At 40.4% G+C, this 115,302-nt stretch overlaps 1 protein-coding gene across 1 annotated transcript; it reads left to right on the forward strand.

Moving 5' to 3' along the window:
- Positions 1–27,765: 27,765 nt before the first annotated feature.
- Positions 27,766–115,047, forward strand: MED27 (mediator complex subunit 27). The gene is made up of 8 exons (XM_009569485.2): positions 27,766–27,998; positions 29,747–29,891; positions 59,430–59,560; positions 85,824–85,917; positions 96,063–96,170; positions 102,599–102,640; positions 111,615–111,692; positions 114,247–115,047. The coding sequence occupies exons 1-8, from the start codon at positions 27,793–27,795 to the stop codon at positions 114,379–114,381; spliced, it is 939 nt and encodes a 312-aa protein (XP_009567780.1). The 5' UTR covers positions 27,766–27,792; the 3' UTR covers positions 114,382–115,047.
- Positions 115,048–115,302: the final 255 nt, after the last annotated feature.

The raw sequence follows: 115,302 nt of genomic DNA on the forward strand, positions 1-115,302 counted from the left end.
AGGGTGGTCTTTACCTGCAAGATTCTCTTTGATTCTGGCTCCATCTCCACTCCTCTGGTCAGGGCACAGACTGATACTTTCCTCATGGTGATTTTTTTCCTGTAAACACTTATTTTATGGCAGCGGTATTACTTAAGCGAGAAGCACTGGCTGGGAATTCAGGGCTGGCTAATATTCCTGGATTTCACTTTGTGCCTTTAGGTCTTCTCTGTAGTAATGACTCCCCTGGAAATTCCCCATGTCTCACTTATTACTCCTTTATTAGTTATTATGATACGGTAACGGGATAAAAAGGAGTTGGTATTTCATTTTCATTCCCTCTAATAGCCACGGCAAAGACCAAGTGGTGTGCTGATTATTGACATCAGAGTTAAGTGATATGCACGCATCATTAGGTTTCAATTGGAAAGAATAACAGCACAGTATGAGTTGTCACACTTCTAAACTACATGGCATTTAAAGAAAAACCAAAGTCGTTTTTCTCCTCCGTGCAAGCTCAAAAGATCAGAAGGTAGCAGTAATACGTGTGTAGACACAGGTAAAAGGCGCTAGCTCCAGGCAAATCATGAGAATTAACTAATCAGTGTAATACCCCAGAGAGGCTGACAGAAGCCGCCTGGCTTGTCCAAGGTTATGCAGCAATTCAGGAGATCCAGGAATGGGCTTGGAGGATGGGAAATCGCGCTGCTCCGGCTCCTTGGGTAAGCAGGCAGGTCTGGCTCCAAGACTCCTTGTGCTGGGAAGGAGAGAGATTGTCTGTGGCACTCCTAGACACCAGAGCCCAAAGGAAGCGACTGCAAAGCAGCTGGCAGTGCTGCTGTCACAGGCGGGAAAGAGTGGGAAAAGTTGCCCCGAGTATTTGGTTTTAGACTATTTGCATTTTTTTGCCTGAGCACATTTTGCAGACATTTAATGCTGGGTGAAATTATCCTTCTGGGTGAAATTTCTGCAAGGAGCAAAATGCATGTGCTTTTCCTTGAGGGGACAGCTCTGCCCCCTCCCGCTACCTTCTCACACAAGGAAAGCGCGGTTGAAAATCAATGGGTCTGCTCTGAGATTTAATTACCACAGAGTAGGCAGGGGTGGAGAATAAGGCCCTTAATATTTAATACAACCTCTGCTCCCAAAGGGATCCCTGGGGCTCAAGGGCCAAATGTAAACCCATTACAGGCAGGTGTAATTCTATTGACATATGCAGGCTCGCACATGTTTATACTATGGCTATATTTGGCTCCCTACATCTAAATGGCAAATGGTGCTTTTGACATGCGCAGGAGAAGAGCGAAGTGTTTTCACGACTTGGGATGATAGAGGATATACTGAAACAACAGAAGGTAGACGTGACACCTCGCAGTCCCTGTTCTCGGTGCCGATGCACTTGCTAACACTTGAGCTGAGTTGTGTCTCAGTGGAGACAGCCCCGCGATTACTGCCAGAATAATAACCAGGCTTATAAAGGATCTTTCATTCGAGGATACATATTGCTGTATCACCTATAATAGCAAGACATTCTTTTTATAGTCCTTATTTAGCAATGTGCGGCCAAGGATGTCAAAGTGCCTACTGCAAGTGAGTAAGCATTTTATTAGGTGGAAATGGATGGCTCATAATTGTGCTCCAAGCGCGGGAGCCGATCAGAGACCCCTTTGCAAGGGAGGGTCTCCTTAATGTTTGACAAGCATAACTCAGCCCAAACCCTTGGTCAGAGGTGGCTTCCTCCAGCCTGCCAGGACCTCCGGGGAGAAGTTTGCAGAGAAAAGGAGGAGGAAACAACTAAAGGTGCTTTTGTTTTACGGATGGTGGAGGGGAAGGCTGCTTGAACCTTGCACTCGCTGGGGGAGATTTGTCTCGTCTCACCACCCTTGTACTGTCCTTATGCTCCTAGCAAGCTGGACGTGAGGAAAGCTTCCAGTTTGATCCGAATGGGAAGGTTTGTTCTTCCCAGTTCCTCGTGCTTGGTGCAAAGACAAAATCATCGAGGAAGAGAAACGTAATATTTTGTAGTTAGGAGAAATGCTGGAAAACCCACACAAAGCCTGGGAAACTGAGCAACAGACAGCTTTCGTGCATGCAATCCGGGAGGGTGGGTGGGGGATAGTTATTTTCTTGCCCTTTCCGCACGCCTCGGAGCCAGACTAGCAGGCGGTCCTGTCCCCTGCTCTTAGGCTCACACATACCCCAGTGAGCAGGAGAGGGAAGAGCTGAATGTTTCAGTCCCTGGAGTCCTCTATGTATTATTTTTTTTTCCTTTGTGAAAGCTACTGGGGAGATGGCAGAGAGCATCTGCTCTGGGAGGGGAGCTTTTTTCCCCCCCCAGCTCCCTGCCTCACACTCTCCCGCAGAAGAGCTCGGATGCATTCTCTGCAGCTCAGACGGTTTTACAGGGCCCTTGGTGGATGTTGCCCTCCCTGATTAGATAACCAAAGGAGCAGTGACTGTACTCTCCAGAGAGAAGATGCTGTCTCTTTCCTGCCAGAAGGACAGCTGGAGGGAGGGTGGGATTTTCAGCATGCAAGCACTTAGCCAGATCAAGGAAATGGGATGCAAAGCATTTTAGGCTAAGAAAGGTTGTTGTGCAGGGAAACATGAGGCTGCTGTTCTGTTAGTGAGATAACGCTTCTTGAAATGCTCCTGCGTGCCAAACTGCAAGCCTTAACTACGGGCGGTCATCTCGCCTCTTTAAGGAAGACAAGCATGACAAGCTAGAAGAAAAAACACCGCTGTCTTTGCTGAAAAACTTTGATCATTTAAATATTATCAATGCGCATTAACCCCAGCAGAGATTGGCAGGGTGATAGGAAGCGCTTCACCTTGACACAGGGAAAAGATGTTCCTTTCTGTTGCCTTGTCTTTTGCCTTGTCTTTTGTTCCATATATCAAATGTGAGCTTAGCCAAGTGAATCAGCTCAGGAAGCATTTAAGATTTGTTTGATTTTGGGGAAGGTAGAGCTTTCCTTATCTTTACCAGCTGTGGGGGAGTAAGCATGGATGAAAACAGGAGGAGCATTTAAAGACGGGATCTATAATTAACAACCCCTTAGAAAGGGAACTTTCCTTTTAACTTACTATTAAAATGGAAGTTTTCGAGAGTATACGGTTTTGGCCCTGGGGATCTCCTCTGTATCCTTGACAGAGCCCTGTGAATTCCTCTAATCCTTGCCTCGGAGCATGTCTGTGCTTTAAAACCAACTCCTGCCACCGCACGGAGGGCTCAGCTCAGCCCATGGACTGATTCCCATGGGAAGTCCTAGCCTTGCCCCTCTGGTTTTGCTCAGGGTGGATGGTGATGGGCAGAGGAGCTCCTTTCCCACCACAGGGCTGTGTTTCCTCAGCAGTCCCGAGCCTCACTCACACCGGGAGGAGATGCCTTCCACAAACGCTTTTTAACCTGGGGAAGGAACGTGTCAGTTCTAATGGAGCTGACAGCAGCAGGGAGGGTTTTTAGGTTAGTGGTTGAAGAACACACTTGTAATGAGTGAAGTAATTGAATAAACGCTGACAATTTGATGTGGAAAATGCATAATCAGCTAGCTGTGGAAGGTTGACTTGTTCTTTTTTCTCTCTTTCCTTAGCACTGGGATAAACATGTTTATTCTCTTCCAAGCAGGTGATGTGTTCAGCAGCACAAAACCAGCAGACACACGCACATGCGTCCCTCCCAGGCACACATGTGCCGATTGCCAAAAGACTGACCCAGTTAATATGCTATTTGCGTGACTGGAACTTAATGAATACATATATAATCAATCCCAATGCTTAACTTTTTCTTGAGTCTCATGCTGGTTGGATATTCACTTCAGTCGTTTCCCTGGTGGAAGCCCAGATTACGGTAGCTGTGTCTGTACAAGGGAGAAGGGTGGTAGTCCCTTGGGTAGATACAAACCAATCCAGACCAAGTAGCACAAAGAGTTGATCATGCAGGAATAACTGGGTATCTCTCTGGCTTTTCAGATCCCCAACACAGCTAATAAATTGTAGATGTAGACAGTGGAGCTGACAGATTCCAGTGCAGTGACTTTCCTTACTCAATCACCATCTCAGCTTTCTGCAGATGGCAACTCAGTGAGTTTCTTGTCATCAAGCCCCCAGCTTTAGCCTGACAATGGGAACAGCATCATCTGTGTCATGTATGTTGGAAGCAATGAATAGAGAGCTGAGCTCACCCATCTATTTGCATATTGAAGATACGGAAAAAAAACCCTCTTCTTGCTTACTCTCCTGCCTACTCAGATATCTCTGAAACAAGGAGGAGAATGTGGGCCCTATTTGTACTTTAGATCTCAGTGCCCTTGGATAAAAGAGCGATTGCACAATCCAGCCTTCTGGGATGAGTATGAGACTCAGAACTAGCCAGGGTGACAAAAGCTCCCCGTATCTGCAGGCTGGTGGACAAAAGGCAGTTCCTGGATTAAGGATGCTGATCAAGATGGATACTTTGACTTTTATGTCATCAGGACACCTTCTCTGCTCCACACCCGAATCAGCACTCGCATATCTAAGCCACAGAAGTTTGACCTGCCAATCGTTAAATACATTACAGGATGCTCCCCCCAAGCTGTTAGCATGGAACGGCACACATCCACCGGGGAGACAAGCTAAGGACACAGTCGTTCACAAGAATAATGAGCCATAGGAGGATTTCTTTTTGGATAGAGTTGAAAGAGTTGTTTATTACAGGAAAAGTGAAATAGCAGCACATAGCAGTTGTATCCTATGAAGGCACTGGGCTATGACTCCATATTCAAGGCTGAGCTGAAGTTTCGACTTGGCTCTCCATTCAGCAGCTCTGGATTATCTTCTTTTTAACTTGAACACATAGATTTTCTCTAGGTTATAGCTGTCTTAAGCAGTAGGAGTGGGATCCAGATCAGGCTTTAAGGGTTGGAATTTACATGCTTTTCCTTATGCTTCTGGTATTAATTTCATATGCAGTGGAAAAGTAATATCCTGTCTGTCACTAGAGAGGAAGAGATGTGCGTGCGTGTATACGCACAGTCATTGCTAACTGTTGGGCTTTTTCACTCAAATTTCATTTTTGCGAAAATTTCTAAATTAAAGTGAAAATCGGCTGCAGAAATGATGAATGTGAAATACCAGTAAGGCAAAAGCAAGAGATGTTTTCTCTTGTTTTCGTAACTCATGGTCTTTGTGTGTAAGAGTGGATTGCATGGCAACTGCCTTCACACTTCTCTTTAATAAAAGATCCTAGCAGATGGACTCACTATTAACGTGTATCCCCCAGATTTGCATATTTCATATTCATGCCAAGATGGCACTAAGCACACATGGGATGAACAAGGCTGGTATAAACACAATGGCACCAGATTAATGCCGTGATCAAAGGGTGTTGTCCTAGCATCCCCATTAGGAATCCAGTTTAATATTAGTTATTAATACTGTTAAACTCCTATTGGAGTCAAATTAAGGTCTTCCAAACAGAGTAGGACAGGGCTCTTAGGTACTACAAGTTGATGAATGTGTTATGAATTCCTGAGAGAGAGGGCTAAGAAACAGCATTTGCATCTAAGCTGTGAAGAATCCAACGCTGGAAATGTGCAGACCTCGAGGCTTGGTCCAGCGTGCCGTGTAATTAGGACTTACTTGAAATTCAAATCTTATCCAAGATCTGTATCTGAGTTCCTTGGAATTCAAGTGCAATCACATCTAGGCAGAAGACAAGCCTGTCTGTAGTATCTTATCAAATATTAGGCATTACAAAGCGGTATTCTGGAGCCCAAAATACATTTGATCCCACTGTTCTAGTCCATTAATCAAACACAATGCTGCACATATTAATAGGATCAGACATTAGGAAATATTTATGAATGAGCATTGTTGTGACTGCAAAAATTAAACACAGCAGGTTTTAAATACACAAGCTCAAAAAGGGAAACTTGATTATCTCTTATGTATCTGGTGCCAAATTCAGAGTGAATTTTAAGTGAATCGTAGGTAGTCTGTGTTTGAGTAATTTACACCTTCTTCCAGCTCCCTTCTGTGTGTAAATTATACCTGCTTCCACCTATATTGAATGTGACCCATTGCACCAAGGACACTAATGAAATGATGTAGCACCAGATAATGCAGTTTCAGAGAGGACTGTATCCACACAACGTGATGGTACTCGGGGTGTACAAAGCTCAAAGCCATGTATGATCTCCCTGTTCTGTGCTCTCCAGCTGCCATCTCCCAGTGGAAATCAACAATTGCTTACCCACGTGAGCCCTAGAGTAAGGGTATTTCCATTGCTTCTTTGTGCCGAGTGGAATCCGGACATGGTTAAAATCCTTCATGGATGTTGGGAGCTTTGTCTCCTACTTCAATAGGGACGGAATTTTGATCATCAGATCCAAAGGCAAGGCATGCCAATGCCATAAGGTATACAGTGGCCCCACAGGCTGTGGTTTTATCAAGAATAAATCATGTCAAACCAATCTAATTTTCTTGTGACAGGGCAGGAGGTCTCGGAGAGGGGAGAACCTGGAGATGTGATACATCTTGACTGCAGTGGGTGTCTGACATTGTTTCATATGGCGTTCCAAGGAGCAAACTGGGTGAACGTGGTCGAGGAGAAATACTGTAAAGTACCAAACTGGCTGGGAAAACATACTGAAAAGCTATCGGCTGTTTGTTGTTGAAGTGGAAGGATGGCTTGAGTGCGGCGCTGCAGGGGTCTGTGCAGGGTCTGGAATTACTCAATATTTTCATTAGTGAGTTGGTTAATGGAATATGGAGTAGACTTATTGCATCTGCTGACAATACCAAGCTGAGAGGCACTGCAAGTGCTCTCAGAAAACAGGAGAAAGGTTTAAAAATCTTAACAAACTGAAGGAACAGGCTGGAAAGAATAGACTGATGTTCAAAAAGGACAAGAGCAAAGCAAAATGTATGACTATTGAAGTGTGTGTGGGCAGCATTTCTATGACAAGAAGGTAATATTGTAGGCAAGAAATTAAACCTGAGCCCACTGTGGTACCCTGGTGTGAGAAAAGCAAAGCTGACACCAGGGTATGCGAAGAAAGCGCGGTATGGCACACAGCACTGAGTGTTGGGAAGGAGCAGTTTTGGTCATCAGACTTCCAGAAAAATAAAAAAAAAGTGAAAAGAACGGTCAGAGTTCTGGAAAATAAACCTACTGAGAAGGAAAGGGTTGTGGTTCATTACTTAAGGCTGACGAAGATACAGTAATAGTCTCCCAAAACACGAGAGATGCTGTAAAAGTAATAAACTGCTGTCCACATCCAGCGGGGTAGGAGAGAAGTAATGGGATTAAACTGCAGCAAATGAAATTTGGGTTAGAGACGGGGGAAAATGTTCCATCTATAAGAATAGCTGACACCCAGAATAGACCATCTGGGAAGCTTGTGGAATCTCCTTTAAAACCTCCAGGGACAAGCAGGCTAGAGAAACTCCTGTCAGGACAGATTTAGGCAGGGTTGATCCTACCCTGGGGGAAGGAGATGGACTAGGTGACCTCTCAAGATCCCTTTCCCTCTTATTACCAGTCATCCTCTGTGTATTTTGTGTGGCGGTGATACTGTGAGAGCTGAGAGCTTGATTCTACGTATTGAGTATACATTTTACATTTCATTTGAGAAGTTTTGTTTTCTTGTCAGTCTGTTGTTATTTCAGTCCAAATCTTACTAATTTACTGAATTATAAATTACAGTGATGGGTGTAAGAGGAATATCTGAGGAGACATATCAAAATCAATGAATCTATCAATCACATTGATTGGAAGGTTTCATTTAGAATGACATATTCCTATTTTAAAATATGTTTTAAAAAACTCTCTTAAAAACAACGTTGTTTTATCACAGTGCAGGAATTCTCCTACTCTCTGATAGGTGCGTACCCTTAAGCAGGCACAAGGGAAATTTGATGTGGGTGTATACAAACCTTTGCTACCAAATTCAAAGAAAAATGGTTTTATTTTAGAAAGAAGTCAGGCAGCGATCTGTCTGTCAATGAATGAACTGTTAAGTGATAGAATCACAGAATCATAGAATAGTTTGGGTTGGAAGGGACCTTAAAGCCCACCCAGTTCCAACCCCCCGCCATGGGCAGGGACATCCCACTGGATCAGGCTGCCCAAGGCCCATCCAACCTGGCCTTGAACACCTCCAGGATGGGGACTTCTCCTAATGGTCCTTGCTCCCCTCTCCTCCAAGCACCATGCTGATTTACTGGAAGCGGAGCCCCTCCAGCAGTGGGATGCAGCACCCCCAGGCCCTGGCGATGAATAAGGATCCCATACCGTGAGTGTAAGGGGGGGGGATCTACAACAGCGGAATGTAATTCCACAAATTAATTTCTTCGAGACCCAAGGGTAAGCACTAATTTTGCACTAAATACCAAGAGAGCTTTAATGACCACAAATAGCAAACACTTCAATTTTATTTCATCCCGAAACTGCCAGGTTTACAGTGCCCTCTAGTATCGCACTGGAGCATTAGCTTTCATGTGCCACTTATTGAAGTGCCACAGCGCAAAAGCATCGCTCGCTACGGCAGATTTTTCCTTCGGTACTTTTGCAGCGTAACCGTAGCTGATGTGCGAGAAGGAGCCCGGGCTGGCTGAGCTCTGCTCTGCTGGCGGGCGGGCGAGGTGCTTGACTTTACTCCTGATGCACAACAGCTTTAGGATAACGATGCACTTGGAAATAAAAATGCCTTATTATGAAAATAAACCCCTGCTTAGAGGTGCGCGGTGACCAGGCTGCTGGGGAGAATGATATTCAATAGTTTGTGGCCATTTGGCGACGTGGTATTAAGAATAATTTGCCTTGAAACGGTGCTTTGGAGCTGTTGCTGTGGAACTACTAACTAGAGAGATGCACGTTGGTGAAGGAGAGGGAAGGACAAAGGAGAAAAACCTGAGTCATATGAAACCCATTAGACATTACCCGGGACCACATCCTATCCAGCTGAGGTCACTTAATGCAAGGACTTCTCAGAGCTGCGACCTTCAGCCTCGCATGGATTTCTCCGTGGAACAGATGCAGGAAAATTCCTTGGTGGAATAGGACGTGGCACCTGCTGTAAGAGTGGGCATATTTATAAAGCACTTCTAAAGATTCTGAGCTGCTGAAGTAGCCTTGGGAGGCTGCTTAGCTGAGACTGAGCCCACGTTGTGCAGTGTTATTGCTGCTCTGAATGTCGCTGTGGGAAAAGCACTGTTCACATGGGGTTGTGGAGGTAGAAGGAAATCTTAAACCCCTGCTTGCCTCCAAAACAGAGCTGTGCTCTCTGTAGGAGTTCTTCCCCAGAAAATCCTTTCCACAGAAGTTGAATTTATACTGATTTGTTAAAAAAGCAGCCCAGATTGTTGATAGTCTAAGAAATTTTCCTGGTTCCTGGTAGTGACTTGGCTGTTCAGGGGATGCCCGTGTTATCCAGAGATTTATCTTACGGGAAGATCTACTAAACTCATGAACTCCAGCAGGTTCAATCAAACTGTTGGTACATGGAAATTATGAATTCACATTAAATAAGCAAATTTAGAAAATGAATTGTTGACTTTCATTTTCAGCTTTTTCCCATCGCTTTATAAGGCTGCTGCTGAGAAATTGTCCTGGACAAAACCTGGCATAAAAAGGGAGCTCTTCTAGTATCCCATCACCATATGCTGATGGAGTTCTTTCTTTTGAAATAGATACTAATAGAAGAAAGCTTCCCGTCAGCTTAGGCACCAAATTCTTGTTACTTCAGTTCCTGGGTTATGAGGCATTTGAGCCGCCCTTTCCTGATTGTGCAGCAGAGACCAAAATCTGGTGAATAGCACCTATTGCTATTTTTGAGGGGATAAATAATTTTTCCTGCTTTTAAACCATGTGTGAAGGTATAACACCTGTTAAATAGGAAAATCTTATACGGAATAGTAATCAGCATGGCTAAAGGGCAGAGAGAAGTTAGGAAAAGTGTTAGTAAAATGAAAGAATAGTAAAAGCAGTGGGTGCAAAAAGTAAAGAGGAATCATAACATGAAACCATTGCTATGTATCTAAGGGCTGAACTGAATCTTATTAGTCTTACTGCCAGAAGTCAGCCATTTGAGGTAGTTTTCTCTCTTTTATATCATATGGTACAGACAAACATATCTATTTTCCTAAGCGTCACTGCTCAGCAGCGGGACAAAACCCAAAGGATATCACCTCCCCTCTCCCAAACTTGTAGTACACTAACAATTTCTGAAGCACTGGGTGGAAACATTATTGTATCGAGCCAGATTCTTCTTCATCAAAATACTTTCGTGTTCTCTCGTATACCACGTGTTCAATGTAAATGCTGAACTTCCATTATTGTCCATGTGAGTTCTGCACACGGAGCCACAAGAGTCTGAAATAAGAGGTCTGAAGCCCCGCTGCTTTAAATTCTAGCTCCTGCAACTAGTGAGCTAGAAATAAGGAGCTATCTCATTGTATATGCAATATATAAGTAGTTTGACAAGGATGTCTCTTTACAGCTTAAGTGTCAGCTCCATCGATTCGGATTGGGGGTCTTGAAAGACACGTTACACATCTCTGCATCATTGTTCGTAAAAACTTTAGTAAGTATCTTAAATTCCTTGCACAGCAATACAAGCAACTGCCTCGGCTTCTCAAGGGCACTATACCTTTGATAATGAATTTGTTTAAACAAAAAGGGGGGAAAGGAACCTTTGCTGAACGCAACAGAATGCAGCTTTCTACTTTTGTGTTTCATGAGCCATGAAGGTTCATCATTTATTGAAAATAAGATATGGACCATCAGGAAAGTCTTGTCTAGATTTCGTTTTCAGAGGAAAATGCCTTTCCAGTAAAATTACCAGAAGCTGCTTTTCTCGGACAAACCCCTTGAGTTCAAGCTGTGTTGCAGTGCTCTCTAGACTGTTTCCTCCCTTTTGCTGTGCTCTCTGTAACAGCTTGTTTTGCCAGCTGAGAAACTTCCCTTGTAAATCCAGTTTCTCCTTTATATTTAAAAATTATATGACTCAAATGGGCAAATTTCCACAAGCCTTCAGGACATCAGATTTACTGTTATTCCTCACTGGCCAAGAAACAAATTAATTTGATTAAAGCTTAACCCTCAAGGGAGAATTTTGAGGGAAGCAGAGTCCAGTCAAGGAATACCTGGGGTTAGCTAACAAGTGAACACCCCCTTGGTGGTATGTTCTCCTTCTTTCATGAGCTGAACTCACTGTACGTGAGCAACATCTCCAGCTCCAGATGTCAGAGGACATCTTCACAGAGGACCATGGGGTGTGCTGCCCGAGAGCTCGTAGCCTACCGTAAAGGGCACCAATACCAGAGGGTATTGGTGATGTGAGTGAGGCAAGTGAACGTCAAACCCCAGGCACAGGCACCAAAGGAAGAGGGCTAAAAGTGATGCCCGATCCCCATTCCACAGCAGCCAACTGATGGCAAACAGTGCTGAGGACTGGGGACTTGGAATGAGGAGCAGAAATGGCAAATAGCATTTGCTGGAAATGGAAAAAACAGGAAAACTCTCACTTGTTTCCGAGGTAGTTGTCTTGCCTGCAGTACTGACATCCAAGCTAAATTGTGCAATGGATGCATTCCCAGAGGATGAGACCATCAAATCAATGGGCTGCACCCGCATCACCTTGCAATGTGATATTTGCAGCTCTCACAAACTAACAGGACAGCCGAGTCAGTGGCTTGAGGACAGATCTCACTGAAAACCTTCTGTACTGCAAAAAACATTGTTTGGGTGGCTCAGAAGCTCTGTTTCCTTAGAATCAATATTGGATTAATGCAGTGGTATTGGATTGGAGGCACCATGCTCTGGGAGACGCTAGCTGTAAGATGAGATATGGAACTGAAGTGTACTTGTAATACTTACTTGTAATATTTTAACAGTTCAGCAACAACTTTGCAAGGCAGGTTATTAGCTGGGCTGCGTGAAGCAATTCTAGCCAGAGAAACCGAGTTCTCTCGCTATGAACCTTGCCCCTGCATTTTTATTTCTGTATAATGTTCCTGACTCAAGTCGTTGCATGGTGTTGCTATGCATTATTAAACTCCCGCTATTTTCCTCTCCAGAAATGGCTGCATTTAGATATAGGTGTACTTTTGGTGCAGAGGTTAATCTGCAAATATGCCGTATAAGTGCACACTATTAATTACTACTTTTGTACTTTTAAGCTGAGAACCCGTGGCTGCAGGGATAAAGCTGGTGCATTGGCTCACTAAGTTACTAAATACTCATATTCTCCCTGTGGAAGAGCAACTCGCTCTCTCTCTCTCGTCTCTTTTTGTTTTCCTTTCTTTCTTCTTCCGAGAAAAATGCAACGATCAGATTGTTTATCTTCTTCTTTTCACTCATTGTGAATGGTCTCCTAAATACTGAGAGGTGGCTCGGGGTTTTTTTTTTCTCCCCTAAAGATTTGCATCTCTTCTCAGAGCTGGTGGCCAACTGTATTCATATTTATGAATCCATACAAAGAACCCTGAAGAGTAATATATAACCTGATGATGCAACAAGCCAGGAGACAAAGAAATAGCCCATTAAGAGGACAAAACTAATCAATACTAATAGCTAAGACTAAGATTTTAAAAGCCTCTCAATGAAGTCAGGCACAATGTTACCAGTCAGTCAATGAAAAATGAACTCTGCCTAGGGGGAGGCTGGGGGGCAACTGGAGGAGAGAGGGAGAGGAGAGGAGATGCTTGGATGGGTTTAGTTCCCCAGGCTGGTACGGCATGTCCTGACTGCAGCGGCGTGGGATAGAAACAGCAGCAGCACTTGAAGGGGTAAAATGCTGACAGCACATGGGAGAGATCAATGTGGTCTCCTTTTAGTCCTTCCTGCCGCTACCAAGCACAGTTAGGGGCTGAGCAGCAGGATGACAGACCCTGTGCCAATGCATTTGTGTTTGGCATTCCTCTTCTGTTCCCAGATCCGCTTACTTTTCCACACAGGAGCTGTTGTGGTTTCATTCCTTACCTGACAATAACTAATGTGGTTCCTCCTCACTGCTCATCTCCAAGAGGAAGGCTATGGATTCAGCATTTCCTGGTTGTGGAAAAGATATTTCAAAAGGTCTTCTATTATTTTGACTGTATATATATATTTTTTTGGCTTCCAGAATTCTTTGATAACTTTTCTAGCCCCTTCTTGATCCAGATTAGACTCTTTGGTACATTTTCTGTGCAAGTGTTCTTTCGTGCCATTGGAAGCAAGTCCCTAATTCTCGGAGATAAACTCTAAGAGGACCAAGCATCTCTTTGCTCTGTGCTTGTGCAGCGCACGGCGCAGGAGAGCCCAGATCTAAAGGTGTAGACACTGCAGAATTACTATCGGTAAAGTAAAATGGCAATCCAAGTTTCACACTGTGCCTCTGCACTGGTGCCTGGCTGTGAGCTGCCTGCAAAGAGAAGGAAGGATGCTCGGCTGCTGTAGTCCTGCCAGCCCTTGGCCCCTCCACCGAAAGTGCTACCAAGGCAGAAAATCACATCAGCTAGGACTGAAGGAAGCAGCAGTGCTCTGGAGCTGCGCTGGGATCGTTAGGGTGGTTAGTATTCAGCAGGCAGATTGCTAAAAAGACAGTGCTTGCTAAGAAAAAAAAAGCGACAAAACCCAACGGTGCCCATAGGTCTTTCTGGCAGAGATATTAGCAGTGACAGTGTTGTTTGTACAACAGATAACTGGTATCCCATAAGAGCAGAACCACCGCCGTGACACATCTCCGAGGTCATCGTGGAGCAGTTGTCAAAACAGTCCCGGGTAACGCAGGCCGTAGGTAAGCCCGTGAATCAGAGATGAAATGCTTTTTACTGCTTCTCTAAAGATGACTTCTCAACTTTGGCACAAAATATTTCAGTCAAGCTGACATTGTGGCTTTGGTCAGGAATCCAAAATAAATGGGGCTAGACAGCACCCAAGCCTGCACGTACACATACAGATATATATTTTGCAAGAAATCTCATTTAATTCATTAAAAAAAAAAATCTGAACTCAAGAAACTCTTTGAAAAGGCCCTCAACTGAAGATAAAGGCTGTCTGTCATCATAAATGCGATGTAGCAGTAAAAGGAATTTTCAATGTATATAGAGACTCTGTAGTCCAAAATGTGTTATCAGGCAGAAAACCCAAATCCCTGTAAAGGGCCACCTCTTGCTATAATGCAGGTCTTGTCTATAATAGAGTCAGCTCTGATATAGGACTATTGCTGCACTGCAAGCTGTAATAAATATTAATGTGTCAAACTGTACGCCACCTCCATTTCAGGAGGCAAAAGACAGCCTTAGAGAGGATGAGTCGCAGCCCTGCTTGGGAGCGAGTGCATTCCCAGGGCTTTTGGCAAGGCATTTTTATCTTTGCAGTGATTGCATCCTGCATTTCTCTAAAGAATCAGCGAAGCCTCTATTTTATCCTATAAGAAAGGCATGAAATCTGTCTGTGCTTGGGGCTATGCCTTGGGGGAGTGATATTTGCACTTCATACTGCGTTCGTCGAAAATCTGCCCTCATGCCAGTCCAGCATTTTGTAATGCAAGCCCCCAAGGTCATTCCCTACCCACTGACAAGTTGTATGTTAAAAGCCCAATATATACCACCTTGCAAAGAGATGCTGATATTTATATTGCGTTTGTTTCTCATAGTGCAATTACTCTACAAAGATAACTAAATATGGATATAGTTCTGTGTCTGGGTATATAACTTCTAATCCGATCTTTTCATTTTCTTGCCTGCATCATCACGCTGTATTAAATATCTTACCTACGCACATGTCTATGAGTTCTGTTACCAGACCACACAGATGAATGTATATTTGTCTTTAAACATAATTTTATTCTAAACGTAGGATATAAAAGTAAATAAAAATTATACTAAACATTTATGTTTACTATGCCATGCGACAATAGTTTATCAAATATTTACTAGCCTACTTACCTGTGCTTTTGTGGGCATAGCTGCCGAGCTACTTGTGCTACAGAGGGGTTTTGTGGTTGATTGAATTGCATTTGTGTGTATACCTGCAATGTTCGGTAGGCCAAGTTAAACAGCCACTTACAGAAGCAAGCAGCAAATGCTACTCCTTTTTAAAAGATGAGGCTTGTTGTTATAGATTCTGCAGCATCCCTTATACGAAGCTCTTATTAGCATCGTGCTAGGTATCAGTGGAACAGCAGGTTATTTTTAAAGTGTTGGGATGCCACACACAGTGTTACTCTGCAAAAAAAAAATAATAAAAAAATAAAACAAATGAAAAGAAAAGCAGCCTCTGTTTGTAATGAGCCCTGATCATTAATTTCAGCTCACAGCATGCTGATGAAAGAAGACTATTTTCCTCTCACAGAAATGTTTGTTTCTGTCCAGGAATAATCCTGTTAGGTTAGGAAACAGGAAAGAATCAGAAGAGTATCCCAATGTTTCCTTCAGCGGAAATGAGGCAACGTCAGGAACGGAATGACAATCCCGCTCTCCCATATCACAGACTGAAGAGGAAAGGCGATTTATATACTTTCACTGCAGAAGGAATCGGGTAGCATTTAGTATTTATTCCATCCTTGTTAAACTTCCTGCTCAACAGGCAAACACCGTTGCTACTGTTCACTCGATATCCATTCCAGCAGAAGCAATTTGCCTGCAATTAGTCTGCAATGAAACTCAGTTCTTAGGCAATCTCAGGTGGCAGCAATCACAGCTTCTACTGCCCCCGTTCTCTCTGTAAGCAAAGTTTCAGATTCTCACGATGCTGAAGGACTGTGTTTGCCAACAGGAGATGACCAGCCCTACTTTTTGAAAAGTTATCGTATAAGACTCCTTGTAGAAATTACTGCTTTGGTTCAAATTTAATGGGAAAAAGTACTGAAAAACCTTGTTCATGAAGCTCTTTGCTAGCTTACAGGTGTAAGGATGAAAGACAACAGGAATAAGGATGAAAGACGACAGGAATAAGGGTGAAACACAATTCCTTGCATTTTATCAGAGATTCTAAGCAAGTAACCTTAAAGGCAATAGGTTGATTTGTTTGCAACTCATTAATTTCAAAGAAATTGGCCTTTCTGGGTCAAATTATGACCTGATGGGAGATTGTTACACTGGAGAAAATCTAGCCAACCACTCCACAACCACGTAGTATCAGTCAGCAGGGCTGAGGGAGGTGAACTTTGTAAGGAAAAAGAGACTGCAATGAACATGAAAAAAAAAGACCTCAAAAGAAAGCCATTAAGTGCTTTTTCATCCTAACTAAGTTCATTGTGAAGGGTGGTTGGGAAAAGGGGTAATATGAGACTTTCTTATTGAAAAAAATATTGATTGTTAGGAATCAATAGCATTAAAAAGCTGTGTCTTAAGCACCAAGCTTTGAAGGACTCCACAAGCTTTTCCGTTCCCTGTCTATTCTCCTGCCAGAACCTTGATAGCTTTAGCCTGCAAACCAGCAAATGCAGTGATTTGATGGTGGCCAATATATATTAAAAAAATTAAGGTGTCAAGCATGAGTTTTATTATATCTGCAATCAGATGTAATTCCTTCAGTCAGCTCATTTGCAATTAAGTCCAGCTGTTCTCAGTAGAAAGGACTCTTCCAAGGAAATCGCTGTAAAATTTAATGGGAAGATTTTCCTCGGTGCTTTGTTGTAAATATTTTCCTGATAGACTTGTAAAGGCCTTTGCTTTTTTTTATTCAATGGGCAAGAAAAATTTGTAATTTTCAGGCATTAGAAAATGAGTGGGTCAGTGACAGAGCTCATGGAAGGTGTAAACATATTCTCACTGTATATGAGCTGAAAGAGCTTTAATAACTTGAAGCAGAGGAAGGGTTTGAAGATTTTTTATTTTTTTTTTGTTTGTATAGTTTTTTTGTTTACATATGAAAGGCTGTTTTGTAGCTGACACATCAGCCCGAGTTTGATCAATACGTTTTATTGGGTTTGCTCTGTCTAGAATCAGGTATGACAGCCAGAGAGGGGCACCAGATTGCAGACTTCAAAGTATGATCCTTCATTTCAATATTGCAGTATAACATCCCACAAGGGCCAAAATATTGCGCCATGAATTCACGACACTGCAATGCTTTAGTTTGCTGTCACAGGATCCTGCTTGGGTTTTAAGCACACGATGAAAATTAGGCACCTCTGTACCTTCTTGCTACTGTGTCCAAAGAGCCCATCCTTTTTGCCGTGTAGGCAAAGCTTAGATGTGTTTTTCCTATCTTCCAGCAATCTCTTCAGTAACATTTTCAATCTGTGTGCTTCTGTCACTCCGGGAGAACTGTGCCTAAAATAAAACAGTGAGATTTGTAATCACGACATTATTTTAAGATGTAATGCCGAAGCATTAAATATAACAAAATGAAACTATTTTTTGAGGGGGATCGTTGAGACATGAATGATAGCAAATACTGTTATTGTGGATTTATTTTCAAACAAGCAAGAATCAGACTCCTTCTCTAATGGTGAAATACGACCTGGCTCTTGCAGAGAGGGTAATTTGCTCATTTGTTTAACATTGCTATCTGTGCAGGAAAGCCTTGCAAGAAAAAGAATTCAGACTAGATCAAAAGTGTAGGTTACTTTAGGGGACGGAATTAAGCCACTTTTTGTTCTTTAAGATAATAATAATATTCCTTTTTTTGGAGGCTTTGAATACTGAGGGGAAAACAACTTATCCTGGTTGAAAGCTGTGTTATTATTGCTATATTAGTTTGCAATGCAAGAAGTGAAACTATTGTCCTGTCAACAAACCCCTCTGCTGAGGCAGTGGAAATCTTTCTACTAGTACAGTTTATTTGAAGAACAGGAATGAGCTATACAGTAGGAGAAATATCCTTTTGCTAGTATACTCACATAGCTACCTCGGCAAATCTTCATGGTTTAGAATCTCATCTGTCATGTCTGCAAATAGCAAGAGTTATCTGGCACAGTTTGGAACAGTTCTCCAAAATAGTGTAGCAGAGAAAGTTATAGAGGAAATATCTGCTGAACATGTATGTTCCTGTGTACGAGCTTCAGAACAGATTGATAAACCTGTTAAGAGAAGATTAATCAGAAGGGTTTGGATAAGAAAATGAAAAGGGAGTCAGAGCTAGCTGCAGAGGAGTGTAAAGAGATTAGGTCTGTGCAGGAGAAGAATGGCTTTCATAAAAGTGGTTAGAAAATGAACCTCAGAAGCACAAGATTAACAAAGAAGGTGGGAAAGCCTGGAACATCATAAAGTTCATCCTTGGGGTGAACCTATGCATATATGTTTTATTTGTATAGCTTGCTTGGTTTTGGTGAAATCACTGTCTCCAGAATAAAGTATATGATTTTCATCTCAAGGTAGTTCCTGCAGTTATAATGTGTGGAGCTTTTTGCTCCTGTGTGAATTAATCTGCTGGGTCTCCCCAGCAGGAGTGAAAGGAAGAAGCAGAAGGCACAAGGAAAAAATAGGTCTTCTTGTCATGGCAATGGTAACTGCTTGCTTTTCCCTTTCCTAATCCATAGGCTTTACGGGCAATACGCAAAACCAGAGCAACCCAAAGTCACAGTGGGGACCCTGGGTCAATGGCATCACCTGGATGAGAAAGCTGCAAATAGCACTGAGGCACTTTGGTTTGTTCATTCATTGACGTTCTTTGCATGCCTCTTTTTCAGTTTGTATTTAAAACTTAGACCTGATATATGGAAACTTTAAAGGTGTCTGGCTCACAGTTCAGCTCATACCTGGAGAGAGAAACAAGCACACGTGCACTGTTTAGCTCCATAACAGAGCTAGAGAGGAGCTGGAGATCTGGTCCTGACTGCTCCCCACACTAAGTGCATTTATGGTTTGTGAGCTGTGATCCATCAGGGAGGTGCATGACAGCTTCTGGAGAAAGCTTTCTTGGTCTCTTAAGGATTCCCGTGAACATTATTCAGCCATCAAATTCACAGCCTCTGTATCAGCACTTACCGATGTATTTGGCTTAAGTGAAGAAGAGCATATAGAGAAGTCTGGCTCTGTTTAAAATAGTAGATATGTTTGAGACAATAGTCTGGGATCCAATACTGTATTATTTGAGAACAAGTGGGTTCTACTTTGCATCTAAATGTTTGCATTGTTGGTTTTTTTTGTCTTCAGCTTCACTCTAAGCTCAGGAGGTGACCAGAATTAATCCCTCATTCTTAAGTATAAAAATTGTTGATGGACCTTTGGGGGTTGGAGTGCTCCAAACCCTCTAGATAATACTTTCCGCTCTCTGTGGGCTTCAAAAAGCAGAAGGAATCTTTCAGTGATGTGATGGGAATCCTCACGAGAGTATGAGAGAGCATCTTCCCCACAGGAGGTGATGGGAGGTTTGCTTCAGGGACCTGACTGGCAGCCCCTACTTTTCACAACACATCTGTCCCTCCAATACCTGAAGTTTTCATTTGCATCTTGTGTCTTGAACGCAGTTCTCTGTGACACCTTGTAGACTCAGCTACAACAGGGAAATGGTGTTTATACACTGTTCCTTTTGTCCAGCAGGAAATACCCTGTATCTATAAACAAATTCTCTTCTAGCAGCTTATCTCGCCACTTATTGGGAAATAATTAAACAGCTACAGAATGAAACCAACACTGCTCGGTACCACTCTTGACTGCTCCTTTTGCATTCCTTCCTGCAGTTCAGAAAAGGAACAGCCAGGTACCTGCAAACAGCTGAGCCACACACACGATCAATAGCAGAAAAAGATAAATCTGCTGCGATTGACTACAGGCTGTACTGTCACTAAGTGACGATGAAAAATGATCGCTACTTGAATACACTGCATTTTTATCTTTAAATCTTTCAATAGAAGCAGTGTCAATAACAGAGCACTAAATAATCCCTAGATAGAAGGAAAATCTTTCTTTCTTTCTTATTTTTTTAAGAGGGAAGATGGATGTTACTTTTTCTGGAGACCTAAGTACTCAAGTATGGAATTAGACCCACAAATTCCAGGAAGCGATTGCCTGTTTAGACAATCTTTGTCTTGTCTTAGGAAAGACTGGCTGGATTCTGCCTGAAAACATAGCTCAATTCCATATCATGAATGCACCAGGGTAACTGTAAGTGGAATATGCAGAAATAAAATAAATAAAGATTTTTTTCTCATGTTCCTTTGGGTATAATATATCTCTCTGAACAGGATACAGCTGCCAGAGATGGCCTTTCTTCACTTTAAAATATCTCTGACCTTTCCCTGAGCTAACTGGATGCACTTTACCTTATTGGCCCAAGTATAAAGCAAAGTCTTTTTCGGATAATAGCGTTTGGAAAAAGTCCAATCCGTTCTGTATCTGCTGACCATGCCACACGTGGCTCTGGTTCCTTCCTATCCCATGGATGCTGTTAGCTGCTATGCCAGTACGGCAGCAGGACAGCACCTACAACGTATTCTCCTTCCTGTTGCTTTTGGGTCTGCTGGTCTTGGTGGAGCAACACCCAAATGGGGGTGTTGGTAGCAATGCCCAAAGTGTGTGAATATGCTTGTGGTTTTGTCCTAGCAAAATGAAGGTAATGCCTCCAATATCTCCATGTATTGATGGCCCTTTTATCCCATATTAACAGATAACAGGAAACACATTAACCTCCCTTTGACAATACCAAACTGATTAACATTTTTTTCACTCGTGCAGGACTTTTTCCATAGCAATGTCTCTGGGAAGTTTCTGGGTAAATCCAGTCTGCCGGCAATTCCAGCAATACCTGTTGTGTCCTGCTTTTATGTAGAGTGCTGCAGTGACTCTAGGATGCCCTGTGCTGGTTTTGGATCTGTGCCTTCCACACAGAGCTCATCCCAGAGGAAATGCTCTTTAGATCATGGGCTCTGTGAGCCGAGTTTGGTTTAGTTGCCTTACAGATTACAGAAATAAGGTCCTGAAGCAGGCAAAAGGGTGTAGAAAGGCTTATTGATTTAAAAGTCCCTTTGTATGTACTCCAAGCTTGATTTAGATGCTTTCTCGAATAAAGGTCAAGGTGAAGTACTGAAATGCTGAAGTTTGGACTATCCCAGAACTTTGATTTATTCTGTCTGTTTTGTCTAGATTTCTGTTAAAAAGCACGGTTGCCTGTCCTTCCTAATGGACCAATGAACAATACTGAGTGTGAAAGAGCTTGAGTTGCTAGAACTGCTTGACTTGTCTGGAAACTCTAAGTTTCCATGTCCTCGTTCAGATTTAAGCATAGTTGACTATACTTATTTTTGTTGTTGGCCTCTCTCTTTTAACACCTGGAAAAGAAGTTAAGGAAAGCATGCAGGAAAAGCTAAAGATCAAAAAATAATACATTGTTGTTTCAGCATGGCTGTTGCTTTAAGGGGAGATCAGCCTGGTTTCACCTGTTAAGAATCCTGCTGAGATTGACTCATTTATTGAGAGTTGATTATAAAAGCCAGCAAGTAGCTTAATTGGGATGGAGAGTTATGAGAAGCAGCTTGGCTTTTCAAAGAAGTACTGGAGCAAATAACTCTTGGCAAGTGGCTGGTGGAATGGGGAAAGGTAAGCTCAGGAATTAGGTAGGGTGGTTGCTTGGCATGCTGCGTTCATATTTAGAAGAAATAAAGCTAATGATTGCCAAAGTCATGCCTGAATCTGGTTCATATCGGGCCTTATTGTCCCGAGATTACACTTTTCTCAAACAATACTTACTAATCAGGAACTCCAGAACACTTTGCACTTGTCTCAGTGGTCGTTACTGTGTCAGATTTTTTAAAGAGCTGAGGAAAAGCAGCCTCTAGTTTTCCAAGCTGTGTGTTGGCGTTTGCTCCTGGCAAGACAAAATACCATAGATTGTACCATGAACTCCATCATATTTACTGTCATAACAGCGGATACACTGCTATCTAAAACTTTCATGTGCCTGTTCAATGAAGAGCAATAGCTGGTGGATGTGCTCAACCATGTATTGAATAACCATTATGTTTCAAGCTTCCCTTTGCCTGCTGTAAAATCCTACCTCTGCAGGAAAGTGGTAAGGAGTGGAATTCAAGCATTATGTATTCGAGCAAATTCTGCTGACTGCTGCTAGGCAGTGAAGCTGGAATGATTGTGCCAAATCCTGGCCTTTCATGATAATGGAAGTGGAATTTTCCCCAAAGCAAACCAGTGTCAGAGAGAAAACCCAGGGGGCAGGGCAGAACATTTGAAAATACAGCCTAGGCATTGAAAAAGGCAAAAAGGCTCTGAGTAGTTAAATTACAGAATACACAAATAACCTAGAATTATGTAAAAGCCCAATCCTGCAGTCTTAGGATATGGAAAACAATGAGTTTAAGTGACTCTAATACTGCAGAGTCATCAATATAGTCAAGAAGAAGTAACTGGGTCATTCCGTCTCAGCCACTTGCATATTGCAGAATTACTTGTCTGTTCTTGCTACTTTTTTATCCCTGTTAATGTCTTATTTAACCTGCCTAGGATAGTTGTCATTTTGGAAATGTGCTAAAAACATTAAATTTTAACTACATCATTTAAAAATACATGTATTTGTGCAGATTTTTCAAAGTAACTCAGATCGGAATGTATTGGGCTACAGAGCACACCACGAAGCCCAATTTGAAGAAAGTGTGTTTTGAGCAGGCATCAACAGATAGACTGAAAAGCAAGGCAAAAGCATAGGGTTTTTTTTTAGATGTTGAGTGGACTAAATGCACTGAGGATTTATCTGCAAACCATCTGTGATTTCTGGTATTTTTTGATGCCTTCACAGCTCTAATTTTAAGCAGTTATGTAGCCTTTAAATAATGATGCTTTCTTCCCATTCGGTTTTACATCAGATTCCACACTTGATCACGGAATGTTTAAGGAAAAGAAGTGGCTGAGTGTAATTCTCTGCAGATTGCACACACACAGAATAAAACAGCAGCCTTTTATTTTTGCAAGTAAAATTTGACATATTTTGGGACAGAATTCTGCATGCATAAAATAACAGCATGAGTTTTGCTGGGTACGCTTTAGTTTTTGTATTTCGCTTTCCACTTCTCATGTAAATTCAGTGCTGGGATAAGGTGTTTAGTTGTCTTCCCCAGGGACTGGAACTCCAGAAGCAACACAGCATAACAGCAGATCTCTGGGAATGATCTTAAAACTGACATCAAGGGTACCAGTTTCATCAGATGAAGGGGAATCGCAGAATCAGAATCCATCTAGTCCTTAGTGGTTCTGCAGACAAATCTGTTACCTGCTGGATTTTCTGTGTGCGACGTGAATGCTTTATAACCATAAACTGAAAACATTCTGGATAAGGAAACGAATAGCTGCCTGGAAATTGCAGTTCCTACGGCTACAGTGACTCCCTCAGGGGCCTGTGAGGGCTCTGGGTCTGTTTTCCACATAACATGATGTGGGGGCAAGATCCTTTTGAATATGAGCAAGGTCACCTGAGAGCCTGAAACAATACTAAGCTAACTCTGTTCATCCACAGGAAATCTGATGATAACTACATCATTGTCAGCACAGTTCATTATTTCACTGTTTCTTCTGGCAGGAGTGTTCAGATAAGATTTTTCACTCACTATTGTTGGATATAGTGGAAGATTCTGATTCAGGGAACAATAGGAAAGAAATAGCATTGAAGATGAAGGCTTCCCCACATCTGAAAATGTCTTGCCATTCCAACCTTGTCTAGAAGGAGGCAGGATGCATTCCGTTCTCTTGGCAGAAGCCTCAAACATCAGTCGATAACCCCCCAGCTTCTCTTCTGTTTCAATAACGCATCGTGTAGTAAACTCTGTGGCTAACTGAAGACTGAAAACCTGAAAGAAATTAATAGGCTTGTAAAATAGCAAGAATATCATACCAATTGCATTATTGAGCACCACAATTATTTGAATTAAAAAAAAAATCAGTTTATTATATTTATCTGAAGTGCTGTCAAAAATGTAGCAATGAAGTATGAAGAAATAAAGAGTCCCTGCTGATGAATATCAGTCCAGAATAAATACCAACATTTATCTGCCTCAGAGGAAGATAAAGATAGTTTCTTATGACGTCAGTTATCCCAAATGTTGAGTCCTGTCCAGGCATTTCATGAGAGATTATCTGCTCTTGGTATGAAACCCAACAGTCACCATTAGTTGTCTCTCCTGACAACAAAATTAATTTCTCTTAAATGAGAATGCATTTCTAATTGGACACTTTCTTCCCTAACAAATTGTTTACAGTACACCTGCAAGCATTCTGAAATCATTCCTTTTCTTTGATGTTGCCGATTAATTACAGCCCACTTGGTTCTTGGTAGCTGCAATTTGAGTAATATTACCATAGCGTACTTTGCTGGGAAAGGTTCATCTTAATTACTTGCTTCCCAGTCAAGTTTCTGCTTCAGAAGAGAACTGCACTGCTCTTGTCAAGCAGCAAGTGATGCCAGGTTGGATTCTTACTTTCTCCGCCTCCTTTCTCTGTAAGTGAGTTCAGAGCTTACGTACGCTACGAGACTGACAGCACCTAAAATGAAATTCTCTCTTTAGCCACAGAACAGATCCAGAACTGGCAGTTCACTGCAGTCTTCTCTATTTCATCTCTTAGTCTGTCTACTCGGCACAGTGCAGCACTGTGTGGAGATAACGGGGTTAGCTGTAGTATCACTGTGTTAGCACAGTGGTCTGCCAGAGCTCATTAGCAATGCTGAGAGGCAGGGTTTATTAGTCTGGTCAGAATGCTGAACTAACAGAGGAGGCTGCTTCCAGCACTGCAGTTGCATTTTGCATCTCTCTACATGACACTGCGTTGTGCAATGTGGACATAACCCAGATGCTTTAAATGTGATCTTTTTCCGGAGGGAGATCACTAAGATCTTGAACTTCAGTAGAGATGACAAAAGATGTCAGTTCTGATGCTTGCTCAGACATTGGTATCTGTCCACATTGGGCCACTCAAATGATTTGGAGGACCCCACTCATCAACTGTCAGATAGTAAGATTTTTGGATGCTGGGTTCTTGCTTTTATGTTTTACTCATGACTTCAAGGCAAAAAGTTTTTTACCGGTGCCCTGGAGATATCCTGGTCTCACTGATTTTATATCCGTAATGCCCACTTACAATATACCTACAACAAACATGAATTAGCACACTGCCTTGGTTTGAGCAAGTGCCGCTTAAGGAATATTGCTTAGAAGAAGGCAATGAGCAATTTAGGCAAGGCAATGCCCTATAAATGAGCACCCCAAATTAGTCAGTCTTTTCCATCTAGGTATGACAAAACAGGATGAGGAGAAGTACAAGGAACAGGAACTCCTGCTCTCTTCTTTAACCATTATCCTTAGGTGTTGAAGCAGAGTCTGCCTTAAATCTCCAGGAGTCAAGGGAGTTCTTGGTGCTCTGCATTGCCCATTGTCTATTCAGGAGAACCTGGATCCTCAAGTATGCATGGAAAGCAGATCCCTAGAGCAAAAATTGTGAAGATTGTCCTCCTTTGAGTTTCCAAACCAAAGCTGTGCAGTTCTCTTCATTCTTTAGGGGTAAGTTCCAAATGGTTCCTTATACATTTATGAGTTTGTTTTCAGGTCACTGTTTTGCAGTTTGAAAAACAGTAAAACAACTGTCAAGCTATTTTACTGTTCCAGGTAGGATGTAAAATCAGAAATCCTTGCACCACAATGACAGGGATCTTGGAGATAATAAAAAAAAAATGCTATATTAACAGCTGAAAACCTAAGATTGAAAGTAATAAATCTTATATCAGAGGGGAAGAAATGGAAAAGGATCATCCATTTCCAAGGGCTAACACATAGAACAAGCTACAGACATCTGCAATGTACATCCAGCATCTGAACTTTGCAGTAAGAGGAAAAAAGAGTAATGCCATGCAGGAAGCATCTTTCAGCCCACAAGTATTCCCTTATAATAACACAGTACCTTCTTGAGCAACCTATTATAGTCCAAAGAAAGGTATTTTATGTCTAACAAAACTAATATTTTACAGATTTATAAACTGTTCAAGTTCCCAGTCTGTCTGAGATAGCCCTGTCCTTTCTGTCCCTGGCTGCTATTCTTCAATACAATGCTTCATTACATGAAGAACTATTCCTGTCTTGTTCATATTTGCCTTACTAAGTGTGCTCAGTCCACTGCCGATTCTTTGAAGTGCACCACTATGTATTTCACTGGTTATGTAGGCTGACCTACATTGCTTCAGACCTTGTTGCTTCCACGATTGCTTTACCTCTACACTTAGATACAAAAGCATTACTAAGCTAAAGAGTAGAAAAACCGCAGCCTTTTAATTTTCTCATTCTTCATGCTAAGTAATAGAGTTTCACTTATCAATACCTTGCATGTTGTCTGGGAACGTTTAATTGATTGGATGCAATTTTCAGAACCCTCTGCATGATAGACAGGAACATGTCACTGAGTGGAGGGCAAAGACTCGCTTCACTTGGCCAGTGACATCTCTGCTGGTCCTTGTCGTATACATTTCCATTTTACTTGTTAAGAAAAAAACCCTGACTAAAGGACCTGACTGTGTGGATTGTCCGTACTGAATTTAATTAATAACTTTATGAAAGAGGTTGTTGTTTACTTTAGAAACTGAGAAAACAAAAACACCATCTCTGCTGCAATTTACTCTGGGTGCAGTGACTATTGGTCTGTGCAGCATTTCATTTGTTTTAGCTCTGTTTATTTTAGCTGCACTCTAAGGGTGAAAAGCGCTGGCAGTGGCATTGGACGTATAAGCAGCACCTACAAAACACAACTGGCACTGCTTCGTGCTATGACTGCACTCTCAAACTGTGCGGTTCTTTGCAAATCTTCAGTAATGGAAGCTGGGTCTTTGTCCTGTTGATTTCAGCAGCAATCACCACTGAGACACGAACCGTAACATGGTGCCAAGCCTTAAAATATGTAGTCAGTCTGACCATGCTGGTGGATGACAAGCTCAACATGAGGCGGCAATGTGTGCTTGCAGCCCAGAAAGCCAACCGTGTCCTGGGCTGCATCCGAAGAAGTGTAACCAGCAGGGCGAGGGAGGGGATTCTGCCCCTCTCTTCTGCTCTCATGAGACCCCCACCTGGAGTCCTGTGTTCAGGTCTGGAATCTTCAGCCCAGGAAGGACATGGATCTGTTAGGGCGACTCCAGAGGAGACCACAAGGGTGATCATGGGGTGGGACCTCCCGTCCAAAGACTGGCTGAGAGAGTTGGGCTGTGCATTTTGGAGAAGGCTCCAGGGAAACGGTAGAGCAGCTTCCAATAATGCAAGGGGCTGCAGGAAAGCCAGGGAGAGGCTCTGGATCAGGGACTGCAGGGATAGGATGAGAGGGGCAATGTAAACTGAAAGAGTGGAGATTTAGATTAGACAGTAGGAAGAAATCTTTTGCTGTGAGGGTGGGGAGGCCCTGGCCCAAGTTGCCCAGAGCAGTGGTGGCTGCCCCATCCCTGGAGGGGTTCCAGGCCAGGCTGGACGGGCCTTGGAGCCCCTGATCCAGTGGGAGGTGTCCTCGCCCATGGCAGGGGATGGAACTGGATGGGCTTTGAGGTCCCTCCCAACCCAAATTATTCTATGATTCTATGCTCCCCTCGGCTGCTCTTTCACAGGCGGTGGGCACAGGGCGCGTGGCCTTCGCTGAAGGATAAAAGCGGGTAGATAAGAGGGTTAAAATCAAGCTGTTGCGCCGGGCATCCCCCCACAGCCCGGGCAGCCGTCCCGGAAGAGCCAGGACTACATTTCCCACCGTGCCCCGCGCCCACCCTCCCAGAGACGCCCTGGGCGGGAACAAGGACTACATTTCCCAGCATGCCCCGCGGCCGCCTCCCCGCATACCGCGCTGATCTGGGACATGCAGTGGCCAGGACTACATTTCCCAGAGTGTCCCGCGGTGACACACGCCCCGAAGGGCGGGGGCCGAGCCGGTGCGGCCAAAATGGCGGAGGGGGTGCTGAGTCCCGGGGTGAACCTGGAGGCCTTCTCGCAGGCTATTGCCGCTATCCAGGCTTTGCGCTCTAGCGTCACCAGGGTCTTCGACTGTCTGAAGGATGGGATGCGGAACAAGGAGACGCTGGAGGGCCGCGAGAAGGGTTTCGTGGCCGCCTTCCAGGAGAGCCTGCACTCTGTCAGCCGCGACCTGAGGTGAGCGCCGGCCCTGGGGCCGCTTCCCCCCGGCCTCGGGATGCGGGCGGGGATCCCCGGGCCTGGCCCCGCTCCCTGGGGAGGTGGCACAGAAATGCGAAAACTTGCCGGTTTGCCCTCCCTGCGGCATTTTGCGCCTTCCCCTTCCATCCTCTTTTATTCCTGAGTCCCCAGAGGGGTGGGGGCTGCTCGTTTACCTGCGGTTTGTTCTTGTTTTGCATTAAAAAAAGGGATTGCGTTGGTAAGGTGGGTGCTTCTGGTTGCAGGGAGATTATTCCCAGGGAGATTCTTCCTAGGTTTGTTTGTTTTTTTTCCCCGAAGTTGTCTATTAAAAGTAATTAAAAATAAACATTTTTTTTTTAGGCCCTGACTGTTCAGTAACATCCAAGTGGGTCAAAAATGAGCATTTTATCACTAAAACTTGTAAAGCTGGAAAGTAAGTGATGGTCGGAGGGCTGGAGCACTTCCCATATGAGGACAGGCTGAGAAAGTTGGAGTTGTGCAGCCTGGAGAAGAGAGGGCTCCGGGGAGAGCTTAGAGCAGCTTCTAGGGCTGAAAGGGGCTCCAGAAAAGCTGGGGAGGGGCTGTTGATCAGGGAGAGCAGGGATAGGTCGAGGGAGAACAATTTTAAACTGAAAGAGAGCAGATTGAGATGAGATCTTAGGAAAAAATGTTTTGCTGTGAGGGGGCGGGCCCTGGCCCATGTTGCCCAGGGAAGCAGTGGCTGCCCTATCCCTGGACATGTTCCAGGCCAGGCTGGATGGGGCTTGAAGCCCTGATCCAGTGGAAGGTGTCCCTGCGCATGGTAGGGCGTGGGGACTGGATGGGCTTTAAGGTCCCTTCCAACTCAAACCATCCTATGATTCAATAAATATGGTTGTTTAGTACGTACAGTTGGCATGTTTCACATGAATGGGCACCAACTGTTGAGGTCAATGATCCGCGTGGATCCTGCTGGAAGATTTCTGAGATTTTCAGGAGTTGGCCTCTGAAGGGTCCGAATCCTGCTTTTAATTTAGTCCTGAAGTTCAAGAGTAGGATGTAACATTCAGAAGTCGAAAGGAAAGGCACCAGGTTAGTCATGTCACTTGAAAAACTGCATTTTTTTTATCTGCACAAAGTGGTCAGTCTTTCTTCTAGAGTTGATTGATGCAAGTTTAAAAAATTACTTAACTTTTGTTATTATTAAATGCAGCATTTAACAAATGAGATGCGAAGCAATAATAGATCATCTCATAGTGACGTTTTTTAATGGGAAAATGGTGCTTATTATGCTTTAGTTGAGTATTTTGTGCACATCTACAAATGTATAAATTGCTCGTGGAAATTAGAAGATGCTTCCTTGCCCTGAGAGCTTGGATTGTGTTTACTTGCTTTATCACAAACTTTGCAGGACCGTCTCCAAGCTTACAACTAATGCCGGTTCCTCTGTGCATTTCTGTGAAGACAATGTTAATTTCTAGTTCTTTAATGAAATGGATGAGGCAACTGCTTGCTTGATGGTTAGAAAAGTACTGTTAGCATTGCGGGCAGTGCTAAAGTCAGGATTTTGTAGTTTCTGAGGGTCTGCAGTGCTCAAAACATGCCCTGAGTTTTGGAAGTGCTTATGAGCAGGACCTGCCATAGTTTGTCTCTTTTCGAGTTGTCCTACTTTTGACTTTTACTATGTCTCCTAAGATGTACCGAGCTTAATGACTAACAGACCACTGTAAAATAAATAAATAAAATGCTATTCTGTTTTCTTTCAGTGAACTGGAGCGTTTGAGCAACCTGGTTGGTAAACCATCTGAGAACCACCCCCTGCACAATAGTGGGCTGCTGAGCCTCGATCCTGTTCAGGACAAAACACCGCTTTACAGCCAACTGCTTCAAGCCTACAAATGGTCAAATAAGGTAATGGAACACATCAGTGTAGTTTAGTTGTGTATTCCAACAGAATGTTTGATTTGTCACACAGTGGACTTCTGAGAGTTTGAGACTGTCGAAATTTTTGAGTTTTTTAATAAAGTTGAGGAGCAAAAGAAATACCTGAATGCCCTCTCAAGGGTAAAAAAGGTGTTTTCATTTAGAGGAAGCTTTTCTCTGATACTGAGGTTTCCCCTCCTCTTTCAAAGGGAGTGTCAACTCCCCAGCACAGCAGTGTAACTAAAGAGTTAATGTGGAAACAAAAGGGGGGCGGATATTAGAGCAGAGAATGAAGAGCTTATGTTGCTTCCAAACATATAAATTCTTCAGTGATTTAATGACTTCTTTAGTTTATTATCAGAGTCAACTCAGTTGATAATGAAATGGCTTTGGCAGATTTGTCCTGATGAAGTTTTTTTTATTAACTTGTAGCGTTACAGTGCTTTGAAGAGCAGGTTTTTGTGATACTGGATTCAGATTTCAGAAAGCAGAAAGTTTAAGCCTCCTGTGCACTCACACACAGTTAAATGTTCCAGGAGAAAAACAGTATCTTTTTTCCTTTTACCTCTTACTTGACTTTTATTTTACAGCTGAAATAAAACATACTGTTTAGGTAGAAAGTAGCTATTTAGATATAATTCTAATGCTACTTCTGAACTTTGCTAGCATCCTTGCTAGGGTTTGTAAGAATCGGCAGGCGTGGACAAGTTGCCCCCGTTTCTGCCAGCAGAAGTGTCACCTGCGTGAGGTATTAGCTGTTGGGTTTGCCAGTAGCAGCAGGGCCCCTCGTGACGCTCATGTATGCTGCTGTTGAATTCTTAAGTGCTGAATACACTTCTGGAGTGTTATTTCAGTCCATCTTTTGGCCTCCTTCTGTTCTTATGTGTCTGGTGTTTTCTGTTGTTAAAAGGGAGGATTTAGATGTGGGGATGTGTCAGTACACTTTGTCTGTCCGCATTTAATTTTTAATTTGTGACTCCTTTGGGGCTGCCTTGCCTGTATTTTTGATGAGCTGAGATAAGGCATTTTCCTCCCTCTTTGGTTGTTCGTGCATTACTAATGGCAGGGATCGCTGCGTGGCTGCCAGGGGAGGATAGATGGAGTCGAGCATCAGGGTTTTGGTGCCATTTGTGAAGTATAGGGAAAATGAGTACATGGACTGTTGCATATTTCAGTGCATTCTGTTTATTTTTAAAAGGTGGGGAGGCTAGTAGCAGTAGCTTGTGGGACGAGAATAAGTAAGGTTGGTAGTAATAACTGGGCTACCTAATGAGAAGCAAATTATTGTTCAGAACATCAAAGCACTATACAGAGTACTGTATATTATAAAAAGCTTTGCTGCACGATTTTTCATATAAAACTGGACAAACATAGGCCTGAAATGGTAATTCTTAAAAAACCCCAATTCACCAAAAATCCAAACAAAAAAGAAAAAAAAGTCCCAGCTTTTCAAAAGTTGTCTTCGGTGATAGACTGTGTTGTTATATCAGTATTTCTGCTTTGGAAATTATATGCTTTGCCAGTTTTTAGAGAACACAGTGACAGTAAGCTTCCAAATACTGTAAACCACGTGATGCTCTTTAAGGCATAGTACTACCAAATTGGTTCTTATTTTGGTGTATGAATGTACCTAAAACTTTAGCAGTTTTGGAAATCTGGAGGTGGGTCGTATCTACCTGTGTGACTTTTACTTTTTCCAGCAAAATTGGTTGCACTGGTAATAGCTTGTGTAGTTTTGTCATCTTGAATTTCAGCTGAGGCTGTGTTAATCGTCATTCCCTGTGGTGCATGAGATACTGGATGTTAAAGCTGTTATTTATTTATGTTTGCAGCTTTGTTCTGATGCTAGGTCAAGCAAATGCCCAATTTTCATCTGGTCTTGGATGCATGGACAAGCTTTTTGGGTTAAGTAGCTGTGCTAGCTAGTAGGAAGTGTAGTGAAGATCATACTCACAATTAGATAGAAAGTTTTGTTTAAGATATGGATGTTAACATAGGAGAGTAACCTGACCTGACACTTTTCAACTTGTTTTCTTTTCCACATTTAGTCTGTGTAGCTGTGGCTGTTGATGTATTGTGAGGAAACTCATAATTAGGTGCACATTTACTGGCTTCGTGCAGTAGAGATGAATTGCATTTAATTGTGATTTCAGAGGTGTTTGCGCCAAACACCTTATTTTGCTGCTTCTGTGAGTCGCAACGCTAGTTCCTCTGTTTCTGAGGAATCCCAAGCTTGCCTGCTGCAGGGGTACAGAAAAGCATAGTGGGAAAAATCAAAACTTTCCTTACAGTAGTGTGTTATCTTGGCAGCGCTTGTTGTTTATTAGCACCTGCTCTCCTGATATTTACTTACTGTAGTTTACCCAGTAGTTTTGCAGATGGTAAAGTTGTCCATATAATGGAAGCAGCTGTTTGGGAACACAACAACTTGTCAAATGCATTAATTACATACACCTGCAGCTGTAAAGGAACTTTACTTTTCCAGGTGTTTAATATAGCTCACAAGCTATTGCTGAAAAACACAGCAAGTTTAAGTCAATCTTATTGTAAGCAAGGGCAAAATGTTTTGGGTTTTTTCTATGCTTTATCTTCTTTTATATATCAGTAGAAGTCATACAAGTGCATCACTTTGACTGTGGGATGCATAGGGCCATGGAACAGTATTTAGGTCTAGTTGATAATTTTTCTTACTCCTCCTCTTCAATTTTCTTTAAGAAAAAGAGGTTTTCTTCATTACAATTCAAGTGCTGTTTCCCAGAAGGATCTATATGTTCCCTCTAATGTAATACTAAAGGTATAACTTCTGGAATCCTCAACATAAGAAGGCTGTGGAGCTGTTGGAATGGGTCCAGAGGAGGCTACAAAGATGATTGGAGGGCTGGAGCACCTCCCATACGAGGACAGTCTGAGAGAGTTGGGGTTGTTCAGCCTGGAGAAAAGAAGGCTCTGAGGAGACATTATAGCGACCTTCCAGTACCTGAAGGGGCTACAGGAAAGCTGGAGAGAGGCTGTTCATAAAGGCTTGCGGTGATAGAATGAGGGGGAACGGGTATAAACTGGAGAGGGGCAGATTTAGACTGGACATTAGGAAGAATTTCTTCACCCTGAGAGTAGTGAAACACGGGAACAGGTTGCCAGGGAAAGTTGTGGCTGCCCCATCCCTGGAGGTGTTCAAGGCCAGGTTGGATTGGCCTTGGGCAGCCTGATCTAGTGGGACGTCCCTGCCCATGGCAGGGAAGTTGGTACTAGATGATCTTTGAGGTCCCTTCCAACCCAAACTATTCTGTGATTCTATGAACTTGCATAACCTTTACAATATCAGAATATTGTGAACAAAGCTGGACAGGAGCTGTCATAAATTTATTTAAAAGTAATACGCTTGCAAATACAAAATGAACATAAACAACCTGTTGATCTTTATGTTAAAATGCACTAAAAATATTTGCATTTAAATTTGTTACTTTGTAGGGTCCTCTTGTTTTTACATAAGTTTAAAACTGAACTGTTGAGGTCATTAGTATTAATGAGTTAAAATGATTTTCTATCACATGACAAAAGAGAAAAGGAATATTTAGGTTTTGTTTATTAAATTATTTTGATGTGTTCCCTGATAAATTATCTGTATAAATTGTGTTTGTTGTAGGTCTCAAAAAAAGAAATCAATAGAGCCTGTAGAGAAAGTCCAGACTTGTTATGACTGCCCTTGCTAGCTTAGTATTGATTAGACACAAGTATTGAGTTTAATGACAATAAATGACATTAAATGTTAATTATAGTAGTAGGAGAAGAGTGTTGAAGTAATTTTTTTTTGTTCAACTTGATTTAAAATGGAGCGTTCATTCCAAGGAACATTAATTTTAAATTTTGGATGCGCTCAAACATTTTGAATTTAATGTAGTTTTACAGTAGCATGGACAACGTAACTGAATTATTATGTTGGCAGTTCATTGGAAGTTCAGGCAGATGGCCAAGATTTTGTCCTTTCAGGACTTTTTTCCTACAAAAATGCTGCATTGGAATACTGTAACATACTGTTGCATGGAGATCCAGTTTATTCTACTGAAATTTCATCCACCCAAACTGGGAAACATTTTCTTTCCAGGTGTAGAGTAATATCAGTGACAGAGTTGTGGCATTGAGGGAAATGGTAGGATTGTAACTGGATCATCTGCTTGCCCAGAGCTTCTGGAGGTGGCTTTTGAGCATCACCAGTGTTTGCTGGGTAAGAGTGGGAAGGTTAGTGGTACAGCTGGAGTTACTGGTATTCTCAGTGAGCAGGAGCTCTAAAGAAGTTACATAAAGAAGAGATTTGAAGTGACAAAATCCCTTGGTTTGCTCACAGAAGGGAACAAATAAAAAGGTAGAATAAGATTTGAAATGAAGCAAAGTGAGAAGTCTGTACAAGGGTATTTCTGCTGCGCTCTGAAAAGCACATTTTAATCTGCTTTGTAAGAGCAGAATCAGTGCTTCATAGAGGGAGTCGAAGCAGAAAGGTGCTTAGGGATTACTGGCTGCAGGCTCCTTTCCTGTGTGGATAAGCCATGGGAGTTTATAGTCTTATCACTGGAGAAATGGATGATACATGAAGTAGCGTTTTCTTCAACGTGGGGCACAAAATAGGAGCTGGGCCACTTGGATTCTGTTCTTGCCTTTTCTTATTAATTTTTGTTCTAACCTTGAGCAGGATGCCTTATTTTTTCTATGCCTCATTTTTCTTATGGGTAAAATAGGATAATAATACTTAACCTACTTCTTGGGAGAGTTTCTAGTCTAAATGTGTCTCAGGTGCATTGGGTTCTTTGGACAGAAATGCTCTGTAGATGCCAAGTATTTTACAGCTCGTGACTAATGTTGTTTGCCTGGGAGACTGGAAAAATGCCCATTATGGGCTTTTAATTTTGTGTGATTTTAGGCAAATGTTTTGGTGAAATGCCCTTGCTGTTCAGAATTACATTAATGTTCTTTTTTGTTTTAGTGTGACTAGGAAACAGGTGGTTACCTCTTTGCTTCCAACTGCTGTAGTTATTAATTATTGCTCAGCTCTCTGCCTGGTGAATATGCACTTTTATTATTACAGCATTGATTTTTGTGACTAGCAATGGCAGGAGTGGCAAGTTCAGGTAGGGCGCAAATTATTCCTGATGTTACAGTGATGAGGGGTTGGGAAGAAGCACTGGAAAAGCTAGGATGAGAAAAAAAGTGCTTGTACCAAAATGTAAGGGAGTGGGGCAGGAATTACAGTAGTCTAAGTATACTTTACTGAAGAAGGAAAAAGGTGGGACACGGAATTTTTCTGAGTGTCTCTGAGCTATGTAGTGATAGGTGAAAAAAAAAGTCAATGTAGCGAGAGGGAAAAATGGTGAAAATAATGAAAACCATAATTAATACAGGAAAGTTTGTAATAACAGTGACTGTAAAAGTAAAGGCAGAATCACCAGCTACTGATATTGGCTGTTTTTTTTCTCCCTAGAGATCCTGCCTAACATAGCATCTGGGGCATTGTCGGCAGATAACATTGGATATGTTTGTTTTTCTGGAGGATGCGTCTTCCTTCCTCCACTTGGAGTCTCTGGAATCTTAAACTCTTGGACTCTTGTGTTTCTTTGCCTGTGATTCCTGTGCTGATTTTGAACAAAAGTCCAACTGAGGACTATCTTAACTTTTAATTGTTACCTTGTATAACTATAAAATTGAGTTTGACACCTAATTGGAACAAAAAGAAATGAATATTACTGATTTTTTCCATTGCACTAGCGGAAAGGTGCTATGGCAGGTGGGAATTTGCTACATATGCTGCCTTCTGCCATATAATAAGGAGGTTAGTTGAATTTCTTTGATGTTTTAGTAGACTGAGGTTAGCTTGCTACTTCAGGAAGAGAAGAATGATGATGAGTATCTTGTTGCTTAAAAATGCGAGAAATAATTACCTTTTTATTCTGGCTTGTTTGTTATGTGGTTTGAATGTTTTATATCTGTGATCTTCCCAGAGTTGTTACAGCCATAATTCACACTAGGATGCTATTGTGAGATAAGGTTATTTATGTCCAAACACAGTTTGCCTTTCTGACTGGATTTTGTTAGAATACTTGGTTTTAGACTGAAGCAGCCAGAGAGCCGGGTATGGTGTTTTTCGATTGTTGTGCCTGGTGTTTATTGTTATTCAACAGTATTTTTCAAGGCTCTGATTAAAATAATGCTGTATGCAGTACCAGTCTCACTTTTCCTAATTATGGGAAGTGATATATCAATACATGGTATTATAAATCACAGCCCCCTTGTCAGCTGGTGGGAATTATTTAATGCTTTGCAACACCTTTATTTGCTAATGAGTGGGGTTTTTTCCCCTGTTCCTTTGATAAGTATTAATGTTCTAGCTGTTGGCCTATTTCAGGATGGAAGGGATTGATGTTTTGTTTTAACCTGCTCACTCCTGGTTCTTAGAATCATAAAATTACTAGGTTGGAAAGGACCCACTGGATCATTGAGTCCAACCATTCCTAACACTCCCTAAACCATGCTCCTCAGCACCTCGTCCACCCGTCCTTTAAACACCTCCAGGGAAGGTGACTCAACCCCATCCCTGGGCAGCCTCTGCCAGTGCCCAGTGACCCTTTCTGTGAAAAATTTTTTCCTGATGTCCAGCCTGAACCTCCCTTGGCGGAGCTTGAGTCTATTCCCTCTTGTCCTGTCCCCTGTCACTTGGGAGAAGAGCCCAGCTCCATCCTCTCCCCAGACTCCTTTCAGGTAGTTGTAGAGAGCAATAAGGTCTCCCCTCAGCCTCCTCTTCTCCAGGCTAAATAACCCCAGGTCTCTCAGCTGCTCCCCATAAGACTTGTTCTCCAGCCCCCTCACCAGCTTCATTGCTCTTCTTCTTCTTCCCCTAACTCCTTTTTTCTCTGCAAGAACTCTTCGTACAGTTGATGTTGGATGGCTGGATTATGTAGTTTGTAGTTAGTGATTGCTTTCCCTTTCTAAGCTGCATAATGTGGCCATCAACCAAATTGGTAAAACTGCATTGCTTTGTATTAATAACAGACTTTGAATCAAACTAAGCCGTGCACAGGCACAGGAATGCAGCACGGAGATGAGTGAGTTGTGATACAACCATTAGATCAGAAGAAAAGGCTCTACTTTTAGACACAGAGAAATACAAAAAAAGTATAACTGGAAAGCTATGTTGTCTAGGGATTAATTGAAGAATATGTGCGACTGCAGTACAAGGGAAGCATTGTAAGAAACCCTCAGACCCAGCACTCCTTTGAATTTCGTGTTTGCCTGCTATCGCTGCTCTTGGTGGCTCAGACTGACTTGCTGCTGGCGATGAAAGCCTGACTTACCTTCTCAGTGATGGTATCCACCATGAAAGCACAAAGGATGTTTTTAGAGACTCAAAGTTGTATTTCACTTCATTTGAAGCAAATTAAATATGTTTGTAAAGCGTTTGGGGACCTTCATATGAAGGTCATTCAAGGAAAATGAACACTAATATAAAATAACTGATAAACATCCCATTGGTATTCTTTATATGGAAAAGATTTTTTTTATAACTCCTAGCGGAAATCAAATAAAATGGAAAATTTAATGATGTCACCCTGCTGCTCTTTACTATTGTTGTTGTCTGGTCTTTTTGTGTGACTGTTATTTGTTTTTTTAATACAGGAGCGTGCTTATCTCTCTAATCTTTTTTGGAATTCTCTTTTGGAGTTACTAACGTTGGCCTGCTCAGAGAGTTCAGAGTGATTCAATTCTTTGAACTGCATATAAGCAATATTCAGTTCTTCCCCATCGTATCTTAATCAGATATTGTTGATAACTAGACTACAAAACACGGAAACCACCTAAAAGCTAATAAAATGGAAAATAGTCTGTGTAAAGAGTTGTGTGTAATCAAAGTGTGGTTCAGACCACTGGGCTACTGCTTCACAGAAATGTACTTCTAGCAAAAATGTGGCAGTGGTTTTATATTCAGCAGTAGTTAATGCTGAGCTGCTGGTGTTGAAGTGGTGTAGCCCAGAAGGTCTGTAGTGACTCTTGAAATCTCCTGCTTCTTGGCATCAATAAACGCTGGTTTGGGTTTTCCTGTGAGGGAAGACTAATCCTGCCCTGCAGGAGTGATGGCGCGTTGTGGCTTTGATGCCGTGGCAACTGAAGAATGTGAATAAGAAATGATAGACCATGACATCAGTGCCATTACTGTTCACACCTGTGCCTGGTTTTTGGTTTGAATGCAGGTAGAGGTGTAGTGAAAAAGATGTGCAGTTGGTCTCACGTGATCTTTTAGAGCAAATTTGCTCTTTCCAAAATATTCCTGTTAATAAAATAAAATTTTGTTTAATGATTTGGAGCAATCTGCCTATTTTCCCCAAAGCTGTAAGATTTCACTAATAACATTAAGCAAGCCGTTCAGGAAGCGCGCACTTTAGAGTAGGGGTGTGTGTGGTTATTTTACATTCTTCTGGAAATAATTGTTTGGTTTTAGAGATGAACTTCATTTTGGATCTGGCCGAGTATCTGACCCAGCATTTAGGGATACTTGAATTTGGTGTTCTGCTTTCTGCAAGAGCTCTGATGAATGACTCTTCTGTAGAAAACCAAGACTGCTTCTGATGTAAACTGCTGCCTCTTGAGAAATGGGCTTGGGGTATACTTCCCCTCTGCTCGCTGTAATTATACTCTTCTGTCTGGGGTCAGCTGGGAGAAATGTGGAAAAACAATGTTCTAAACATGGTAATAAGAATTGTAGCCTGTATAACTTCATGGCTGACTGTCAGAGTTGTTCTGTAGTTGCAGAAATATATCTTGGCTGTCCTAGAAGTCCGAGTAGCACCACAGTCAGGCAGGTTTGGGGGATAGTAGGAGTACAGAGTAGAGACAAGAATACGAACATTGCACTCAGAGCTGCTTCACTTTGAACTCCATTTGTTGGTGGTACATCCTTCTTGGTGAGAGCTAGCATTTAAATCTACTAGAGTTGTAAAATCCTGAAGTTCTGGAGATAAAGATGACTTAACCAGTACATGTTATCACTTTCTCTGCCACTGCAAGATTATCCCAAACATGTATAGCCGTTCGTTTTATCTGATTTTGAATGCCTGGATGTAAAGCTTCCACTTAAAACAAAACAAAAAAAAAAAACACAAAAACCCATGAGAAAGTTTTCTAGCCACTGCTGTTTGTTTGTTCAGTTACAGTATCCTATAAAGAAATGTCCTCTGAATTACTAAAAGATGTAATGAAAGCTGATTGATGCTAGCAGATGCTGGCCTTTCACATTTTTGATCTTTTCACAGAGAGATCAAAAGTTTATGTACCCTGAGCAGTGTGAAGCATTCGATCGTGCTGTGGTGCTCCACCGAGTTTCTGAGCATTTAAATACTCCGGTTTAATGCCTCAAGCCAGACCATGTGAGCAATCCGAAAGCTAAAATGGAGCAGGACTGCGCTTGCACACTTGTTTGGTGTCTTAGTGGGTTAAAAATGTAGATTTTGGAGCATGCATATTTTTAAATACTTATGAATTGGTTTGTTCCCAGATTCCTCCTCTTCAAAAGGAAATATACTGAGTAGCTGACAGGAATAACTAATTCACTTATTGAGGCGAATTAGTATCTATCATTAAATAACGAACATGTTGAAATGTTAAGGGTATTTTCAAGATTACTTTGATTTTGGTTGGAAAGCAGAGTGCAATGGCTACATCTTACAGCATGTAATAAAAATCACAGGGGCCTTTGATGTTCAGAGTTGCGCTTTGGAACAAATAGTTCTATTCAAACCAGCACCTGTCTTGATGAATTTGGTGGTGGTATTTGGATTCCCTAAGCTTCTGTAACTGGCAGTGGCACAGTACAAGAGGTGCTCTGTACACTACATGGGCCATTAAACACAGAGGAATTGTTATCTAGATGTGACATTTTACAGGGTATTCCAAAATAGATGCATTTACTTCTCATTATATGAAACTGCAGTTCCTGTGGAAATCGATATTGAAAATACCCACTAAAAGCCTCCCAGGATCTGCAAGCATGCACAAAAAGGAGCTGTATGCATGTACTGTTACTCACAAGTGGTGAGTTAAAATGAATTATTTTAATCTTTCCATGTCAACAGCAATTGAGTACATTTCCCTTATTGCAGCATCCTGTTACTGCTACAAAAGATGCAGAGAATATGGACTAGAGCAGAAAGAGTCTTCAGGTGTCTTTAAACTGTTTTAAGCTACCCATGGTTTGAAAATATTCAAGAATCTGTGATATGAGCTGTTTGACATTTTTCCTATTCCAAGTGCTCAAAGGAATAAATCTACATAAAGAGTGTTAAAAGTGAGAAAGTCTTTGTGACAACGTCTGGAATCTCAGAATGTTACTTTATTTCTTTCTTTTGGCTGACCACCATGATAAAACAGCTGAATCAAATACATTCTTATATGTATGAAATATATTTTTTGGGTCTTGACAGCTTGTTTCCAGTTTTAGTCTAATTCAGTTTGAAACAGCTGTTCCTAATCTCTGCAAAACGGGGGGGTTTTTTGGTGGAAATCATGACATTCTCAACTACTGCAGTGTTACTGGGCTCTATTTTATTTCAGGAGTTGGCTTTTCTTTATATTAAAAGAATTCTTCATTCAGAGAAAATGTCAGTTGTATCAAGTAAGCTGCAGTTAAAAGAAAAATAGCTGCCTCCTCCCCCTGAGGTTATCTCTCAATGAGGCAGGATATATGTTTCTCTTCCTACATGACTTCAAGAAAAAACATCCCTGTGTGTTTTACCATTAGTTAGATTTTTATTCTGACGTTCCCTGCCCTACCCATATGCTTTCAGTTAGGTTCTATTTAGAGTGTTCCTGCAGTTGTCTCTGCACTCAGGCTTCACAAGTTCTCTGGCTTGCCTTATGGTTCAGTTTTACTCTAGAGTCAAATCTTGTATTTTCAGAATTTTCAGTGTAGCATTTTCAGTTTGCTCAGTGCCATCTCTTTTTTTGGGGTTGGCTGCACTGTTCAGTGCCTCTTCCAAAGCAGTTTGTAGAAATTACACAGATCACAGAACTCAAGTTTGTAAGCTCTCTTGTGCCTGGTAAAGCACAAGCTTTCATTTCTAATTTTCAGGTTCTTTTGGACACCCTAGCATGTGATACGGATTTAATGACTCTGCATAAAAGAACTTGCTATCTGGTTGGCTGTGTGAACACAAGTGTGTGACAGTACTGTGTGCGGACAGTTCAGAATGTTTTGAGGAGGAAGGTGAAAGGTTTGGGAGTGGAAGTGTTGCCAGATTTATAGTGGAACTGGAGGGACTTTGGAGTTGTACACCCTCTTCTTTCCACAGTCCTTAGCTTGCTGGGTGAGGTTTCCCAAGTCACTGTTATGCATGTCTCTCTTTCCCCCTCTGTAAAATTGTGCTACAGAGTAATTACTCTGAGAAATCTGAGACAGCTGCACAGAGCAGGATCACTGGTGGGTGCTGGTCTCACTTCTGAGCCCACTAAGGACAAACACCATCCAGAAGCCTCTTTTGGGTTATTTTGTTAAAACACAATTTATCAGCTGAAAGAGAACCAGCATCTAACACGACACGAAAGCTTTACTACTTAAAGAGCTGTTAAAGATGTTTGCAGTTCCAAATTCAACGTTTTGCTTGGCAAATACTGTAGAGTGTTTATCTTTTTCCTTGCATATTTTTTTCCCACAGCCTGAAGAGCCTGACTTGGGGCTGCATTAGGATTAAGTGAGATTACTAGCATCTTCTTTCCATCCCTCTTGTGTACCTTGTATGAATACATCCTAATAACTATTGATATTGCATTCATCCTGCAAGAAGCTGAGACCTTTAGTGTCTGCTGATGCTGCAGTTCTGATGTTGTGTTTTTCTTGCAAGTAAAATCAATGGAGACAAATCTTGGTAACTTTTACAGCAAAATAAAATGACTTCGCCAAGGTGGCCATTGGAAGCTTAAGTGTGGGTATGCTCTTAGATCACACGTACAGGGTTGTTCCAGCAGAATTGATTGGTTGATCTACTAGATTTAAAGGTCAACTATAATCACATTTCAGGAAGATTGAAGAAGATATAAAATTGCTACTGTGCTTTTCTGGGTCATATACCTGCTTCTGGTGCTCTTTGCTTTTCCCCTGTACATCTTAATTTACTCAGCTAAAGCATCAATACATAAAGGGCACAAGTCAATGCGCTTGCTTTCCCCTGTCAATGTGGATGCTAGTTAGTTGTACTTCCTCCAAGCCACCTCTTCCTTCCCTTTGGAAGAGCTGAAGCAGAACAAAGGAGTCTACTACACTCTACCCAAGTGGAAGAAACAAATCTCTCTTCCAGGGAAAGGCTGTGAGGAAAGCTACACTCCAGTTGTCTTGTTGGATCATCTGTTCAGTTGCTAGAGGTGACACATCCAAGGGATGATATTGTCTGTTCAAAGTGCAGCATGGACGGTAGAGAGAGACAGTAGACGCTCTTCATGGGTGGAGACCTTTGATTGTGGGGAATCAAAAGAACATCTCAGTAGTAGTGTTTTATGTAGCAGCTTGATATTGTACAGATATCCAGAGAGACCAAGCAGCCTTGGAATATTTTGTTTTGTAGATATGGTGTTTCAGAGTTAGGTTTCCATGTAATGGGCAAATGTATTTGTATACAGAGGTGAAAAAATTTTTGGTTATTTTTTTGCAACCACCCAAGTGATACAACTGCTTTGCTGTAGCTGTGTGAATGCAAAGAAGTGAGGACATACAACATCCACCTGCTCAGGTACTATTAGTTTTCCCTGCAGCAAAGCAAGAGGAGTCCTGAAATGAAACAGGAGTTGATGGGGGGAAAAAGATTTAATTTAAGTTGATAAATCAAAACACATTATTCTTGAAAATTTTTCCCTTGTGAACTATATTATTGCTATATTAATTTGATAGTAGGACTTTGTTCGTTGTTAAGTTTTACTCACTTCCTGTGCTGGTAAGCTTGATTTACAGAAGATCTGCACAGAAGGACAGCAGCAGAGGAGAAAGTGCATAGAATAGAGTAGGCTAATGGCATGGGAACTGTTCCTGAATCTGAGAATACTGCATTGCAAGTGCTTTTAGCTAATCTTCAAACAGATTTCAAAGTAACTTTATGATTTTATGTGCTGAGTAAATGCATATTTGATGGTGGTCATGCTACGGTAAGGGTTTTGTTGCGTTAACAGTACACGGAAGGATGACTCTCTAAGGGTCACATTTTCCCAAAAATCCATTTTAGGGAATATTATCTGTTTTACAAAGGTTATTTGTAGTAGAACTCCCAGAGTCTAAATAATTTTTGGAGGGCTGTCCTTAGTGCATTTTCATATGTGCTAACTTGCAAAATGTAGTAATTCCCAGATGAATGGAAATCAAAGTTTTGTGGCTTTTCTGTGAGCATCCATGACCTGCTTTTAAAATAGACACTGACATAACAGCAGTGCTTAAAACTCTGCTTGAGAGGCCTGATGTTTATTGTGCATTTATTTAAGGTGGCCTTTTCCAGAATTCTTGCTCTGATGGCATTCTAACTTCAGTGTGCATTTTGCTTTGTCAGCCACAATGTGAAATCTGAGAAACTAATGTTTCATGTATGCTACGCTTATGGTAGATAAGGAGGGAATATTTTTTTAAATAAATAATGGACCAGGCAAAGTTTTTAGAGGCTTGTAAGATCAGCTCTGAGTAGCAGCAAATCCTTTGTGATTTTCCTGGTGGCTGAGGAAGCCAAACAGTGCCCTGACTGACTGATTTGGGTTTTGTTTTCTTACATGTTGCTTAAATTTATGGGTTTTTTTTTTAAGACTTAATGATGTCTGTCTTAATTAAGAGAGTACTTATGGAAACAATTAATTTTCTAAAGTGCAGCAGTCAAGCATGTAGGGTACTGGAAAAGTGGTTGTTCTTTTAATGTATGCAGCTGTATGTCATCCTGATCAGCAGGTTAGAAACACGTTGTTGCCAGAGACTTCAAGGAGGTTATAAGCAAGAATACATGGTACATTCATGAAATTTCCAGGCTATAGGTAATTGTCAGGTTGTAAAAGACTGCTTCTGTGTGAAAGGAAGTTTTCAAGGTAAAGAAACCCTGTCAGTGGGATTATTAGTGTTATGTGACCTCTATGCCTTTTTCTCTTGTTTTCCCTTAAAATCACAGGGCTCTGGCATCGCTCTTTTCTTCAGTTCGGTAATTGTAGCAGCAGACTGCTGTTTTGAGTGAAAACAGTTTAATAAAGAATCCATCAGCTGTCAAGGTAAAATACCTATTAGAAAGGGGAAGAAGAATTCCTTTATCAAGAGTATTTAAGCAAAGTAGGTATTTAATCAATATTTATCATTTGCTTTCTTGAGAAGAGTAATACCAGTAGCAGCAGTCACGGCAGGCAAGATGCTGTGAATGTACATGCTGAGAATTAGTTTGTGGGTTCAGTTCTAATTCCTGTTGCACAGTGAACTCCTCAGGCTTAAGTCCAGAGGAAGAGAATTGTATTTTGAAAACATCTTCCTTAAAACAAGCTTGCTTTAATTTCTTACGTTATGATGGCTTTAAAGAACAATAGCACTTGTTTGCTCATTGAAAGAGATCATTAACTTGAGCTTTCATGTTTCTTTTGCAAACTAAAAACAAGTGAGTTCAGTTGTATTTTAATACTGACTCATAAGGCTGCTGAGCTGCTGCCTTTATCAGTGTTCGGACAGCGTACTGTCCCTCCACTTTGGAAATGCTTTAGACCAACTTTTCTGCTTTTTTTTTGGTTTTTTTGTTTGAGCTCTAGTTGCCTCCATTTGTTGTTACCTGTAACATATGTATCTGTTGGTGTAATTACTGACAGCAGATTGCACTTTTCTCATCTTCCACAGGATTTATGTTGGAATTTGCATTCCAGAAGTTGTTGCAGCTTCGTAGGGAAACATTTGGATTTCACTGATAGGTAATGTTATTGAGTAAACAGTACTTCGAGACTGCTTTAACTAAATTCTTGAACTGTGGAAAGTTTGTACAGGGAAAATATTTTGCAGGGACATGGAAGGGCTGATGCTTTAGCAAAAGTTTCCTGGCTCCAAACCATGTTGTAAAACTGTATGCTGAGGCCTTTGGTTTCCACTGCCTTATGCCAGTATCAGCAATTGTGTCAGTTAGTTTTGATTTAAGAAAAATAACAGATGTATTATACAGTAAAGCACTTGTTTTAATGGATTTTTTAAAGATTAAAATAGTCTTGTTGCCAAAATGGAGAATATGTCGGCATTATCCGTAGCTGGATAGGATCACATCATGGTGTGCAGGGCATGGTTAACTCCACAGTTAACTGACCTTGCCTTTTAAACAACCTGCTTTATCGTAGGAGAACTGCAGAGGAAGAAGAATCTTATGCTGGGCTTTAAACCTAGGTTTTCATATGTGCTTTGATTCCCTCAAAAACATATATATATATTTTTTTTTTTTAAGAGGATCTTGTGGTCAAAATGTTGATCATGAGTTGGCTTTTCTGAAAAGTTGCAGGTTAGATTTTTAGCTTATTAAAAGTCCTTGCATGACTGACTGATTGCTTTAGTGATGATGGCCTTGAAGCGTAATACTTGAAGAAAACAGATTAGTTTGAGTTTCTTACACATTTGTCAAGAAGTCCTTCTCCTATTTGTTGTGTGTTCATGTGTGCCTGTGCACTGTGGATCTGTTGATTCCAAGTTTGTCCTCAGGGCCTGAAACCGGAATTCCATTTGGAGCCAGATGCTTGTCAGCTCCAGCCTGTAGCTGGAAACTTCCCTGGCAAATTTTGGGTTTGTTGCACAAATTCAATACATCTGCCAGAACGAAAAATGAAAAATACCACCCCACCCCCAGCTTGGTGATGCTGCCCAATTGCAGTCTGCGCCATCTCCATGGTTTTGAGCCTTCATTATGCAGCTTGCACTCCGCACACTTTTATTTAAAGCAGAGCTAAAAGTAGAACTAAATAGCTGACGTTCACAGCCTTTCGGTGTAATGCAGAGTTACTGGGAGGGGGATGGGACAGGAAGAGGAATGCTGTTAGGATCAGCTTCATTTATTTGCATGGAACTATGCAGGACTGTCCAAAAACTCTTAAACTAGACCATGCTCTATCAAGGAATGCAAGCTAACTGTAAGAAGAAGTTCTATGTTGTTCTACTCTTGTTTACTTTTGCCATATACTCTGAAATGATGCATTTTGGTTGGCTATGGCTATTGCACCAACCAGTCAAACTATTGCTACTCTGCTGTTGCAGCATCCCTGTGCCGATTGCTTTTCATGGAGCCATCTCCATATTGCAGAGCCATCTGTTTTCCTTACTGTCCAAGCATTAGACTCAGTAGTATAAGTTAAAGACTTCTCCGTGGCTTTTAGTTGTTCCCATTTGTTTAGTATGCCAGCAGCAAGTTTTCAGCTCCTCAGTACCATGTGTAAGTTTCCCTTGTCCTTTTATTTTTACTAAAGCCTTAGGCAAAAACTATAATTGAATGAATTGTTGGTTGTTGAATTTTTGCCTCGATAAAATAAACTTGGAGAGGTAGGTAGGGAGTGTCCCCGTTTAGAAAAGGTTTTGTAGCTAGAGGAGCGATTGTGGTTTGCAAAAAGCGCTATTTTGGCCCCCTACAGCCCCGGTTTCCTTAAATGCACACCAGTTTGTTGTATTGCTGGCGATATGATCCCATACAGAAAAACCGTTTTTGGCTGCTTAAGTAACTATGTTCACTGCTGACCGGCTAAGGAGACTCTGGAAAACTTAGTTATGCTGAAATTCAACTCTCAGTTTATCAGCTTGTCTGTTTCAAAACTGAATTGTAATGTAACAATTGTGCAGGTTTTTCAATACAATTGCCTTGTCTATCTTAAAGACCAAAATGATGCAGGGTTTTTCGTAACTGTATAATATATTTTTACATTCTCAATTCACAGGCTAAACTAGTTGCTTGTTGTAGTTTCCTGATATTCTGCACCCACCATAGCTGCAGCGTTGGGCACCAAGGTGAGCTTCGCTCCATACAGGGTTTGTTTCCAGTTAGCTCAAAACTGCTAGAGAAGATGGGGTTGCTTTTGGTGTTTGAGGTGAGAAAGGTAAGAATAAGTGAGAATATGGGATACAGCATATATAATAATATATAGAATACCAGAAATCAGTCAGCAGGTTCTTAGTTTACTTGGTACCTTAAACTGGGGTGCCAAAGTGCTGATTTTTGATCTGGTAAGATTTTCTTAGTGATTATCAAAGTATAGATAGAAGGTATGTCTGGTTTTATGTGAGGAGCTGAAATATCTGTGGGTTAGATTCAGATATTTAAGTGGTAATTGGGTTATTGAAGAGTGCCTGCAAGCCAGCTGATGCATGAAAAGTCAAATATATGTCAGTCTCCTTTGAAATCCATAAAAATTAATCATTTAGGTTTTCCTGTGGTTTAACTGTGTCCCACAGCAACTTGAAAATAGCTCAGCCTCAAAGTCTTCAAACTCTTTTGATAACATCAGTGCAGATTGCTAGCTCAATAAAGAATGCGTAGTGTTTGTCATTTCCAAAAAGTATTTTTCGAATTCTGTTGTGGCAGTTAGCGATAGGAATGCTGTAGGATTTGTGTGGGAGGGGAGGGTTTGTGCTCAGTGCAGTGACAGCTGCAAGCCTGGCCTTCAGAAACCCGAGGTTTGGCCCCGAGTGTCATTCTCTTTCCCCTCTATTCCTATTTTGAGTCCAGTAAAGAGAAGCATATGTTTTCTTGCATCAGCTATGTTGATGTTACCTTGCGAAGCATGACAAGGTCATGTGTTTGTGTGCTGAAAGAGGAAATCTGAGAGTGTGTCTGAGCTGTCTTAGACCTGCTTTTTTTTTTGTGGTGCATTAAAGATTTCCACGATGTACATAGTTAAATTCCATTCATGTAGGTACGCGTGTGTTAATGCTACATTGCTACTCCTGAAATTGGTACTGTTATATTATTAATATTGTAGATCACGCCAAGAAGGTGTCTTGCATTTAATATAGAACATAAGAAGGTTTGCCTGCCCATGTGAAAATTGTAACTGAAGATGCTATAAAAATTTAAAAGGGACAAGGTCAGCCTGAAAATTGAATGTCTTACGAAGTAGAAAATCATGTATTTTTAACAACAAATTTCCTTACGTGTTAGTACCTGTACTAATATCATTTTAAATTATTAACACTTAAAAACTGTTTTAATCATTAGTTTAATTGTAAAAATAATTAGTTACCATTTGTCTAGGTGCCTGTTAGGTTGGGGTTTTCTAGTTGTGAGACACGAGAACTGATCAAAAGCATTTGGGTTCCTATGCTCCTTCTGTATGATCAAACAAGTTCAATTTATTTCACTTATGAAAGCAAAGATAACGGATGACTCACTTGCTTTGTACCAATGTCTTTATTGAGGGGGAAAAAGAGACTACAAGGCTTCTTCATTATAGCAAACAAAGACAAAAAAAGTTAGTAATTGAAAATAAAGTTTAACAAATTCAAACTACAACCGAGTTACATGATTTAAACACTTGTAATTAAGCACTGGAAGAACTGAAGGGGAATAGTACAGGATTTGCCTTCTTTGGAAGACTTGAAAGACTGAGCATGTGCATATTCTTTTTTTTTTTCTAACTACATTTGCTAAAGTATAAAACCAGAAATAACTTGAATTAGGTGAGAGGCAAGGCTAAGTGTTCACAAATGTTCTTCTAGATTGACTTAAGGTTTCCTAGGAAGCTTGTGGAAAGGATCAACTCCAGCCGTCCAGGCTCTTAACTATAATGTACCTTTTTGGGGCTTTTTCGATCTGTTCTGTCCTCACTAACTATATTCTTTATAAATTGAAGACTCAGAATGGTCTGCACGTGAGAACACGCTGTCCTCCAAAGCATAGAATTTAATTTGGAAGTTCAGAATCTTAGTTTTTAACTTTGAATATTCAGAGAACAGGTAGCAATATGTGCTTCAGTTCCTGTCAGTGGCTGATCAAGTTGGAAAGCCACGGTAAACTCCTACTAACTACTCCTTTATTTCAAATGATAGAGGTAGGGGTAGAGATTCCAACCTTGCCGCTGGGTTAAAGCCTTTTCTGGCTGCTTGGAAGATGTGCTGAGCACCTGACTGCAGTTATTGTCTGTAGGAACTCTACTACAAATCTAGTAAGTAGTAAAACCATGCAGTGTTCTTAAAAAGCTGAGATTCCTCAAATGCACACCCAGCGTGAGTAAAATAAGAAATCCGAAGGTAAATTTAACAGTATTTGAAAGAAGCAAGATAAAGAAGGAGAATATCACAGAAGACATCTGAGAAGATAAGTGTGGGCATTGTGTGAAATATTGTAAATAACGTTCTATGCATGGATATGGGTGCTGAATAACAGTATCTTCATCCGTGCGATCCTCCAGACTGTTGTAATTTGAGGTCCTTTGGAGAGAAGCATGTAATCGAAATCTGAATCCTTAGCACAAGCACACTGGTTTATGTTGCATAGGCAATATGAATTCAAGCATTTCCTAGTTACTGAATTCTTTATTTGTAACTGTAGCAATTTCGAGGTAGCTTTTTTAGCATATATAGCACTACTTTTCTTCTTGAACATGAAATGTTTCTTGGGTCAGCTTAAAACTTCAGATCTCTCTGTAAATGGTGTGTAATAAATACCTAGATAAATACAATAAAAAGAGAGGATTTCTTCCTTTTGGTTCCAGTGAGATAGGGGTAAATAAAATAATTGACGTGCCCTGTTCGCTGTCGACCAAGTTTCATGTGGCATGTCTTCCCTTTGGCTTGCATATAACAGCAGCACATTTTAGCACCTCGCCTACAGCATCCACCTCCTGACAGCAAAACTTGCCAATAGAAAAGCATTCAGCACTTCATTATTTCTACAACCTGAGTGCATTTGCGAATTAATTGATGTGTGGGAGGAAAGGCATCTGCTATTGTAGAAGACCTTAACTGTTGCAGCGAAACTAGAAATAAACTGGTGAGCTTAGCGAGCTGCTATGCTGTTGCAGATGTAGAAGCTTCTGAAGTGGCACCTTATCCACTTTTCTTCTTTGATATAATTTTTTATTGAAAACCAAACCGCTCACTGGATTGTGAACATGGAAACAAACAGAATGATAAAGGTATTACCATATATAATCATATATGGATAGTTAGCAAGTAGTTTCATATTTCTTGCTGGCTCAACACCAAAAGTGAGTTTTAATTAGGCCTGTAATGAATGACTGGGAGCGTTTTAAAGGCTATTAATCTTGTGGTGTAATTGAGTTAATTACAATATCATTATAAGCTCCCATGAAAGTAATATGAACTGTATTCCATTTGCTTTACTCCTAAAGATATTTCTGGGGTCCCCTGGCTTTATCTGAAATACTCCTGCTGCGAGTCTTCAACAATGACAGAGAAAAGTGCAAAGCTCTGCTGTATGTGTCTTTCCACCCAACACTTCTGTTCAGTGCGGCGTCTTGGTCCTGGGCTCTGAGCTGCTTTACCTGTGAACAGCAGGGAACTTTCTGCTGTGGCCCGTGTCTTCTTTAGCTTCCAGTGCACAGTGTAGTATTTCCTTGTTTTTTCCGGTTCCTGATCGGTAAACTTACCAAGTGTGGCAGATGAGAGTAAGAATATGTGATCTATTTTCAGAAATAAAGATTAAAGCAGCTTTCAAACTGTTACTCTTTGTGCTGTGGTGAAAAAACGTGTAGCAAAAGAGGTGTTTTTGCAAAGCATATGGCTTTTACACTAGTTTAGACTGCAGTGAGTTTTTGGATTTGGTTGTAAAACATCTCTGTGCTTTTTGAACACTCTAGTCAGAGTGTGACATCTGCAGCAGATGGACAGATAAACTTCCCATAATCCATGTCTTTCCTTTAGAAGAGGAGACGAGATTCTCATTTGTAAAACTTGTTGAGGAAAACCTCATCTGTAAAAGTCTGTTGTATGCTTGGTTGTCAGGGTGTGAAAATTTGATGGATACGCAGCTCGGCACTGGAGTTACTGATATTTTTGGGGCTGTCTTTTTCCAGATGAAAGGTCAGCCTCACGTTTGATAATATAAGCCATAATTCAAGCCTTCTTAGAGCATTTGCTCTATCTAGTTTCAGAAGCATGTGCTTAATCGTGGAACAAGCATGTTACTCAAATTCACCTTCTCCTGTTTTGACTGACGTATTGTTTTGTTTGGGTTTTATAACCCTCCATTAATAGGATTGTGTTGGTTTAGTATTTTTAAATTCTACAGTCAAGAGTTGTTTGCAACCTTAATTAACCCTGCTGGGATGGCAGAGCTGCCTTCTTTTCTTTCAGCAACTTTCCTGGTCACACATCTGTATTTTTCATCCTCTTGACTATTACAGATTTTGTAAATAGTTCAGAAATGCCAACCTGTGATGTATGGGCCTCTTTAACATTTCTTTGATTTATGTGCATTGTGCTGAAAAAAAAGCAGAGGAAGCATATTATTCTGGAAGAAATGTTGCCAGTCTTCAGGTTTTTCAGTCTTAGTTAAAAGCTACGCTTTTATCAATCAAACCTGATAGATTCGTTTTTCATTCCTCAAAACATTCATAACTTAACTCTTTGGAGTCTAAAGAAATCATTTGAGTAAGACTTTTATAAATGTCTTCCTGTTTTTTGGATGTCTGACTTGAAGTATCTTTTCAACTGATTTTTCAAAAGTTGGCTTTTCCATGCACAGTTTGGTGGTCTAAAAGTAGAGACGTTAAAAAATTACTAAGGGTGTGGAGTATTTTTAAATAAGGTTTGGCCATGTGCTGTTCTTTTCAATAGTGCATTGCACAAACTGATGGAGTAAAATAGGTTTTAGTCTCTAGCAGTATGGAGTAGGATGATTTCTCTACATTGTATACAAATGACAAGGACTGCAGATCTATGATTATCCAGCTTCTCCTGAAAACACCATAATTAAATGCAGAGAGCTAATTTTCCTGAAGTCTGATGTTCTGTTTCTGAAAAAAATCCTGAAAGTCCCTGTTTTAAGCCATGAATGGCTCTTCTGAAAGGTTTAAAAAACCCCAGAGTTTAAATTTAGAGTTCTTAGTTAACATACTGTTTCAGCTGGAGATTTTCAGTGAAACTTCTCTGAGAAGGAAGAGCTCACACTGCTGCAAGGGAAAAGGGGAAAAGTTCTCCCCTTTTGCCTGTCGTTCTCCCCTTTTGCCTGTCGTTCTCCCCTTTTGCCTGTCGTTCTCCCCTTTTGCCTGTCGTTCTCCCCTTTTGCCTGTCGTTCTCCCCTTTTGCCTGTCGTTCTCCCCTTTTGCCTGTCGTTCTCCCCTTTTGCCTGTCGTTCTCCCCTTTTGCCTGTCGTTCTCCCCTTTTGCCTGTCGTTCTCCCCTTTTGCCTGTCGTTGCAGTGGAACTAGTGGAGTCACATAAGCTGAACCTCGTAGGCATTTCATTGGAGTATTAATTTCTTTATTTATCTGAAAAGTAGTTTGTTTGCTTTGTTGGTAAAGCCCAGCCATAGCACTGCAAATCACCGTGTGCTGCTAGGCAATTTGAAAAGTTTCTGTTGCTTATTCCAGCCCTTCATTCTACCACTCAGTTCTAAAGTATCTTCAAATTTCTTATATAAGCACCTGAGCATCCCCTGTCACCGAGGCAGCAGGCCATTCTTCATACTGACATAGCTGCCACCTGAGCCCCTGACACCGAAGATTTAGTCGAGAGCTTTAGAAAATATTAATTTCTCCATGAGAACAGTGTCTTGAGTTGAGAGTTCTGGAGGCTGTTGAAGGGAGCGTGGCAGCACTGGGGGAAGATGCTAATTATGTCCTTATTCAGTCTTGAGTTTTAATGATCAGTTTTCCCAGCTCCAGATTATTTGTCCTACGCAGAGATAATACTTTTGTCAAAAAAGAATTTGGATTTTCTGTCAAGGATTCCTCAAGTGCACTTCCTGGGTCTTAAGACTTTTAATAAAATCCATTAAACAAACACACAAGTTTGAATGTGTCGCATTGAGCAACACTGAGACCGTTTCCATATTAGTGGACAACCTCTGTACCAACTACTAACCTTGAACTCCAGGTGATTTGAAAATACTGTTTGTTACTGCACATGGTTTTATTCTGTCATTTAGATGTGAATGCCATATAGTAATTGTACTCTGCTTTTTGTGATTCTGTTATGCATCTAGGTTGTAGATGCATGTCCAATGAAATGCTAGTACATTCAGTTATCTGTTAGGAAATAGAAATGTACAAGCCCTTCAGTGCATCTGGAAGTATATGTAAACATCTTGGTAACTGTATTTTATGCTTCTTCTGAAGAGGTAAATAAGGTAGTGTTATGATTCCAAACCGTTCTGTGATTACTCTGACTCTATCCATTTCTAATACTAGATCTCTTTAAACCTCCGAGCCTGTTGGCTGTGTGGTGTCCCTATATATCGACATTATCTAAAAGGCGAGAATATGTCACTGATGTGTATTAAATGGATTCCAGAACAGAATACTTTAAAAAACCACAACCCACCAGTGAACGTGGAGGAGGAGGAATCATGGCTTTTGCAGAGACTTAGAACAGCACAGATAATTTTATTGGCAGCAAGGATGCAGATGCTGAAGTTTTGACCAATTCCGTGAAGAAACTGTCACCAGATTTGCTATCTCTGCATGGTAAAAAGCCAAAGACTTGCAAGCAGTATTGGAGTGAGGGAACATTGGTACAGTCATTCATCAGTAGAACTTCAATGTTTTTGGAAGAAAAGTATGAGAAGAACACACTTTAAGGGTGAAACCTGACACTAATTAAAACAGCGCTCTCAGCAAAAATAGGAATTCAAAGACAGTGGAATAAAAGATGTAGTGAAGACAAAACATTAAAAGAAAGAGGGATATGTATGCGTGCATTTCCTGCTATTGTGTCTTTTTATATAGAACAGTGTCTAAACTTGTTTTTTCGACTCCCTAGCCTTGGGAGGGAGGAGGAGAGACCTGGGAGAAATGCAGGATTGCAGGTGCTAGTGAATGCCCTCAAAATGTTCCATATCTCCCTGTTTATTGACCAGTGTGAAGGAGTGGCACTGTGCATCTTGGTGCAATGCAAATAAGAGCTGTGGCATGCAAGAAGCTTTTTACAGAAGCATGAGCTCATTAGTTTCACAGTTGAGTCAGATCAGGCTGTTTACGAAAAAAATATGCAGTAACTTTTGTACAGGGATTTTAAAAAGACTGGCATGAGGTAGCCTTTATCCTCCTTGTGAAGGGGTATTTGTTGCTTAATATTCTTGTAAACTGGGGGGCATAAATGCTTGGAAAAAATAGAACAAAGTCTCCTAATTATATTGTAAACTGGAGCAAAGGAGCAAAGGCGCAATATCTGTCTTCCCTATTAATTGAAAACCCTGCAACCCAGTTCCACAAGAGGACAACCAATGGGTAAATAAATTAGAGCCTGCTCTTTTGGTTTATTGATGCTGCTTTGGCCAAGTCAAGAATTCGGCTGTCTTAAAATGATCAAACATTGTTTGGAGAAAAAGAGAATTTCTGAACTGGCCTCATTATCCGAGAGAAGCTTAAAAATATCAATTAAGGTAATGTAATTTCTCTCTTGCCTCCTTTAGTCTGCAGAGATGAAACTGTGGGAGTGTCCTCCTTGCTTGCTCATTGCTCGTTTCAAAAGAGCGACTAGAGTTTTATCATAATGGACAAACCCCTCGTTAGCTGCAAGGGAGAAATAATTTAATGATGAGGGGCAAAGTACTGTGCATCTTAAAAAGAAGTAAATGTGCATGTGCTCACCAGTATCACAGTGAACTCCAAGAATTCCATGATCGGTAAGTGTCTGTCTGCCACTTCTATCAAACTCCATTTTTTTTTGAGGAATGGAAATAAATATCTTTATACATTACCTATACCTGAGAAAATGCTTTTCTGTAGTCTGTAAGTATTTACATGAGAATGGAAAAAAAAAATCACAACAAGGTAATGTGATCACAAAGAAAAGTCATTCTGATTTCACCTTAAAATAGAACCTGTTGTGCTTAAAGAGCTTTAAATAATGGTAATGTCTAAATTTAATGTGCATCGGTGAGTTGACACCACCAGTTGTAAATGCTCCAAGTGATAGAATTTTTCTTTTTTTTTATCTCCCTCCCCACACCTCCTGATTCTCACCACCAGTCCAACCCAATTTTTGCAACTTTAAATGGCCTTGTAAGTTAGTGGAGTGTAAGGACTTGTTTGGTCAGCAGTCAGCAGATGCAAAATGTTCAGCTCATGAATTATGTAAACAAAAGACCTTTAGACCCAGCCTTATTCTAATGATGAAGCTTTAATTTTTTAAGTTTTAAGATAACGCTGTGTACATGTTTCATAACATACTCTGTAGAGCAATTCCATAGGCCCAGATACAATCTGTTATGGTACAGTCAGTACATTTCTGTCGAACGACAGGGCCATACAGCATTGTTCTGGTTTAAGTCCTTTGGCTGTACCAGAAATTCTCTGCTTTACACCTTCAAAATCATCTGCAGAGGACAGCGTGATCTTTTGGGAAGGTGGAAGGGTTGCTTTTTGTTTGTTTTCATTGTTTTAGGGTTGTGTTGCCTTGTTTCTGATAAGAAGAAAGTCCCCGATGTGGAATAAATAACAGGTATTCTGTGATTAAGTTTTAAGAGTATTAACGCTTTAGGATCTAAATCCAGTCTGTATTTCTCTAATACACCTTCTCTGTTTAGACAGTTAATGTGAAAGCCATCTTACAGAAATGAAGGAATTGCCCTCCTTACAATTACAACTGTGAGAGAAGTGGCTCTGAAGTGCCATCTCTATTGTAATGTATTTCACTTTGTGAGGAAGATTGAGAGCTGTTAATATATGAATTTATATACTCAGCAATGCTGCAAAATTGCGAATTATGGCACCTGTAAAACATTACTGATAATCTTTACTTTTAGAAAGTATGGGCCACGTTGTCATTAATGTAGAACAATAAGTCTCAAAAATAATGACATTCAAAACTAATCCACGTTCTGTTTTTATTTACCTTCAGCTAAAGCTTTTGTACTGAAGTGTTATTTTCAGTACTTTTCCTCCCTCCTTGAGAATCAGTCTCTTGATTTTAAAATGTGGAATTCACGCATCTACTTGGAACCACAGTTTTAAGATAAATATCAGCTATCATGAGACTTGTCATAAAACTGTACAAGTTGGCACTAGTGGACGTCCTAGCTGCTAAGTGTTATAAATTGATTTTGATGTTGTTGTTCTTTTTCTTAGTTTTCTGAAATAGATTTTGTTTCATCTACATCTATGGGGAAAAAAAGATCAATGTTGTTGAAATTTTATGGAGGAATATTTCATTAGGGAGCGAAGAGCTTAGCTTTGCATGAACCAGTTGGAATTCCCCAAAGCTGAAAGTTGTGGATGCGTGCTGTATTAAAGCCTCTGAATGATGGGGAGTTTCTTAGTGTCTGTTAAAGAAAGGTTTTGCAGTCCTACCTAGTGCTGCACCAATACTCGAGTTCAGTTTAGCGTGTTTTGTGGGTAAAGATATCACTGTTTACCATTCTGCTGGTTTAAATGAGCAAAGTTGTCAGAAGTACATGGCAGGTTGTTGGAAATATGCTTACAAAAGGTGCTCAAGGTGCTCCATGACCATCCACAGGTGTCCAGCTTTTGGCTGTGTTGGGTTGCAGGGTCCCTTACGCCTCTGCAGACACTGACTGAAAGAGAGTTGCTTTGCCAGGTCGGATGGAGCACCACAAGCCTTTGGATTCTCTTGTCCGGCAGCAGCTATGGGCATCAGCCTGTATGCAGTGTCCTCCCTGGCACTCCTCCAGCTCAGGGACTTTGTGAGCTAAGTGTAGTTTCTCCGTGTTTATTAACCCTCAGAAGGTTTGTGTATCAGGAGCTCATCTCAGCTTGCCCGCATGAGCTTTTTAGCACCCGTAATATCCGCTGACAGCATATTTCACGTACGTTCCCTAAGGTAAAGATGTGTTTGGAAATAGCATTCTCTTAGTGGTAAGGAAAAATTTTTGAGGAGATTGGTATGTTTTTAGCTGTGATTTGCTGTCATGAGAAAGATGTTTATTTTGCTAAGGATAAAGAAACTGAATGGCATGTTCATTACCCATCAGGACCACTGAATCTCCTGGCTGTACTTTTGATGCTCGTGGCACTGCTATGGCATTATTTCCAATCTTGTTTCTGCTCCTCAGAACAAATGATTAAGAAACAATTTCCCAGTCTTTTCAGTTAACACCCCTCCACCTCGAGAAAGGAATGCGTTCTTTGCAGGACAGTATGTGATCCTTTAATAATGTATAAATCAAGCTGGACAGAAGCTGCCTGTCAGTTTTATTAACTTTGACCTTTTCTCCCATTGTAAGGATGATTTGGTAAATATTTAATGGCCCTTACAGATTTTGACAGTCAGATCTGCATTTCTGGGACCAAAGGTAGATTATAAAGGAATACTTATAATTAATAAAAATAGCTTCATCGCTGAGAGTCAGCCTTCAAGGACAGAATTGTTTTTTAGAATATATTTACTTTTAATTCCCTTTTTTTGTTAATGCCTGACCACTAAATGTCAGACGAGGCAGGAGGTTATGAAATGTTTTAAAAGGTTACATTTAAAATTCATCTATGATTAGCACCTGTGATTACCTCAGTCTTTGGGCAAGTGTCCAAATGATTTTATTTACTTGACATACCTGTCTGTCTTTCTGCACAGCAAACATGAGTGAATGGTGTCAGGAGCACAAAATGGCTGAAGGAGTGCTGCTTGTAATAAGATGCAAGAAAAAGAAGGGAAAGCGTGTTCCTGGAGTCAGAGGGGTCTTTTGCCAGAGCTGTCTGTCCCTTTAATTCCCTGCATATTGCACTCACTGCAATTCTGATAGTGAAGATTGAAAACTAAGCCCTTGACACTTTGAAGCATTGCCTTTCAAACCTGTCCTGTCCATTGCTCTCATTGATTTTTTTTTTTTTTTCATTTCAGAAATCTGTTGTTGAAAAACAAATTTGAGTAAAATCCATTGGTCTAAGTGGAGCTGTTGGGGCAATCCAACCCCCCCCCCGCCCCAGCGGAGCGTGGTTCTCTTCCCATTAGGAATGCGATGTGTCTTTGTGTTGTGCCACAGCCGAAGTCATGTGGCAAAGCAGCCAAGTAAATCAGGAGCCGGTGAAAAATCCTTACAGATGCTCTGAGCGTTAACATTCGAGTCAGATTGGCTCACGAGATGGCTTCACTCGTTTTAATAGCCATTTTCGAGTAGATCACTGTGCCGAGCTTTCTTTCCCTCATTTTCAGACACTACCCTGTAGAACAGCTTTCAGACCACTTTATTTTCTGAACACTTGTAAAGTATAGTTTTGTAACAGTGACATTTCTTATATGCAGATCTTGGGATTCGAGTTGTTAACGGGTTAAACAGTTCACCTTGTTCAGAACAAATCTTTAGGCAATTTATTGAACATATTGCTGTGGGGACTAGAATGATGAGGGGAATTGCATTTGTCTGGCACTAAATCTTGAGCTTTTCCCCCCCCATTCCCTTCTCTTAAAAAAAAAATGGGAAAATGGGAATGTTCAGGGGTTTAGGGGTGAGCTTTTTCTTGCATTTGAAGCTGGTTTCAGGGTTGGCACAGCACAGTAGCTGTTCTTAAATCTGTGAGCAATGGGAATGCACTCAAAATCTTGCAGATTCATGTTGTGTCCTTCATAAATTTGTCTTTCATTGGGAAGCAAAATAAAAGGTTAGAGGAGAAGGCTAGTGAATGTGAATCTTTCTGTTGCAGTGCTATGGAGACATGCTAGCAGGTATTTTGAAAGCTAGAGTTTTCTTTGCAGTGGTAGAAACTTCTTTGTGAACGTTTTGTGGGTTTATGTTTAAGAAAAGGAGTGTTATTTGTAAAAAGCTGGTGTATGTAGTGAAAGGGCTACATCTTCCTTCCTCACATCTTCTTCCAAAAAGTAAGAATGCTTGATCTCTTGAGAGGAGAAACAGTCTTAACATTTAAAAGCAAGCCCAAGTTTTGGGAGAGTTTGGACTTGAGGGGAAGTCTTTGATTCATAGAATCACAGAATGATTTGAGTTGGAAGTGACCTTAGAAGATCATAAGAGTTCTAGCCCCCTGCCGTGGGCAGGGACACCTCCCATTGGATCAGATTGCTCCAAGCCCCATCCAACCTGGCCTTGAACGCCTCCAGGGAAGGGTCATCCACAGCTTATTTGGGCAGCCTGTTCCAGTGCCTCACCATCCTCATAGTGAAGAATTTCTTCCTTATAGTTAGTCTAAATCTCGCCTCTTTTGTCTTGAAACTGATTCATCCTCTTACTTGCCCTACAGCACGATTTTGTTGTAGTATCTGTTTCACATCAGACTTTTTTAATATGCTTTTGTTTGCATCATCTTCTATCCAAGCAATATATATGAAATACCATACGTTAACTTACTGATGGGCTGTAATTTGAATCAGATGGTACAGATAGTAGAGGTCTGACATAGATCGAGTACTGCAGTGGTATGTATTTTAATATATGTGTGTTTTATTATCCAGTTGCAGTACCATGCCGGGCTAGCATCTGGCCTTTTGAATCAGCAGTCTTTGAAACGTTCAGCCAACCAGATGGGAGTATCTGCAAAACGCAGACCAAAAGCCCAGCCAACAACTCTTGTCTTACCTCCTCAGTAAGTAATGGAATGTTTTGAAGAGTTTGCATAGAGGGAGGGTGCTGTAAATTTTTTGTTATAGTAATTAGTTCTTTAAAATCATCATAATAGCAGCTTTATGCTTACATTTTTGTTTTGTACAAGAGGAATTGGTCTTGTCGGGTGGGTGATGTACTGTGTGGAAACACTATTTTGTTTCTTCTGTTTATGGAGGCACTGTGACAATGGAAATGTTGCAAGAATTCTTCTTTGTAGCAGGTCATAGAAGTTTTTGCAACATGCAGTTGTCATTTAGGAATGATGTTCCCCTGATTAGTATGACTTGGAGCTTCAACTAGGACTTTTCTGAAGGTCCTAAAAGGCTGAAGCCAAAAAGTCTTTGGTGTGAGTACTTTCTCGACAAACGCCTGTTCCAAGTCCATCTGTTCACCATATGTTAATTTTGCATTGGATCTAAATCTCTTTTACAGGTGACAAGCAATTATGAGGACACTTAGAAACTGTTTGAGGACATAGAGTATCAACACTTCAGGCAGTCTGTGTACTGATGCCAAAATCACAGAGATGCCCACAACTAAGCTTATAAATTAATAAACTGCTTAAAATATTTAATTACATATAAGAAAATGATTATTATGTAGAAAATGAAGTTCTAAGCAATTATTCATTGTACTGAGCATCCTTGTAGTTTGTAGAAACTGCCTGCTTTTTTGCACAGAACGAGAGCCACTGATGTATAAACGCTGTGCTACTAAAAACTTCATAGTTGGAATAATAAAAGTCCCTGTTGTCACCAGAGTCCACAGCCTTCAGTCAATGGAGGAATTAAAGGCAGTTTAAGAGCAAAAAAAGTCAGAGCCAATAGAGCCTTCCCTTTTTGTATGGACTTCAAAGGCTTTTAATTTGGGAATCCAAGAAATGTTGTGTTATTTTACTGGTACGTCAGATGAAGAAGAATGGTTAGAAGGGCACCTCTGTCAGACCTACAGGTTTGAAAACTAAATGTTGTTTCTCTTCTATCTATGAAAGGGTAGGGGTATTTTGTGACTAACTAAGTAGTTTTCTTCTTTTGTTGCGGTATCAGGTTTATCAGGAGTTAAAATGGACTTCTCAAAGAAATCTGTAAACTGGAACACTGTGATACCAGTTGTCACGGTTGTTATTCAGAGGTCTTAAAATATTTTGGTGGGTTTTAAGATTGTGGCTTCTCCAGTTACTGGAAATATGTATAGTGAGAGAGAAAGAGCTAGCTTCTGTTTTTGAATAGAAACATCTGTACTTCAACAGAAGCAGCTATATAAATCTTAATGTAAGGTATGTATTTACCTAGAATTTGCAGATAGAATGAAGTTTTAGTGTGGTAACTAAACTTTAGCCAGTGATTGAGTTATGTTAGTATCTTATTACCACTTCCAGCATTGTTCACAGGGAAAATGTTTATGCTGAGCTGACCATTTATCTGTCCCTAGTTTCCTCCTCTCTGGCTTCTCTTTGACCTTTCCATATTTGTCCTTATTTGCTATCTTGGTGTGTCTTAAGAAGAGGATAATAGTTATATTAAGTCAAATCAAATACCTGTTGAGTGCAATATCATGTGTCCAACACAGGGCAGAAGCAGATTATGAAAAGACTTATGAAAACAGGCTTATGAGAAGTGTTAAAAAAAGTTTGGCAAATAGACTTTAACGTCTTGATCTTGCTGTAGTTTCATGCAAATAATGATGAATCATGCAGTGATTTTTTTTTCTTTCTCTTCATTCTCTCTAAAATGCAAAAGAAGAAGAAAATCCAGGTGCAAAACTGCATATCTCCTTGAAAGCGCATGCTGCAAACTAATTTTCCCACGGCAATTCAGGGATTATTTTTTAGCTTTATTGATTAATCAAGAAAGGGGTAACTATTTCTTTGTCTTTTTTTCCTTTGATGTATGCTATTGAAATTAAGTTCAGTGACAAGTCTTTGGGCTGAGTAACAATGTGCTGTGAGTCAAGTGTATATTAAATGTTGTTCAGAGTAACTATATTATCTAGAGCTTTTCTTAAACATAAGCAGTTAAAACCGGCTATGTGCCAAAATGTCATTTTAGGATAGCAGATTGGAGCAAATAGCGACACTGCAGTAATCCTTTCCAGCCAGCAAGGGAATGTTGGAAACACTGTTGCTCAGAAGGTAACATAGCTGATGGTTTTGACAAAGACTCTTCTAAAAATTATTTTATTTTTATGCAGATTTTTCATGCAGATAGTTAGATATTAAACAACTCTTAATTTGAGTTAAAGGTAGCATTGGTGAGCATTATTTATGTTCCTGTTCCTTGAAGAAGCTGCATGGGTAACTTTTGCTCTTGCACGTGACGTTCTTAATGGCAGTGGTGCAAGCTGAGCAATTATCTTGCTAAACTGTATCTCTGATATTTACTGCTATGGTGAGACTTGAGTTTTATTCCACAAGACTGAATATATCCAAATGGTGACTCTTCTCATAAGGATGGTGATACAAAACTTGATTCTAGTCCTGTGTCGACTCATTGTCACCAGTGCCCTTAGTCTCTCTCATGCTCTGCTTTCTTTACTCCTTTCCTCTCCAAAATGACTTTTCTAATGAAAAAAAAAACCCAAAAAACCAAACCAAAACAACAAACCAAACCCTTTTCAGCGTATCTTAGAGGCTCAGCCGTGTCTTCCCACCTTGTGCTTACAGAAGAAGCTGGAGAAAGAGATTTGCTAAAGGCAAAGCTGATTTGTGGTGGGCCCACTCATTTGTCCCTTGCCAGCCTTAGGCCATCATTTGATGTGCTCTGATTTGGAAGTGAGAAACTCACTAGTAGATACCTGAAACAGAAGCAGCAATTTTGAATCAAAAAGGTATGTTTGAAAATGGAAGATATTGGCCCTATGCAACCACTGCTGGAAAGTCTTCATTTTCTCACTGTTTTCATTATCTGAGGGCTTCTAAGAGCGCTGAACAGATTTGAAGAAGACCTTTTGGTGTTTTGCTTTTCAGTATTGGCTTTCAGTGTCTCTTAAAGTGCAGAAAGGAATACTAGATTGATATGCATCTCATTTCTAGCCAAAATGTATCTGTATGAGAAAATGACTAACTGCTGGCTGCTTTCTCTCCCTGCTTTGTCCCTCCTTCTGTCTTCTATTAACAAGACATCTCCCTGTACTTGCTAATAGATGCGTTCCCTCACATGCTTCTCATCTGGCTGCTGGTTTCATCCTTCTGTTAAGGAATCTCAAAGCTGAAGTGCTGAAAGCTGTCAGCTCCTGCCGAGCAACTAGGACAGCATATACATGCAACCCCTCTGAAAACCAGGATGGCTGCTTCTGATTTGAAATAAATAAATAAATACAATAAGAGATGATGGTTCCTTAGCTTTTTTCTTTCTTCTTGAAATGTAGTAATTGACACAGTTAATTAATCTTGTATTATTTTGTTTGGAATCACATTTCAAAAACAAATTTCCCAATTATGAAGGTGGCTCCACGATGCTGTGTCCTGAAGAGTCTGAAGTTGCTGAGAGCAGTGAGCCTGCAGAGGCAGTCCTGGCCAGGGGACCATCCTGCTGGGAGCCCAGCAGATGCTGGTATGGCACTGTCTGTGGCTGAAAAATGACAGCAGTGAGTAACGGTGAGATGAGGAGGATGAAAGGAAAGAGGAAGCACAGGATGTTGACCATGTTCTTGCAGTTCTATTCATTGACGCACACAAGAGGGTCAGTTAGTTTTAATGGGAATTTTTAGGGGTCTCAGCTGAAAACCTGGTGATTTTGATAGCTCTGTTGCGTGGGGCTTTCTCAAAGCTCCCAGATTAATCATCTTTCTTCTCTGTCTGAAAGCAAATTGCCGGATTAAGAACTTGCTCACCACAAAAGGTACAGAGACTCATGCCCTTTATGGTGCCTTTTAGGGTCATTTGTTGTCACGTTTGTGGTTTTGGGGAAATAAGCCCAGTGTAAGCAATAAATAAGTGGAGGTCTGATTCTTGTTTGACAACTTCAGGCTCAGTGGACAGACGGGCTTGACTAAAAGAGTCCAATTTTTTTGTTTAGGGCTCTTCAACTTGTCTTGTAAATCTCTTGTGCTGTGATGTATGCCCTTATCCGACGATGAAAGCATTGTAATAGATTGAGCAAAGTCTCTGTGAATTTGTTCTCGATTGCTGGGAGCAGACCAGCAAAATTACTTTTCTTTTATTAAAAAAAAAAGGAAAAGATACTGCTGCCCATGATATTGTTCCAGATAAATGAGCAACAAAAAGCTGTGAAGACAGTTTTTATTTTTGGAGATAATAAGGACTTGAGGATAGAGTGCTGGGCAGACACTCCAGAGGCCAGGTTGTTTCTGCCACTCATTCTTAGTGAGATGGAGAAGGTCTTTACTCTGTTCTCTAGAGCTCAGAATCCATCTGGATTCTTCGAGAGAAGAAGGATATCCATACTTGCTCCACCCTTTGGAGCTACATTAGCAAAAGATGTTCTTTAGCCAATAAAAGTTAATTTATTGGCTCAGTGGGTGTCTGTTCATCTGGATTGGGAAAATAAATGTACGGATATTCCAAACTCTGTTTTGTAGCTTGATTTTTGTACCAGCACAGTCCAAGTGTTGTTCTTTCACAGTGTTAATGTCTTATTGGTTTTAGTGGTTCTATCATAAAAGTAGTACTGTAAGATTGTATCGTATTTGTTCAAGAGCTTTCTTCAGGGCACAGAAATTAAGTCTTGAAGAAAGAATTTTATTTAAAGTAGTCAGTGATGTATTATTCAGAAAACATTGCTATTTTTAACAGTTAACTGCAAGGTGTGTGTGTGTATATAAACTATACACCCAGTCATCAGATGTGCCAGAATAAAATATTTGGAACTTAACTTGTGTAACTTACCATTTTTACATTAAGAGAAATCCGGATGACCCTTTTGCCAAGAGTTTTTGGAGGAAAGAGGGGTTTTTTTTATGATTTTGTTTTATAAACAGCATCTAATTGCATCCTAGGCTCAGGGAATTTCATTATGAAAGAAAGAAGCAGATTATTCTAAAGATAATGACAAAGCATGCTTAAGCCAACAAATGCTCATAGGTTTTGTTTGTTTTTTAAACTGTATGTTTAAATTTTGCTTGTGTAGCCTGACCTTGCTGTGCTGCAGAGGTCTGAAACCCCAGCTTTCATACTTTTATACTTTGAAACCAAGGATCCGATGTACTAATTCAGTGGGACATGTGGTGCATAGACTGTGGGGAGTGTGGTTATTTAATACACAAGTGTTGCTACTGCAATAATCCAGTGTTAGGAGCTGTATTTCGACATTTGGGCCTCCTCTTTGAAGTATTCTGGAATAAGAGAGCGAAGTGCGTGGCTGTATTTTCCTTCTTGTGAAAAGTCATCAGAAGTTGTCTCTGCAGTTCTAAAATTGTTCGTTCCCCCTACTGGCAAAGCTGCCTTAAGTATCAATATTCATTAAATACTATGGAGATGATAATGTAATAAAGCAATAATCCTCAGGCCCACATCTGTACTTCTCTCCAGAAGAGCTGAGGTTGAGAATATAATTAAAGATTAAAACTCTGTTTGCATTCTGGAACATGGAGATATCTTTTTGTACATGATGGGGAATTGTATTAATAAGGAAGAGATCAGTTTCCAATAACTTTCAATACTAGGAGCTCAATTAATATCCCTGTTCATGTTTAAGTTTCTCATGGTATTCCTTTAGCTTGACTTTAACCAGACAGTGCAACAGGAAACTGTAAAAGAAAATGTAGATACAGTACACGACCCTTTTACTCTGCAAATTAATCCCTATTTTATATGAAGAAAAGAGATTAAAAATTAGTTCTTCATATCGTAAGACAATGATATTAACATGAATGAGTTTAATTACTTTGCAGTCATGTACCATGTAGATTGAACGTTAGTATTTGGTATCTTGTGCACAGTTTGGAGCACATGGTTGTACTGTTTTCTCTTAATTTTCAGTGAATGGATGAACCCCTGTCCTGCTGGTGTTTTGTGAAGCTGTTGTAGTGTAAGTTGTGGGGTATTTGGCATACAGTGAGATTGCAATTATCCTGATTTAAGTTGGAAGTTCTGATTTAAGTTACTCTTAAACTCAGTGTCAACATTTAATAGACTGTTTGGAGCTAGTCTGGTTCTTCTCAGATTCAGTAGCCGAGACACTCTGACCACAAAGCTGGGGGAGCATCTGCCATGCTTGAACCACATTGTATGACAAATTCTGAGAGCAAATCCCCACGTAATAACGCAACATTAAACTTTCTTGAACTGAGGGTTGTCAACAGCTCTGCATATTGGTGCCATGTTGTTCTTTCTGTTTTTCTAATGTAACACAAGCAAGTGAACCAATCCTTGTCATTTGGATGAAAGATCATTCTAAGCTTTGTAAAAGAGATATTTTTTCTTGCCATATAGGCCCATGTCAAGACCAGTGGTGAGCAGTTTGTAGAGCTCAGCTCTCGGGTGCAGAGCTGTGGTGGGCCTGGCCTTGCTTTATCCTATTGCTTTTTGTGTGTTTTGTTTAAATATTAGGAGCAAGAAGCAGCATGCTATTAAATGTAATGGCAGTCTGCCTCTCTTAGTTATGGGGTATTTACTGTTTAGCACTCAATATAATTTAACTGGAAAGAAAAAAAAATGCAAAGTACGGTTTTGATTCATGAGGGACTTTATTAGACAGCTCCAACAAGATCAAATCCAATAACTTGCCAGGGATACAACACTGCTCAATCATCTTACTGTTTGTAGCCAAAGATGCTTTACCAAGCCCTGCCCCAGAAAAGAGACAAGGGGGTAACATAGCTGAACTTTTGATTTCAGTGTAAAAGGTAAATAGTGAAATAAAGTACTGTTAATTTGGTTTATGTTTCAGCTTTGCTTTCACTGCTGGTTATCTATTGTCTTAACTCTGGAACCATATTCATGCGTTTTCTATCCTGGTCAGATGCCAAAGATACAGAAGGCAGACAGATGATTATTTTTCTTATGTTTTCTTCCCTTCTTTCTTTCTGTTTCAGTCTGTGGGGCTCTTGAGGTCAGTTGATCATCCTTTTCTGTGCTTTATTAAGGATGTATGTGGATTCTGTAGTTAGGGACAATTTTTGAATAGTGGACCAATACAGATTTAATGAGAATCTGAAATCTGAGGAAACAATGTGACCTGCTTTTAAAGTTTGTAGGTGATAAAAATGTGCAGTAGCACTCAATCCTACCACAGACAGCTGCTGGGACCACAGCCCACTTCTGCATCTACAACTTCTAAATTTTTATATGGAGTTTGTAATACAACATAAATCCAATTGTCTTTTACACTATAAACTTAATCGCTCCAACAGTATTAAACAGGAGAAACTCTTACAGTGTTAATATAATATGGATTTTCATTTGCATTTATCTTCCATCAGTAGAAGCGTCGCAGCCCCAGACAGAGCTATGTGATTTGGATCTGGGTAGGATCCAAACTAGACCTTTATACTGGTAAGAGGGAGCTGTTCCATAATAAGCTGTTGTGTTTTTCGGCAGATTGGTCCCAGTATGTGTGAGTGATGGGTTGAGGAGGCGCTTTCCTGCACTTGGCTCTCTGGTAGTAGTCAGCAGGTGAGCCATGGGGTGACTTCTGAAAGCACACTAAGTGTTGCCAGAGGTCTAGGAGTCATCTGGCTACGCTCTGCATTGCTGCTGCTTGGGCACCGCATGGCTTTGTGTGCAAATTTTTGGGGTTTTTGTTGTTTGGTTTTCTGTATCGGCTGCCATTGGGTCTGGCAGTAGTTGGTAACTACAGAATCACCACTTTGGCTGTTCTGAACATCTTTAGAGATACGATTCTCTTAAAAATTTTAATCTTGATCTAATCTCTTAATACATTGACGTATCTCGCAGCAGGGGTTTCTGTAATAATACTCTTTGTTTTGCTGTACGAGATCAATGCTTTTTTTTGGCTGTGGTTACATGCTGAATTTCATTTCATTCCATTAACTACCCTACAGCTGCCTATTTCCTTACAAAGTAATTACAAAAAAACAGCAGGCATTGATCAACACAGATTGTCCAAAGAAAAGATTTTTTTACTAAAACCAAATGTTCCTTATGATATTCATTAACAGGATAATAATTTCTGTCGGTGCAAATAGAAAAGACAAAGATCTGGGACGCTGCTTTATCCCTAGGAAATTACTGAAATGTGTATTACTTGTGTTGTAAAACTTTACAGTGTGTTTTAACATGGAGGGAAAATCTGTTTTGTTTGTTCACTTTTCAACACATATCCTAACCAACTACTGTGGAAAGAGAGCGCTTGTAATTAAGATTCCATGATTTCTTCACAGTGTATAAAGCATCACTTGCTGGTGTGTTGTGAGCTGTTATGGACTGATAGCCTTAACTTGAATGTCCTTGTAGTGAATCCCTCCATGAAGGTGTCTGTCTTGAAGAGAGTAGCCAAAGGGCCCTGGAGCTGATTGCTGTTGATATTTCTGTGTCATACTCCGCAAACTAATCCTGCAAATAGGTTTGTTTCGAGTGCGATATGCAGCCCTATGTGACTGAGCGTGGTGATTTGATGTTTTTCCCATCTCCTTTGCTGAAGATTAGCTGGAATGCTCCATGGCTGGGCAAGGAAAATGCTGTATCACTTTAGAAACTTCAGGCCGTTTACTAGCCTTGATCTGCATGTTCATTTTCCAGAATATGCACAAATCGGAGCAGTCTGTAGCCCTCAGTGAATGTTAGTGTTACTGGGGATCACAGCTCTGTTGTAAAACAGCGAATTTCTGACTCTTTGATGTATGCTTGCCTTGAAGGTAATGTTTGTGTGAGAACTGTGCCATTAAAAGGTGGCAATTAATTAAAAGTTGTTCCACAGTCCCAGCCGTTAGAAGATGCCCTTGCAGCGTGTACAGCAGAACGATAATATTGCACTGTAGGGAATCCCTCTACTTTCAATGAAAAAAAAAAAGTTAAGGATGAAGATTTTAATGTGTAATTAAAGACTGCAAATACTGGTTTAACTGCTTGTTTCTGTGTCAAAAAAAAAAGGGAGAAAGGAACATATACTACCAGTGGTTGGACTAATTAGACAGTGAAGAACAAGCTAGATAAGAGAGGAAATTTATATGAACTTAATAATGATATCAAAGCTTTTATTAAAGCTGTGATTTTACCATATGATTGTTTTAACCCCATTTTTTTAGCTGGACTGTTTGGGAGAGGAGTATTTGAAGCTACTTTGCTGCAGCAGATAATCAACCTGAAGCAAATAAATTAAAACTGCCGCTTGCCAAATTCAGACACGCGTTACAGCAGGGGTTTCCATCTGCATCGGTTGTATATTTCCTTGTCAAAGATGATGAGCAGAAAAGCAGAGCCGTAATAAGGCGGAAGGAGAAGGTCTCTCTGTTTCAGTGGCTTAGTAAGAATGGCATTGGTGCGTAATCATCTTGTATTATGGGATGCGGTATGAACAAATTGTGAAGGTATTAATTAATTTTTTTTCTGTAACTCTACAAGATTCCAAGTAACCTTTGGCTATTTGAGAGGAAAACTTAACAACTGTGCTGTGAGAGGGGACAGAAGTGCTTTTGTAAGTGAAATCTGCACTGTTAGGAAGGAAGTTCTAGATGCATCCCAGTAAGGACAACTTGAAATATAAGTCCCCTGTAGTTTTGACAGTAACTCTGCAAAAAGGGGAAGTTTTCCTAAGTGAGGAGCTGCAGATGGGGATTTACCTGGGTAACAGTGGCTGTTCCCTTCCTCAGGGACCACAGCGCATGGTGGTGGGCTGTGCTGGAGCTCTGCCTCGAGCAGCTGTGCTCAGCACCCCCCCAGCCCACCGAGCTTCAGGATTTGGGAAGAACAGCTAAACGCCCTTCCTGACTAGAAAGGATATAGAGTTGGAGAACTGCTTTGCTCTGCTTTCTTTACTTCATGTTAAAAATAACTGTTATTACTTTTTAATTTCACTGTAGGGCATTCTCTGAGTATTCATGTGTTTACAAGGTACCCTATGGATGGGTTAAGTGAAAAAAGCTTGGCTAGCAAATTCTAGTTGATGACTTCATAGCATTTTCCTCTAAACATAACCTTCATTTGTATTGATTTGAAGTATTTTGGTACAATTATCGCGCTTGTCCCATTTTCCCAACTGCCAGTGGAAGAAATAAATAAAGTGCAACCATTAGAAGTTTCACTCAATGAAGTGGTTTGGTTTTCATCTCTTTGTAGGTCCTCCTCTACTCTTATTTTCATTCATAATGTTTTAATTTTGTAGAGCTCTTTCTCTTTGCTGTATAGGTTTTACCTAATAAAGCCTTAGCACTGTCTTTGTTGTTTCAGTAATGTTTCTCAGTAGTGTGTGTCACTTCAAAAACAAGTGTGTTAAGTGTAATGCACATTTCCAGTTGGACTTAGATACTATTTGCCTCGTTATATTAGTTTATTTCCCTGATTCTTTCTTTTGCATGGATAACACAGGGCGTAAAACACAGGGGAAAGGGAAAAACCTTGTTAACATTGCCTGACTTAGTCTGTGCTGCATGCAGTCTCTTTATTGTCTCTGAGTCATGGCCAGGGGAATCCTCTTTTAAGTCCTCTAATTTTAGCAACTGAAAGCATCTCCATGCAGCAATTTCTGCATTGAAATTAAATTTTTCTTCTCTGTTTTTCAGGATTGTTTTTTATAAATTCAGTTTGGGGAAAGAAAGTAAGAGTTTGGCACAGAGATCATGGTGAAGTGGTTAAGTGTGTATTTAACCTTTGCTAAGTTTATGTAGACACCTTGAATGAAAGGAATTGAGGATTGCATTCTGTGCATATTCACTGTGCTCTGTTGTTGCCTATAATACTTGTTTTCTTGCTCTTACAAAACATGACTGTGGAGTAGGATTTGGCCTTTTCGTTCTGTACCATGTATATTTAACAGCACTTAAAAGACACACAGATTCTTGAATAATTTATTGCAGAGGAAAAGACTCTTTTGTTGAGTTGCTCTGCGCCTCAGTTTCCCCAGTGAACCGTGTGAATTTGTTATCTGGGAGCTATGCAGGAGTGCTGAGCCTGATTCGAGTAATATTTGCAGAGAGCTGGGGTAAGAGAAGGCATTAACTATAAGGCATAGTCTTTCATACAGGGGAAGAGTCTGGATTTTTGTCTCTGATTGTCAGTTATTCAAGACCAGTTAATTTTTTACAGAATTCAAAGTCCAAGCGTGCCATGTTGTGAGAATGAATGACTGTATCATTCCTGCTTGCAAGAGCTAGTAGGAAGCTCTGAATACCCACTGTCAGCGTTCATTCTGATAAATGAGTGGTGATGTTTTATTCTATATCTTTTGTGTTCTTGCCTTTAGGTGTTCATTTCGGTGATGGAAGACAAAGTGCAGACACATGAAATAATTACACAGCAGGCTTGGCTGGAGCCTGTCAGTCTGTGTCCAGCTCCCTAGACTTCTCGAATCTCTGAATTGTTGAGCTCTTTTGCTGATTGTTGCATTCAGTCTTTGGTGTCAAAAGCAAATGTGCTTTAGATGTGGCAAAAAATACCTCATTGTTTTGATGTATCCTAAATCAGAATTTAATATCTGTGTCCAAAATAGCATCGTAAAACTGAGCTCCCCTCAAGCCAGAAGCCAGATTTTTCTATTTTCTGTTTTACATGCAGAACTTTTCTTCATTTTAGCTTTTGCATTCTGACAGTTGCTCAGCAAAGATGATGCTTTTGCTCATGACAAATTTGCACGTGCCTTGTAGACAGGTCTTATAAAAGAGCCTTTTGTGAAGAACTGAAAGACAAATCAAACCTGGATCTAAATTTGGGGCTAATCAGCTGCATGGCAGACTCATAGTTTAAAGAATCATAGTCATATCTAACAGTACTTTACCTTTATTATAAGTAATACCTAAGTTTAAACATTTATTGCTTTTTAACTTTTTTATGGTTCGATTTTAAATTTAAGTTAAGGAAAGAAGAAAAGAACATTAGGCTGATTCTGAGGTGTCTCTGAGGTGTAGTGTTAGCAAGTAACCCATAAGTTTGAAAGTTTAGGAAGTAATTCCGGGTTGATTGTCATTGGTTTGGTGTTTCAGTTACTGAAGTGTCATCTGTCAGCTGAGCACACCGAATGGACTCTATAGTTGTGATTCCCCCAACTGTTCTGTGTGTTTATTCTTCAGGTACCGCCTCTACTACCCCTCTGCCTGCTGCAGCTTTTTATATGTTCTAGTAAGCAGTCATTAATGGAAAAGCCTGCTGTGGCAGATTTTCAACTCGGAATTCTCTTTGATTTCTGGTTGGAGCCTGAGTTGGAAGGTGCCTCGGGTGCTCCTCCAGTCCAGCCTCCCGTTCAAAGATGATCTCTTCTCACAGCTAGATCAGATTAGTCAGGATGTTGCCTGGCCAAGTCCTGAAAACCTCCAGGCATGAAAGCCTACACTTGTGACTGTCGTCAGAGCAGTTCACCTGCTTCTTGAGGTCCAGATTGCACTTCCCTTGTTTAAGCAGTTCTGCCAAAAAGCTGCATCTTGAGAATAACCCTGTTTGATGGAGAGAGCAAGCAAGTATCTTTGAGGAACTACATTATCCTGTTTGAAAGACAGACAGTGAGAAGCAGGTGAACTGAAAGGAGCGCTACAAGGAGTGCTTATGGGGTTTAAAATAATATTTCTATGATTTATACATCTACAGGTTGGCTTAAGCAGTTTATGTTGATGCTTCCACGATTCTTTCTACTTTGAAAGTTGTTCTTCATTTAGACAAAAGGTTACTTCTTCAGTGTGGTTTTACAGTATAATAGAAGGGAAGGAAATCTAACGCTATCTAATCTTAGGTATTTCTAAGGAAGTGAAATTAATTTCTCGGTGTGACAGAGCAGTGGTGGCTCTTTCATGCCACTTGTAAAATGAGCTTGTTGACAAAAAATGCCAGGTAGAACTATTTGAACATGTGATTATGCTTTTAAAATGAAAATTTATTTTCAGTGCATAGGTAGCAACTTCAACACCACAGACAGAAAATCAATTATAATTTTTGCTAGTACAGCTAAAATATTATCTGCTGCTACTAATTTGTTTCTGTTCCACAACTGCTGTCTTCCCTCTGTTTTTTTATTAAGTCATCAATGGGGACAGAAATTCTGATATTGAAGCCTGAGAGTGTTAATATCCTTCTTTCTCTCTCCTGCTATCTACTTCCGTGTTTGTCTGCTGTTACAGTAGCACGGTTGAAACATCTGCTTCTATTCTTGTTTGTATTTAAGCCATTTAATTTTTGTCATGTTTTAGGCATCATCCTCTCCAGCAAGCTCTTATGCAAGTGAACGTTCTTTACTTTTGCTATAAATTGCTTTGTTAAAGTTTAAGTATATACTGGATCTGAAAGATCTGCATTTTACAGATCTCCCAAATACCTTCTGCTGAAGTTCTTCTCCACACATCTTAAAATGCTGCTGTAAACAAGCTACATAGAGAACTCGGTTGTTGGATGGTCCTTAGATTTCAAGTTGTTTCAGGTATTTCCTTATCTGTAACTTGTTCTGGTCGGTTGTTTCAGAGAATTTCAGGAAAGATGTTCTCTCTCCCATGTAGGGTCAGTCCAAATAGGTGAATCCCTTTGCTTTCCAATCCTAAATGAATAGTCCGCTTCCATCTCCTGAGTGTGAAGAGCAGGGTGCATTGAGAAAAGTTGAGCCCTGATTTGGGCATGGAGCCCCTCCAGATGTGTCAGTCGACACTGGTGCGTTGTGGTATGTGAGGATGGAAAGTGTTACTTGCCTGGGAAATGTGTACACATGTGTATTGAAGTGAATATTTTAGGATTGAGGGGTTTTTTTAGGCCCTTGAACAGTGTAAATGAGCCCTGTGTTTTGTTTGCCCATGTATCTGTTGCAGCTTCTGAAGAATCTCTTTGGGATAATGGGGTGGGCTACAAGAAGAGTCACAGCAACAAACCTCTCGCAGTGCAGCTGAGGGTGGAACTGTAACTACATTTGATTTGTTTTCAGTAAGGATTCCTTTTTCTGCTTTCCCATCTTCATGCTGCCTTTTTAGAGACGTCACAATGTTTGCCCCATTGTGTCCTTTGCAAAGTGGTTGTACAATGCAGTCAAGGGCTAATAGGTTTATCTCACATTTTAAAAGACCTATCAGGTGTTATTAAGAATGTGCCTGCCCTCTTAGTTCACTGCAATTTTATTGTGTGTTCGTGGTTTGAGTCTACAGAAAACTTCGTGATTGCAGTTAGGCAAAAAGTGAAGAATAACGTGATGATTAGGCAGAGGTCAATTACAGGAAGGTGTGTGTCAGTGCAGTGAGTAGTGAATGCAAAGTGAGTATGAACGGAGAGCTCCCTTGAAACACCTGCAAATGTGCTGCTGCTTGGAAACAGAACTACAGGACAATTTTCTGAGGCGATAGATACCACCGCGGGGTAGTATTTAATCTATTTCTGTAGGGCATCAGCTTCAACTGGTTGACTCTGAATTGCTACACGGTAGCTAATTAATCATATAATTTGCTGTCATGTTACTAGGTGAACCTCTATCCTGGTAGCAGCATGGATTTGAGGTAATGGTTTCCTAATGATGGAAATAGCTGTAATAGCCCTGGCCCTTGTGGTTGACTTCAACTTTCCTCTGGTTGCTTTTAGAGAAGTCTTTTATATAAGGTTACTCTTAATGAGAGCTCTGTCTGCTAATATAGATAGTTTTACTTACAGCTGTAAGTATTAATGTGGCTGAGTCCCATTCTCTTCTTTATGCAGTATATTTTTAATTAGAACACCCTACTACAATAATACATGGCTGTATATTGTACTTGTGTTTGATATCAAACTATTCTGTAGCCTTTACTCTGATGGTTTTTAATTGGGTATGGGTTTTCACTTGTGCTGTCACCAGACCTTTTCCTGGGAAAATACAGAGCTTTCTGTTGAGTGGAATACTTCAGAAGTTTTGCCTAGAGAGTTTTTAGTCAAAAAATTATTGACCTGTTTTTCAGAAGAAACAAGAAGCTTGGCCAGTGTAACTATGTAATGTGAACAGCCATCTCGAGAAAAGGAAAAATACAAACAGTAAGTTCAAAACAAGAAGAAACCACAGAAGTAACCTTGCCTTAAAATACGCTATCATTCATTTCTATATTTAACATTTTGTCTGTGTGCAGGGGATGTCTTTAGTCAGTGTAAGAATCTAATTAAATCTCCTCATGGTAACGATTCGTAGCTGACCCTCTTTTTATTGGAGCATCTTATTAGAATACTAAACCACTCCCTGCTGAGAGGTGCTGTCGCTGACAGGCAGGCGAGACACTTTGGCTGCTGATTAGAAAAGGCTGGGCAGGCTGGTGTTGTTTTCAGAGTCTGCAAGAAATCTCTTGCTGTCCTTTCTGTGTAGCAGAACTTTCGAGACGCTGTTTGGCCGAGTCAGAGTTCTCACTTGTGACCATGTACAGACTCATCGGGTGTTGGATTTTTTTGTGCCGCTCATTCACATTACAGAGGGCAATCTGTCTTTTTTTTTTTTTTTTTTTTTCTTGTTTAATTGAGGACTGTGAATGCACAAAGACTTCTTTTCCATTAGAGGTTATCTGACAGTATGGCATTTCTTTGGCTAGCCAGCTTGACATTCTTAAAGGAACTTGCTTTTAACAAGCTTTCAGCTCAATATTCATGAAGTGGATGCTCAGAATTAGGGAGACATATCTAGGAACAAAGCTAGGCAGTGTTACAAATCATGTTTGTATTTACCAAAAGAGATCTTAATTCCTTGTTTTTCACTTATGCACTCTTCTCTGTGAGTAGACTTACATAAACAGAATTGTATTATTTTTTAATAGGCTGTACGTTTCTCCCTGTTAGCACTGGACACAGGAGTTCGAAAGAAGTTATTGTACTTAATTACATTTAGCATAAAAGATGCTTTATGTTTTACTTTTTAGGGAAGCTCTGCAGGTGATGTAAAAAGGTGCAGGTAGAAGAATGTAATTCTGAACAGAACTGTATTTGCTTACCATGGTGCTGCTTTGGCTTTCGTCCAGGCTCGAGCCCTGTGAAGTACTTCTAACTCTGCTCAACCTGTTCTGCACGGTGGAGGAACACAGGCAAAGCGGAGACTCTAGCCTTTAAAAAGCCACAGTGAACATAAACCCTGTCTAATCTCCACTGTGGTCACACACACCCCCTTGTGTGTGAGGGAAAATAACATCAGAGGAAAAAGGATCAAATGGCCAAAAAGGTGCAGTGAATATCTGCCATGGCTTTGCTGGGATGTCCAGACTGTTTGGCCAGCCCACACTAGCTGCCATGATAAGCTCTTCCCGTTAACCAACTCTGTTGTTTTCTTCTGCTGATGATGGTGATTAAAGAGACAAATTTTTCAGAGAACTTGCTTAAGGCAGTTAGCCTTCCTCTCCCCCACTGACTTTAAGTGGAAGTCACGCAATTAATTTCCATGAGCCCTATAAAATCCAAGCTAAGGAACAACTTGTCATGTTGGAGGAAGAATTGAGGAAACCATATTTTTTTAGAAAATAATATTTTGAAGGGCTTCTTGCCACAAAGTGTTTGTACTGCGAGAGTCATGAATTTAAGTGCCTAATGGCAGCTTCTATGTGTAGTTTTCATCCTGGAGTGTAAAGATGACCTTGAAAGAGTCTTTTGATAAACCTCTGAATTTTAAGATAGATACTTCACCTCTGTAGTATTACAGGCAGATTGAAATACTTGAGCGTAATCCTGAAGAGAGGAAAAAAAGAACTAATTATGAAATTCCCTCAAGAAATCTTAGAAAGGAGGTGACCACAGAAGTTGAAATGGTAAAAGTTTGTGTAATAAATTGTACTGGGCTGTACAAGCAATCATTTGTTAAGAGTATTTAATATTTTCTTGTGTTTTCTTCACCTTTACTTCCCTCTTAATTACAGCAGAACAAATTGATCTGAAGTGTCCTTAAAGGTAATATCAAGTATGCTAAGTACCCTTAGAACTGGTGCTGTTAGAACTTCTCTGTTTTCACCATAGTTTAGGATTTCAATACAGCACTAGATCTTGAAGTGTGTGGTCTTTTTGAGTGGCTGCTTGAAGCCAATCAATGAGGCCTAAAGTTTGAGTCTTTAATCCCTTGCTCTGTGTATTCCAACATCTTGTTCTATAATAACATAATTTTAAAGGAAGAAATTAGGTACCTGTGAGGACTTGGATTAAATGACTGAAGCCATATTTTTAAATGCCTTTATGTCCATGATGGGGTTTTTTTGGTTGTGCTTTTTGTTTTGCTTAATTGCCCCTTCGGGCACTTTTGTTATCTGAGTATGCTTAGATGTGAGCATGGTCACAAGCTTTAGAAATCTCCTTTCAAAATGCAAGAGGCCAGTGTCGATTCTAAGGTAAGAGCACCTCATCTTAGCTTGGATCTGTAGGAATGAAACCATTTTGCGTAGAATTTGAGTATCTTCATGCCAGTAACTTTTAACAGGTCAGGAAGCATTAGATATGGTAGAGTCAATAACTGTGCAACACACCCCATGTATTAAATAATGAAAGCTGAAGCTCGGGTATGTGCACTGGTGCCTGCATTAGATGCATGACAGAGACAATAAGTGTGCGTAGGTTTAGCTAAAGTTAAAAGACACACATATGTTAAGGATGAGAAATTCCAGGGAGGGCTTTGCAGAGTACTGCACCATTGGGAATTTCAAGAAGTTTGAAAACGACGTGATACTGCCTGCGTGTCATTAGAATGGGATTTAAGTAGGGGACACGTTTGTGAAAAGCAGAACATGTCAAGGCTTTGGTTAAGTTACCGAAGTACTTAGCTGATATCAACAAAACCTGTCTTACCAAATGATCCACTCTGCTCTCCTGTTCTGATATATTAGCCGCTCCCCAGAGGGTTTTATCCTTATGTCTCCCTTCCTCTGATCCTCTGAAATTCGTATTGCTTTCACTGAGTTCTGGGACTTGATGTGCCTCGCACGAACGGTCACTAGGATGCTTCCAGCAGTGCTTTTCATATGGTCAAGCACAGTGTGTGAAAAGGTCTAACTGAGCACAACGTGGTTGTTTCCTATTCATCAATCTCTCCACCCAGAGGTAAAATCTCACTGCTCTTGATAGGTATAGAATACATAATAGGTATCATGCATCATCTGTTGCTTTCCATCAGAGGTAAGTACTGTAATTTCTGCTCTGTTGAGGGAGAAATAAAGCACAAAGAAAGTAACTGAGATGACTCTGCTATTGAAGTAATTCTTCAATAGCAGAGCTGAAAATAACATGTTGTAAAATACTGAACTCTAGCTTTAGAAGGATGAATTCAGGCATGACAGCGTGGAGTAGTGTGTAGCATCAGGATCCCACCAGGCAGCCAGTCCACACAATGGGACTGTTCCCATCTGCAGGGAACCCCACGTGCTGTGTTTGGGAATCTGGCTGGGCAGGTGGGCTGAAAACCAGCCCAGCCCCTCGTCTTCTCTGGAAGCAAGACTGACTCAATGTACTGGTTTGAGTCCTTTCTCAGAGCATCGTCTGGAGTTTGCTGAACATCAGGATGTCACAACTCAATCTTCTCTCTGTCGCTGCATGGCTGACTAGGGAGAGCAGAGTGGTGGGTTCACCTTACGGCACAGACCCAAGCAACCTCGGATGAGCTCTGCTGAACTAAAGGTGGTGCGGAGGGTGGGGACTAACCCTCTCTCCCATGGGGGAGCACTGTGTGTATCTTGTGCAAGCAGTTTTCTGTGTAGGCCAGCTGGATCTCTTGGCTTGCATTTCTCCTGAGGACCTTTACTGTATGGAAATGTGTGTGCACATGCAAATTCAGGCTAACAGGTGAGGCCCAAATCGTGTGACATGTTAAGCGTAATTCAAGCACCATCTTTATAGATAAACACAGAGGTTAATTCCGATTCTCATCCAGGCCCCTGAAAAATCACTGTTGTTGGCATTTATTATTGGGCTGTGGAGCAACACCTGGTTTCATGAAGAAGTGGAAATATAAACAATAGATATGTGCTGTGCGGTATTTCTTTTGGAATTCCGTTTCTACTGATGCTGCATAGTTAGGGAGGGCTGTTGTTCCTCTTGAGGTATGTATAAAGGGGTTAATGTTTTCCAGAAAGCACAGACTAGTAACAGGCTCAGACAAGATCCTGGTGATGACTGTAAAATAGATGCATGCTTGTTTTGTTAACCAGCTTTCACACATTCTAATATCCATATTCCTGTCTTGATTACTGCTGTGAATTAAAGGCATTTTGAAGAGCGTTCCACTGTGTACAAAGAAGGGTATTTCAACAATTTAATAAAATGTCTATGGGCAGTGGACTGCGAGGTCTCTATTAGTAACTTAAAGTTTTCCTTATTAAAGTTACCCTTTTTAAGGTGGTGCACCGGATTTCAGATAAACAGATGTCTTTTTGCTCTGTCTCAGAAAACAAACTATGCACTGGCAAACTGTCTGTTTTCAGAATGACTGAAAGAGGTGTACATATTTAACTTAAATGTGCAGATGTCTGGACACTGATTCAGGGGCAGGTTTGCATTTCATGAGCATTCAGCGTGGGAACCTGCATGCAGCTGTAGCGTCACTGTCAGCTCATGCCTTCGAGGACATTCCTCGCAGGTTTGCACTACGTCTCTTATCAATGGATTTGCAGTAGCACTGCAGAAGGCAGAATTTTGTTGTATAAACAATGCAGTATAAGTAACACCTTTTACCATAAAACGATATTTTACTTTTGTAATAGAATGACCCCAGTGTACCGTATTCCTGGCCCATGACGTGTGGTCCCAGCAGGAATTGTGCTGGCACATGGTGTGCAGCCATGCAAGGAGCTGAATCATTAAGGCAGTTTAGATTTAAACGAATACATTTTTCTTCTATTATATTTTTTTTTTAAGCCAGCTCAGTTTTGTGATCCAGCACAGCTGAGGGGGCTGCACGCCGCAGCCAGCGGGAGGGGATGTGTCAGTGCCTTCTGTCACTATTGGTGCTGAAGACTGAAAGTTGTTGAATCACAGCCTTAGGTTTCTAAATGTCTTTGTCAATCCAACCCTTAAACACTCTGTCTTGGCTTCTAGAGAACTGTCCAAATGACTTCACATGCATCCTCAAGTGCTGTACCAGGTTTGGCCTTTTGTGAGTGAGAAGTGCAGATGGTTAAGTGTTTGGTACTGCTATATGTGCATATGCTTGTGAAGCAGACCACCCTGTGTTTATATGTAAACACTTCTAGACTATTTAAGCACATAACTTAATCTTTTACATTCAGTCAATAATGAGATGTAATTCCTTTATGACCGAAATAACATCTCTAGCAAAGTTGAAAACGAGCTTACTTGCAAGAATAAATGGAAAGCTGCTGCCTTTTAGATCTGGAGTTGAATCTTTCTCCATCGCAGGGGCAGTCGAGCGTGGATCTTAGCAAATTTGTTCCTTGGGACCTTTGTCCAAGTTATATTAGCAAATTTGTTCCTTACAATCTATACATTCTGGCTTGCGTCTTCCCACAGCTGTGGATTCATGTTACCAAGATACTTTAGTGCCAAAACTCCCTCATGCTGATCATATGTTGTAGCCACAAGACTGATGGACTGCGTGTAATTTGATAGACTCAGGTTTGACCCTTCTGCTTTGGTCTTGAAGTCAGTAAGTCATTTGAGAAAGGTACCATTTCTCCTTTGTAACGTATCATGAATAAAGATTTCACAGCAGGAAGGGAGGCTTTGCAGGAATAGCAGAAGAGTGAGTTAGTGTGCAGATGAGAGAGGAACAGAAGGAAACAAGAAGAGCCAGGAGGAGCCTGGCTGGAATCTTCCACCAACAGAAAGTTTAAAGTTGGCTGAGGAAACGGAGAGGAAGAAACCACTGGAGCAGTTTGTTCAGAAAGGACAAGAGGACAGTGTTAACAACTGTAAGACAAGACAGCCTGGCAAGGAAGCGTGTAGCTGGAGGAGGAGTTGCTCAAAACAAGTGAGTGATCTTAATACTGGAGTCAAGGCAACGTGAGCACTTCTACAGAGTCTCTAGAGAAGAAAAGAGCAAAAGCCTGAAGTAACAGTAAAAAAAACCAAAACAACAAAGCCTGTGGAATTTAGGGAAGAGGCAGAGACATCTCAGATTGATGTATGAATGTCACGGATTGTGCCAGCTGCAATTTAGTCATGAGACTTGAAGGCGCTTTCTCAGCGTGAGAGTTGTTGAATTTCTTTTCACACTCTGTGCTGCCGATCCAAGCAGGAAGTGTCATGTCACAAAATCTGGCAGGGGTCACTGTTTTAATGACTATTGTTAATTGATGCTTCTGAAAAGCCTTCCATCAACTTGAATTTGCTACCTGCAGAGACTTGCTCAGCGGGTAGCTGAATCGAATTGAAACTTTAATTCATTGATTAATAAATCACGCTAAAACTGTGACTACCTTGCATGGTGTAAAATATAATACTTCTCTAATCAGATTGTCTCTTTATAAAATCTATAATATTTAAAATGATGCGGCTGCTAAAAGCTTGAAGTTGTGTATTGAGTCTGAATCTGCAGAAATAGCTGTTCCATCAGAGCGCAAGTAGGCTCTTTGCACCCATGCCTTTATTAGCAAACGCTGCATCTGCCAGCAAGAGTCTGCAGGGCCAGCCCATGCTTCTGAAATATCATACATGTGAAATGAGATTATTTGCTGTGGTGAAAATAGCAACTGAAAGCCAAAAAAACCCCATTAATCTGGGAGCAAGTAAATGCTGTGCCTGTGAGAGAAGGGGTGGAGAGTTTTCCCTATTGCTCTCCAGAATATCACAAATCCAGATTTGACAGAGTCAGAGTTTCTCTTCATCTCATGTGTGCTGTTTTCCACTGAGTGTATAGGAAAGATTACACTCTTTCGTGTTACAAATATGTGGTTTTTCTCTCTTTCTCGGTCTTCCCTGGATGGTTTACCATTTTTTTTTTTTTCTTCCACAAGACTTCCTCAGAAAATTATTATTAATAGTTATATTTCTAATCTTTAAATTGTTGTATTGAGTGGAAAAAATGAACAACATAGAAATTAAACACTGTGGGATAAATGCTATTTAAATCTTGCCTAAGCTGTTAAACATTGCACAAACGCTGGATTGCTGGATCTAATCCAGTAAAGATAAAAAAAAATAAAAAGGAGAGGTCACATTAGAGAGCTGAGCCATCTGTCCAGTGTGGAACTGAAAGGCATTTCTAATGAATTATTTTTCTATATTACTGTCTTTGGGGGGGGCCTTTGTGTGTATCAGAGAGAAGTTACAAGACCATTTCTCTACAAAGATGGTTCCTGAATTATTTCTACTTCATCAACCTGATGTTTTAATATGAAACTTCTTGTTTAGCATTTTGCATAACTAATTAGTCCCTTATAAACAGTATTTTCTAATCAGCTTCAAAAGCATCTTCTATCCCAGGTGTTGTATGGACTGGAGGATAAGTCCTTCATGCTTATTGGGAAAACAGCGCAATTCTGCTGCTGCGTTCTAGTGTTGATTTTTCTGCGTCTTCATAACAAGGCTTCACTTGGAGTATAAAATTCCAGATTAATTTTAGTCTTTGCTAAATCATGAAGTAGGTTGTTGTGGTTTGGCTTTTGCAGTATTATTGTAGCATATTTGTAGAAAAAGTATTCTACATTAAAATAAAAATAAGGATTTATAGTGTGGACAGTGTTGGAGAGCATCTGATGTCAGGGCTGATCCTGCTGTCAGGGTTTGGTGCACATTCAGGTGAACCCCTGAATAGTACTGTTTACCATTTTTAAAGTAAAGATTTTCTGTCAAAAACACTGTTTTAAAGCCTTCTTAAAACTTATGATTCTGTGTCATGACGGAGAGAAGGACGTGGGAAAAATGGGAGAAGGAAGTTGGCACAAAGCTACTATTTTAAAATCCTCCCTCTGACCGGTAAATTACGTTTGCAAAATTGTTTTAGTATTTGATGCAATTTAATGATCAGAAGTCCTGTCAGTTGAATCTGTTGTTCTTTTCTGACCAGGATGCATAAGGATCTGGATTAGGACACAGGAATAAAGTTACTTGAAGCTTTTTTGAATAGAATGAGACTAACTTAGGATGTTGCAATTATGAAGTGTTAATGTATTGTCTTTTGAGGGTAAGAAGAATAAGACGTAAGTTCCCTCTATAGAGAGTTTAAATAGTTTGCTGTAATTGAAAGTGTAGACTGCTGGGTATGATCTTTGCAGTTGTTTTCTGTCTGGCTTTGGACCTTCTTGAGTGTTTTTCTATGGTAGAGGAGCTGTGGGGAAGAAGTTTGGTTAGACACTCCATCTAACCCTTTATGGGTGGAACAATGCCTGTTCTAGGACAAGAGGGGAAGCTCCGACCATATAAGTTCAGCTCATATTTAATTCTGGGAGTTCCATGAAATTTCTTTTCCTTAGATTAAGGTATGATAAATGTTTGAGCACATCTATTTCCATTTGCTTTTCTTTATTTCTCCTGAGTGTGTAAATGTGCATTCCAGCCAGCATCTCTCTGTAAGGAGGAGAAAAATGAGATGTGTTAAGTACGTGAAAAGTTAGAAATGCTTATTGGCAAATTAAAATGAGACTGTTCTCCATTCTGAAGTGCTACGCTTCTCTGAGGCTGTGTAAGAGGTTCTGTAACGTAAATAGGAACTATCATATTTTTGAGCTAAAACTGATTGGACGGAGATGTGTAAATTGTAACTCTGCTTATTTTGGCACTAAATTAATTTCAGTTCTGTAAAATAAGTTCCAGACAGCAGCTTTTTCTCTGACCCTCTTTCCAGACAGCCGCAGAAGTGTACCTTATCTTGTCTTTATCATATGTTCTTCAGTTTCCTCTAAAGTCGTCACCAGTTACACTTTTACAGTACTTTGCTGCATCTGATTTATCATATCATTCCCTTCACAAGATGGTTTACCAGATGTCCTCTCTGAAGGGCATATCTAGAGAAGAATTTTGCCTTAGATTAGCTTGTTTGTCATTTTATATTTGAGGCCGCCATGTAGTCAGGCTAATTTAGTAATTATATATGCATCTTTGATGAATCCTCCTGTTCTCATGAGTCCTCAGGAAATCCTGATGTCTACTTAAAAAAGGCAAAGGGGCAAAACAATGATCTGCACATCAGTGCTCTTTTGCCATAGTGGGCGTGGATTTTCTCTGACATCATCTTGACTGAGAACAGAAGGAAAAGGCTGCTGAGTGGATGATCCCGATAGAGTTGCTGAGTCCTCGCCAGAGCAAAACATTAGATTTCCCTGAGTTCACGCTTTTAATTTTCTTTTTTTGTCAACTGACTTGTGAAGACTGGTACAAAACTAAGAGGCTTCTAAACCCAGAGTATCTTAGGAACTCATCATAAAGTTCTTTCAGGAGCTGGTTAATATGAATTAGAAGATTTTGGTTCTGCTCTATATGTGATTTCACTTGAAGGGAAGACTTTTTCACAAGCTCTCTGAATTCTCTGTTCTGCTTTTTACTGCTCAGGTAGTAGAAGGTGGCGGTTGGCGTGGAGTCATGTTTTAAGGCGCATGGTCAAGATAGCTTTTACATTTAAAAAATAGTCAGATGGAAGAAAGAGTTGAAGAATTGGTTACCTCCAACCAGCTTGGATCACACTTTCAAATAATAAACGTATATGTCCCCTGGGACTTTCCTGAAGGACCTAAGCAGATTAAATGCCCAAGTCCATAAGTTGTTTATGTGACTTAAAATTAGTTGAATTTTCCGCCCTTACTGCGTATGGACTGTGCCGGTGTGTAAGCAGCCCTTGCTTTATGCAACTTCGTATTTTGATAGGTTTTAACTTATTACTGCGCAAAGCATGAAAAATTAGAAAACTTAAGTTACGCAATAACTTCTCTTTCACCGTGCTAAGGAAGTTCTTGGCTTATGGGTGTTTTGACTTTTGCTTATCAGCATGCAAGCTGTTAATGAGTCATTCAAGTGAATGGGGAAACTTTTCTGCACAACTAGAAGTACGGATTAAGATTTTTATGTAGGATTGTCATAACTAATTCCATTCTTTTGTTACTTCTAAAAGCGGGCTGACTTTACCAACTGTGCAAATGTAGCTTTTTTATTTTTTTTATTTTTCTGATTATTTTTAATCCCTTGCAAAATAATAACTGGAGCATAGCACTTATTGGTATTAGGATATTTTTAGCAACTAACATTAGGACTGAATAACTTTGAAAAATTTAACATTTTTTTGCCTTCATTTAAGCAGGAAAATAATTAGATTTTAAAGGGAATTTTTTTCAGTTTTACTGTTAATGTAACTGGGACAACTGGTTTTTCCAAAGTCTTTTTTTTGCAGCATGTATGTGGGCTAGCATGAAAACTGTTTTATCAATGCATTCATTCATGGTTGAGTGATCGAGTTGCAGAGTTTGTAGATGCAGATGATAATGAGGTAGTGGTGCCCCTCCGTGCTGCATACTTGGGGAGAATCAAAAGTGATGCTGGAGGACAGATAGATGCGGGTGCTGGAGACTGTCACATCAACTCTGCTAAAGCCAATACTGGGCATTTTAATGTGTCCAGAGGAATGACGATGTGAAGCATGCCTGTGGGATGGAGCAATGTATCCTGGGAAACAGAGTCTCTGAAAGGAAGTTTTCCCAGTTCCTGGGTGTCAGTTCTTGATACGATACCAGGGAACAAAGACAAACGTGAGCCAGCTCGCTTTGGTGTGCATAAGCGGAGGTATTCTACCCTGCAGAAAGGATGGTGTTTACCTCTGTGTTTGATCACCCCAGAGAAACTCGTGGAACGTGAAGCCAGTTGAACCAATTTAAATCAATCACCAATGCGTGAAATAAATTTGAAAGATTCAGAATAAATAAAACCTCCTGTGAACAGTTCGAAGACTTCGAGAAAATCTCTATTTGTTTACTTTATCCTAGAGAGAGTAAGGAGGTGACAACCGATGAATTCCTACCTTAGAAAGATAATTTTGATAATGTATCCTTCCACCCCTAGAGGCTAAAGGATAGAAATACAATGGCAGGAGTTTGGAACTGAAATATTTGGTCTAAAAATTAAGCGGGTGTGTTTTTTTAAGGGCAGAGTAATTAATTTTCAAAACAACTTAGGGCTTTGGTATGTTTCCTCATATCAATAACTTTTTTAATTATGCTTGCATGCATTTTTAAAGAATTTGAGAATGAGAAATTAATTCAGGCAAATCCTGTGGACGTTGTTCAAAAGGAGTAATAATGCAAGTCTGTGGCAAGGAGCATGCGTGGTAATTCTGTTGTTTTGGTTTGTTCGGTAGATATGTTGATGATGTGATCAATCGGATTGACAGAATGTTTCCTGAAATGTCTATCCAGCTCTCCCGGCCAAACGGAACCTCTGCAATGCTTTTGGTAAGTTGGATAATTTAATCTCTTGAGATTAATTTCTTCATGGATTGAATTACTGTCCAGAAAACACAAGTTATTAAACATATTTTTATTCAGAACTGTACTACGCTTCATTCACCACAGCAACACTGGATCTTCCTTGCTCTTAGGCAAATGAGCGATAGGAAGAATTTCACTTTTAAATGACAGATCTGTTGATTTTTATTGTTAGATACGGTTGTAGAAATATGAGTGCAATCTCAAATATTCACAGCAGTCCTTGCCATGAGTGAGTCTTAATCATGACAATTAAGAAGGGAAAGAGTGGTGGGAGGAAGAAAAGGAGGAGGAAATGAATGTGATTTAAATTTGTTGAGATTATTCTTGGGTCAGTGCATTTCTGCTATATGATGGACTTAAGAATTTGCCTTTGAAGTAAATGAGCAGTAAAGGCTGGATTAGAGATAAACAAGTCCAATACATTCAACTTATTTCTACCTGACCAAGCAAGATTTCATTCCAGAGGAACCTATTGTTCACATCAATTTTCACGGGCAGCTGTTGTGCTTATAGTAAGAGTTTCTAAAGCTTTCACTCTGAGACAGTAACTTGGAAGTAGAGTCATGGCTTTTGGATGCTGATTTTCCTTTTGTAGAATGAAAGACAGAAGTCACATCTTTTGCCAGATTTTAAATAAGACTAGAAAATACACTGTATGTGCAGGTGAGGACTAAATAAATATTTTTCCACTTCAGATTTCTCATAGCGTTTCCCTTTTTTTCTTGACTTTCTCACCTGTGCTATTACTTGGCGGTAGCAACATCCGAGTATATTTCTTGTTTCTAAGCAAATGGTAAATTGTGTCTGAAAATCAGATATTTTGTCAAAACAAAATTGTTGACTCAATGCAAATTAATGGTGGGATCACTCCTTAGACTTTATATAGCTTTTAGAGTTTGTTGACTTTAAAATATTATTATGGTTAGATTTTTGCCTGTATTTTTTTTCAAGGCTTCTGTTAATTTCTCTATGGAAAGTATAACTGTGAATATGTTTAGTTTTAGTTAATCAACTCTGTAACATCCCATTATTAATTTCCGTTCAACCTCCCCAATTTTGCAAGAGATTAACTGAGTCAGAGGTTAAAATAAACAGCTGGCATTAAAACATTTATTCTGCAATTGTTGGATTCACCAAGTGGAACAATATATTCCAGAAAAGAATTGAATTCATCATTACAGTCTTAAGAAACTATAAGTCAGGGAAGCTTTTGTATTTTTCCTTAAGCTGACTTCATGTTTAACTCTTTTGCCGTGTCTGGTTTTACTTCCTTACTTTGAAACCCTTTCCATTCTTTTAGACCCCCCCTCTTTGCGTATTGTAAGTGTATTCCACTTCTAAGAGCTTTCTGAGGCCAGAAAATATATGACACCTTGCAAGATTCAGGCACAATTAGGTAAATTATCTTGGATGTGACTGATTAGGAATAAGGGAGATTGGAAGAACGAGAACTGTAAAAGAAGCCCCTTTTACAAGCAGTAGTAAATCAGTGAATTCCATGTCAAAATCAAGGTCATTACTGTTGCTACAAGGCAGCAGCCCAGTATTGAACTAGTGTTATGCATATTTTCCTTGGATCAGAGATCAAAATGATTGTTTTTAAAGTATTTTTGTGTGTGATTGTGTGATGGGTTTATCATTTTTTCTTTTAGGCAGGTTTTCCCTCTTTCCCATCTGTCTCAGTTGATGTTGCCAATACGGCACTTTCCATCTGGCCCCGACTGCTACAAAAGCTTTTGCTGTTTTCAGCCCTGAATCGTTCAGTGGAAGGTGCTGCAGGATGGGCAGTGTGAAGAGCACCTCCCCCAGAAGAAGGAAGGCTTCTCCAGTACTTGTGATTTCTCACTCTGAACTTCTCCCAAGTTAGATACAGAGTTGCTCCCTTGCAGCAGCGCTGTTTGCCGTGATACCGTGGGATTTGGATAATGCCTATTTTAGTTAAAAACACTTCATGGCCATACTGTTTGCCTGGAATTAATTAACTTACTATAATCTCAACCATTTCCATCTTTGGACTGTTCATATCTTACCTGCCACTGCTTAGGAGGGCCTCTGACACGGAGGTCTGGTTGTTATATTGAAGCATCTTTAAACATAGTCATTCCATTGACCAGCAAAAGCATCTATTCATCTGCGAAGGTGAGGGTAAACAATGTGTGTATTTTAAGGTGTGCAAATGATTGAAAGGAGATGGGGAAAAAGGGGAAGGGGAGCACCTGTGAGATTCTCTGAAGTTTCAGAAGGACTAGAGACTGCCAAATACATCGGTTTTAATTTTCATTAAAATAAAAGCCCCGATGCCCAGGTTTCAGCCCCAACCATGCAACTTCATGTGCACATGGAAATCATTTTATGTCCTTAGCAGCAGAGGTGGGATTTTCACGGTCTAAGGTTCAGCCAGTGTTTCAACAGGAATAATTATCAGCCGTGTGAGCTGGCTGGTCTGATTCTTCTGGCGCGTGCCTTTGTGTTAAGCTAAGTTCTTCCTGACAGCTTTCACACAAGCTGAGAACTTTCAGCAAAGAAAAAAATGAACTATTCCTGAGAGCATAAATGCTCTGTCTTGAAAGGTTGCTACCTCCTACTCCTTTGAGGTTACCGTTTCCTCCAGACAATAAGGAGGGGTTTTGTACTTTAGATTTATACACAGCAATTGCACCTCATTAGGCTGGATTTATGCTACACAGACCAAACACATAAATAATTGAAGCCTTCCAGAGCTGTGTGAAATCCTCAGCTGATTTTAAAAGCAGTTTATCATCGCATTTCAAGGTGCTGTTTAATCCCAATCTTCACTAGTGATTTTTCAATTAATCTTTTAATCGCAGTATGCGTAAAAAAGACTAAACATAGAATTATATCGGCTTTAATAACAGTGTTATGCAAAATTAATTGCCAGCAGCAGCAGAGGGAACTGCAGAGTCCTTAAGGTTTTTGTGAGATTTTGCTCGTTGAATGCCAGGAATTGTACCAAGATAAACCTCATCTTGTATGTTAAGAAAACATTCATTGTTTTTTAATTAATGAAAAATACCTAGATTTTTTGCTTGTTTTGAATGATCAGTTGTATTCCTAGATATACGTTATTTTTCTAACAGAAGAACTTGGTGGTGTGATTACTGAATGATTGCTCCACATGCCTTGTTTCTGTTATCATTCGGAATGCTTTTTTCAGTGTGAAACAGTTAATTCCTGTGTAGAATCAATTCATTCATTAATATCAGAAATATTTTAGAGAACAGTAACCATTATCCACACTTTTCTAGTTGACAGATGTAACTTCCTTAGGGTCATGTACCGAGCCAGCCCTAGTCAGGAGTAGAAACCAATTTTCCAGTTTCTTCATCTGGAAACTACTTTGTCTTTTAAATCACTCATCATCCCATTCTTTGTAAAGCTGTAGGAAAGCACCACTATAGAAGATACAAACTCTGGGTAGATATTTTTACAGATAATTGAATAGTTTTCTGTAATTTGAGTTGTTTGTAAAGAATAATGACATATGTAACTAACTTCAAATTTCGGAAATCAAAACCGTTTCTGCTGGACCAAAGCTTATGGCAGAAATGATTTCTTCTTTTCACGGATTTTTGATGATAAATTAATTTTATAACTTTATACTGATGCCTAGATTTATTCTCAGTCTTTCACATAGAAATATGAAACATGTTTTTATACAATTTTATTTATCCTCCGTAAAGTCAGACGCATTTGCATTTCAACTTTCAAGTCTTGTTCCAAGCATTTTTAAACAGTCACTTTGTATGGGAATGGGCTGTATTAATAGGCAAGACATCTGCTCACTGAAATAGAATCGTTTCTTGTGTCTCCTTTTTGTTCATCAGTGTTTTACATGAAATTGTTATTATTTTCTGTTGGAAAAATGGATTCTGAAATTTATTCTTTGCCCGGGAAGAAAGGCCACCAAACTAATTTTTGTTCAAGAGACCCTGACCTTGAAGAACTGGGGAGGGAGGGAAATTTGCTAAGCGATGTGAAGTTAGTATTGATGTCCTACTTGATAGGAAACAATTTAATGGTGTTTTTCTCAAACCAATTCCTTTTCTCCAGTTGCTTAGCAGTGTGAACGCTCCTCCTCACCAGTTGGGTGGTACATTAGGAAATCAGCGTGCAGGAGGCACCGAGTGGAGGTTGGCAGGTTTGTGATTGCGGTCTAGGCCTGATGATCGTGTTTGGTAGCTCAGGCACCTAATTTTAGACCTATATGATTGAACGTTAATTTAGGGATTTAGTCTCTTGGAGACACAGGCTGGGTTGTTTGAGGTTCTTGTATGTGAGCTGGATCTTGAGGAATCACTTCCGAGCTTCGTGTGGGACCGTTGTGACTATGGTGATTTCACGGTTTGTAACTTAATGTTGAGAAGCAGCATTGAAAAAGCACTCGGGGTCCATTTCATTGTCTGTAGCAATGCAGAAGTAACACTTCCCGAAGCGTGATTGGCCATGGGCAAAATCTGTCTTTTAGTCTTTGAACGATATTCTGTGCCAGTTTGTTGACTTTAGTAAGAGAAGATCTCCTGTTGCCATGGGAGAGGATCCCTGACCCTTCCCTTATATGGTGAAATCATATAAAGTCCTTCATTTATGTTGATTTTTTATCATGGACTATTGCAATTAGGTTAGATTAATGAAAGGTAAATTCCAGCCCTTACATAAAAAAAGAGATGCTTGTAAAAAACCTAATTAGTATGTTTGTTTATTTAGACTCTAATGGCTTAATTGCATCTTATCTTGCTATTTACAAATAGGCATCATTAAAGAATAACGAGCGTGTGTGGGAAAGCACAGCATTCAAACCAGCAGATGAGACATCGGGGAAAAAAAGAGCTAGTTGAAAGTCTGGGTGGGTTTTCTTTATTTTTAATATAAAACCTTATTTTTCCATTTATATGTATACGATGTCCAGGCATTGTAGTGATTAATAAGATAGACACGCGAGTGGACGGATAGGCTTATGGCTGTTGGATGGCAAGGAGCAGCTCTGGCCTTTTCCTGGAAATCCGTACAGCTTGGTTACATCTCGATTACTTTGATGGTGCCTCATTGCTTTCTAACATGAATAAAAAGAGCCTAAAAATTGGTGCTCCTTTTTACACAAGCGGGGAGGCACCCATGTTAGCTTAAAGTAGTGTTTTCTTTCTTTAAGCTCTGCATTGCAGAGCATCTGCAGCTCAAACCAGCAGCAAATTCCCTGGGATGCTGAGAGGAAATCTGAAGCTTCAGGAAATTTTTGCAAAGTGTTGGTGCTTGGTGTTGTCAGCATACGTTTTCCTAATATAAATCTCGTAAATAAATAAGAAGAAAGAACATTCGTTAATGAATTTTTTTTAATTGTTTACAAAAGGGTTCTTCATGTGGTATCCGTGTCGCTGAGGAAGCAAAATTAAAGGAGGGGATTTCAAGCTGTTTCCTCTAGGCAGAATTCTGGCATGAGAAATTAATTTTGATCGTTTTCATTTTGTAGACTAATTTTGACCTTGATTCTGACTTATTTGGAGAGATAACTTACTTCTTTTCCGATCATAATTAATTTTCATCGATGTCGGGTGGTGCTTTGAGCAACCTGATCCAGTGGGAGGTGGCATTGCCCACTGCAGGGCATTGGAACTGAATGGGCTTTAAGGTCCCTTCCAACCCAAACCATTCTATGATTCTATGTTAAATATGAACTTTTTTTAGCTGTCTTACAAGATATTATTTAAGCCATTCTCACTGATACCGTGTTCCCCTCCCCCTTTCTTGGCACACAGTGCCTGTCATCTGCTCTTTGAGAATTATCTTGGTGATAGACAAAATATTTTTAAACCTGGGGTATTTCAAGAAGATTTTTATTTTATATATATTTGTCAGAAAAGCTGCATAATATTGCAGATTTCAATCAGCTGCCTGTCCTACCTTCTTCTGGAACTTGCCATTTTAGGAAACAGGATTTATGAATAACTTAACTGTCTGAATTTAGTATATTTTAGTTAAAAGGAAGCTAGAAGTACATTGTTATTACACAGACCAAAACAGAAGCTACAGAAGTATTTAACTTGCAACTGTTCCATTTTCAGCTCACAGAACTGTGGGGCATATTTTTTCATTCATATTAATTGAATTTTAAAGTGACCTTGTACATGTATTGATTTGAATTAAAATTTTCTACATCAAGGACGAGTTGGCATATATCCTTCAGGCGAAATATTAAAAAGCCAAGTGCTGTCTTAACAGGATATCGACAGAAGAAGTTGAAATTTAATAGGAAAGGTTGGCTTAGAAAGGAAATTGTTGCCATTTTGTCACAATTGAAAGGTGTCTTTTCTGTATAATGGAAGAAGTTTCAGTTGATACCTGTGGAAATGCAGGGGCATTTTAGTGGCCATTAAACAGAGACCATCTGGGTGAGTCTTGACCTCCAGAAGGAGAGACCTGCACAACTGGAGCTTGGAATAGAACTATCAAGTTACATTTTTACCAGAGCCATTAGGTTTTTATTGCCTTTCTCCAGCAGATCTGTAGGGACACAGTTGTATGACTATAGGTGCAAATTATATTCCATACACAGATCTTTTCTGGCCATGGACCCCAGTTAGCTGGGCTGAGCAGGCATTGAAAGAAAATGATTTGCTGGAAAACATGATTTGTAAAATATGCTTGAGGTGAACAAAAACATTAAGTCCCAAAAACGGATACAAGTCTTGATTATTAGAGGAAAAAACAAAGGGTATCCCATTTGTTGTGTACAATAGGGAATGTGCTTTACCCTGAAAATAGCTGTGGAGCATACTTTTGGCTTCCAAATTGAACAGCATCCTCCAGTCTAGAGACAGGCTGTTGTTCATTCTTTGTGCTACTAGCCTCATTCTTTCAGTGCTGTTAGAATGATGAACTATAATTTCTCTGAGCTACATGTAGTTCTCAAAAATTTCTGCTTTTGTCAGACTTAACTAACGATACAGTCCTGTAAAAATCATCGGAAAGTCTTGAGCTCCCTTCCAGCCAGTGTAAAATCTACAGGAACCTATGTCAAAACAACAGTGGCATAAAATCGGAAGGCTCGCTGTTTTAGTACTAGTGCGAACCCAGCCAAAGCTGCAATGTATTCAGTCATTCATTTGTGCTACTACAGTGCCTGCGTGCCCCTGCTCCTGGAGAGGACCTGCTTGCACAAATGGTTGTCCTAGTTGAGGTTGCAACAGGAGTGTCTTCCTCAGGCAGCTCACGGTCTTAGGTACCCATCCCAAGAGCCCCTTCCACGTGTGGGAGACAGCGTAACCCCACTTGTTTGACAGTCAAGCAAGTGGCTACCGTCCCAAACTGGTCTGCAGAATTTGACCTTTCAGTGTTGCGTGATGGATGATAGCTGAGGTCTGGGTAGCTGTGATGGATTCTGAAAGGGTGAAGTGAATCATTGGAAAGGAGTGAAAACAGATGACTTAGGAAAAGGCAATGAGCTAATGCAGAAGTATTTTTTAAAGCTTTTGTCCAGATAAACCTTGTGGGGAGGTTCGTGGCCAGCAGTCAGTTTATTCAAGCAAGCTGGAGTGCCAAAATTGGGATTTTTCAGCTCTTTATGTTGTTCGTTGTTCACTCTGAGGATTTTCAGGAACATCCCAAACAGGCTTCAAATCAACTTCATCTAATTTTTTTCCACCTGGCAGCAATGTGGGTTATCATGAATGCAGAACAGAAGAGAAGAGGAAAGGAGTGAATGCCCACTATAGTGTGTGAAGGCAATGGAGATAGAAAATATTATACATAAGGCTGGGTCAGGCTGTTTATAGGGCAGCCTTTTTGCTCTCCCATTAAGATTTCTTTTCTTTTTTGTTTCAAATTTCTTCTTTTCCTCATTTTAATTTTGGGTAAATGGTTGCTATTAGGTTACATGTATATCGTTCATGCCTAGTGTGAAGCTTTAAGAGTCAGTTCTCTCAGTAGACCTCTATCCTAGCAAAATGCCAATCTTACTAAGGTGGGAAAATAAATAAAAACCTGCTTTCTCCAAATGCGCTGACAGCTTTTTTTGAAGTGATTCCATTTCCTCATCTTAGCAACTAAACTATCTGATTCCAGTGGGTGATTAGCGTTACAGTTCATGGCACCTCTGGGTGATGACTTTGTATATAACTCGGTTGCTACAGCGGTGAGTGCTGAAATAACTGTGCCAGTTGACTTAATTTGCAGACCAGCTAAGTCTTATTACGGAGGATCCCAGTAAGATACTACATTTAGACCCAAAGTCACAGTTCCTGATACCATGATATGGTCGTCTGTCACTGCCTGAGAACACGAGACAGTTCCATACATGTTCAGAAAATCCCAACCTATTGTAAGAAGGTAGGAACCAGAAAAAGCCGTTCATGTTGTGTGTACAACTTGAGCCTTGATACAAGTTACCCTAATTTAGGCTGTAACACTTTTCTTCAAAAATTTAACCATTCTTCTGACCTGCTTTTTCTTTTCATATTCTTGCAAAATAATGCCTAGCAGCCTGTCTCCTTGAATTCTGTCGCTGACTCTTTTTTTTCCCCCCTCTCTCTTGCTGTCAGCTTGCTCTTCCCTGTTGTTTAGACTTCTCTCCTGGAGTTGCTTTCTCCATGTCCCATGCCAAAGAGATGTCATCAGTTCCTTTCAGGATTTGTAACTGTCTGCCATACAGTGATGGAGTAAGCAGAATTTAGAGTAGTTTGGGTAACTTTTCTGCAAAGTCCTGCGTCATCATCTCATTCCTAACACCTTTTACCCTCCTAACAGAATCACAGAATCACAAGGTTGGAAAGGACCCATTGGATCATCGAGTCCAACCATTCCTAACACTCCCTAAACCATGTCCCTAAGCACTTCATCCAACAGTTCCTTAAACACCTCCAGGGAAGGCGACTCGACCACCTCCCTGGGCAGCCTGTTCCAGTAACCCTCTGTCAGCAGCATGGTCCCTGCATCAACTTTGAGATGGAATCTTTGTGCCAGATTTTCTGTCTTCCCCCTTGCAGGAGGAAACATCTTGGCACCTCAGAGCTGATTCACCTGTTAGTCTCTTAGTCAGCATTGAGTTGAGGTCACTCCTGTTGAACCAAGGTGGTAGGTAGGAGTCATTAGCAGGAGTTAAAAAGGAGAAACATGTAACAAACCAGTGAAGATGCATATTGACAGTCTTTGCGTGTGGATTTGTCTGCCGAGGTTAGCAGCAAAACCACAATTGTTCTAGCATGTGTTGATCTGTACCGGATGAAGCGTTGGAGCATAGGCAATGGAAAATGAGCCACTGCTGGTTGGGAAGTAGTAAAATGAACTAATTGCTTCTTTTTTTATCTCACTTTTATGCTTTTGTGGATGAGGAGAAACTGTAATAATCTCTGTATAACAAACCACACAGAATTACAGTTAGACACACAGCTATATTGAAATGCAAGTTCATCTTTGAAATGTAAATTGATTTTTAGATTAAAATGCCTTCATTATCACACTTTTGTCAATAATACAAACTTAGGCTTATTTCTGTTGTTATGCTCTAACTGGCCCTATATATTTTCTATTTTACTAATTTTATTCTTTCCAATTTACTGACTCCATAGAAGAAAATTAAACCTTTGACAATGTAACATTTTTACTTTTTAACCATAGTTTCCTTTTAAATAATTTTACATTTTTATTGGACCTAAAATGTTTTCCGTTAAAGTCATGGCATGCTTTTAACAGCTGGCATTGGAAGAGTCTGATTCGTCTTTAAAATTATTTCTCACTAGGTGGACTTGTATTGGAGAATATCAAATACACTGAAAATAATCACATTTGCTCATTGTTTTTGACAAGTTATTGAGTTGCGGTGTTAATAAACTTGAGGGTTGCTTGGCAGTGTCATGTCTACACAAGGGAATTCTGTGAATTCATACATTTTCAGTTGCAAATGAATGTTTGTTCTGCACTTTATAGTCTGTCTCTTCTTGTAACACATGCAGTATTTTTAGGTCTTTTATTTTGGTCTGTCTATAAAATATTGAAAACAAAAATTGCATCAACTTAAGCTGTTAACTTGATGGTCTTGTGAATTCAGACACCATCCACTCTCCTTCAGCTTGTTTTTGTCTGTCTCTTGTTCTTTACAGGTTACCTTGGGAAAAGTGCTAAAAGTGATAGTGGTGATGCGGAGCCTTTTCATTGACCGGACAATAGTGAAAGGGTACAATGAGAATGTCTACACTGAAGATGGCAAGGTAGGTTATTGTATATCCAGCAACATTGGGTTTTATTTTTACCTGTTATTTAAATGACAGGGAACAGGAATCCCATCACAAGTATGCTGGAAACATAAAACTGTCAAAAGACTGATGATGTTTTGCACAATGCTCAAGTTTAAATTTATCGTGCGTTGCTTGGATTTTTCATACCCAAACGTCAGGCTTCTTTCTAAGCTCTGAAGCCTGTACTTGAATTTCTAATTCATCACCTTAGACCCCAGTTGTCTCGTTAATAACGCCTACTGAGAAAACATTTTTTTTTTCAGTGTACCAGAGCATCAATAGCCCAAGGTTCAGATTTCTCTTTTTTGAGAGCCATTGGGAAATCTTGGGCTAGTTTTGTGCTCAACCTTATAAATGCAACAGTGTGAATCGTTGGTCGGTATTCGTCAATAATTTGCTCGTCAGTAACAGCGCGTCTCGAACAGCAGCTATTACAGCAAGCATTATCTGTTTCCACAAGTGATTTGTTTTATGAACAATTCACCCTGCTTGAACCCTCAAATTTCTTCTGACTGCACACTCTCCATATGGCTCTCTTTAGCACATCAGGAGATGTTAATGGGACCTGACGGCCTTCAGCTCAGCTTGTTTCTCTTCCAGGGTGGAATGGTCTCTCTTACCGAGACATCCGCCAAGACTCTTCCTTTGCCAGTAACAGTACTAAATACCTCCATGTTTCACGTTTTCTCTCTGGAGCTTTCTCTTCCGATTATGAAGCCCATTAAAATAAAAAGTTCATTATATCAAGATGAGTACTTGGCACCCATAGGCCATGTTATAATGAGGTGAGACTTTTTTCCCTTTCAAAAGTGATAACTGTGTTGTAGCGCACAGAAGCGCGTTGAGTACTGACCCAGAGTTCAGCAGCTCTGAGTCTGAACCCTCCGGTCCCTAGAAAAGGCGAGGAGCTGATCTGCTGAAGGAAATAGTGCAGCTGTATTTCCCAGGTGGGAGATTCACACTGCGAGGGTGGGGAATTGGCCTAAGAAGTAGTAAAATAAAAATTGCCTGATTTTGATTTGCATTATTCAGATAAGCAGCTTTAAATACCACTTTGCTGCAGAAGCAGCTGCACCGTACTCCGTGCATATTAGCATAGAAATACAGACTTACGGCCCCAGTCGTTCTTCACCCCAAGTTCTGCTCGGAAGTGAAATGATCGTCTGCCTAAAGAGCAGTGACAGTGCTTGATGGATTCCTGTGTCACACTTCATTTGGGTGGGCTCATTTTCTCTGATGAATCCAGTTTCCTTTGAAGCTCCCTCAAAATACAATAATGCTATATGTGCTGAAAAGCTAAGTAAAAGAGCTCCTTTGTGAAACTCAGCATCTGGCATTGGACGTCTGTTTAGCTCAAGGTTAACTCTCTCAAGAGCCGCATACCATTGCTCTGTCGTCGTTTGCTGCAACGGGAGAGCGAGACTTGCCAAGACCAGGTTTGGGCACAAGGCACTAACCTTTGTCTGGTGTCAGTGGGGAGCAGTTCAGCTTCTCCAGAGCATCGGTGCTACCACCTGGCTTACTTTCTTGCTTTAAGCCAGTATGCAGGGGAGTCTGTTTTCTACCGATTTAGCTTTCTGTGTCCAAAGCCGAGCTATGTGACTGCTCCCATGAGGCTGTGTGATCCCGTGACCTTTACGTGGCAGTTTGCTGTTCCGTTGGGGCATCCCAGGGCTTTCACAAACTTGATGGTCTGCCTTTTAGGTGTAAATAGGAACGTTTTATTTGAGTGAAGTAGAATTGGAGTTGCAGCCACTTAAATCATGAGTAAATTTGGCTTGGAAGATTGAATAAATGCATAGCTTGCTAGTTTTGCCAACTGGAGCACATATTGACAAACAGTGAGCTCCCTCTTTTTCACTAATTAACTACACTGGTAATTGGAGAATAAGAATAAGACTGTGCTCTTGCAATGCTTCGCTTTACTTATTGTGCCTGCTGGGAATGAGCGATTACAGTCAATTGCAAACGCAGTCCATTCCAATTCCTGCTCTGTCACAACAGATGCTGTTGGGAAAGTACTCCAGTGAGGTTTCACCGTACTATTCTGGCTTCTCGGTTTCTAGCCTGATGGGGGGAAAACACACTAGCATTCAGAAGAGACAGAAGAATATGATACACTAGCATTCAGAAGAGACACAGAAGGATATGAAAAAGAGAAAATCAGCGAGTATCTTTTTTTATTAAATAACAAAACTATGGAGAACCCTCAGCATCAAAGTAGGAGGTGATCGTTTTTCCAGCCAGCAGCTTACACAGTACTTGTTGATTTGGGAGTTTCTGTGTTCCTAAGAAGCATTTAAGAACTTTTAACATCAGCAGTAAGATGAACTAGGTGGTAGCATACAATGTGGCAATTCTGAAGCTTCCGTCTTTTCTGTAAGCCAGGTTGAAAAAGGCACACTGGATAAGTTGTAGTTCTTTACACTTAAGTAGGTGAATGAGGGTCTATTGAGTAATCCTCCCAACTGCACGAGGAGGAGGTCCTGTAAGTAACAAAAGTGAAACTCAGTGGGGGAAGTTTCTCCAAGTAGAAAGAAAGGTTTGGGGCAGCAAAATACATCCCACAGTGTTCAGTAAAAGAAGGAATGGCCATCACTAGCAGACTGATCACACAGACGGTAAGTGAATAATGGCCTGTGCGCAGGAGAGGCTGACAATTTGCTTGCGGGTCAGGGGAGTCAGCGTTCATCTCTAGAAGTACAACTATTTTGGCAAATTTCACATTACAGGAAAAAAAAAGGGAAGGAGTGAGTGCAAACTGCAGAGGTGTGGATAGTCTTCTTGCTCGTTAGTCAGGCAAGTCTAGAAATAAAATAAATAGGGGCGTTTCTCATAGTCATGGAATTGTGCATGGTGCCATACAAGCAGTCACACGGGAAGGCTGACACTGCATGATCGGGGTTGCTTTAGCTTGCTGCGTGCTTGTACATCGTACTGTGTAGGTTGACAGGTGAAAGCTTCACGTGGTTTCTGCTGTACTGAAACCTAGTTAAATTGGGTACTCCCTCTTAGAAGTTTAAATACTTTCAAAATTAAGGTGGTAAAAAGTCTTAAGCTTGTAGTGAGTAAAATAAGAGATTGCATTCTGCCGGTTTATTTTCAAGCTTTGCTTATACAGACGAATAATCACTGCATTTCTTAAGTGCTTCGTGTACGTCTCTCATGAATTATTCACAAACCCTGTAGAATAAGTCTTTGCCAAGTTGCCAGCTGCATAACTTAGGCATTTTTGGTGACACTTTGCAAAAACAATAGGTGAGATCTGGCAGCCTCTGTCACGTCATGGGTTCTGGATGCTGATTGCTCTGCAGATGCTCTTGCTTACCATACAAACCCATTGCATCCACCACATACTGATGCATTTTAATTAGCCCTGTGGTTTTAGTGATGGCACTGTGCCACCCTTAATTTTAGACTGACATACTCACTGTGCACTGGAATTTAACCATGGATAGTAATTAATTACTGGTGTTGTCCTGATTCCTGAATAAATGAGGCTGTACGGCTCACCCCTGCAGGGCAGGCTTGTTGTCAGCTGAGCCATTAGTAGCCCTAGGCTGCCAATAAAAATAAAAATGTATTGGGATTTTTTGGCATAATTATAAAGTGCTTTTTGTTAGATGCGGAGACCAAGAACCACCTTGACAAGGGTGTATTGAGAGTGGGAACTTAGCATCGCTGCCTAGCCAAATTCTGATTTTTGCATCCATTAGACTTAACTAAAGAAACGTAAGAGTCTCTGTTGAATTATCACGTTAAGGAACTTGGGTTATGTTAATGCTACGGCTTCATTAATTACCCCATATCAATAAGAAAAGGCAGCTTTTAGCCTCCTAGCGTAAGAGAGGGAAAGAAATAGTAGTATCAAAGGAAAGCTTCAAAGACAAGCAGAGCTGTCTCTTGGGTAATTTCTGATCCCTGCATTCTTTCCACTTCAAAGCTGGATGTGTGTGTGTTTGGGTGAAGGGGGGGTTGAATCCGATTTCTCTAATAAGTGTTGGCACCGGACCTGTTTGATATTAGATGCAGGGAACATTCTGATTTGTTATTGCCTTTGAAATCGTTCAGACGACCTTCAGAAAATGGCCTCTTGTTACTTGTGCCGGGGATGGGTGGGGAGAGTGGGGCACTGGGAAAAAAAGCTCCAGTGTAATTCCCATGCAGAGGATGCCCTGAAATTGTGCTTTCAGCAGTTTTTTAGTTACAAATGTGTGTCTTGATTGAAAGTGAAAAGTTGAAGAATAATAGACCTATAACGATGCATTCTTTAATCTGCCTCTGCCTTAATCCTCTTTTGCAGGGGGAAGGGTGGGCAGTTGTTTAGAATCGTATTATTGCTTGGTTGGAACAGACCTTCAAGATCATCAAGTCCAACCACAGCCATTTAGGATGCGTGTTTGTGGGTTTGAGGGGTTGGTAGCTTTTTCTTTTTAGTTTTTGGGGTTTTTTTTAACTTGGTTAACATCATGTCTGTAAGACAAACATTCTTTACTTTTTCAGCTTTTCAGCCTTTATGCCAACTAATGAACATTCAGAACCTGTTGGACTCATTTTAATGCAGAATCTGAAGCAGACATTTGTTTCAGATCTTGAGTCTAACTAGAAAGGATCACGCACTTGGTTTTATCACTAGAGCTTAGCAAAACCACAGATATATATTCCAATTATAGCAACTCTGTCCAAAGAAAGCCTTAAATTATATGAAAACAGTTTTTTAAAAATGCACATTAATTTTTTATTTTCAAGTGTAGTCTTTTCGGATGTCAAAATGCAACGCTTCCTTCCCGGCAGGCACAGGGCTGTTATTAAATCAAGCTCAAGACCTAAGTCCAGGCTGAACTGCTGCTGTGGACTCTTGAGTATGAGCAGTGTTGGTATTCACACAGGTTCTTGATCCCACCCGAAGAGCCAGTAAATGTAAAAAGGGCTGTAGGTACATGCCTCGGGCTACTTTTCTCTTCCTCCAGCCTGGAAAAGGCATCGAGACATCAGCTGCCTTTTGTCTCGTGGCAAGGTCAGCGGTATTAAGCCACGAAACATCTATCCTGAAGTGATTTTTAGTCTTTATCATCGTCTCCTGTCCAGTCTGAGGTTCAGGGACTCCTGTACTAGGATTTGGAAGTGGGCCACTTAACGGTGTCACTCGTAAAAGGAATGGGAACTTTGAGCATTCTCAACCTTTTTAGCAATGTGAATTAATTCCTTGGGTTCAGCATCCTTCCCCCGTCCTCCTTCAACCCCACTAGTGTGTGCTACTCACTTCATATTTCATTTCAGACTCTAAATATTGTGCCTTTTAGAAGACTTATAAATTCAGCTAGAACTTATGAGCACTACTTCAAGACAGAATTGAAATAATCAGTTGTACTTTATAGTCAAGAGATGAACCCCCTCTATGTGGGAAAGCATGTGCCTGACCATATTATCAAGCACTAGAGGAGCTATACCTTCAAAAATTCACTCAAAAAAATGGTTTCTTTTGTCTAGATTAAGATTCCTGAGGCTAATGCTGTAGCAGACACCTTTCCTGTGACAAGTTTTGCGCCCATGGAATTATTGAGTGCAATGGGATCTGTAGAAAAATTTGCAAGTCTAGGACTGATGGAAGTTCCTTTTGTTTTTTCCTGCTGCTTTTCCTTGATATAGTACAAGATATTGCACTGGGCTGGGCTAAAAGAGCATTAGCATGTCAGCTGAAATTGTTTAAGGTGTGGGCCATTTGGTCCTTTAACAAGGACAGCCTTACCTTCTGCTTTCTGGGGTTAATAAAACATTTCCAGATTGATCTTTTAGTTTGCCTGTAGTTGAGCACGCATTCGAGTCATGGATGCATGCAGCTATCTGCAACCTTAAGTCTCGCTTAGTGTGATTTTTTTGTCTGCAAATGTAAATGCAGTTTCCTAAGGGATGTTTTATTTAGCCCCAGCAGACCACTGCTTTGGCTTAATTCAGCTAAACGTTCTTTGTGTCATCTGTAACTGAATCACTTATTCAGACACAAGATGAGCATAAAGTTAGTAAAAATGCCCTCATTTTAGAAACAGACTGAAGCTGATGAATATTTGCATAGATCAGCCACAACCCCATACAAATGAAGATTTTGCTTTTTCTAAAGAGAATGTGTTAATTCAACAGGTCTTGTATATATATTTTTTTCCCCGAAACTGTGATGAACAACGTTGATCCTTCATTACGGTGTATTGTACATCATTAATTCCCTTTCTTGGACTGCACCAGGTAAAGGCAATGGGTCAAAACAGTGCCCTGAGAAATTGAGAAATACATATCCACAGATCTGTTTGCCTGCTTTTTAATTTGAACAGCTGCTTAACTTCTTTTTCTCGGTAATCACATGCAGTAATATGTAACAGTTCTTTTTTTTTTCTCCCCTACCATAGCTTGACATATGGTCTAAATCCAACTATCAAGTTTTTCAGAAGGTAAGTCTCATGTCATTTCTCTCCATATCATACGTATAGGAGATATGTGGACATTATTTTAAATAGCAGGGCTCTTATGTAAAAGAATTCTGAATTTATTCCTTTATCATCACAACTTGCGAATAACAAACAATAATCTGTAATAATGGAAACATATGACTAGAAAAGGAGATCTCTTCTGCTGCTGTTTAGTGTGGATTTATCTCTCGTCACAGTTCCAGTCCCTGGTTAGGAATAGGATATTGGAGATTATACTACTCTAGCTTTAAAATATCATGAACAATCTTCAAGTAGTTTTTTTGGGTTTGTTTTTTTTTTTTTTCAAATCTTTCTGTGGAGGAAGGACTGTTTCAGGTTAATTTGGATTTTGTATTGTTATTTTCATTGGGTTTGGTTTCTTCCCTTTCCTGTGGGCTTGAGTTAAATATATCAGTAGAACTCGCTTTTCAAAATGAGTTTGGAAATGTTTTCCATGACATTATCTTGCCAGCCTCTCCTCCCATGGTGGTGTAAACTAAAGGAATAACCTACTGAAACAAATGCCATTCCGGAAAATAAGAAAAGACCAAAGAGAGAATGGGAGCGATAAGTATAAAACTAAGAAGGTTAAAGTGTATTTTGGAAGGTTCTGTATCTTGCTATTTTCCAGGCAGGGAAGAGGAGATTTCTCTTTGAAGGCCTCTTGTCAAAATGCTGTAAGTTCAGATTGATCCGGGTTTAAATTCTGGTTTCCTTACCTTCAAGGCTCGGTTCAAGGAGCTTGAGTCTCCAGCTAGCACGTTACCTTCCTTTCATCTACTTGGGTAGTTTGTGTAACAAATGGGGGTCAGGGACTCGAAAGGGCATAAAAGCAGGGGTCAAAAGTGTGGCATATCAGCTGTGTTTGTGCATCTTCCCTGAAAGATTTCAGATGCAGTCAGAAGGGAAGATGTTTGACCTTTGATATTAACCTGCTAGAGATGAAAGGACAGCTTTTGGGGAGCTTGGTTAATACTCTGCCTAGCATTAAAGCAAAATTTTGCTGCAGTTGATTCTTTACCCCAGAGATTGGTGGATTAAATATTCCTTTTTCTTACTATTCAAAAATATTTAGTGTCAAGTAGGGTAATACAGTGGGAAGTGAAACAGTGTGTATTGTGGTAACATAGATTATCCGTGTGCTTGAAAGCAGTGTTTGTAAGGGAATAAATTTAAGGTCTGTAATCAAGTGCATTATCTCAGTTTCCTTTTGCATGTTTGGCTGTAAGCTCATTTGGGCATAGGACTGTCTTCCTGGATGTTTCAGTTTAGGAAAACTTGGATGGGTTAAGGCATATTGCTGTGATTTGTACTAAATTATGATAAATAGTGAGGTTTTTATTATATAAGTTTAATTGTCTATATGCAAGATAACTGAGTAGAATACATGTACAGGGTTGCTTAGGAGTCCAAGTAGAGGACTTGGGAAGCATAAATACATAAGTAAATTTTTCTTCAGGTCCAAGTGATGGCCTTCAGGCCAAAAGTGGAAAAGGTCAGTGAGAAGGTGTGAAATGCAGCAGTAAGATGCCAGTGTAGCTGCATTGTGGATAATAAATAAGAATCTTTACTCTCTTCCTAATTCCGTAAAACAGTGTGATGTGACCTGAAAATAAAGTTCTTGTTCTGTAAATAATACCAAATGCATTAATATTTACAGCAAAATACAGGAAGACAAGGAGGAAGGGTTGCCTGTAACCAGTTGAACCGCTACCTGTGGTTTTTATAGTAGTTTTATCCATTGTGTTCCAAGCTCTGTCACTGTGTTACCTTGGGCAACTTAACCTCTCTTTGGATCAGTTTTCCGCATCCCTTAGACTGGGGTAATATTTGCTGGCTTCACAGGAACTATTGCTGAATTGGTTGCCTAGTTTTGGTTGCCTCCGATTCTTGCATGAAAAATGTGATAAAAATGCAAGGTGATGGTGCTTTCTAATCAATAGATTCTGTACTATTGAGCTGATAGTTAAAGTTAAGTCTAGAGACCTAAGTCAAGTTTTCAAATAGATGATAAAAAATGCCGTGGTTCAGCATAGAAAGTTTTCTCTCTGTGATGCTATGCTTGCTTGATTTTGTCTCTGTTCTCTGAAGCTGCACTTGTATCCATTTATAATACCCAGGAATAGTGATTTAGCAGTAGCGAAATGAAGGGAATAGAAAAAGTAGTGTTAGAGAAACTATTATGCTCTTTAGGGTGTAGGATCTGTACTGCGGGTTCTCCAGAACAAATGTTTTCATGCCATTAAAAAATCATCAGTAAATGTGTCAGAGCACATCTGAATGTTCCTGAAGTGTGCTTCTAGTGTGGCAGTCACCAGGAACACCATGTAGAAACACTGTGCTGAGAAGGAAGAATACGAATGAGCAAGTGCTCCCACCGCCGAGGCTGGGAAGCCCTTCCAGCTCTGCTGCCTTTGACTCTGTAAAGTCAATCATCCCTCTGAAGGGCAGGGCTGTTTCTCTTTAAAAGGGAACCGAGTTCTCCAACTCCATCTTCAATGATAATGTAACAACATCTGGAACTCACGGGATACCTGCCGGTGGTAACTGTCAAATTCTCACAGGACTGCAGCATGACTTTGTGGGTTAAGGACCAGAGACCTCTGATCTTCAATCCAACCCTGTCAAACAAAGCTAAATTTGTCCTGACTTTTTGTTTGCCAACACTGGCTGTGTCAGCAAGCCTTTTCTCTCTCCTTCTTATTAGGCAGGATCCCTGAGTGTGTATAATGTGACAGGGGACGGCTCCCGGCGAGCCTATTACTGTTAAAGTGTGCAGTCATTTTCTGAGTTCCCTGGAGACCTCTTGAATCTGGTCCTGGGGTGAATAAGCTTTATAGGCATTGAATCCACCAGCAGGGTTAGATTCAGAGAATGGAGCTGGGAAAAAAAGAGAAGGGAGGCTGAAAGGGCAAAAGCACAAGGAGCAAAGAAAAGGTTTTTCAGACTTCCACGTTGGTCTGACATTTAAACTCTGCAGGAGTGGCAACTGTTTTGATCTTAAACCTTCTTATTTTAACACCTTGCATCTCTTGATCCACTAGCACAAGAAGAGGAAATATTTTGGGGCTTGAATCTTCATGAGAAGAAGAGAGTATGAGGGCTTCATAATTCCAGGTCACTGTGCAGAGGATTAAAAATATATATGTAGTAGAGAATATTTATATAGTAGAGAATGCAATATTTATAATTTTGCATTCAAAAAACCAGACAAAAATATAGAATAGTAGAACTGCTCTGAGTGCATCAAAGCGGGAGATGATGTCACACATCACCTGTTTCATTTGTCTCACTGCTCAGTTAAGAGCAGCACGGCTGTTTTAGCTGTGCGATATGATCAGTTTAGCTGTTTGAGTCATATACCTAGGCTTTAAACCATGTATTTCTTTCTGACCTCAGAGTCCTATTCTTATTTTCACCTAAATGTTTCGTTTTGGCATGCCACAAACCGGTCTTTTTTTGGCTTGATAGACTTCTTCCCAAGCCATGTTTTAACCTAAATGCTGAGAAGCTCTCTGTACTCATCCAGCTGTTTGTGAGCTGTGCAATCCCAAAGTGATGGAACTCGGAGCACAATTTTCACCACTAGGAAGGACATATAAGTATTGTAATGTATGAAGATGTATTCTTGTCAATAATCTCGGAATAAAATCACCTGCAAGATGAATGCATGCATGAGACAGCTATTGGGCTGTTGATGATGTCTGCTCAAGGAGAGGAGATGGACTCTTCCAGGGTCATTTGTGTGATTGCTCCTTTGTATGATCAGGGCTTGGCTCTGTTCAAAGACCTGCTTAGGCGAAATCGAATCTCAATGAGCCAGTCCAAACACGCAGAACAACCAAAATAAAAACTCTGTGAGCTCTGAAAACAATGGATAAATCCTATGCTTCAGGAAAGTCTGGTAGTGCTTTACTGACTTGGGGGTAGGGAAAGGTGTGTAAAGGATTTGTGTGGAGTTCATCAGTGCCCAGTCATAGAGGCAACATCCATCATCCTTCTGCACAGCTGTCAGGAACTGGATTCCTTCCAGAGAGACTTAAATGTGTTCCTGAAGAGAAGATTGAATAATGGGAATCCTTGGAAATGAACAAAGGCACTCGTGTGGTTTTCCACACTGTAAAATGTCTAAACACTAATAAAATAACTTCCTTTTTTTTTTAGCTGTCGGTGCTGTGCTCATCCTCCAGAACTCATTGCTACCGGCTGCTGTTAAGGCCGTGAACTTAGCAGGGTTTAAAAAAAAATTAAAAAACTTTCAGGGGATTTAGAGAATCCCTTTATATTGGATGGAGTTGTCAGTGCTGTACTTGAGAGAATAAACCAATAAGTAGGTGGCAAGGATAGTTATGACTCTTAAAGGAAGTTTTGCACTGACTTTTGAAGAGTGTATCTACTGGCGGTGAGATAAAATACTGGGAGAGAGAGACAGCTTCTGTAATTCAGTCGGGCAATATTTGTAGATTTCTAGTTTAGTTTTTATGCACAGTATAACTTCATCCATCTCTGGAACATACATAGTCTGTGGTGGAGCAAAGCTGTACCAGAGATCATAGCGCCGCTGAATCATTAAGATTGGAAAAGACCTTTCAGCTCATCCAGTCCAACCATCAGCCCAATCCCACTGTGTCTACTAAACCATGTCCTGAAGCACCACATCTACACGTTTTTTTAACACCTCCAGGGATGGAGACTCGCACCTCTTCCCAGGACAGCCTGTGCCAGTGCTTGACAACGCTTTCAGTAAAGAATTTTTTCCTAATATCTGATCTAAACCTCCCCGAATGCATCTTGAGGCCATTTCCTCTCATCCTATCGCATTATTTGGTTGAAGACACCAACACACACCTTGCTAGGTCCTTGTTTCAGGTAGTTGTAGAAAGTGATGAGGTTTCCACTCCACCTTCTCTTTTCCAGGCTACACAATAACCCCAGTTCCCTCTGGAGCTCCTCATACTGCTTGTGCTCCAGACCCTTCACCAGCTCCACTGCCCTTGTGTTTGTGCTGTTTCTTCCAGTTCGAGGAAGTACTTGTCCATCTTTGGGGGTTTTATTTTTTAAAATGCATGACTAACAAATCTAGTCCAGGCCAAGTGATGGCACTTTTTGGATGTGTCACCTTTGGAAAGCACATTTGAGCAGAGCAGTACTAGCGAGGGGATAAAGGAATGTGGTAGAACTGCCCGGTGTTGACTTGGTTGACAGCAATGACAGAGATTTTGTTTTCTGCTCTGTGATGGGTGTTGCTCTTGTGGGCTGTTTATAACTTGACCGAGCAGAGTGGGGTGGGCTCGGTGGATTGTTCCTCGCGGCAGGCTAGTGTCCAACCAGCCCTACTTGCTCCTTAGGGCCTGGTTGTTCACCAAGAGCGACACAGATACAGGATGGAATTTGCACAAAGTGGCAGTGAAGAGGTTTGATCCAGTATCAGTCTGTTCAGTATTCCTGATGTGCTCAGCACCCTAGACAAGGAGCAGAGATGCATTTAAGGAGTACATGGTTAGAGTCAACTTGAATTCGGAAACAAAAAGGAGAGGAAAACAAAAATCTCAGGCAATATAATTGTCTATTAACGAGAAAGGAAGTTCTCTTTTTCAAATTGAGTGTCTTTACCAGAATTCTTTTTTTCTGTGTAACTGAAGTCTCTTTTGCTCTGTCTCAAAGTAAAACAATAGCTGTTCTATTTAGCAAAATGGTGCTTCAGGAGATTGCCTTGTCTTGCGTTTTTTTCAGGCAAAACTTCCAAGTGCTTTTCAATATATGAATTGTAAAATGTTGAGCTTTCCTGCAAGATCTCTTGAAAATCTGTTTCAAGGTCCAGAGCAGCAGCTATCCCGATCAATGTGTGCTTTTTGGAGTATGTTCCTTTATAAAAACAGGGAGAGAAATCAGAAAGTGGTGACCGCTAACTTGGAGAGCAGTGGGTAAGGCAAAGCAATGAAAGTGAAGTTAATAAAAGCCTGAAATGTACAAAATGTCATCCTGCACCCAGAATAAATTAGTTTGTGATTCCAACTTGGCTGGAAGAAAAAGTATCTCCCTTAAGTGAGCTGGCACATATGCAGTTTGTGTTGCTTTGCCTTGGTGTGAAATCGTATTGCCATTAGTAAAGCCGGGTATTGATCTTCCTCCCCCTACCCCCTTCCTCTTTTTTCTTTTTCTTTTTTTCCCCTCTTTTTTAATCTTGGCCAGCTTGTGCTTTCTCTCATCATCTCTGTTACCTTGGGGCGGTAATTCTTCCTTGCGTTCACCGCGCAGTGGCCGGTTCATCATTTGCCCAGCTCTCCTCTGTTCTTTGCTGGCCCAGGTGGGTCCTTCCCCTGCTCCTCTTCCTCACATTTGACACCCACTTTGATCTATGTTAGAAGGATTTTATCAGCACTTGCTTATGGGAGAAATTGCCTCGTTTTTGTTCAGAAAACATTATTAGTGTTCTAGCAATGCTGGGATGGCTTTTATCTCCCCGTGGAATCTCATTAGCTTTACATTACAATAGGAAGAGCATATGTGCAACTCTGCCAAAGTGTCCAGTCAATTTAAATTTGTTAATAGCCATATTTTTTTAAGCAACTTTCTTCAGTGCCAAGAGAAAACAACTTTGTTGTTCAGGAGAAAAAAAAAAAATACAGTTTGTTAGAAGTAGAAAAACAGCAGAAGGAGAGCGGCTGCTCATACATATCTTCAGAACTTTCTATTCTTTGCCGTGTCAGGTACCATCCTCTAAAAGCACTATCTTAAAAGAAAAAAAATGCACAGAGCAAGTAGGGCTTGGATTACAGGCCTTTCTGAACGCTACATGAGTTGTGTTTAAAAGAAATGACTGATTTGAGTTATGCTCTGCTATTAAGGCACTGTTAATAGCCTTATTTCTAATATTTGTTACATATAAATGGCTTAAGCAGGCAGAGGTCCATTTTGTGAATATTTTTCCAAATGGACCAGAACGTGCACAGTCCCAGAAGTTTTCACTTCCAGATGTCAGAATCGCATGTCCTTATTCACGCTGAACAGACCTGCTTTTGGAGTCAGTTGTGCCCAAATGGGGCAAAATCCATCTTTAAAATTGTAGTGTAACTTAAAACTGGATTTGGTGTAGGACAGACTGATTTGATGTAGCATTCTGCGGAGGAAGTTGTATGGTGTGAATTAGAGCCCATCTGTACGTGGATTTATTCGGGAATACATCTTTTACAGATTCACCTCCCTGAATAGCTTCGAGCACGAGCCACTCCTTCTCCAGTGAAAGTTTTGAGCACTTCAGCACAACTCATATCGCTGAACTGACTAATTACAAATCAGGAACAAGCAGAGTTTGCTGGGAATAGCAATTATCATTTCAGTTCATACTTCATCTTACTCAAAATTTACTATACCGTACACATGAGCCCTGAGAAGAGCACTACTTCTCCATTTTAAAACGAGAAAATACAATTTAATCACTAATCACACAGTTCTGTAGTTTGTTAGATGCTTTGATATTACTGATGAGGACCATTAGTAGATTTACAGGCTCCAAGATGCAGAAGAGCTCTTATAGTTGTGTGGTCCTGAGTTCTTTAGTAGTCCAGCCCAAAGAATTTTGCCAATCCTTTCAGTCCCAAGCCTAGTGGTTGGGAGAGGAAGGGAACTGTTGACTGTGCCGATGATTTAGGAAGCTCTAAACCTACAGCTGACCGGCTGGACACTGCTGGTAAATTGTATTATAGCTGTTCAGAAGCTGCGCACATCCAGAATAATTTAATAATGGTAGCGGTTTAAGTAAAAAATGAATCTATCGAAGCATTGGTTAGTTTTCCCAGTTTTGCTTTAATTAGTCTTGTTACTATAAATATACATTTTAGATGCATTATGTCTAACTGTAATTTCCAAATGTAAGATCTTGTTAGCGTTCTGTCTGGGAAATTAAAAAGTTTTCTATCAGTAATCTATTACTAATGCAAGTATTTATAAACCTTAATCATATTAATTGATTTCTGGTTTCAGAGGAAATGAAACCAAGAGCTCAATTCGCGTTTGTTCAATATAAGCAACCTGAAATAGGACTACAAGAGTTAAATACTTTAAGTTCTCCCATTAAAAACTGGAGAGGAGCACACTCATTTTTCCATTAAAATGTATTTTCAAATTAGAGTATTCTATTGTAGTGGTTTGGATTTTTTTTTTTAATAAAACAGACCAAACCTGAAGCTTTGGGTTTTTTGGAAGTCGTAACCTCTATTCTAATAGTTGGTCAGTCTTCCAGAAGTGTTTTATTTTAGCTGTATTATTGACAGTGTTTTCTCTTTTGTTGAGCAAATCAGCATGAGCTGAGAGAATATATTTTCTACAAAAAATAACCAAAGCAAAAACCCCAGGAACATCGAAAAAGAAAACCAAAGTGCTTTCCTCTGACCTGATTTGTTTAGTGGCTTTGTTTATGGTTTCACAGAATACATGGGATTTCAATCACAGATTCTGCTTTTATGCTGTAGATAAAGTTAGGCATATTATTTGCTATGGATGCCTTTATTTTATGCGGTACAGAAGATGGGTTTTTTTTCTTTTTTACGTCTGGGTTGGTGCTCCACAGTGGGAAGGGAAACGTTAGGTTAGTGTCGTTCCATGTGGCACAGAGCTGGATGCCTTCCGCTCACATTAACCATCGGACTAGATTCTTTTACCAACACTTTTAGCTTTTATCATGTTTTTTGAGCTTCCAAAGGTGTGTTTGATTTTACTGTATGCACAAAAAGTTATTTACTGTGAATGCTTCATCTGACTCTTGTATGAAGTTGGCGGAGGGAATGGAAGCTGGCTGGCAAAAGCTATGCAAAAGTACTTTGAGAATGTCTTCACAGTCATGTAATCCTTGGTTTGCTACTTCCCCAGGGGATTTTTACTGTTTCCGTGCAGATTAACACTGTTTGGTCTGAAATACAGAATGAATAAAGGTATGTTCTCCTTTTGTCTGATGCAGGTTACGGATCATGCAACCACTGCTCTGTTGCACTACCAGCTGCCTCAAATGCCAGATGTGGTAGTCAGATCTTTCATGGTAAGTGTATTGGAAAAGATTTTTTTTTCAGGTAGACTTCATCATACTTACAGTGATTGACGTTAACCTCTTCTGATGCAGTTGTAATTTCATCTATTTAAACAAGCTTGAAAGTAGAGAATGACTATAATTCTTTGTATCTCATAGCTGGAAAGGATGAAGAGTTTGTTCTCATTGCCCCAGGATAATTGGTATTGGAAGACTGAGCTGTGTACAGTTCTTATGTCACAGGTCTCAGTGTTAGCTTGATGATTGCGGTTTGGAAAGTTTGTCTGGGTCGTTTCTAAAGATCACAGGAAGAACTCTCCCAGCCAAACTCTTTGTTGTGTCTCAGCCCTTTCACACTGTTCAAACTGTGCGAGGAGCTGAGTTCTGCAGAGAGTCTGCTCCACTGGCAGTGCCCCAGGAAGATGAAGTCCCCAGCGAGTGTGTTCCAGCTGAGGAAGCTTGCTTCTCAGCCTGTCCGTTATGGGAAGTGATGTGCATTATTTGGAGAACGATGACAGGCAGGAAGAGTCTATTTTGCTGTATCCACTCTCGGCACAGATTTGTTCCTAAGGAATTGCATGTACTTGCCCAGCGCAATAGCAGGTGGTTTTGGGAATCGAGGAAATGCTTACTGACGTATTCAGCTGTCACCTTACTAAGTAAAATCAATCAAGTACTGCTGTACTTTGATATACCAGTTTAAGTTTGTCACCTTAAATTCTACTTGTGTTTAGAATTTTATTTGTAAAATAAACTCATAAGCTTCTGCAGCTTGGTTAACCAGAGGGTGAAAACGAGAGTTTATGATTCAGAATTCCTTCTACCAAGGCGAATATTGGCAGTGGAGACTCTTGCCATTCTCTCTACTGCCATCTCCCAGAGGAGGCTTTTGAGAGAGTTTTCCTCTGATTTTCAGGTTTTCCTTCGCTTACTTCTATTCTATTACCCCTTCACCTGAGGCAATGTAGTTGAGACTTCTAAAAACAAACATCTAATTTTGCCGTTCGCGGTCTTTAGGTGTGTACGATAGCATTGGTTCTTTCCTGTCTCTAATTTCCACTGCGTAATTACAGAACAGTCAGGCTCCTTTACCTGCTGTGCTGGTTTGTTTATTTAATGAAAAGGCCACCAAGATGAGAGATTTGCAAAGGTCTCTTCTCTTGGAGTGCATCTTAAGATAATAGGTTTTGAAAGGTGGAAGCAACCCTTACTGGTTAAATCCATGTTTCAACATGTTTCTGAAAATTAATGTTTAATAGAACAGGCAGCACATTTGTTTAAGCCATGGACCTGCCTTATTGATCTGATAAAACACTACTAAAACTTTTAACGAAGCAATACCAGATGTACACCAGAAATGTCAATACCTTGGTCCTTTCGCATGTCAGTTGTGCGATCCACATGACAGGATGTAGTGAAGCCCTAATTTTCTGTCAGGAATGAAGAAGACATTTTTTTTTTTTATTCAAACAGATGTCTCAAGTACACAATTTAACTTCATTTACCTATTTTTGTGTTATGGTTCAGAAAATTCGATTTCTCTGTAGTGCAAGCAAAGCCCATCCAAGCTGAAGTAAATAACAGCAATTTACTTGTAGTGTTCTGTTGCCCTTGTCCCCGTATTTACTGCTAAACCCAGAGAAGATCTAGTTCTTTTGGAGGAGAGTTATTGACGGCCAAAGGTTCGGTTGCTATAGAGAAGGCTCTGATGAAGATGGAAGGATTTGTTTCAATAAACTCAGTTGACCTCTTCTTCAGAGAACAATTTTCTCTTATCGATGTAACTCAATAGGACTTAAAATGACAAGATTCATGTGCATCCTTCACAGTATAAATCTGCTGCTCTCGGTGTTTTTTAGTTGTGTATCTCCTTGAGTTGGGAGTTGAGTTATGTAATGCTCATTGCTATGTATGGCAACGGGAACAGTCCTGTTTAGAGCAGGAGCTTTACCTCGGAACACCTGAACTTACTCCGTGTTGTTGAGCACTCATCTTTTATATTTATATTCATCAGTGTAATCAGATTTAAAATGGTACGGTATTTTTATGACCAATGAGTATTGATCTTAAAATCACATTAGAGAGGAAGTTAGTTAGCTTGCTGTGAAAGTGCTTTTATCTTCAGCCGTGGAGACTTCAGACCGTTGCAGTATGGTTGCAGCAAGGGTGTGATAGATGATCATAGGAAGAGACAAACCAATATTCGGTTGAAGAAGGTACCCATCAAGAACAATTAGATTCCAGTAAAAGTATGAGAAGCGTTACGATACTTGCCCTCCGTCGTGATTCTCGAGCTGCAAATGCTCCTGCTCAGAGTGCATGAATTTTCTATTAACAAACCTGCTTAAGTGACTAAAAAAGCAAAAGATGATTAATAAAGTGGGAATTCAGCTATACAGTGACCTTGTAAGCTTCTGCATGTTTCTGTTTATAAAACTCACTGTATACCTCGCTGGGGCCTTGCCAAAGTACATTCTCTGTCCTTGCTATCACTATTTGACAAGAATGATGACAAAGGCAAACGTCCATATCCAGTTTTCTTAATTTCTCTCCCTTTTCCTTGTAGACCTGGTTAAGAAGTTACATAAAGCTGTTCCAGGCTCCGTGCCAGCGCTGCGGAAAGTTTCTGCAGGAAGGCCTGCCACCCACGTGGAGGGATTTCCGAACACTTGAAGCTTTTCATGACACTTGCAGGCAATAGTAGCCCAACCCAGACACGGGTACGTGAGGAGTGAACATTCTATTAGGCTCAGAAGAGAGCTGATGGTTTAATAAGTGCTTCATATATGGAACCACTGTACCAAATAGTGAGGTTGCACTAATATATTTTAGTATTTAGAAGCATGTGTGAGACTGATGTCTTTTGAAGAAGATGGTAAGAAGCTGTGTGATTGTTTGATGCTTCTGAGGTGAAAGGATATGTCTGGGAAGATCTGACAGAAATCATTATTCTAAACCTTAATGAAAATACCCATGTACAGTTTGTGGTTTTTTGACAGAATTTGCAACATTCAAGACTTTTATAAGCATGAAATAAATTTTGTATTGCAGGATTTGTGGTATTTATTTCATTATTTGATCGACAAAATCTTTGGGTTTGGTGTGGATTTTTCAGTGCTGCTCTTTTCTTTAGAAAAACTGGAAACGTTTGAACACACGTGCTGTTATGATGGCGGGTGATGCAAGGCTGCTTATCTGAGCGCTGGTCTTTTTCTGGAAGAGACTGTGGCGTTGATTAAATGTGGAATTTCGAAGGCATGTGGCAGCTTGGAAGATGTAATGTACTTTCTAAGGCGAGGGGGGAAACAGATGTTTCCCTTTACTAAAATTGTAATGAAAAATGTTAGCATAGTCTGCATGTATTAAGTGGTTAGAAAACGTGTGATGAGCAGTGACAGCGTGTGTAATTCGTCATGTTCTACAACGGAAAGTAATAAAATAATTCAGCCCTAAAGCACAGCTTCTGCAGCACAGACACGTACAGCGCCTTTCCTAAAGGAGTTAAAATGTACATGCGACTCAGTAGCAAAGAGTAAGATCCCTCCTAGTGATCACTGCATTTGGAATGGATGGGACCACTCTGCTCGTGTGAGCTTCAGCCATTTTTCCTTTACCCAAAGAC

This window comes from Cuculus canorus, chromosome 19 (genome assembly GCF_017976375.1).
Source record: "Cuculus canorus isolate bCucCan1 chromosome 19, bCucCan1.pri, whole genome shotgun sequence".
Taxonomy (NCBI): Eukaryota; Metazoa; Chordata; class Aves; order Cuculiformes; family Cuculidae; genus Cuculus; species Cuculus canorus.

Coding starts and splice junctions, on each gene's coding strand:
- MED27 (XM_009569485.2), top strand. CDS start 27,793: ATGGCGGAGGGGGTGCTGAGTCCCGGGGTGAACCTGGAGGCCTTCTCG. Junction 102,641..111,614: donor ACTATCAAGTTTTTCAGAAG/GTAAGTCTCATG, acceptor TGTCTGATGCAG/GTTACGGATCATGCAACCAC. Junction 111,693..114,246: donor TGGTAGTCAGATCTTTCATG/GTAAGTGTATTG, acceptor TTTTCCTTGTAG/ACCTGGTTAAGAAGTTACAT.